Genomic DNA, 109,134 nt, shown 5'->3' with positions numbered 1-109,134 from the left:
TTATAATTATGCAATTCTAATATTTGTGTGAATATTGCTATACATGTGATAAATATCATATATGTATTTATTTAATTGTGTGTTTTCATTTTTGCTTGTTCATTATATTGAAATGTGATGTCTTTAATTTTTATGCAAGTTATCAGGTAAATTTTGTATGGTAAAGATTCCTATAACTTATATTTTTATGGGATTCTTTTGGATGTATCCACCTTATTGTCTTCCTAAAGAGTTTATGATATTTTTAATATAAGGTAATCTAAATATGTACATGATCAATAAACTGAGTTTCTTGAGTTAAGGAACAATTCTTTTAGACAAGATGAGGCAGGGAGCACCCTTGCAAAGTACAAAGCTCTTATGAATAGAAAATTTCATACTTATAAAAATGTTTTGGCATATATATATATATATATATATATATATATATATATATATATATATATATATATATCAATAAACTGAGTTTCTTGAGTCAAGGAACAATTCTTTTAGACAGGATGAGGCAGGGAGCACCCTTGCAAAGTACAAAGCTCTTATGAATAGAAAATTTCATACATATAAAAACGTCTTGGCAGAGATATATATATATATATAGGCATTAATGCTTCTCATGTCATTGCAAAAAGGATTTTTGTGCAGTAGACACATCTTTTCCAGGATACGTTGACGGTTCCTAGTATTTTTATTTTATTTTTTAAAGCGAGTGGATCCCATTTTTTTGTGTCTGCTGCTAGATTTTGCTTTTTGCAGAGACAACAAAAAAAGTGAAACCATATATATATATTATGAAAAAAAAAATTGTCATTTTAAATAACACTTTGTGTTGTTTTAGATAAAACAACGTTGTTTTGTTGCATAATTGATAATTTTTTACATTTTCTCTCTCTTCCTAGTTTTACGGGGAAGAGAGAATGTAAAAAATTACCAAATATACACCAAAATGATATCATTTTATCAAAATTGTGTACTTTAAAATAACAAACATTTTAAGACGAGGTAGGAAGACGCCATTACAAAGTACAGGCTCTAATGTATAAAAAAATTCCATACTTATAAAAATATCTTGGCGATAATGATATATAAAAATATCTTTGAAAAAAATATTTGTTATTTTAAAAGACACAACTTTGTGTTATTTTAGATAAAACGTTGTCGTTGTGATGTATAATTGGTGATTTTTTACATGGAAAAAATATTTGTCATTTAAAAGGATGGTCATTTTAATTAAAACTAATATTTTTATTTAAAATTCAAATTACAAAAATCTCACTTTCTCCCTCCATGATTCTTTTTATCATTTAAAATAACACAATTTCATGTCCTTTAAAATGAAAAACATTAATCCTTTTTTACGTTCTCTCTTTTCCTAATTTTACGAAAGAGAGAGGATATAAAAAATACCAAATATACACTAAAATGATATCATTTTATCTAAAAAAAAAAACACTAACTGACAGTTCATACTTTATGTAGTTGTGCGGCTTCGGCTTGACAACGATTGTGCACCGAAATTTAAAAGATGGTTACAAAATGGAACAAACTATTCCTTAACCAAAATATAATTAAACATTCAAAAACAAGAAAATAACTCATTGCCAACTAGAACACTGGAAGCTTGTCATTCTCCTTATCAAAATATATTTGCAAAGAGATTATTTTCACAATTCAAACCAAGACCTTGCAATAAAAATAAAAATAAAAATAAAAAAAACTTTACCATTACTTCAAGTTTGCCCTCTTTAAATAATTAAAAAGGGAAAAAAAGCACGGGCATTCAAGTTAAACTTCGTGCATGTCATGAAATACTAACTGTCATTCCAGGAATCAAATTGATATCTACACCGAGTTCACAAGTTTAGGTGAATTCATTAGAGAGGCGATATGAATAAAAATGAGAGTCTAGCAGAGTTCAGTTTCAAATTTGAGGCTTATGCCCATGCTAAAAAGCTCCTGGCACAATAATTTGGCTCCATATGGGACACTGGCCACCACAATGTCTTCAACAGAAGCACAGGATCGGCAATAGGGACCTCGTATTTTATGGCCACCAGACACCGGTCGTAAGATCACATTTGCAATACTTTTGCATTTACTACAAATGTGTATCTGAGAGGAGTCACTGAGTGTAAAGAGGCGTTCATACAGGTTGGCTGATGCACCATGAGCTATGAGGCAATCACGCTCCATTTCACCAAACTTTATACCTCCAAATCGCTTCCTGTCAGCCACCGGCTGTCGGGTCAGCGGGTGAACTGGACCGGTGTTCCGGTATTTTACTTTATCCTCAGACATGTGGTGTAGTCGTTGGTAGAATGTGGGGCCCATAAATATGAGTGAACGGACCATCTCACCTGTTCTCCCATTGTATACTCTCTCGTTTCCCCATCTTGAAAACCCAGCTCTGCCATATACTCAGAAGGAATGAGTCAGGCTGAATAAAACAACAAAACACAAAATACACGACAAAGTGAAACTAGGAAAAATAATAGACCCCCACACACTTTCATGTGCAATAGGAAATAAAATTATCTCCTACAAAATGAGAAATATTATTTCCAAAAAAAATTCCTAAATCTAAAGTGAGCCCTGAGCAAAGACAAGAAACCATCTACCACTTGGAAGACATTGGCACATAAAAAACATGTCACAACAGTAAGCAAGAGCAGAAGTTGAAATACAAGTTCCTCCTACAGAAAATGGCCCACATAAATAATCCGAACTGCATTTGAAGTACAGTGCGTAACATGATCAAACTGTACCTGTGAAGCTTGTCCGTAATGTCATCAATAGAGGGAGTGGAGAAAGGGGTAGCATGTCTCAATACAGCACCACAAGCAATCCCCTTTCCTAATGCAGCCTCTAGGAGTTGCCCAGGAGTTTGTCGTGAGGGAAATGCATGCGGATTTATGACAATATCGGGAACAATACCTTGTCTTGTGAAAGGAAAATTTTCCTGAGACTCCAAAAATCCTAAAACACCCTTTTGTCCATGCATACTAGAGAACTTGTCTCCGAGAAGGGGACTTCGAACCTGCAATATTTTTAAATAACAGATTTTCCTAGTGATCAAATTCAACTGTCAGAAAAGTTAACTTTCAGTTTTGCAACATAAAACATCCATGTTCAGATGATGTACAAATTTATATATTTGCATGTCCATCTCAACGTGCATGTATGGATGTACTTGTGCATGCAGAAAGTTGTGTTCAGTGCAATTAATTCAAAAAATCCATGCAAAAGGAAACAGGCATCTTCATTAATGTAGTTTTCGGTTTCAGAAGTTACCTGTCTTAACGAAACCACAGCAAAATTCTTCCCCTCATCATTTGAAGACAGCACAACCTTTTGAACATAACCCCTTTCGGTGTGTTTTAACTTTATGCTATGGTCCGTCCCTGATGTAGTACACCGGCCAATAATAATATCACCAGTTTGCAAATTTGCACCGACATATGGAAGCCCATCATCATTAAGGCTATCAACTCGGCCAATTCTACTTTGTACCTTTCCAAAATGTACATTGTCTTCAGGTTTCCTCTTTTTCTCCAAAGATTCCTTATTATCAATTTCGGCTTTGTAACTTCGTATGTGCTCAGATCTGAACATTCCACGCTGCAAAGAAGCACGGTTCATCACAAGGGAATCCTCTTGATTGTATCCCAGATGTACATTGACAGCCACAATTGCATTCTGTCCATTATAGAATTCAGCCTTTGGAAGTACTCTATTTTGACATAATGGATGCCCTGCTTTTCCAAGACAATCAGAAGTCATTGTACGAAAAAGGGGCCTTTGAGGATAATGTAACTGGTGAGACAAAGTATCAACTCTAATGTCTGGGTTCGTTGTAGAAAAGCCAATAGCCTGTGAGGAGTGCTTCTGAGACTGGTAGAGTACCCTCCTTGCATGGTCATGATTGGCAAATGGTACAAGAGAACAGCTTAAACCCAATAAGAATGACATATCAAGTTCACAGTGCGTGTACTTTACAGAAGATTTTCCCTCTTTTGCAAATAAATACTGAACACTCCAAGCAGTACAACAGTCTTCCTCTTCTTCAGGTCCAACCAGCTCAATCACACCATTATCCAAAAGGAACTGGAAAGAGTAATGTTCCGATTTAGATCCTTTAATCTTGTGTAAATTACCAAGTACCAAAAGTGGACGTAGAATCCTTCCTGCATCAGAGTATATGTGCACTTCTTTTTGAAATCGGTCTCTTTTGATTTCCACCTACAATGGAAAATAGTTATCACTAGGTTCAGAAGAAGAAAAAAAAAAAAAAACTAAATCAAACAAATATATTGCAAATACTACAGCTTTTAATATATAAAAAACAGGGAAAAAATTGAGAGACAAAGAAAGGTATATTCCTAAACAAAGTTACTGAAAAAAACCCAGCAGAAGAAAACATTGTCATCTAAATAATAAAGTTACCCAAGCCAGATATGATGGCTAGCTATTGATGCATATATAAAGAGAATGTATATACCAATGTCTACTAGAGGAAAAGGACACATAAATGAGTAAGCGTTTCAGAGGTAGGGCATCTGGAAAGTGGAAGGCATGTACAAACAGTTGATCCCATTGTGTGAAGCAAGTAAAGCATTTACCATATGGTAATGGCAATCATAATCCTCATAAGGACATAAACCAATCTAAATAATTATTCCCTGACATAGACCAAGTTTCCAAGTGCTTAGTCCATTACTATATTATTTGTTAATTAATGTATCATTTGTTTTGCAGGTTGACAGCATGCCTTAAGCTGTTAAACATGTCAAACAGGTTGACTAGCACAGCATATAAAAGCAACGTAAAATAAGAGATTAATAGTGAACCTGATGAGGCAATTCATTTCTACGTCTTTTACTTCTTAGGTCTGCCACAAATGAAATGGGATCTGCACACAGTCCAACCCAATCCCCATTTAGGAATACTTTGTCCTTGTTGCCCAGAAATGTGGAAATATCATCGACCAGTTCTTCCATTCCACAGTCAAACAACTGAGGCAATACAGACTCAGATATGTTTGTGCTTACTAGTCCTGTAACAGCCAAATTCTTTACTAGTCCACAATTTTCACCATCCGGGGTAGACAGGAAACAAACCTTGCCCCAGTGAGAAGGATGCCTGCAGCCACAAACTTCCATTTTAATAAATTAAAGAAATTTTTTGGATAAAACAGAGCACTAGTTTCAAGCATACAAAACACCATATTTGAACTTTCAACTTATGGTACCCAACAAAGATTTTAAGGATTTTAACATAATTTGTAACCCAACCATTTCCATCAGAAGTTACTAAATGTACATATACCTCCTAGTCAATCAAAATACTTCAACCACACCTTGTTTATATACCCACATTAAACCCTCAAAACATCAATTTTCTACTCCTAATCAACCAATAAACCCAAACCTTATCCTATGAAGTCCCAATTCCCCCTGATGTGTTGTGTTCCTTAAACGAACTATTACAGTATTACTTTTACTTCAGCCTTCACCAACATTTTAGACGCCCCTAAAAAAAGGTGACAGGGAGAGGGGAAGAAAAAAAAAAAAAAAACTGCTGATGTAATGCAAATATTACAGCATTACTGCACCTGTTGTTCAGCTCTAGCCTAACCTTTTTGCAAGATTCTTATCAAGCAGGGTCCCCCCCCCCCCCCAATTTTCCATCCTCTATGTCCACTTCTCCTTCCCTGCCCCAATGCCCACACTAGCTCAAATCAATTCAAATTAATGTCCTTTTTTTTCTTTCTAAAATCAGCTTTGAATTTCTAATGGCATCCACAATCTGCCGATACAGAATGTTACGGTGCGCCGCAAATACAACTGAAAGACTTAAATACCAAAAGGCATAGAAGAATGACCATTCAGTTTGCTAGGGTATAAAATTTCTACTAACACACACTTCACCCACAGCACAGCATGACTGAAAAACATAAAATAAAATAAAGAACTAAATAGACAAAGCTTAAAGTAACTTACGGGTATCTAGCATCCCCAACCTTTCCCGTGTACTGAACATGTTGCCTAGTTCTTCTTAGTTCCGCCATGGTCTGTAATGGATTTGTTCGCCCAAGATTTGCAACCACACCAGAAATCCTTTCTAACCTTTTATATGGATGTGACCATGCTCCAGTAGAAAATGCTCTTTGGAGACCATTTGTAATTATGGAAGCATCAAGATAGTGCTCAATTGGGCGTACATCACGATCTCCATAAAGGTCTCTCTGCAAAGCCTTTGCCATTCGCCTCCGAGCATGTGCCATGTGAACTTTTAGCTCGCGATCGAGAAGCTCACTAGCCAATTCAAGCCTCTTATTTCGAAAATCATCCCTGTTATCGCATTTTCTACGGCCAGTATAAGCCAGTAAGAGACCCTTCACCATATATGCAAGGAAGCGTGCCTTTCTATTGAAGCCTTTAATGTTGGGAAAGACATACATGCTAAGGCACTCTTCAATAGACTCTGAAGGTGGAAATTGGACTCCTTTCACATAACCCTCTATGTAACGAAGTGCATTCTTCCCTTTCCGAAAAGCTTCACACTTCTCATCAGCATCATGAATGGACAGAAAGAGAATATTTTGAATTTTGGCATCATCATTGCCACAATCGATGAGATCTATAATCTCTCTGTCTGATGAGACACCAAGACCAAAAAATAGTAGCCACACAGGAATCTCAACCCCCAAAAAATATACAGTAAGGTACTTGTCTCCACTGTTAATCTCTTCAATTTTGGAATTTGCTACCAGTTTTACAAACAACCTATTTCTCTTCACCTGTGACTTGTACATGATTGTCCAACAAGGAGTATTTAAAACCCAGAGCCTCTTTAAATAGATTTGCTCCTGTGCAACAAAAATCTGCAACAATTTTTCACACACAAACACAACAAATTTATAACAGTAACAAAGAAAGACAATGTGAAGATTTAATAAAGACCAACAAAGAATAGAACACGAGAATAGAAACGCAACCTAAATTAAAATTACTGCGTTGCATCAAAAAGTATGAAGAAATTTAATGAAAAATTGAGCTGACCTTTTCAGCACCCTTGATGAGAAAGTAGCCACCATGGTCAAATTCACAATCACCTTTTTCATCCCCTTTCAACCAACAAAGATCAGACTTGACCATAACAGGCAAGCTCCCAATGATTATTTCTCGATCATCTTCCTTGAGAATCTCTCTGTCAAGGTATTCTTCCTTTCCAGTCTTGAACTTGTCACTTAGAACCTTCTTCGGAACATAAACCTATAATTGAAACACACACAACCACAATGATTTCTCTAAACAGAAAAATACGATACTCATTTTTCTATATGTTGAATGAATGGTTAAGCATTTAGTTTTCTTCTAACCTGAACTTGAACATTGACTTTCATTCTGGAAGCATAAGACATCCTCTGGAGTCGAGCATGCTTGGGAAGCATGTTAAACACCGATGCATTCCCTTCGCCACCCCAGAACTTAGGCTTATCAAGGGTTACCTTGCCGAACTTTATGGAAGCATAACGGAAATGTTCAAGGTCTCCTTTCTTGGAGGGATCGAAGCCTGGTGTAACAATGTATTCGCCGAAGGAATCGACGGTGTTTTGAAGGCCGGTGCTGATGAAGTGATTGTATGAGTTGATCTGGTGACTGATGAGACCGTACTCATCGAAGAACAACATCGAAGCCTTCTTGCAGAAATGTTTAACGAAATCTTCTCCCAAATCTTCGAGGATTGAGGCATTGCAGGGAAACTCATCATCGAGGTCGAGGTCGAGGTCCATGTCGTTGACGTCGTCGTTTATATCAAGCTTACTGGAACCAATATGACCCATGATGGTTGATTGGTGATGAACACTCAACAGTGGAAAGCTAGGGTTTTAATTTGGGGTTTTACAATCTAACACTTACACGCAGAACATACTCACTGACACTGTCACTGTGAGTGAGAGTACGCTAAGACCGGAACAGTGATCCATTTACTAATTTTTTTTTTAAAAAAATTGCATAATTGTCCCGCGAGCGAGCGGTGAAATTTCCTAAGTTACCCGCGTACAAATTCGTTATAAGGTATAGCGAATTTGTACAATGATCAAATATCATTTTTTGATATATACTTTTTAATAAACTTGATTCGTTCTCTTTTGTAGTGAATTTAGTGGCCAATAATTTTTTGACACGTAGTCATATTGGATATCAAATTTGTTATTATTAGTAGTGAATTATGACCAGTCAGTTTTTTCTGTAAAAGTGTAACGCATATCATAAAATTATTGGCAAACATAATTTACTATCAATCAAAATGAATTATGTCACGTGACAGTCTGATAAAAAATACTATTCGTGTGACATTTAAATAAAACTTTTAAGATGATAGTACATTTCCTGTAATATAGCTTTGCCCCTCTCTTTTTTTTATTTTTTCATGTCGCAAACCTAAAAAGGAAAAAGTAATTATTATTTTTTTGTTTTGATAAATTTTCTTTTTAAATAGATGAATTGCTTTGGTTCGGTTTTTTACTTTTGCTTATGAGAAAACCAAAGTAAACTGAATTTGTATGACCATGTGATAAGTTATATATTTTTATAATTTATTCACTTTTAAATAATTAAATTTTAACTTGTTGCTGAATTAATAAAAAAAAAACTATTTATTGTTTATATTTTTCCATTACTTTTTATTAATTTTGGAAAAAAAATACTGTTTTCTTTTTAGGTTTGCAAGGTGGTAAAAAAAAGTGGCGGTTATATTGCAGGGAATGGACCATCATCTTAAAAATTCACATGACCTTGGAGAATGGATCATTTCATGTTAAATTTTTATGTCTGTCTTTTTCTTAATTAATGATAATTGGACCATACATATTTAATGCATTTAAAGAAAAAGATAGGCACAAAATTTTAACATGTACAGGTCATGTGAAATTTTAACATCAGAAGATCCACTCAGATGACGTTGTGATGTGAAAGTGGTATTGACTATATCATTTATTACACTTATATTTCTCATTTTTATCAATTTTGAAAATGAAGAAATCATAAAAGCTTTTATTACACCTAGTTCGCTAGCCTACATAACGAATTTGTATATGAATGTCGTGTGTGCTACTTTTGTTCAGAGGAGACTGACATTTTGACCACCTAATTTGCTACTATCAGTAGCGAACTAGGTGGCCACCAGAAATGTGTCACGTCAGCAAACTAAGTTCATTACCTGTTATAGAGAACTTGTACGCGTGGCACTTTGAAAAAATTTACTGTTCGTGTGGCAATTAGGCAAAAATAAATTTAAAAAATTGTCAAATGGATCATGTAACATCCCGTATATATACGGTAATGTTATCATAATATCGTATTAAGTTACGATTAATTAAAATGCTGAATTACTTTTTCTTTTCAATTATGATGCCATTAACATTACCAACTTGCTTAATAATCAATTAATAAAACATCGCCTGTATGTAATTGCAATAAAACAGCTAACTGAAATACCTCATAACATAGATAATATAAGTGTGGCTCTAGTCACGGAACTACAACAATGTAGACCGGACCATCTAACAGTTTATACAACTCCAATCTAAAAAGTACTAACAGAGAGTGTCATGGACAATCCCCATGCTTACTCAAATAAGGCAACATGCCTGACATCAGTCTCAACAACAACATAATGATAAAAGGCATAAAACATAATCAGCATCAATATCCAGTCATGCTAACAAATAAGCAGAAACAACATAATCAGCTAAGCTCCGGCCTCCTGCCGCCTGAGGCATCAGTACCCATACTACCTGATCCTGAAATAAGCATTCCCCAAACGTGTGGTAAGATCTCTAATCTATAAATCTCAGTAAGTCAGTGAGTCCTCAAGGATCTTCCACCCCAAGCTCACTTACATGTGCAATATAAGTTCAAAAGCAGTTTATCATTTATCATTTCTAAAACAATGCAATGCAGCAGATAATCATGTCATGTGTGTCAATACTAATCTACTGGCCAGAGACAGTGCAGGTATACGTCTATCACCTACACACCGTGCAAGTACCACTTGCATTCACCCCGGTACACCGTCTTGTATGGCGCTACATACTCAGGCTTCCCGTCAAGATGAAACAACACATGCATATTAAAAGCCATTACATGTAAAGTTCAATCAACATGTCAAATATCCAAAAGCATGTACACAGCATGCATAAACCATACCCCCATGGGACATGGTGGAACCACAACATGGCTAAACCGAGGACACGAAAGCTTACCTCGCAAGCTAGCTATCCAATAACCAAGAGTCCACAACTCAACGTCCAAACACAGCAGATTCACAATCTGTTATGGACCAACATTATATTAATAAACATGTACCACATGCATATAACTTAAAGACAACGAATTTCCTTACGTTTTACGTCTTAAGGCTCCATACCAAGCAATAAGTCTTTAATCACAACGATTTTGACTTAAATCATTAATTATAGAAGTTCAGCTTCATCAATCTAGGGTCCACAAACCTCCAATAGCCTACTGTACACACAGCACAGCTACTGTTCTGCGAAATCCCAGAATATCCGGATATTCCTCGGGACCATATCCGGATATGCAATATCCGGATATCTCACTGGACATATCCGGATATCCAGAATCCCATATCCGGATATCTATTATCCGGATACTCAAAACCCATATCCGGATATCACATATCCGGATATTCATCGGGCACATATTCGGATATTTCACAACAGAATGCAGAAAATGCATTTCGTGAAGATATCCTTCCAAGGTTGGGTTTTTAACGATTTTAAGCACCTAAACATGCATTTCTAGGTGTGTTCAACATGACCCAACAACAAGTTATCAGCTTTAAGCCTTAACATGCATCAAGTTTTCGTTTTCAAGCATTAAACTCATGATCAAAGGTTGGTACACATACCCCAGCTCAAAACAGAAGAAGAGGTTGCTATTTGGAGCTCACAATCAGCCCCTCAAGACTGACTCAACAAGGTGCACGAAATGGACCAACAAGATGAGTCATTTCCTCACCAAGGAAGCCACTTAGAGCTCTAAACCACCAAGAACAAGATGACTCCCCTCCAAACTCTCCAACTCAGAGCAAGAACCTCACAAACAGCAACTCATAAACTCAAAAATATGACTCTTTTCTGCTCACAAGACTCACACCCTCAAGCCCAAGTGTTTAGGAAGAGGTAACATGGAGGTAGAAGGTCACAAGGCTCACACAAGGGAAGAGAGCACCAACACAGAGTAAAAATGATCAGCCACCACAAGACACTCACGCATAGAGACAGTTTTCTAGGGTTATGTGCCCTTAAAAGGGTATTTATAGCCCAAACGCACTTAAACACACAATATTAACTTTAATTGCTACGCTTAGAATTTTAATCCCAAACTTTGGATTCTGAAACTAGACATTTTTCTAAGAATTATCATATTTTTTTCGTAATTTTATGAGCACCTTTTCGGTACGCGTTTTTCCAAGCCAGTACCGGTTTCTAGCAACAGTTCTCATTATCTGGACTTGAAACTCGTTTTACAAGTCCTACATATCATTCTAGTAATTTTCATACACTTATTATAATTTTCCGGGATACTTTTTCGGTACGCATTTATACCGACTAGCAGAACCGGTATCTGCACTTTTCTTCCGAAAAGCGACTTTCAACATTATTACTCACTTACTATGACTATTAAAGCATCATAATAATTATTAGGGTCAATTATGGAATCATTTCCTATTTTTTCGTAATTTATTAATTAAATCCCTTAATTAACGGTGTGGGTTCTTACAGATCACTATTCTGCTAAGACCTCTTAACTTTTGTCTCCAGACTAGGCTGTAAACAGGACAAGTTAGACCAGACTTTGACTTTGATAACCTAAGCCTATCTAAATATTTAGAGTATATACTGACCTATTAACCTATTAAAGGCTTAATTAATAGGTCTGATTTGACATATTATTAAAAACTAAAAAGCCAAACACGGCCTGAAAGGCCTATTAAGTTGCAAACTAAAGTTTATAGGCACAAATCAAATTGAAATATAAAAGATAAAAAATTTTATTCACAAAGATCACATGAAATAGTATTTTCATTAACACAACATGAAATATTATTCATGAAAATTATATTTATATATATATATATATATATATATATAAGTATATGTACATGTACATGTATATATATGTATATGTACATGTACATATACATATATATACATGTACATATACATATATATAGGAACAGTGACCAAAATGCCACTGTTAACCAAGTTTTTTACTTAAATGTCACGCGAACAGTGTTATTTTCCAATCTGCCACGGGGCAATTTCGCTACTCGGTGTAGCGAACTCGGTTTGCTGACGTGTCACTTTTTTAGTAGACACCAAGTTCGCTACACGGGGTAACCAAGTTCGCTACCCAATGATAATTGTCGAAGATTGCATCCAGTTTGCATGTGAGTTCTTGAAACTTCTTGTTTATATGTTCCTTCAACATCTCGACTTCGGAGTGAGTTTAATCCAGTCGATCATCTATGGAACGTGATCTTGTCTCTGGAGGCATGATTTCAGATGAAAGAACCAATTGATAGGTGATCGTATCACGTGAATGGAGAAACAAGAGAGAAGAAATACAAAGGAGATGAGAAATAAGAATTTTCTTTTTATTTCATATCAAAAGTCCCCTTTCATTACATTCTCCTCACCTTATATATCAATGAGGAAAACTACTCTATTACACAAGCATGTTATTCTTTTCCTAATTAACTAACTGTCTTAGGTGTCTTCCCTTCTTTTGTTACACATCACTACGATCTGAGCGTAGTTTCGTAACTATTTTTCCCTTCCTAACAACAATGATGTCCTCCTGAGCTTCCTTTGATGTTCCTTCGCGTGTCCCTTGTTCCCTTTTTATACCAGGCTCGGCTTAGTTGATCCAAAAATCGATAATGTGGTCATATAATCGATTCAATTTTCATGTTAGATCGGTCAAGTAACAAACCCGGTGCGACTCAGCCAATTTTTGAGAAAATTGGTAACCCGGTCGATTCAATAAGTGACCTACCTGGTTCCAAAAGAAATTATATATCATTTTTATTAAATTCACAAATGGTTTGTTTTCTTTTGAATTATTTGAGTGATTTTTTATTTATTGACTTACATAGGTTAAGTACCTGCAACATTTATATTATTTTGGTTATGCATTATGTAACATAGCTAGAGATATCGTCTACTGAACATGAAGTACAGATATCTCAAGAATTATATGTTTGTTTAAGCCTTCGTTGAATAATAATATATGATTTATTATTTTTCATATTAAAATATTTGAAATTGATATTATTTTTTTACTGGTATTTGAGTATGTTTATATATAAGTTATAGATTTACATATACTTACAGGGTCATACGGTTGAATTAGTGACCCAGTGTCTCGATTGGGTCAATGATCGGGCCGGGTTTGATAACATTGGTTTTAATATATTTATAGTTAATGAAGATAATTTATTTTTAATGAATCCAAAATGACCTAATTTTTTTTAGATTTTGAAAATGTATTTTTGTAATTCTAATTTATTATAGGGTTATATTAGTCTATATCATTATAATTTATTTTTATTTTTTTGGTAAACTATTTTAAATTTTTTAACCTCAAAACGATGCGGTTTTAAGCTCAATGAAAATAACTTTATCTCTAATCACAAGAGAAACATTAAGCCCAAAAACAACACGTGAAATTTTCAACTTCTCTTTTTTTACTTTTTAATTTTAATGGTACATATATTTTTTATAATTTTAATTGTTTATTTTAAAATATATATATATATATATATTTTTGGTAAACTTTAAAATATATTTTTAAATTGTGCTTGAAATACATTTCTTATAATTAAAAATATATATTACTAAACCGAAAATAAAAGGTGGTCTCGGTCTGAAAAAAGCTCAACCTCATGAACGAGGCTTTCTTGGCTAAACTAGCTTGGGATGTCTTTTTTGAGCCTTGGGTCCAAGTGCTCCGGGCAAAGCATGCTCATGGCTGAGATGACACCAATATTTTCAAATAAAAAACAAGGGATTCTAAAACTTGTAAGCAAATTTGCAATGTCTGGAGGAAGCTAAAAGAGCTGTTAGTGTGGGAGATTGGTGATGGTAATTCAACTTTTTTTTGGAAAGACAAATGGGTAAACAATTTAGGGAGACTTCTAGATTAGACTGTGCAACCACTCACGTGGGATAAAGCAAACAAAATAGTGAACTATTATGTGAATGAACAAGGTATTAGGAAGGTGGATGAGCTTAGAAGGTGGTTGCCACATGATGTTATCAACCAAATTAGAAGCTTCCTTCCCCCGAATTGCAATGATGGTGCTGATAGGCTTACTTGGCGCGACTCTGGCTTCCCCAAACTTGAAAAAGGGTTATGAAATATTATTGATTTTTTTATTTGAATCTGTACACATGGGTCTCTATTTATAGAGACTTCTTGACCTAATTTTAACCTAATGGGCTTGGCCCAATATACAAGTAACGGACTAAATAAATACAAATAAATGACTACATAATTACTAATAAATGACTACATAATTACTATTTACAACATTCCCCCTCAAGCCGAGGAATAGATATTTATCATTCTCAGCTTGCTAGCAAGTTCTTGAAATCTATCTGAAGGAAGCCCCTTTGTCAATAGATCAGCTAATTGACGCCCAGTGGGAATGTATGGAGTGGTAATCAACCCGTTATCAAGTTTCTCTTTGATGAAATGACGGTCGACCTTAATATGTTTAGTCCGATCATGTTGAACTGGATTATGAGCTATACAAATAGCGGACTTATTATCACATAGCAGCTTCATAGGTCCCTCACATTTTATTTTTAGATCATCAAGTACAATTTTTAGCCACAGTAACTCACAAATGCCTTGAGCCATAGCTCGAAATTCAGCTTCTGCACTTGATCTGGCGACCACATCTTGCTTCTTACTTCTCCATGTCACCAAGTTACCACAAAGAAACATGCAATAACCAGTGGTAGAACGACGGTTAGTCACGGATCCAGCATAATCAGCATCTGTGTAGACTTCTAAAGATATCTGCCATCACGTCGGAATAACAACCCTTTACCAGGAGTACCTTTCAGATACTGAAGAATTCTCTCTACTGCCTGCATATGTTTCTCCTTTGGATCGTGCATAAACTGACTGACAACACTAACAGCATAAGCTAAGTCTGGTCTAATATAGGCCAAATATATCAATTTCTCAACTAGCCGTTGATATTGTCCTTTATCAACTGGAGGACTCTCCTCTTCATAGCACATCTTGTGATTCTGCTCAATAGGAGTATTAGAGGGTTTAGACCCGAGCTTTCCTGCTTCTTTGAGAAGATCAAGAACATATTTCCTCTGGCTGATAAAGATTCCTTTGCTCGAATGAGCTACTTCTATCCCTAGGAAATATCTCAGTTTCCCAAGGTCTTTGACTTCAAACTCAGAGGCAAGCCGTGTTTGCAGAATCTGTCTCTCCACAAAATCATCACCTGTGATAATAATATCATCAACATATACAAGGAGCACAGTAAGCTTCCCATTTTGGGAGTGCTTGAAAAAAAGAGTGTGATCTCCTTGTCTTTGTTTATATCCTAAGGTTATCATAACCTTAGTAAACTTTCCAAACCAGGCACAAGGTGACTGCTTCAATCCATACAAGGCCTTTTTTAATTTACAAACTTTATTTTCTCCCTTCACAGAATCAAAACCAGGCGGAATTTCCATGTAGACTTCTTCTTCTAACTCACCATTGAGGAAAGCATTCTTCACATCAAATTGGTTTATATCCCAATTGTAATGGGCAGCAAGGGATAACAAAACTCTCACCGTATTCATCTTTGCAACTGGAGCAAATGTTTCTTCATAATCAATGCCATAGGTTTGAGAGTAACCTTTGGCAACTAATCGAGCTTTGTATCTCTCAAGAGTTCCATCAGAATTATATTTCAGGGCATAAACCCATCTGCACCCTACTGCTTTCTTTCCAGTAGGTCTATCAATAACCTCCCATGTTTTATTTTTCTCCAATGCATTCATCTCCTCTTGCATGGCTTGAGCCCAATTCCCATCTTTCAAGGCTTCATGTACTGATTTTGGGATTGCAATAGAGTCTAGTGCTTAAACAAAGCTTTTGTGTTGCACAGACAGATTAGCAGAGGAAACAAAATGGGAGATAGGGTATTGAGTACAAAATGAACAAGATTTCTTGGGACATGATCTTTTTCCTTTTCTAAGAGCAATGGATAAATCATCAGAATCAGTAGTAATGGGTAAGTCATCAGAAGTATCATGATCAGAAATATGACATTCAGGACTTACCAGTGGTTCAGACGATTGAGGTTGCTGCTGAGACAATGTGGGCTGTGTATCAGTCATAGGAGGATCAGTCACAAGAGGATCAGACATAGACATATTGGGAACAGGAACAAGAGGAAGAGACACTGACCCAGGTGAAGGAGTAGACACTGAAGATTCAAATTCAAAGAAGGAAGGTGATGAGTCTTTTACTGAATTATTCTCCCCCTGAAGATGAGAACCTTGGAAAAAGGACTCAGATTCCTGAAATGTAACATCCATAGAAACAAAAAATTTCCGACTACCAGGGTGATAACACTTGTAGCCCTTCTTATCAGGAGCATATCCAAGGAAGACACATTTAAGAGCCCTAGGATCCAACTTACTGCGATGCTGTTTATGAATATGAACAAAGACAACACAGCTAAACACTCGAGGATGAAGACTTTGCAAAGTTGGAACAGAAGGAAAAAAAGAAGTCATGGAGTGAATAGTACTTACATGATCGAGAACCCGAGTGGGTAGACGGTTGATCAAGAACGCTGCAGTAAGAATGGCATCTCCCCAATAGCATTTGGGTACATGTGTTTGAAACAGTAAGGCACGAGCAACTTCAAGAAGGTGACGATTTTTTCTTTCAGCAACCCCATTTTGTTGAGGGGTGTCTACATAAGTAAGTTCATGAATCATACCTTGATTTCGTATAAATTGGGAAAAACTGTGATTAACATATTCAGTACCATGACCTGTTCTTAGTCTCTTGATTTTTCTACCAAATAGGGTCTCAACCATTTTATAAAATTGAAAGAACAGATGTGGTACCTCAAACTTTTCATGCATTAAGTAAACCCAAGTTACATGAGTGCAATCATCAATAAAAGAAACAAACCATCTATTTCCAGAAGCATGAGGGACTTTAGAAGGACCCCAAACATCAGAATGAATAAGATCAAAAGGTTCAACACTCTTAGTACTACTAGAAGGAAAAGACACACGATGATGCTTAGCAAACTCACAAACATCACAATGAAAAGACTCAACAGGCTTAGATAAAAACAATGACGGAAATAAAGACTTGAGTAAACCAAATGGAGGATGTCCCAAGCGCTTATGATGAAGCCAAATCAAAGAATCAGCAGTTGATTGACCATGAGACATCAAGATGTGATCTGTTACTTTATTTGCGGGAGATTGTGACACCAGATAGTATAACCCACCTTGCTCTTTAGCATTACCAATCGTCTTCCCCGTGGCGAGATCCTGAAAAACACAATGGGTAGAGAAGAAGGTTACAGTACAATTCAGATCTTTTGTAATTTTATGAATAGAAAGAAGATTCGTGGAGAGTTTAGGAACATGAAGAGCATCTTTATGATGTAAGGACTGCTGTAAGTTTATGTCACCAGAACCCGCAACTGATGTATGTGAACCATCAGCTATGGCTATAGTATGAGTTCCAATGGTAGGATGATAAGAAGCAAATGAGTCAGCACAACAAGCCATATGATCAGTAGCACCAGAATCAACAACCCAAGAATGTTTCAAATCATTACATGAAGAAAGGAAAGAATGAGTTTTGGGGCTCATACCAGTCAAAGCCAAAGCACTAGTATCAGATGGCTTACTCAGATAATCAAGGATGGTTCGGAGCCGTTCTAACTCATCTAGACGAAATGCAGGTTGGGTCTCATTAGGTGCAGGAGTTATTCCAAAGGAAGTAAAATGCGCTTGACCACGCATCCTTGCCATCTTTTCTAAGACAGTTTGCTTTCCATGGAGGTGAAAGCATAAATCCTTGATATGACCTGTTCTTTTTCAATAAGAACACCATCGATCATCTCTCTTAGGTTTAGAAGATGCACCATCATAAAACTTTGTAAAGGAACTCCTTTGAGAAGAGGCCATACTGCACAAAAAACAGTCAACGAAAAAGGCTCTAAGAAGCCAAAAAATTCGAAAAAAATACCAAACGATGTCCGATCTGAGAAAACAACACAGATCCAGAAAGAGAACAAGGAGACGAGAAGAATGGTGGTGGTCCGGTCCAGAAACAACGCCGGACGCGCTTCCACGCGCCGGAGAAAGCAGCTGCGCGTGGGCTTCACTCTCGGACAAAGAGGCGGCGCGTGAGAACGCGTGGCAAGGCTTTTCCGGCTGAAATTTTTCCGGTGTGGTCGTCCGGTGAGCGCGCACCTGTCTGTGGGTGGTTGCGGTTGAAAAGTCACCGGAAAGGGTTCTAAACGGTGAAGACAGAACTGGTTGAAGGCGGTCGGAGGTGTTTGGGTCGTTTGTGGCGGAGGAACGTTGTGTAGAATGATAGAACGAAAAAAAAAGAAGGTCAACAGTGGTCCCCTTGGTCCAAAAGGTCTCCGGAAAAAAATTTCCGGTGGCGGCTGATGGCGGCAAGAGGCAAAGAAATTAGGGTTTTGTAAAAAAAAAGACAATAGGCGCGGAAGCAGAGCCCTCAGGATCGAGAGCTCTGATACCAACTTGAAAAAGGGTTATGAAATATTATTGATTTTTTTTATTTGAATCTGTACATAGGGGTCTCTATTTATAAAGACTTCTTGACCTAATGGGTTTGGCCCAATATACAAGTAACAGACTAAATAAATACAAATAAATGACTACATAATTACTATTTACAACACCCAAGCTGCCAGTTAAAGGTCTTTACGCTACTTTCTCAGATCCTTGTAGTATGCAGAGTGAGACTCCTGAGCAGTTGAAAGCTATCCGGAAATGGATGGTCCCTCAAAGAATTAGATTATTTCCATAAAAGGTGGGGCATGATAAGCTGCCAACTAATAGTAGATTAAATAAAATCCATTTGGGTGCTTCAACTTGCCCAGTGTGCAATCAAGGGGATAAAAGTACCTTGCATTTATTAAGAGACTGCTCAACAATCCAAAATATTTGGATCATGTTGTCTCCTCATTTGACTGTTTCATCTTTTTTGTATATGAATTTGCAGGATTGGTTAATGGAAAACTTAAAACAATTATCTATATGTTGTTTCGGCATGCCTTGGGCGCTGATATTTGGTGTTACCTGCTGGAAAGCTTAGACTTAGAGAAACGAACTTCTTCACGCTGCTGCAGGAAGAATAGAAAACATGTACAAGCTGAAGGTAATCACATCGTATGCTAAGGAGGTGTTTTCAACTTGTGAAACAGATACCAAGGGAATTTGTGGCAACACCCCACCAGTGAATATGATTAGGTGGGTGCCTCCTGAGTATAGGTGGATCAAAATTAATACTGATAGGACTTTTAGAGGTAACCCTGATAGAGCTGCATGTGGTGGCCTGATTTGAGGTCCGAACGGTAAGTGGCCTTTCTCTTATAGGATGAGATATTGCAATGCTATTACTGTTGAATTGTGGAGAATTCTGAAAGAGCTGGAGAGAGCTTGAGAAGGTGGATGAAAGAAAATTATTTTAGAAAATGATTCAGCTTATGATACCACTCTACTCATCAAGTCAGGTGATGCATCCTGTGAGTCTCACTTAGTGACTTATATACAAAATTGGTCTATTCGACTGTTGCATACATATAAAGAAGGTAATGCTTGCACGAATTGGTTACTTAATCTTCCGCTCGAGAATTTGGATAAAGAAGACTTTATTTTATTTCAATTTCACCCCGTGAGATTATGTGGTTATATTTCTCTGATTTTAACTCTATTTACTTGGTTAGATATTCTCTGATGTAATTTTATGCTTATTTTCTGTCTGGGGAAAATATTTAATATGCTGCTCCAGGTCCATCTATGATTCAGTGGTCCAAGCCAATAAAACTTAAATATTTTCTGACTTACTTGTGTGGAGGAGAAAGAAATTTTATTTTATTTTTACAAGTGACAGCTCCTCAATAGAAGAAATAAATGTGCTAGAACTACTACAAATGTTCTCGTATATGGGGCATAGCCCCCTTCACAAAAACAATATATATTATTTTAAAATGAAGATGCATATATAAAAAATTGCCTCTAAAAAGGTGGGTGCCCTTCTTACCCGTAATGGCTTTATGCCGATTCGCCTATTCTCCTGGCGCTACATTTCGTTTCCCGAAATACGCTTCCAAATACCTTAAATTCTCTTCGTTGCCACGCAGTTCTTCATTCGCAACGATGGAAGCTCCTCCAGAAGGTTACCGCAGAAACGTTGGTATCTGTCTCATCAATAATGAAAAAAAGGCACAACCTCTCTCTCTCTCTCTCACACACACACACTCTTTTTCTCTGTCTCTGTCTTCACTTTTCACCAAAGCTTAATATTAATAATAATGGAACATTTTCCTCTTTTGCAGATTTTCGCGGCTTCAAGGCTAGACAGACCCGATGCTTGGCAAATGCCCCAGGTCATTCATTCTTTTCATACCTTTCTTCTTTTCCTACTATCCCTATCAATTCAGTGTGTTATATATATAACCTATCTTTCTTTTTTTTCAAATTAAAAAAAAAAAAATTTATGTGATGCATGTAGTTATTGAGCATTTAATGAATCAAACCTTAGGCAAGAGTAACTATAGGCTCACTTCTGTTGTAAATAATGCATTAAAGGTAACTAAATAAACAAAGAAAGTAAAAAAGAAATTTAAAGTGCTTATGATTTTATTTTCGTACAATGTATTATTTTTGAGAAGGAATGATATACTATGAGTCTGTAATCATCTTGTTGTGGCATCTTTTAGGGTGGTATTGATGAAGGTGAGGATCCAAGAAATGCAGCTATCAGGGAATTAAGAGAAGAGACAGGAGTTAGTTCAGCAGAAGTGATTGCAGAGGTGCATATTCTAAATTTCTTTACTTGTTATCTCCATACAATTTTTTTTGCACAATTTACATACTCACTCTATACAGGTTGTCGCAATTTATAAGTACCAAATCATATTTCCGTATTCTAATTAATAACTGGTTGATATAATTATAGTTGTTATACTGTTGCATCCCTCCTCCCTTTTAGGATATCCATATCAGCTTATAACACGATTTTAGTGTTTTGTTCGATAACTATATGCATGTATCCTACCTGGTTTATTATTGTTTGTTTAAGAGTCTGTGGAATGAGTGAAGTGGACAAGGCCTTCTGAAGGTGTTATATGTATGGAAACTGTTATAGATTTGATTGGGGTATGATGCTTGAATCATTAAATAGAATTTTTTTAGTTTGTTTTTCCTATCTAATTAAGAGTATACTTTTTCTTGGCTCTCTTTTTTGTTAAGCTTTGATAGTTTCATGAGAGGTTTAATTATTGTGATGAATTGCAGTTTAATTTGAATAATCGATTTGATGTAATGTCACATATTTCTCTGGAGGACCAAAATGGATAATAGACATTTATGCCAAAAACTTTATTGTTCGGTGGAGGTCTATGAATGATTTATTACTCCAATTGAAATCAAAGATCCTTCCCGAGAAAGGAGTCTGCAGCTCTTTTAGTAAAATGTCCTAATAAAACTATGAAATCTCTGTGCATGATCTTTTTCAAAATTAAATTATTACTATAAGGTTTCAAAATTAGAGGGCGAACCGGAGCAGTGGTAAAACTGTTCCTTGTTGTGACTGAAAAGTCACAGGTTCGAATTCGGGAAACAGTTTCTTTGCAATTATTTGCAAGAGTAAGGCTGCGTATAAGGATTGTCCTTACCCCATACTCGCTAGTCGGGTTTAATTGGGGAATTAAGAGACTATAAGGTTTCATAGCCTTTGAAGTGTGTCAAAGAAAATAACCAGCCTCTTTCCCATGCTGCTAGTTGTTCTACAGCTGCATCTAATCATTGTAGTTTGATCTATCAATGTCAATTGATCCATTCACCAATATTTTTAGTTTTTCATTTTGCACAAAATCCAAAATAAAGAAAATTTCCTTTTATTTTCCTATAGTTATAAATGTTCATCTTGGTGGTTTTTTGTTGTTGTAGGTACCTTATTGGTTAACTTATGACTTCCCACCGAAAATCAGGGAGAAATTAAATATTCAGTGGGGATCTGATTGGAAGGGTCAGGCACAGAAATGGTAAACATTTGGATATTGGAAATGCTCAGTCTGGATGGAATAAAACTCATACGAACAGCGCACAACCAAATTATATAATGTTTGACAACCCAAAACTAATCAGATAACAATTTGTAGCCAACGAAGATTTTTTTACCTGAATGCTTTTGTTTTTTTTCCTTTTCAACTATACTTGTGTGTATAAATTTGTGCGTGCAGGGGGAAAGGGTATTGAAATTGGGAAGGCATGGAAGAAGGGATATTTTCTTTGGCTCTGCTAAATAGTGTTTTTGACACTTTGATATACACAGGTTTCTTTTTAAGTTCACTGGGCAAGATCAAGAAATCAATCTTTTGGGTGATGGTACTGAGAAAGCCGAGTTTGGGGAATGGTCATGGATATCACCAGAACAAATAATTGAGCTTGTGAGTATACGTGATTATGATAACATTTTACATACGTGTCCAGAATCAATTCATATGTGGTGTACCATAGACAACATATGACTTGGTTTATCTTCTCCGTGCAGGCAGTGGATTTCAAGAAGCCTGTCTACAAGGAAGCCCTAGCAGTGTTTGGTCCATATCTCCAATAATCTTATTCCTGTTGAAATTGATGTGGCTTCCAAATGACAGTTGCTTTGGATGATTCTGTAGGTGCTTTAAAAATAATGTGTTACAAGACAGATATTCTCTTTTTCTCCTCTTGGCCATAGTTACAAGCGGAGAGTTCAATTTACTGTATTTCTATGCATCTGACCATTCTTTTTCCATGATGAACATGATACATGATTGTTTCGTATCAGAAAGTGTATGGAAATGAATTTTGTGATGACAAACCTGCGAATCCTATGTACCTTTAGGGACACAATAGAAAAAGATTTTGATCAAAAATAAATTTTACAGGAAGTTCTTATTTTCTGTGTACAGGTTGTCTTGGGAGAAACTTATTTAAGTGGTGCCGAACAATTTTGATATGTTTTCAATTGAAGGGAGCCTGAAATCTAGAATGATTGGTTCGAGTTATTAATATCGTGCTCCATTGCATCGATTAAAGCTAGTTCTGAAATTTGTCACTATGTATTGAGATTTCAGCTTCCCATCTGTCAACGAAATTGCTTGTTGGTAAATTAGTATTGAGAAGGGGTTTGAATTCTTTAAGCATTTTGCAAAATACACTTACGATACAATTTCGCAGCTGTGAGGAAGCAGTAGAAAATTAAAGGAGATAGAAGGACTTGTACAGATTATTTTTATACTGGTTCAATATGTTTGTTATAATCACAAAAAACAGACTTTTCAACGAGTGCTTTTTCAACTCTCTCAAAATGGAATCTATTCCTAACATATATACCGTGGTTCCTTACTTCGACAGGGTACAAATATCTAAATTTTATATTTTTAGATACTTTTTCAGACCTATTGCCGATACTAATACTAAGTAGTAGCCAAAAATTTGTATCTATTTTTCATGATATTATGCATGGATCAGATATATCATGGCGAATTCTTCCAATTTCATTGTGGAAGACACAATGGAATCGAATAAGTGAGATTTCGAGTAAGTAAGTGTTTACATAAAAGTTAGAAATCTTGGACTATAACTATATTTAATTTTAAAATAGTGATTTAGCCTACACCCTTCTATTTTGGCTTATGCACGACTTGGACATTAGGGTTTCAAAAGGTGTAAATGACCTATGAAACTTCAAACTTAGACAATTCTGTACTGATTGTGTTTAAATTTGCGTTACAGTTTACCAGTTATTTAATAGTTTACCCAACGAATGGTCCTTCTTTTGTGAAAGTGTGAAGTTCAATTAAATCATTTGCGTATTTTCAAACTAATTTAAATATGGGCAAAAGTTAAAAGGTGTAAACTGAACTTGCTTTTAAGAGAGGACCACCAAGTGAAAAGAGCAATATCTCACACTAACTGCTTATGTCGTACACTATCAAAATTCATTAACCCCCAGACGATAAACGAGGGAGATTTCCTTGTACAATTTGAAACTTTCTTTTAATCAACAAATCAAATATGCTCCATATTACAATGAAGTCAACTAAACATATTAAAAGGTGTTGCATTAGAAAACGAAGCTCAAGCTCAAAATCTTCTGTATGCTTAAACTGCAAAACTAGACACCCCAATATGAATTGCAGAATAAACTTACTTAAGAAGACATCCAAGCTGCTGCAGATGAATTTTCAAATAAGAATTCGGCATCTCAAGGTGAATATGGAACTGCTTTCAGATGCCAGCTAGACTGTAAGCTGAAAGTAGATCTTAAGTAACAGCAAATCACAAGCTCCAGGCAGAGAACACATTTAAGTACTTACCAAGTAAGGATAAATCTTTGAATACATTTAGAACTTATCAAAAAATAAGGTTTGAGCACTTACAACATGGACTCAGTTCAAAAATGAAGTTAATACAAAGGAAATTTCTGCAATTGTGTATTAAGAAAAATGAAATCTCTGTAACAAATCCTGTTACTGTGTATTAAGTTAACAATAAGCAATTCAAAACACTCTGACTCTATCAGAGAAATGAAAAACAGATTAAAATTTGAGAGCCATCAATGGCAGTCTAGTAGCATAGTTAATTGGTTATGTAGCTGTACTTAATGCACTTCAGTATAGATAAGATTCAATGTACATAATCTGTACACACAATTTGAATAAACCTTCACAGTCTCAAAAAAATTAAATGAGCCACCCATAATCAGCTCATGCTCCAATCATGTAGCTGTCTGTCCGGCTTGAGCATCAGATCTCCATTCTTTACATTTTGTTTCAGGTTTGAGCTTAGCTTTTTGACCAGGAAGCACCAGATCCACCATTATGGCGTGTTACATAGGTATAACTAATGAAGCACAGATACTTTCAAATGGCTATCAAACTGGTATTGGACATTTATTTATATCTGAAGCTCCTTGGACACCATGTTACCCCATCTGATTCTATAAATCTGCATCCCACATTTTTTAAAAATGTGTGTCAATACAAGTGCGGTGTCATAAGAATTAAATAAATAAGTCTTTTTTTTGTGTACATAATGACTAGTGCTTAGGATTTGATAGTCCCGCCTATTTAATGTTTATGAGATAGAAACAAAATTTCGCATGACCATAAAAACATCTATTTTTGAACTCTAGATGCTTTGAAACAACCCTACATATCTATGGACACCAAACATATAATTATGGCTCAACCAGAATCTTGCAAGCTCAGCATACAAGATCCTCAAAACTGCGATCTTTTACTGAGACAGAAACAATGGGTCAAGGACACATCTTAATGTCCCCTACCATAATAACCAGTCACAAAATGACAAAATGATCATATTCAACAATGGCAACATGAAACAGACACATTTGAAAAATGTGATCCCAATAACATCTTGGAGGCTACTGTTCCAAGGAGTTTGCAATTTAATCTATATCAACTGTGATATATTCACAATCACTTGATTCAGATCAAATAATTACAGTCCCATATCCAAAAGCTGCAAACTCAGATTAAGTGCCTGTTTGGATTCTCTTTTTTTTAGCTTCTCTTCTCAGGTAGCCCAAACAGGTTTTTACAAAAGCTTTTATAATAAAAAGAGCTTAGAAAAAAGCTGAAAGCCAAAAACTCCTAAGAGGAGCTTTTTTTTAAGCTCTTATCAGCTTTTCTTGAAATGAGGTTTGAGTTTTTAAGTAACTTTTAAGCTAAATTTTTTATGTAATCACCAAACAACCTTTAGCTTTTTTTTTAGCTTTAGCTTAAAATTAGCTTTTAGCTTAAAAAAGAGAGGATCCAAACATTTACAACATTTCTTATCTCAAAGAAATGTTCCAACATTTAGACTGACAAAACAGAAATTGGGTGCATTACCTGAGAGTTTTTAGAGAAGTAGCCAATAGATGGGTCTTTCAAATTTTCAATTAATATCAATCTTTAAGTCAGGATGAAGACTGGTAATGATTTATCTATGGTTGGCCTGAATGGATGATGATGGGTTGCTGGATAATTGTGTCAACTTTACACAAAACTGTCCAGACAATCACTGATTAGGAAGGTCATATCATAGATCAATGATTGTGGGACAGTGTGTGATTTTTTATTTTATTATTATTTCACTAGCATTGCTCTTCAGTAAACCAGATAATTTGCACAATGAAGGGATTATATTTTTCTTTCAAGTTGATCGAAAGAGGAAGCATAAATAAAGTCCCTTATCTGGTCAAACCCCTTCTAAACAGCAAGATTTTGTTCCACAATGATGGATATTTTTAATGAGAGACAGTTTTGTGTTTTTCCATGAATGCATATGCCTTCTAATAAAAATTCTCAGAAAGAAAAAGAATTAACTAATAAAAGAAATTACTTTCCAGTGGTTAAGTTGTTGGGCCTCAATCAATTCTTGAGAAATCTACAATACGTCCACTTACAAATTACAAAACGAGTTTGGTGCATAACAGCTGTGGAGAAACAGAACCAGAAACTTTTCAGTCCTTATCGCCCTAGTATGTTTTGTATGTGGTCGGCAACAATGTCTGCCACAATCTCAGGTGAGAACCGTCTTATCATGTCCTCCCTTGCCTTTCTGCCTTTGGCTGTAGCCTCAGTAAGATTATCCATCACCTGCCTCATGAGAACCTGAAGTTTATACTCAGAAGGTTCAGCCCACAGATGTCCCTTGAATGGACCTTCCATTACTTCACTCATTCTATCCACAGGTAGTGGATAGCTGTTATCCTCAGTCAAATATTCTGTCTGTCCTGACCAATTTGTAGCAATCACTGGCAATGACATTGACATAGCTTCCACCAGAGGTCTTCCCCATCCTTCTCCTCTGGAAGGAAGAACAAAAGCATCAGCTGCCCTGTAAACTCTTGGCAAGTCACTTTGTGCTATGTGTGTATCAATTACATAAACTGGAGCCCAACCACTAACTGGTTCTCTTATATCAGAATTCTCCACAAAATCCAATATTTTGTTCCCAAAATCCCTGTCAGTATGATATGGATTTGTTAATAAGTACAAAGCAACCATATCATCCTTTGAGAATTCCTTCAAGTATGACTTTAACAACACATCCCACCCTTTCCTGTACTCCCACTTGAAGATACTTAAAAACACAAAACTCTTCCTCACACCAGAACCTAAAACCAGCTTTGCTATAGAAGCAAGATCCAATGGCTTGTACTTGTCAGGATCAAAGAACATCACATCAATAGGCTGAACGATCTTCACCACCTTGGAAGGATCAACCCCACTTTCTACAAAGGTAGATTTATGAAACTCTGTAGGAACCCAAACATAATCCATTCGATTACAGCGCTCTACATGTTCCTCATTCACTCTATCAGTCTCGAACATAGTCCTGCCAATCACAGACTTGAAATCATGATAAACAGATGGTGGGCATGGAAAGGTTTCGAACAGTGGAGGGTACCAAGCACCGGGTTCACTATGGCAAACTACAATGGTCTCATTCATTCTACACTGTGTTTGGTACAACTCATAGGCCAGGTCCTTCATATCTTGTGGCAAACCCTCCCAAAAATCCATAGATTCTAGATCACCATGGTGCTCAATTGCCAACCTAAAAGTATGCATTTTCCTGTGTCTATGAAGGGCCAAAATATACGACCAACCTTCTGAGCTATACCCACCACCTGAAAGAAAGGGAGCCATCCATAGCACACAATGGGAGGGCATAGAAACTGGTTTTGGGGATGATAAGAGTGACCCGATTGGATCAAATGGGTTTGGTGATGTGAGTGAGTATTTCAAGTAGTGAACTTTATAGTATTTTGTTCTTGTGACACCCAACGAGATTGCTATAAAGAGAACCAATAAGGACACTGCGTAAAATGTAAACTTTCTGAATTTTGATATGAAGGGGTTGGTTGTTGGATTGGGAAGAACATGTTGCTGGTCTGAATCCGAGGAATTCATGACAACATATATGTCTGTAGGGATCACACTATGGATTCTGGAGGGAGAAGATTATAAATGACACGGTATCTAGAGAGAGAATGAGAATGATAAACCCTAATTACCATTGCACTCTTTGCACCAACCAAAGCCATTTTTGTTTTTGCTGACTCATTGGATCCACACTGAAATTATAAATGAAATAAAAAAAATACCCTAGAAAATGATATTTTTCACCGCCGATCAAATGGATAATTGGGTGAGTTATTCCAGATTAAACAATGGCATTGATTCTCAAAAAAAAAAAAAAATAGAATTTTCCCCTCTCTAACTGGGTGATTGGAACATGGAATGTGGGAATTTGTTTGGCCATTTGTGTGTCCTACTTATATGTTTCAAAAGGTTTTTTCACTTATAATTTTTTATCATTGTAACTCTTATTTAATAATTAATTATTAAATTAATTTTGATTATAAATTATTTAAAAAATTTAATCTTGGTTAAAAACATAACACCTCTGTTTGACCATTGAAGCGGTATCCCTTTTTATTTGGATATTTTTTGTAAATTTTATCGCACCCGAATAATGAAGAGGATACCCTAAAATATTTCAAAAATCTAAGAAAATGATCGAATTATTTACCCGGATAAATAAGGACTACTAGGTCGATTCATATGGGAAAAGTTGTTCAGAATCCACTTTCCTTTTCTTCAGAATCATTTTAATTTCTTTCCTTATTTCATTTGCAGCTTTCATTGCCCTATAAAACGTTGTTCCGGGCAAATTGATGGGGAATCCAATCATCCCTTTCAGAAATTCATCAAATTTTGAGGAAAGCCTTGACACAAGGATAGAGTCTTCAATGCTTAAAAATAACCAACAAGCCAATTCAAACGTGTATAGCTGTACTGTGGGATAGACATGCACCTGCACCTTTCCTTCAAATTTGTAAAGTAACAAAAGAATAAAATTATTGATCATGACATTCTTTTTCTTTTCATTTCTAACTAATAACCCTTCTTATGAATCAAAACGAAATAACTGAGTCAATCAACACTGTTTCATAAGCTTGTAAAACAGGTGTCCCTCTTAAGACTAGTTATAATCTAAAAGATCATTCATATGATAATTTCTTTATTTCATATGACCCACTTGTTTCAATAAAATGAAAAGAAACCCACATTTGAGCATCTTACCTTCCCACTGTGTGCTTATATTAGGGTTGGCAAAAACGAGTCAACCTGACGGGTTGGCTCGCAACCCGTCCTAAATGAGTCGGGTTGGGTTGGCCTAAATGAGCTGTCAACCCGATACAACCCGACCCGATACAACCCTAACCCAGACGAGCCAACCCTCGGGTTAAACGGGCCAGCTCGCGGGCTGGGTATTTTTTTTAAATTAAAAAAAATAAAACGTTTGGTTTGAGCTTTTTAACGCTGAAGACCAGAATCCTTTTCCAGCATCAGGGCGCTAAAACGTTTGAGCTTTAACGTTTTAACGCTGAAGACCTGCATATTTTTGGCTTTGACGTGCAGCAGCGCGCTAAAACGTTCTGGATGGACGTTTTAGCGCTCCAGACCAGCATCTTTTGGCTTCTTTCTGTAGCAGGGCGCTAAAACGTTCTGGATGAACGTTTTAGCGCTCAACACTTAGAATTTTTTTTCTTCTTCAGAATCTTCTTCCTTCTCCTAGAGCCAACCCGCGAGCTTTTTTCCGAGCCAACCCGCGAGCTGATTATCGAGCCAACCCTAACCCGGCTCGGGTTGGGCTGGGTTGAGTTTTCTGGCTCGTTTATTTTTTCGAGCCAACCCTAACCCGACCTGATTTTTACGGGTTGAATGCGGGTTGGGCCGGGTCTAGCCGGGTTGGCCCGTTTTGCCAACCCTATGGCGCTGAACAATGTTTATAGAAAGAAGGAAATAAAGATGAATGTTTACCCGGATATTCTCTCCTTAGCTGGGTAAATAATTCAACCATTTTTTTAGATTTTTTGAAATATATCAGGGTATCCCCTTGACTATTCGGGTAGGATAAAATTTTCAAAAAATACCCGTGTAAGGAGGGGATACCCGGGTAGGCTTTATGGTCAACGGTCAAACAGAGCAGATTAATGTTATGTTTTTAAGCAAGGTTAAATTTTTGAAATAGTTTATAATCAAGGTCAATTTGATAATTAATTATTAAATAAGGGCTACAGTGATCAAAAAGGCCTTCTAATTTAGAATTTTAAATTAGGGGTAATCAATTCTCCTGAGAATTGTCCCGTTTCCCGCGGTAGAGCAATATGTGGAGCCCATCACATCTTTGTTAAAAGAAAAAGAAAAAATAATTAAAATTTTTTATGTATATTGACAGGAAAATACTTTTCTTTCTACAAAAGTAGAAAAGTGTTTCCTTTAGGGGGTGTTTGGTATAAGAGATATTTATTTTTACCGAAAAAAAAGATTGTTAGGAATTTGGTAGGAATTTTTTTATCCTGAGTAAGTTACAAAAAAGTGTTTGGTTGGCCAAAATTTTACATGAAAAGTTGGGTTAATTTTACTGATGCTACGTTTGATTGACGGTAAAATATTGATGGAAATGTGAATGAAATAATCAAAATACCCTTAATTTTTTGAATATGCCAAGTGAGTCATCATCAAATGTTGCTTTTTTTTTTTAGAAAAGTGAATCAAATGTTACTTTTTGAAAATCCAAGATCAAGGGGGAAAAAATGACAAAGGTTAAGTGAGATTTTTTTTTGCCTTTGTGTAGTTCAAAAGGAAAATATAAGGTAAAAAAATTTGCTGGCATTTTGTTCATAATACCCATACCAAACATGGTAAATAAATATTCCTCATTCCACTTTCCCATCATTCCATACCAAATACTCATACCAAACACCCCCTTAAATCAAGGGAGTAAATCTTTTTCTGTTGCTGGAATGGGAAAGATTTTTCCCGCTAAGCCATTGTAGGGTGTGCATGACAACCATTATGTTCCCTGACACTGTTTTTGAAAAGAAACAATTCTTTTATATTTCTGTGCGCTTTGGAACAGTTTCTGAGAAAAAAAAATGTTTGATAACATGTTCTTTTTATTATGAGAATGTGAATTGCGTTTGATAACACAACCAATAATATAATAAAAAATAATTCATATTAAGCATCATTTTTTTTTTGGATTATCACTTTCCTTTCCATATGGTGTGGTGGTGGCGGTGATGGTAATGTTGGCGATGGTGGTGGCGGCGGCAGTGGTGGTAGCGTGAAGGTAGTAGTAGTGACGGCAGCGGCTGTGGTGATTGTGGTAGTAATGGTGACAACATGGTGGTGGAGGTGGTAATGGTGGCAGTAATGGTGGTGATGGCAGTGGCTGCGAAGATGGTGGTGATGGCAGTGGCTGCGAAGATGGTGGTGGTGGTGACGACAGTGGTTGCGTGGTGGCGGTGGTGATGGCAGTGGCTGCGGCAGTGATAGTAATGACAGTGGTTGCGGCGATGGTAATGGTGGTTCGTGACGGTGGTGGCATTATGGTGGTGGCAATGGCGTGGTGATAGCAATGGTGGTGGTGACGATGGCAGCAATGGTAATGGTGGTGATGGGTGGAGGTGGTGGTGGTGGTTGTGATGGTGGCGGTGACGTCGTCGTCGTCGTTGTGGTGGTGGTGACGACGGCGGATAGTGGTGGTGGTCGTGTCGAGATGACGGTGGTGATGATGATGATGATAGTGGTAGAGAGTAATTGAGAGAAATAAGTATTTCTCATTTCGTGCCCGAGAACAAAAAAACAGAATTTTTTTGATTCTCTTTTCAATTTTCCAGCACAAAAATTAAATCGGTTCATTCTGGGAATAAAAAAAATAAATCAGAAACGAGTTTTCTATCCATTTATGCTCCCAAAAATAGAAATTAAAAAAAAATTAATTAGGGGAAAGTTGTCATTTTTTTTGTTTGTTTTTCTTTTTTTATTGTGCGGGTCCCACACAACTATGTCTCACTTTTGCTTCTGTATAAGAAATAATTAATACTTAAATTAATGTACAATACAGTATTCAAATTATGTAAACTCTTTTCCTCTTCTATCTAATGCAGATTATGTAAAATACGTTTGAATGATTTAAAAACTGAACATCAAGAAAGAATCCGTACAAATAAGATTCCATTTGGATGGTTTTTTTTCTTCAAAAATAGTTTTTTTTTTTTTTTAAATACTTCTAAAAAAATGTCTGTTGTCCATATTTTTTTAAAAAAAAGGCAAAAATCTATTTTTTTGAAAGTTAAAAATTTTGGATTTTTAAGAAAAACAGAAATAAAAAATCTAATTTTTTTAAATTTAAATAATTTTAACTTTTATAAAAAATATTTTTAAAATAAATAAGACATAAAATTTTTTTTGGGAAAGGTAATGCAAACGGCTCTATAAATAAGTGTGAATAACTCAAATGCACGAAAATTCAATTCAAACTCAACCAATTTACTTTGCTTGGGAGGTACGCCCCTAGGCCGGCAACACAAGTGTCAAACTTTTTGAATAAAATTATGTGTGAATACTCAGATAAAAAGTTGAATAAAGGACCCATGGCTCTTGGGCAGGTACTGAGTGGTGGGAGAGAATTTCGGTTCGAATTCCATCAATATCATCTAGGAAGGGACATAAGTACCGTAATTCTTGGACTCGTACCCGAATTTTGAATTAGTCTCATAGACAACTCAAAGAGTCAAATCCATAAAAATACTGGAGAATTCTAATTCGCTTCAAAAAAATAATTAGTATCAGTTCTAAAAAAAAAGTTGAATAAAGGGGATGCATGTTGCTGTATGGATTGGCTCTCAAATCTCTCTTTGGTCAATCTAGCTCTCTAGGACTTTTGTTTTTTGGTCCCCTCTCCTCTAGCATTTATTTATTTGTATTTAGTTGATGTAGGTGGTTACAATAAAACTCGATTATTTATTCTTTGTTTGTTTGGGGTCAATCCCCATTTAGGATACAAAAAAAAAAAAATGCATTTTTTGAAACATTACAAATAAATAATATAGTACAAGTAATTGAAGATATTACACTTTTTTTTTTTTAATATTTCTCATGTGATACGGGATAAAATTATTTCTTACATTCATAAAAGTATATGAGACTTATTTTTTTTATCTCTTTTCTCTTCATATGGGCTCTACACATCATGTAGTAGATAATTTTTATCTTCTGCAATATGAAAAATATTATTTTTTTAATGTTTTTAGTTGTTTGATAACTAATATACGGATTAAAATTATGTGAGATTTATGATAGTATAAAACAATTTTTTTTTATCAATTTACGATAATTTTTTGAGTAGGCCAAATTTTATGTATTTTAAAATTTATAATTTAAATAAAAAATATATAATTGAATAAAAATACTCACTATACATACATCACATTATATAAAATACAGTACATTATTTATATAACATAATATAAACAAATATTTGAATCAATTGGACTGACTACAAATAAATATTGATATTTAGATAATATATTTAATATTTACTATAAAATAAAATAAATTTTATCATATTTAAATTTACTTTATATTTAATTTTCAAATCATAATTCTATTCTTCTTGTCTTATTCATTTATTATATATTTGATATTGATCTATTTGAGATTAACTAGAAAATAAAGCTATTTTTTCATGCTTAAATAAATTAAATTAATTATTCATTTTTCAAATCCTAATTCTATTATTCTTACATCACTTACTTAATTATTATATATTAATATTTAGGTAGACACAAAATATATCCCAGATTAACTAGAAAATAAAATCAATTTATTATGTTTGAATCTACTTTTTACAGGTTTACTTCTCCTATATATTTCCAATACATTTCATATTTTTATATCTTTAAAATAATTGAAACAACATTAACTTTTAACAAAGCTAGGAAAAAATATATCAAATAACATGATGAATGTGGTGTCAAGCATCTACTCATGCACTAAATGAAAAATATTAGTAATTTATTTTGAAAAGTGAAAGGAGGCCATGGTCAATTACCCCCTAATCCCACTGTTGCTCCATCGTTGTATTGATGGTTGTTAGTTTTGTACGACAAATTATTTTTTAAAAAGCATCCAATTAAATATTGGAGAAGTTTTATATCTCTTACTACTAAATTAATTATTATTAATTTTCATCAATCTAATAATTATAATTTATTGAAAAATAATAATTAACTAATAAGTGTGACTTAATAAATTATAACTATTAGATTGATGAAAATTAACGGTGATTAGTTTAATAGTAAGAGTTGTAAAATTTTTCAGTAATAAATATAATCGCTCCCATTAAATATATAGAAAGATAAAATTAAATAAAATTCAAAATGTGAAAAATTATAATTTCATAATTTGAAAATTATAATAATTATTAAAAAACAGTAGACATACAATTTATGAAAACTATGCATTGAACTAGTAAAAAAGTTGATTATAAAGTCAAATTAAACCGTTTAAATGAGCTTAACATAATGTTTGCATTTCAATTAACTTATTTTGTATAAAATAATTAATAAAATTTCTATTGAGAGTAAAATATTTATATGACAAAGAAACGATAAAATATGCATAAACTTACCACTTATCATATCATGTTCTCATTAACAAGATATGATAATTTATCCTTTTATATTTTAGCTATCATGTTGATTAGATGGATATTCAAAATTCTTTATGGTCTAAAATAATTTAATTTTAAGAATGCAGATATTCTGACGAGTTTTCAATTTTTTTTTGTTGAGAAATACTGATATTGATTGGTATTATCATGAATACTGTTTCGGTTATATATATATATATATAGATGGGGCATGATCATCTTATATCGGTGTAAGAATAATAAGTCTTACACCAAATCTTAACCGTTGATTTCCGTGCATTTAACACTTGTAATATATATGGTTATGATTTAGATGCACGGAAATCAACAGTTACGATTTGGTGTAAGACTTATTATTCTTACACCGACATAAGATGATCTGTCCTTATACCTATATAGATATATATAAGGCTTATCGTTTCTCAAGCTGCTTGAGATAATCTTATCTCCGGCTATACAAAGATGGATCAATGGTGATAAAGGAAGAGAGAAAAAGGGAATCATAACCATTCAAAGGTGAATAAATTAATATAAAGAAATAAATAAATAAAACGACGTAGTTTTGGGTAGCCGGAGATAAACTTATCTCAAGCTGCTTGAGAAATATTTTTCCCAAATATATATATATATATATATATGAGGTATGATCCTTTGACACCGGTGTCAAATTTGAAGTTTGACACCTCATCTAAGAGCCGTTAGATCAAAAAAGATCAATGGTGTCACATGCTTACAAATCAGAGTCGTTATCTTTTTTGATCTAACGGCTCTTATATGAGGTGTCAAACTTTAAATTTGACACTGGTGTCGAAGGATCTTGCTTATATATATATATATATATATATATATATATATATATATATATAGATTTTTGTATTATATAAAATACAGAATATAATTACATAATTGATCAAAACTAAAATTTATTTCTTTTTACGAGCTTTATATATATATATATATATATATATATATATATATACAGATCAGTTTTATTTATTTATTTCCTTATATTCATTGATTCACCGTTATGATTTCCTTTTTCTTTCTTTTCCTTTATCACCATTGATTCATCTTTGTACTATTATGATTTAGTTGCCGGAGATAAGATTATCTCAAGCAACTTGAGAAATGATAAGCCCATATATGTAGGGATAATCCTTTTGAGATCGATGTCAAATTTTAAAATTTGACACCAAATCCTATCTGTTGATTTCGTCAATCAACGGTTATTATTTATTGAGAATTTTCAATAAATAATAACCGTTGATTGACAGAAATCAACAAATAGGATTTGATATCAAATTTTAAAATTTAATACCGGTGTTAAAGGACCTGCCATATATATATATAGGGAAAAAAGTTTCTGATGTTACTTTAGATAACTTTATTTAATGTTCATCGAAACGACGTCATTTTGAGGTTGAAAAATTAAAAAATTAGAGTGATAAAGACTATTATAACCCTGAAATAAATTAAAATTATAAAAATACCATGATTTCCGTCCCAAAACGACGTCGTTTTGATGAACATTAGATAAAGTTATCTAAAGTAACATCAGAAAAATAAACCCATATATATATATATATATATATATATATATATATATATATATATATATATATATATATATATATATGAGATATCAGCAATTATTAGTTATTAAATTTTAAATCGCTTTTTTTTAATAAAAAAAGTTTAAGTGGGGTTAGACACCGGTATCCCACTAGGGACCCCCAACCTCTTTGAGGATTTCTGAGACGGATTACATATCTTCCACCAACAAAGACCTCACATGGTCAGCGGAATTTGATTCCACGCCCTTGAAAGATATGGACCAAACCCTTAGCCAACTGTACCCACCTTTGCTCGCAATTATAAATCGTTTTTAAAAAGCATCTATTCAAGTCAATAGTAATTATTTAAAAAATGGCAGACATGCTAAAGCTATATAATAAGTAGATAGGAACGTTAGTTTACAAAAAAAATAAAATAAAATAGAGAGGAACGTTCGGTGGAAGATTCTGCACTAGATTTTGCTAAAATCGGTGGTTTATCGTGTTAAGCAAAGTGCAAAACGCCAAAATCAAAGTCTCGTTCTTCTTCTTCTCTTGTGCTCATAACACAAGGTTTAGGTCTCTTCTTCCATTCAATTTCAAACGCTGTGTGGGTTCACGATTCACGAACAAGAAGAAGAACGATGAAGAGGGTCTTCGGTGCCAAGAAGAACAAGGATCCCCCTCCTTCTATTCAGGATGCCTCTGATAGGGTTCATCTCTCTCTCTCTCTAAATTATCAATTTTATTGTTCATATTCTCGCAGATCTGTTCAATTTGGCGTTCAGAATCATGTTTTGAAGCCAAGAAAATAAGTTATGGCCAAAACCCTAAAATCGAAGAAAAATCCTTGGAATGCCATGCTTATTGATCGCATAATTGAGTGGAATGGCATGAGATCAGTGCATGTTTTCAACGAAACACTACCGTATGATAACCTATTGAAGATTTGAACTACTTTTCTACTTCCATTTTTTTTCCTTATTTTTGTTTACCACTTTTCAAGATGTGAATCAACTGGTTTATGATGTATGGTGGTACTTTTCCTGCTCTTACTTTTGTAGTCTTCCTAAAGCTCTACTACCAGAATCCAAGCTGGCTGAAAATTTCCTACCAAATTTTTTTTTTGAAACTTTTAACATATGTGGGGCAAACTCGGGACTCTCTCTCTCATTGTTATTTTTTAAAATAAAAAAATTTAGTTTTGTATTTTTTGTAATATAATAGTTGCCTAGGATTGAATTGCAAAAAGAAACGTAGTTGCCCATTAAATGTTTGAATTTTGGAATTCAGATTTTTTCTTCATAATTTTGTTGGATAAAAACTTATTTTGATTCACTTATGGTGCTTGGATTTTTTAAGATTTTGTTTTTACCGCCTCCCCCCTATATCTTTTTTCCATTTGTACATACTTTTGTGTTACAAGTTTTTACTTTTAGATTTGTTTTTACACAACTGTAATCTTCTTATATTTAGTCAATTTCCTTAATTTCTTGAGTTGTTTAACACATTGGTTTATGGTAATTTCAATTTTCTATATGGTGAAGTATAACTTTGTATTCGTCCAGATTACTAAACGAGGTGATACAGTAGATGATAGGATTAAGAAGCTTGATGCTGAACTTAATAGATATAAAGAACAAATCAAGAAAACAAGACCTGGTCCTGCCCAGGAAGCTATTAAAGCTAGAGCCATGAGAGTTCTTAAGCAAAAGCGAATGTAAGTTCCTCATTCTTTGGTTGCTTAGTTTATTTGTAACAGTTTATTCATCAAATTGATTAAGCATAAGTTATAAATCAATGATGGTAATTTATTGCAAGGTTTTGGTCTGTTGTCATGTGCTCGTATGTAAGAAGTTCAGCAAAGCTTAGCTACTATTCAAACTGAATCTTTACATTGACAGGGTTTTTTTTGACAAAAGATATATGTCATTCATTTTGTGTTGTATCCTTGCTATAAATTTCCAGATCAATGATTTATTATTCTTTGTTCATTTTTCATTTTTAGTCTCTCTGTTTCAGTTCCTTTAACCTTTTTAATTTTTACTTTGTACTTTTAATTGGCTCATATCTAAGGTCTTTATTGCACATAATATGTCTCAAGTTTTTAGCCTGGATTTATTGTCTGTTCTTTAATTGGTTTTATCCGCTTTTTGATGGAATTTCCAGCTCTTTATTTTTTATCTTAGGTATGTTGGGATACTGTTTCTTGGTATCCTGGCGTTTTTTACATTTTTTATATAGCTGTATTCATAGCACTACGCCTTTGGTCAGGTATGAAGGCCAACGTGACATGCTGTATAATCAGACATTCAATCTTGATCAAGTTCAATTTGCTTCTGAGGGCATTAAAGATGCTCAGCAAACTGTATGTATCCAAGAGCTTTTAGAGTTTTCTTTGTGATCCTTGTATGGAACTTTTTTTTTCTGTATCTAAGTGTATAGCACACTTCTTTGAACTGTAAAAGAATATGTGGATGGTTTAATTCATAATAGAAGACATATATCATAAAAAAACTTCTACAGCAACAATTTATAGCATAACTTCATCCCTCCCTCTATGAAAGCAAGTGATAAGATTGTTTGCATTATTTCGGTTGTGCCTATGGTTATTAAGCAGTGAGGCTTATTAGCTTTCTGTTTATTGGAAGGGGAAACTTGTTCAATTCTGTGGTTCTTGTTTTATGATTTAGGAGTAGTACTTGGGGGAAAGGGTAGGAGTAGTACATGTGGCTTAAAAGATAAGAGATCATAGATTGAGATGGTTTAGGCATATTCTTCGAAGACCCCTAGATGCTCCTGTAAGAACAAGAATTTGATACCAAGAGCATGATATAAAGAAAGAAGAGGTTAACCGAAACTTACTTAGGGGATAATAGTAAAATAAGACACAATCGAGTGTGAAATAGATTGCCTTACGATTTGTTTAGGGATGGTGTGGAGGATAGCTATTAGCATTATGGAGGGGTAGACCCATTATTTCCTACCTACATGATCTTTTTTTATTCCCTTTTCCCCTATATTTTTGTATTGCTTCTATCTTGTTTATTTTTCTTTTCCCTCAATCTTTTCTTGCTTTTTATTTGGGTTCATCGGCCGCCGACACCCAACTAGTTTGGGTTCAAGGTGATGCTGATGTTGATGTTTTATGATTTTTCATGAGGGTGAGTCTTGGCGCAAAGTTGCTGCCTTGTGATCTAGTGGTCTCACGTTTTAGTCAGGAAAACATCCTCTCTACTAGCTGTTTAAGGGCTGTGTTCATTTGACCCTCCCTAGACCCCACAATCGTGGGAACCTTGTGCAATACTGCGCTGCTCTTTTGTTTTATGATTTATCCCATGGAGTTTATCTTGATTTTTAAATACAACTTATTTGGATGTCCGGAACTATTTGCAAAATTACTACAAATTTGATGATGGCAATTGTATGCTATATTAAGTGTAGTTGACTGGGGTATCCGTATTCACTGTAAAACATTCGTTTGTCTTGGTAGCGCTTTAAGGTGCATGGTTCGAGGCGGAGCTTTCTCTGTACCCTGTTTGGAACCTGCTGCCTACCTCATGAGAGGTAGGGGATGAATCGTTTGTCATTTGGGAGGGTCTCTTCATAGAGATGTTATTTATTATGCCTTATACTTTTGTTATAACAATTTCTAGTATGCATTTAGGTTTTTTTCAGAAATCAGATGAACTTAAAGAATATTTTGTCAAGCAGATATAATTGCTTAAAACTTTCTCTTTCTTTTTACCTTTCCCTTTTTCAGATGTCAGCTTTGAAGTCTGCCAACAAGGAGTTGAAGGGAATGATGAAAACTGTGAAGATCCAAGACATTGATGTGTGTATTCTCTTTCCTTTTCTCTGATAGCTTTTATCTAGCTAACCTTGAAAATTTAGGTCTTAACTGTTGATCCATATTACATGTAGAACTTGCAAGATGAGATGACGGACATGATGGATGTAAGTAATGAAATCCAAGAGACTTTGGGTAGAAGCTATAGTGTGCCCGATGACATTGACGAGGATGAACTTATGGGCGGTAAGTTAAGAAATTGTTTAGGCTTTTGAGATATATGTTTGAAACCTTTCCGAAAACTCCTAGCTAATGTGGCTACATGATTAGGTAGGGCAGTGGGATGACATAGCTGTTTAATGAAAATGGTTGCCCTTGTACATGTATGGGTTCCTAGTTTAAATGAAAAGATGTGCAATATTCTAAGCAATATTTTTTTAGCTTGTAAAAAGTCTCATCAACTGCATTTTGTGGGTGTGAAGGGAGAACTTTCCTTTTTTTTTTTCATGAAGTGTTAAGTTATCTGTTTTTTTCATTCTTATTTTTGGTAAAACAGAACTTGATGCACTGGAAGCAGACATGGGAAATGAGACTGAAGCTGATGGGGTCCCCTCCTATCTCCAACCTGATAAAGAACCTGATTTGGATGCAGAGCTTAACTTACCTTCAGCTCCATCAGGACAAACGGCAGTGCCACCTGGCAGATCTGGTGCCCATGTATAATTTTTTGCCCTTCTTTACTTTTATCAAAAAAGAAAATTCTTCTGTCTTTTTGTAGTTTAATTATTAGAACTGTACTTAAATGAGGTTTTAATGGGGGAAAAAAAACTTGGTCAAGTTGCATTGCAAAATATTTGGTGTTAAAACAGGTGAGTTGTGTCTTTTGCAACTTGGTCAAGGCATGTACGTTAGTTATGGATGGACAGTTGTACGCGGTTTCTCTTTAGAAGAGATTAACTTGATGGAACTATGAGAGCATGAAATAAATTACAAAATGTTGGAAAAGCTATGGGAAAATTGGTTGTTATTCAATGCAATCTTGGTTGCAGGATGTCTAGACAGCAACGTGTTTTCTTTAGATAAATAATCTAGCTAAGTAGATTGGGGAATAATCTTGCTAATTTGATTGGAAGTCCTTATGAAGGATGGGGTTTTGGGTTCTAAAGCAGGTTAGGAAAAGATCATAGCTAAGGCTGTTTATATGGCTGGCCAATATCGTCCAAGATAATTGAATATAGTTTTTCCATAGATTTGAACGTTGAAAGATAAATGCAAGAATTAGAATTTTGAAAATTAGTATACAGGGGTTACTGGAAATTGAAGCAGGTCTATTTAAGACATGAAACTGGATGATTGAATGGAATCAATAAGTGGAAAGTAGTGGGCTTGTTCAATGCATCATCTATTGTTTTCTTCATTATACAACCATTAACGAGAAGAGGAAGCCTATACTTAGTACCATATTTTGTGACAACTGTACTGCATGGAAAACCTATGGATGTTTGAGGTTGCATTCCTATGTTTGATGATGTAACTTGTAAGGATGTGCCTTATCACTGTTTAGTTTCTTGTTTTAGGCTTATCTTAATCTTTTCTCTGGCAAAGTATGTTCCATACACTTGAATTATGTATATGTGATTATTGAATTGATTTATCATCATTATTAGTGCCAACCTTTATACAGTTTAGGCAGAGCCTATGTTCTCTGGTCAACTGCTTATTAACAAGTGATTCTTGATACTGTTTAATACAAGAATCTGAACTGAAATAAATTTCTCTATCTAGTATTTTCTGCTTTGTTTTTAATTTTATGTAGCTTTCATTCCTGATTGATTACTTTGATACTGACAGACTGAGGATGAACTGGGTTTACCTGCTGTTCCTCGGGCATCCCTACGCGGTTAGTGAATGTTTTTTATGTCATTGGCTTAGCTGGTGCAGGCACGAGCAAGGCCCTGTAAAGATGTGCAGAACTTGAGAAAGTTGATTGTTACAGTCATTTAATTGATCTTGTGTTGGCATTATTTGACTTATTACCTTTTTTTTTCTTGTAATAAACCTTATGGAAGCATATTGGATATTTGTTTGAAAAGACTGACACGAAAAAAAAAAGAAGGAAAAATGTTACCGGAGTTTGGCAAAAGCTTGGAACTTGTTAGTCATGTTCAGAGGAAATCACTTATACACTTGCGTTAGCCCAATTTCTTCTCTCCGTTAAAATAATTTTAACAGATTTCTTAATGTAAGTGCAAGTGAAAGGAGATTAGTCTCTCTCGCATGCCTAACGGAGAATATTCTTGAAACCCAAAAAACTGAATAAAAAAATAATAATCATGAAATTGTAGCGAAAACGTGGGTAACTTTATTTTGCATGACAGTTTGGGTCAATTTTTTAACGAATTTTTCTGATCCTGAAATTATCAAATATGATCTTAAGGTTTATTTCCATTTAAAAGAACAAATAGAGGACAATTTAGTAATTCAAGTGGTGTTTGAGCGATGTTCCTTTCCTTTTCTTTTTTCTTTTGGTTATGATTATGATTTGGATGTTATCAGTTGAAACTCGAAAATGTGATTATATTGCCATGGAGCAAAAGAAATACGTTACTCCTTGAGCAGTAGCAGTTCAAGAAAATATTTGATTGGAGCAGGAATTTTGACCTTGAAATCAGACTCTCATCTTAAGGCTAGAAACAGCCATGCCAGAAAAATCATCAAACTGAATGCAGCTCCATCTGGGGTAAACTTTTATGGGTTGACCAATTTTCTTATTCTCAGCTCTAGTGGTGGAGCCGGCTCAAAAATTTAGATGATGTCAAAAAATTTGATATATCAAATTACTAAAATATTTATCATAATTACACAAATTTATGAAGAAAAAAATTTACTATGAATTCTAACATAGTTATCTAAATTATGTACTAAATAATGTCACATAATATTGAAAATTCAAACAAACAATTGTCGTTGATTATATATCAAAGCAAACATATAAAAATGTACTAATCTTTTTGGTAAACATTTCAAACATAAGAATTTCACTTTCCTCCCACAATATAATAAGTAATGAACTAAATATTATCTTAAGGATATGAAAACACACAAATATAATAATTATATGTATAATAAGCATTGTCCTTCATCTCCTCTTTCATTATCTCTATTCCTTAAATTTTCAATATCTCACGTCAGAGAACATCGCACTTGTTTGTAACAACCATGCATAAGCACGATGGAAAGTTCTCACATTTGGAAATTAGGTTATTGACTATTCTTTGTGTGTGCAATAATTCAAAACACAATAGTTCAATGGACCTTCATATTCTATAATTATAGTCCTGTTATTCATTTGGTTTCATGATTGTTACTTTCAAGTAGTGTTTTAAAACCCGGCTCAGACCGACCGGGTCGACCCGGGACTCGGTGACCAGGTGGGTTCCCCGGTCCGAGTGGGTAGTTAGACCGGTTATGCAGTCAGCCCGAATTGGACCGGTTGACCCGGCCGAAATCCAACGACCCTGTTGACTCGGGTTAAATCGGTTTTTCCTTCTTTTTTTTTGGTAATTTTTTTGTTTTGTTTATAAGAACTCTTGAATGAAATCATATTCATATTTTATGATGAATATGATTTAAAGTAAGGTGAAAATAATAAGGTATTTTTTTATTTTTTATTTTTGTAATAAAGAATAATAAGGTATTTTAGATTAGTGTAGTTCGTTTATGTAATTTAGTTGCATCTTATAATGATCTAATGAAGTTAAGTAGTGATAAACACTGATGATCTCATGATCTCATCTCAACGGTCTAGAGCTAGAAGCTTAAAAATATATAATATTTGCTATCATTGAAAACCAATTTATTTTTTGAAGCTCATAGATAGTTTTCTTATGTGAATTTTTATTAATATAAGTAATATTTTTATATTTTTAATATGTGAACAGTAAAACCGGTTCAACCCGGTTGAACCAGTGACCCAGTACCTCGACCGGTTCGATGACCGGTCTGAGTTTTAAAACACTGCCTTCAAGGGTTAAGTGTTTGTCTTTTTAAAGGATACAAATTGTGTCCTTTTAATTTTTAACATTATGTCTTATCGGTAAGACATAGTTATAACATGAAAAGTTTTTTTTTTCTCTCCACGTCAGCTGAAGTGACTGAAGAAATAGAAAAAAAAATCAATTTTTCATATTATAACTATGTTTTAGCGGTAAGATATAGTCTCAGAAACTAAAAAGATACAACCTTGTGTCTTTTAAGAGGACAAACCTTTTTTCCTACTTTTAAATGGGTTTATTTGGTTTAGTTAGGCCTAAATTTTGAAATAGGTCAGCTAATCATTTTTGTGATAAGTTTAAAAGTCTTTCTTTTTTAAAATAATAGGAGTAAGAATAAATAACATAACAGATTAGAATAAAGCTGGAAAAAAAAACAAATATACAGGGTAAAAAATAATAAAAGGTAAAATACAAAAATAACCAGACTATACATGTTCCTTATTATTTGTTTGCATTTAGGTGATTTGTCGTTACTTTATATTGAGTATTTAATTTTCTATTTAGGTGATGCTAAATTATAATTTTTACTTTAATTAATTATAATTAATTATATAATATGTAAAAAAAAAAAAAAAAAACAAGAAGGTGCCAAAGCACTTGCTGGCTTGCATGGTTACGCCACTGCTCAGCTCCTTGGTCTAAGTCAAAATTTGCGCATATCCACAAATCAGTGAAGCACGGAAACGGATAGTAACTAATTCATTAAACTTCTAAAATCTTAGCAGCCGCCGAAGAAGTTAAAAATTCTTAATATGGGTGGTGAGTGAGATTATTGATAAATGTCAAATTTAATGATATAAATAAGAAGTGTTATTATGACGAACGAAAGAGTTAGCCTTATCCACAAGAGATTTTAAAAGTATCAACAGAATTAAAACACCTAGCATTTCACTTTCTTTTCCCCCCGTTCTTTTCAAACATGACTCAATCTCTTCCTATATATACGTAAATAACAAATCGATTTGAGTCCGATCCACTTGAACTTTGTGTAGATAAATTGATAGAATAGAACAGATGCTTTAGCCGACACCAGCTAGTAACTCCAAGAGCATCAGGTAGGTATATATGAACTAGTACCACCACCACATAGCAACTCCCTACGAGTAAACATTGTATTCTTTTTTTGTCTGTATTAGCACTCCTCAAATTTTAATCAATTGACTTACGCAAATAACTACTCTCTTTCTCTAACCAAAATGAAAATAAACAAAACAAAAAAAGCAAACTCTGCCTTCTTTACCCATCATTTCAGGCTTTCCTTATCCTCTTTTGGTAATGCCTTCTTCTTCAGTTTTAGCTTCCTTCACAAAAACAACACTTCAAATTAACTTTTCCTTGCTATCTCATGAACAGCACTTCCAATTCTGATAACCCTTCTGAGGACTCAAACACATATGCATATTACTCTGTTGGAATATCCCTTGCCTTTCTCCTTCTGATGATGTTCATAGCTCTCACTGCATATTACTGTAGCCATAGAAATTTGCAAAACATGCAATCTAGACCCATTGGCAGCAGCAGAAGCAGTTCTAATAGGACAGTGATCATGGATAGAGATTCTGCTATAACAATCCAAGTTGGTGAGGAAGAACAAGAAGCAATCCTGAACAGTTACCCCATGTTGTTGTACTCTCAAGCAAAGCTTCATAAGCCTGATTCAACATCACTCAGCTGCTCAATATGCTTAGCAGATTACAAGGATTCAGAGGGGTTGCGTCTCTTACCTGAATGTGGTCACTTTTTTCATAAGGAGTGCATTGACATGTGGTTGAGGCTAACACTCTCATGTCCCGTGTGTCGAAACTCGCCATTACCAACTCCTCTTCCAACTCCACTTGCTGAAGTTGCTCCCTTGTCAACAAGACGTGATTGAGAAGTAGCAGAAGAATGTGGAATTATCTCAAAAGTGTTAAAAAGGGTATTAATATAGTCGAATAAAATGGAATGTGATTCTTGTATTCTTAGATGGTACACACAGGACATGAAACTGTCGAATGTAATTCCGAATCTTCTTGTATGCTTAGAACATGAACAGAACACTGTCCTTTTAACTTGTTATTTGTCCCCATTTGTTGTAAAAGGAATATTGCACACATACTATACTATGGTCACCCAAGCTCTCATACTATATAAAACAATCATCTCAACCTAATAACTTAAACTATTAGGTGGGTGTGCATGTCACTAAGGGGGTGTTTGGTAGGGGTTTTCCTCTTATATAGCTGGGCAACTTTTATCCGTATTCTTATTTGACCATGTTTGGTACATGGTTTCAACAAATTTTACTAGCAAATTGGTTTCCCCAGCCATTATGATTCTTTTGTAAAAATTGATCAAAAACACTGTTTTAAAAACCCACATGGAGGGTAGTATTTGGGATTTAGATGGGGAAGGGGAAAAGGAGCTATACGCCGGAGACAATAATGACCCTTGTATATATTGTTGAAAGTGGAGTCTCTGTTTTATTTTCTTCTTCGTCATTTTGATTGATTTTGTTCTTCTATTTAAATACCCAATTACTCTTTAACATTGAAAAACAAAAAACAAAAACTGATTTTGTTTTACCTTGTCGTTTTCAATTCTGTTGAAGAATGATAAATGAATTGGGTTGCTTTTGGTGATTAAAATTAAAATTTAAATATTATATATATAAGATTCAAGAGTTGTTTTGGTAATTTAACTCTATTTTTCCATCTATATTTTATCTCACACCAAACATAAATTTTATAAATCTTACCTAATTTGCCCATTAAATTTTTTTCCAACCAAACAACTTTTTTTACATTTTCCTATCAAACTCACTTTCCAACCATTTCCTTATCAATTACATCTCCCTAGTATTCAAATTTTTTTTCCTCAACCAAACACCTGTTAAAGAAAGCATTCCAGGATTATTGTACTTGCATAAGCGCACACATTCAAATAATAATTGGGAATATAATGACCCAAGATATCGTCCCACGGCGAACATATACTTAATGTGAATTACAAATTGTGTAAAGAATGAAAATGAATGCCAAAGACAATTAAAAACATAATCTTGGTTCATATTGCTTTAAACAGCGCGTCGTTATTTATTTTTCAATCTTTCTTCCAAAGGAGGAACAACAGATCATAGGAACAATTAATCGTGAGAATGCAACAGCAAGGAGAAATGTAGTAATTAAATTGAGCAAATTTTAGAACAATACAATGAAATGAAACGTGTAACGTAAGATAACAAAGAAGGAATGGATGTACTAGGCTCAGGACCTCATCTAATAAATTTGTTTAGGTTATTTTTCTTTGTCAATGCTGATTCCTTAAGCTCTTGGGCTATTTGGTATATGAAACCCCGTGTTCTCTTGCGGTTTCGTTCTCAACAATTACACTGTACCATATCTTAATAAATTTGGTAGTCTTTTATTCTTAAGACAACCAGTGAGAGTGTTTCCACACTTTCACCTTCCAACTAATATTCTGAAGTTCAAGATCCCTTCATGATGGAAGTTCCTCTCTCATATTTGTTCAATTTCTATTGATACAAGATATTAAAACACGAAATATCAGAAATTTATTGGATTAAGTAAGTGAAATTCGATTACAGAGATTAATAGCTTTACAGATTATCCATTCCAAATGACAATTAGCTTATGCTTAAAGGTATGATTGAAAATACAATAGAAACATCAACCCCTTGAAATCCCATTAACAGATTCGAGATTCAAGTTGGAGATAAAAGGTAAGAACAGAAAACAAAATATTACATACTTAAAACATAGAAATCAGGGGACAAGTAGGAAAAAGAGAAAACAAAGATGAAAATGAAGAACACTGGTGGTTGTCCGTGAGGGGACTTGTGGGGATGAGAGAAAGGTTCTAGAAAAAAAACTCTATTTTGCCTTCATTTGATCTTCTATTTATAATGATGAATTACTAGCAATTTGGTGAATATTGCAGCTTGTTCCTTCCACTGTTAGATGGGACGTTTCTTCTTCTTGCATCGGATGCATGTAAAATGCTGAGTTGTCCTTGCTTTTCTCTTTCTTGTAACAATCTCTGAGCATGTCAGAATTATTCCCCTCTATTACAATATATCACAAGAAAGAATGAAAAGCAAATAAAAAATACCAAATGTGATATTATCGACAGGTCAAGAACCGCGGTTCAACCGGTGACCTGGTGGACCGGTTTTATAGTTCAACCCTGTTTTAGGAAAAATATTTTCAATGTTGCAGCATGAGAATGCCTAACAACAACTTACCACTCGGCTGAGTTTGCTTGTTAGTTAATATGCACCATTTAATATATATATATATATATATATATATTATCATTTAATAGAATTATTTCAAAATAGCATTTAGTGAGAATTGAACCCTTGTTATGAAGATATAAATTATAGTCTTTATTACTAAAATACATTGGTTCTTACTTCACTTGCACCATTTAAAATATTTATTATATAATTGAGTATAAAATATAAATTTATATATATATATATATCCGATTCATGCGGTTGAACCAGTGATCCACTGGTTGAACTAGTGACCCACTGACCCGGTACTCCAACAGAGTCAATCACCGATCCGGATTTAATAATATTGTGTGATATATTGTAATACCCTCATCCTTTGTGTCTTGGTGCCATGATTGCAATGTTAGTGGGTGCCATTTTGTAGTACCTTGCAAAAAGCAAAATATAAGAATGAGTGAATTAAAAAGTAACCAACAATATAGCTCATTTTTTCCTTTTCTTTTTCCCTCACTTTTTCACATTCACGCCTCGTTTATTTACTGAGATCAAAATTTACTGTATTTTCACCATTATTTACTAAATTATTTAATGCTGGAACGTAAAATAGCAGTATTCCATCAACCGGAACGCTTTAAATGGGGCTGGAACGCAGTCTCATCAATAATTTTTATATTATATTTATATAACATGTGCCATGGGATTTAACTATATAGCTAACATTTTCTACATGTATGCCTCTCCTTAAGAACTTTTCTGTTTATAGAACCGCCTTCTAACTTCTATAGCCAGGATAGTATCTTCTTCACTGACATTTTTAATCTAGAATTTTGAAGTGAGATATTTCTAAGTTTCTTGTTGGGTAATATATTTTCTTAATAAATTTCTTTGCCATTACATGACAGCACTCTCTTAAGGGAGCTTGACAAATTCTATTTCTGTTAGATTGCTACAGCCACAACTAACTACTTTTCTATTAAGCATTTTCGTCCAACACTAATGAATTCATTTTTATCACTAATAAGTAGAGTGAGAAGTGACTTGAAGTTGGCCAAGTCGTACTAACTTAATTAGATTAGTTCCATGACTATAAACTTAACTTGTTAATAAAATAAATTTAATTTCTTGATTTAAGCTAGCTCGATGAGTTAGAGTCAAGTTTTATATTTATTTTTTTAAATGCCTATATATTTTAATCTAATTTTTTTAATAACATAAAAATTTATATCAAATGCATATATATATATATTAAATTTTAAAAAAAAAATATATAATTCAATGCGTGTAGCGCACTTAACAACGTAAGGTAAACAGGTTGAAAGAAAATCTAAATTTGATTCACGTAAGGTATCCGGGAATACTTTAGAGGCTGACTCGACTCAAAGATATAATTAGGGTTGGTAATATATATATATATATATATATATATATATATATATATAATATAATTAAATTAAAAATATCACACATATATATATATATATGGGTTTTATAAGAGTTATGTTGTAGGAAAAGTGATTGTGTTATGTTATAGAGATTCGTTTTGCGTGCCGAAGTTTTTTTTTTTTTTTGCTGCGGGCCCCACAAAATGTTGTGAGTGTAGGAAAATTTTTGTGGTCATGTTAAATGATAGATGATAAACCCTATATATATATATATATATATATTATGAGTTAATAAATTAAATATAAAAAGTCAGGCTCAGTTCATTAGTTAACTTGTTAATCTGATCAATTAAATTATGCATAACCTCGAGAAGCGATGTCATGTCTCATGCCCCCTAAATTTTCTTGTCTTTACACGTGATTTTTAAAAATAAATAAAACTTCGTTTAGCTTGGCCTCTTTTAAATAAAGTGATTTTTTCTTTCTTTCTTTTCCCTCTCTCTGCATGTCTTTCTCAAGAAAATTCTGTAGTTCCTGCGATAAATTGTTTGCACACTCGTAGCTGCCTTAAACCTTTTTGAAAGAGGATATGAAGGATATATGGAGATTTTCGCTACAAATTCACGCTAAATATAATTTGCATAATTATTAACATTTGTATTGTGGTCCACTTGAAAAGACACTGAAAATAATAAGTCAAGGTGAGCCTCCCCCTTTCGAGGCAGAAAAAATATTTGTGTAAATTTTTTTTTGGTAAATATGTGTCAATTTTCTTTGTACAAGATTGATAAATTCAATTAATAATAATAAATGTAAATAAATAATTACATAATTTTATGCCATGTAATAATTTATTAATTATCGATTATTTTAATTTATTCAATTTTGTCTTGACAAAACCTATATAATTTTTTTCCCCCAAATAAGTTATTCTACTTTTGTTATAACCAATGACAATGTTATTAAATTCGGATCAGTTATCGACTTGATTAGTGTATCCAATCAATTAATCATTGGTTGAACCATTTAAATTAAATTTATGTACTTTTGCAAAAAAAATAAATTAAATTTATGTAAATATATATAAAAATGGGAAAAAAAGAGTGCAAGCTTATGTCATTTTAGCAATTTTTAACTATGCATTCACAGAAATACATAATTGTAATATTAAAGTTGTATTTTTTTCTCTATCAACAGACAACTTATGAAAGAAAGAAAAAAAATATAACTTTAATATTATAACGATACATTTTTGAAAATGCATAATTAAAATCAATATAATTAAACTTGAAAAGACCTTACCAGGTCGACTCGAATTCCGATGACCCAGGGGAGTGACCGGTTCGAGTCACCATTCGGTTAAGGTATGTGGCCTCTAAAGACTTGTCCGACTCACCCGATTTTTTCGGGGGTCTGATGAACCGATGCATTTTCATTGCATGGTTACCACGAGCGTCGAAGCCAATGCAAAAACAGAAGCAGAAGCGGATGTGGCACTCGCTAATGCACAAAACAACAAAGAGAGGTTGAAGCTCAAAGAACTCTTCGAACAAGCCTACGAGAGATGTCGCACTGCTCCCATGGAAGGTGTTTCCTTCACCCTTGACCAATTCACTAACGCTCTCGAGAAGTATGATTTCGATTCTGAAATTGGGACCAAGGCAAATTCCTTTCTTTCCCTCTATTTTATCACAAAGTTACCAACTTTATCACTGTATGATATAGTTTTTGATGAATTAATCGCTGTTGGGTTTTTGTTTAATTTTCTATTTACTTAGAATTTCAGAATTTCAGACATGTTTTGATTGAAGATGAAAAAGGGTGCTGTTGAATTAAATTTGTTGCTTTGTGTATGGATGTGAATGTTTACCTGATTTGTCCGTGTCAATTGTTAATTGGTTGTGTATATGAAGAAGACAAACAAGGTGATTGTAGTTTAAGGGAATCTATTGGATTGAGATTTCAAAGGATTTTAATGAATTATTTTTGGACAAAAAAATTCATTGGTATTTAATAAGGATTTTAAAAGATTGAAAAAGCCACGTGGTATTCGATTAAGATTTTAAAAGATTATTTCAGAGTTCGTCCAAATTTGTTGGTGTTCAATCAGGATTTTAAACAAAGGAAAAACAATCTCGTGATATTCAAAAATCTGACGATTTTAATGAATTTTCTATTGGTGTGGATTTCGTGAGACTTTTTAGTGAGAAATATAAATAAGATGTCTCTCTCACAATCTTACTATAACCCTGAGATTTCTCTATTGTAGTGTCTCACAATATACTATATATAGCCTTTTCTCAAAGTCAATGTATGTTCTTTTTTGACTTTCATATATTTTCTTAGGTTTTGGTATTCCTTCTTCATGATTAATAATGCGATTCATTTTTATTTTTTACCAGAGTTGTATAGAGTTGACGATAAACAGGTATGTGCTCATATCTTCAATTTGAAATTGAACTAATAAGCTTACCATATACTAGAACGGGCCAACTCGGCTTGACCCGGCCTAACCCGTTTCCAACCAAAAAAAAAAGAGTTGGGTTAGGGTTGTCTCAAAAAAAGAATGAGCCAGAAAATCCAACCCAACCTGACCCGAGCCGAGTGAGGGTTGACTCACAGGTTGGCTCAAAAAAATGGAAAAAAAAATAGCCTTTGTCACACTCACACAGTACATGTGGTGGGAAAGCTAAGGAAATGTTTTTCATTTGATATAAGATATTTACTGCAAAGGAAAACATTTAATATAAGATATTTAGTTGTTGAGTATAATTAATTTAATAAGTTACAAGACCAACCAGCAACCACAGTGTATGCATTTAGAATTTAGCCTTTAGGTTTCAACTTTTTTTGAACAGATCTGACCCCCTTATTATTCTTTTGTATTTTTTAATAAAAAAAAGATAACCCGCGAGTTGACCCTTTTGACCCGCGGGTTAGCTCGATTTTTTTTTTTGAGCTGGCTCAGGTTGTCAGCTCATTTTTGCCAATCCAACCCGACTCATTTTATGCAGGTTATGAGCCAACCCGACGGGTTGGCTCATTTTTTCCATCCCTACCACGTACATTCTTTGTAACCTTATTCTTTTCTATATTGTTTGGATTATAATGAGCATAAAATCCTAATATTCTTCGTGTTTGGCAATGATACATATTAAAATCATAATAATCCAGTGGCAAGCTCTATCAAATATATATATATATATATATGTATGCATGTATATATATATTTGTGTGTGTGTATATATATATATATATATATATATATATATATATATAGGTTTTTAAAGTTTGACACCTTATCTAAGAGTCATTAAGTCAAAAAAGATCGACGATTCTAATTTATAAGCATATGACACCATTAATCTTTTTTAATCTAACAGCTCTCAGATGAGATGTCAAACTTTAAATTTAACACCGGAATCAAAAGATCCTCTCCCATATATATATATATGTGTGTGTGTGTGTGAGTGTATGTATGTTGTCTAGACACACACACAGACACACAAGAGCACATACATATTTAATGAGCATCGTCTGCAATTTGTATATGTATCTAATCTCAATTAGAGACAAAAATATATGTGCTCTATTTTTTTAAGCATGTGTTCTATTTTTTTCCCTACATAATCATTAGCTTGTTTAATCCTTTTTTTATTGTTTGTTGATTGAACTATTTAACGTTGGTTTGCTTTACTCATTTGAATAAACTTTTTTTAAATTGTGATGATATTAATCTCATTTAAAATTGTTTTAATTATTGTCTAGTTTTTATTTTATTACAGTAAATGGGGGATTTACAATAAGAAAATAAGGAAGGAAAGGGAAAAGAGAAAGAGAACTATAAATCTTGGACCATGCATGATACTAATAAGTTGTTGCACCTCTTGGTGGATGCTATCAACAATGCATTGCGAGCAAAATGTAGAAAGAGCAATACTTCATCATCTTAATGCAAAGACTAGGTTTCCTAAAACTTATACTCATTACTTGAGTCAGCTAAAGTGGTTGAAGAACCAATATAACAAAATGTCGACGATTATGCGTAACAACTCTGGCTTTGGGTGGGATACAATTACAAAGACGTTCACGACTAGTGATGAAGTTTAGGAAGATTACTTGAAGGTGAGCTTGTTAGTTCATTATTTTTTAATATATTAATATCTTACTAGATTAGTACATTACATTATTTGTAATATATTAACAATGACAAATTTGTTATTTGCCAGTCTCATCTAATTCACAGTAAGCTTCGTGAAAAAAGTGCAATTGATTATGAAGAATTGAAGATTGTCTTTAGTGGTGCAACTGCTACTGGGAATGGTTCCATTGCATTAGGCACTAATGATACCGATGCTACAACTTTTGGAGAAAAAAAATAGGGATTCCTGGATGGAAGACTAGGTGTATGATCCTATCAATGATGCCTTCATAGCACCAAATCACTATGAACCACTTGACCATTCTCCATCACCCCATCAATGTAGTCCACCATCTCATTCCCCTTTAGATTCGGAGGTTCTCTTTAGATATGTGGACGATGTTGCTTAGTAATTTTGAATGTTTGTTTAAAATTATATTAGATTTTACTAAATAAGAAAATTATATTAGGTTTTACTTTTTTTTTATTAATTCATTGCATTTCTTTGTTATTTTTTATTGACTCTTGTAATTTTGAATGTTTGTTAAAATTCATATGATTTTTTAAAATCTTATAAATCAATATTGTTCTTTCAAATATTATAAATTCTATTAAAATTCTTTAAAATCAAATCTTATGAAATCTTGATTGTAATTTTTTTTTTTTAAAAAGTCTTTAAAGTTCATCCAATTCTAATAGTCTTTTAAAATCTATATGATTTTTTATTTTAAAAAAGTATTTTAAAATCATAATCCAATACACTCCTCTAAAGCTTGCACATTTTACTCTTTTGTTTTTTTTTCTTGGAAAAGTTCCTAGAGGTAATCTAAATAGATCGGTGATGTTTGCTAGTTATGTTTTAGGTTAAGGGCACTGTATTTGGTACAAATGCAGGTCGAGCTTATGTTGAGACAACTTTGGTACCATGGGCATAATGACCGAGTGCATTTTTTTTTTTTATCTATTTTTTCTTATTTTGTGTAATTTATTGATTAATTATAAACTTGTAAAAATGTGATTGAGTAATTTTTGAGCTTAATTAGTGAATTTTATTTAACTCATTTTAGATATGGAGAGTATATTTAAATTTATATGTTTATATATATATATATATATATGGGTCAACTGGTCCAACCAGTAACCCAATGACTCAGTACCTCGACCAGGTCGACGGCCAGGTCAGGTTTAATAACACTTGTTAAAACTACTAAAATGACATAATTGATGTTCCTTAAAAAGACACTCACTAAACTCATAATAAATATATATAAAGAGGTAATATGTTCTTGACTGGATTACATGCATGGCCAGTTAATTAACTGAACTGGATCGATTAATGATCTAATTCGCAGTTCAATCGGACCAACTGGCCAGGTCGAGTCGATTTCATTAATAACACTTATTATAAATATTATAATAGATAAAAATGAATTTACGTGGCTATAAAAAAAGTCAAATTAAGTTAATGCACTTCTTATGAGAATTAATGCAGAATCAAAATATTGCCTAAGTAGTAGCATCAAAAGCTGATTTTAAATGTTTCAACTTGTAAGACGCAGTCCCGTACACGCAATGTTGGTATTTTAAAATGTAAAAGTATTGTTGAACTTAGTTTAAATTATATGATTTTGGCTTCAAATATTGGCTGCTCTAATGTATTATTCTTCTAATTTGTTCAATATATAATAATTCAGAAACAATTGGATCGATATACAGTTGTCATATACTTAAACATCTATAGAATTTAGGTTTGCATAAAGTCGTTGTCATGTCCCTTTATCCTACACCACATTGAAATTTCTCGTAGAAAGAAAAGCCAACCAAAAAATAACATTAAAATAAAAGACCAAGGTTAATGTATTGAATGCGAAAAGGACATAAACGTTGACCACCAAAGTTATATTGCCTAGTCAGATTCTTAATTAAATCTGGTGACTTCGTTAGTTAATAAGGTTCCATATTCCTCCAAATCGATCCCACTCTAAAATTTCATTGAAGATGAACAAGAACCTTGGGAACCAACAACAACAACAACAACAACAACAACAACGGGGATATTGATGCAATGGTGTTCACATATGCCATAGCATTTGTAGTTGGGTTAATGTTCGCAATTCTCACAATAGCTTTTGCGTGTGTGAGGCTTCGAATGACTCGCACCCCCAACATACTAAGTATTTTGGCTGGTATTCCACCATCTCATCATCAAGCAGGAGAATTAGGCATAGTTGAAGATATGGAACAAGGTCTTCATCTTAATCATAATCATAATCATGATATTGACACAAGTTTTGATAGCTACCCCAAGTTGTTATACTCAGAAGTAGAGAAGAATAAAGATGGTTATTCGAGCTGCTCCATCTGCTTAGGCGATTACAAAGAAACTGACATGTTGAGGTTACTTCCTGATTGTGGCCATCTCTACCATCTTGATTGTGTTGATCCATGGCTCAGGTTACATTCCACATGTCCCATTTGTCGAAAATCTTCGGTTCAAACTCCTCGCTCTAGTGCCTCCATTGTTGGGGAATCCGCTACTATCCCTGTTGTGTAGATGTTCACAAAGAAAAGAGGTTCAATCCAATCACTTCTTTCTCTCTCTCTATATATATATATATGCATGTTTAGCTAGATTTATTTATTTATTTTTAATAGAAATATATAGAATCATTTTAAAGTTATAATTTTAATCTGATAGAAGAATCCTTAATATAATCAAGAGATCCTTGATTATGAATTCAATATCTTTAAAAAAAAGTCATAATTTTTGATGAGGGTGAAGAGATTCAAACTTAGACTTAGGATATCAAACATCAGTTGAAATAAATAAATAAATAAATAAATCCTTTAATATAGGACGACTTGGTTTAAGAGTCCTTCGTTAAAAGTAGAAGATCAAATCATGTTCGAAAATATATAATCTTCCTTGATTATTTTTCAGATGGTAAAAATGCAAATTGCTCTCTCACCTTTTTCTTGTGCGACCAATCCCAAAACTGGTGGCGGTGTATTCAACGAACTTGCCTAGTTAATGATTATTTTCTCTCTTTCTAGTTTATAAGCATTCAGGGGCCATTTTCTTTTGCGTGCTCTGTATGGTGGGGCAACAGCGATGGTTACTATATAATATATTGATGACTTCGACGACATTAGTTAGATATATCTGTGAATTGAAGTGTGAGGTAAATAAGCCATAGTGAGCAAGTGGGAATGTGGGACCCAAGTTAGAGCCATGCCACGTATTCTTAGGCCAAAATGGTTTCACACCTAACTATTCGTTAATGGGCTGGAATTCTAGTATATTGTATATAGATCCCCTCTGATTGGCCTTTTAAAAAAAAACTATCTTTCCTGTCTTCTTTATTTTAGAAGTAATTTTTATAAAAGTTAAAGTTATTTATATTTTTAAAAAAAATATTTGACTTTTAATTTCTAATTTTTTATAAGCTAAAATTTTTAGCTTTAAAAAAAGAGAGTAAATTTTTGATTTTTTTGTGACTTCTACTTTTTTTAAAACAGACATCAAAACGAACTAATAATAAAAAGTGTTTTTTTAAAAAGAGAGAGAGAGAGAGAGAGAGAGAGAGAGAGATAGAGAGCAGTTTTTAGAGAAAAAAGTTAGGTTGGAACTTAGTATGGTTAAGCACTATGTAGCACCGATACTGACACGGGAAACGTGACACGATACGACACGACACTCCGACACGTTAATTTTAAAAAATGTTAGATTTCGACACGTTAGGACACGTTTTGATATTAAATAATATTTTTAATTTATGTAGTGTATATTATATTTAATATTCAATAATTTAACAAAAAAATGAAACTAAACTTATAATATTCATCAATTTTGCAAAGAAACATAAGATATCACAAATATTTATATTAAACTCAATAAAATGGTAATCGAAATTTAACGAATCTAATAGTTGAAACTAAAAACTCAACGCAACGCAACCTTTCAACCTTTTTTTTAAATTTCTATAACACGTGTTAGAGTGTCGGGGAGTGTCGGAGTGTCGGACACGACACGTCAGAATTTTTGAAGTGTCGGTGCTTCAAATAAGCATATCAGTATTGTTGCCTATTCTGAATATATATATATATATATATATATATATATATATATATATATATATATAAAAGGATAGATTATTATTATTTTTTCTGTCTACCTTTGCTATTACTCTTCAACATCGTTAGATCATAATCTCAACTACCTTTATCATTTCTCTTTTCTATTGAGATTTTGATCTAATGGTGTTAGAGGGTGGTAGGCAAAGATAAGCAAAATAAAAGGTAGGTAGAATAACCTATATATATATATAGGGATTTGCATCTATCATGTCACATGACACAAAAAAGTTTTCTACACACACAACATTTTGTGGGGCCTGCACTTTTGAAGCAAAATAAAATAAAATTAAGGCACGCAAAACGAATCTCTATAACATTACACAATCACTTTTCCTACAACATAACTCTTATGAAACCCATATATATATATATATGGGGATGGTTCTTTTGACTCCAGAGTAAGACTTATAAGTTGGAGTTGGAGTTAGATTATTACTCAGTGATTGTGAAACTTCTGGGGAAGAAAGTTGGAGTTAGATTCTTACTCAATCGTTTACTGAGAATGTGGAATATCTCAGGCACATATGAGTTCATTGATCTGGAGAATGACTACTTTTTGTTCCGATTTTCAAATAAGAATGATTACTCTCATGTTTTGGAGGATGGTCCTTGGATCATAGCTGATCATTATGTGGTAGTTCAACGGTGGCGTCCATTTTTTAATCCTTATGATGATGAGATCATAAAGCTGGCAGTTTGGATTCGTATTCCAGGACTTCCTATTGAATTCTATACCTCTCATCATTTGTGGAATATAGGTAGTTTTTTTTTTTTTTGTAAATATAGGTAGTATTTTTGGTCGCACATTGAAGATTGATAGGAACTCTATCAGGAAACGTGATTCTGGTGAAGGTGATATTACAGAGAGAGCAAAGTTTGCTAGAATTTGTGTCGAAGTTGATCTTAGGAAAAGCTTTTTGTCCAAATTCCGGATTGCTGATCGTATCTTCCATGTTGGATATGAGGGTCTCCACTTAGTTTGTTTTGCTTGTGGAAAGTATGGGCATAGAAGGGATCAGTGTTCCCATAGTAATCTTCAACAAGATACTACGGTTTATTCTCCTGAAGTTTCTGACTCGGTGGTGCGTAAGCAGCCGGAAAAAGATTTTGTTCCGGCGAAGGAGGAACCGTTTGGGAATTGGATGCTAGTGCAGCGTAACCGTCGATCAAGGAGCATAACACAATCAAAGGAGGAATCAAGGAGCATAGCACAATCAAAGGAGGAATCAAGGAGCATAGCACAATCAAAGGAGGAATCATTACCATCGGGTAGGAGACAAGTTGGCGTTGTTAATAATGCAGCGTTACGTAATAAGGCAGTTTCCAATTCTCATCCTAATCACAGACAGGTCATTCAATCAGGTTCAAGATTTCAAGCTATTGCTGAGTTGGCTCAAAAGGATAATAATATCTTAATTATTTCTGATTCTCCAGTAATTGATTCAATCAGCATTGAATCTGGCCTGACACAAATTAATCATGGGGAATTAATTGCTCATAATGAAGAACCGTTGGTGAAAAAGGATATTCAAATGGAAACAGTTTCTCCATCTGCTAACCTATCCGCGGGCAAGTCGAGAAAAGAGGTCCAAAGTCAAGGAGTAAAATTCAAAGAGAACCAAAAGAAGAAAGCAACTGCATCATCTGCTAAAGTTCATCAGCTGGTCCAGAATGCTAATATTAGCAAAGACAGATTAAATGCTTCAAAAGGTTCAGAATCTCAAAAGAATAATTTTAAACTTGATTCTCAGAAGAATATGTCGGAGGATTTCCAAGATAGACAAATTGTCTTGCACCCTTCTTTATCTAAATTCCAGAGGAAGACGTCTCATGTGGTTAATGATCAGCAAGAGACTCTTCCTTCTTCTAGTGGCTTGGATAATGGAGGTAAACATGGAAGACCACCAGATGCTCTTACGTTAATGAGGAATTTTTATCAAACTCACAAGGATTCTATCCCTTTGGATAATTTGGACGTTTTGGGTGCGACTTCGGTCTATACCAATGCTCTTTCTTAGGGCCAGTTTCTGTTCGGATAAATTTAAGATTGTTTTTATGAATATTTTGACCTGGAATTGTAGAGGGGCTGGGAAAAGGAGTTTTCCGCCTCTAATTCGGGATCTTTCTCATAGATACATTATTAAAGTTATGGCTTTGTTAGAAACCAGATTGAGTGGTGTTATGGCGGATAGAGCTATTCGGCGTCTTGGTTTTTCTGGTCACTTTCATCGTGATGCTGTTGGTTTTTCTGGCGGTATTTGGGTGCTTTGGAACACTGATGAAGTTTCAATGGATGTTCTTTTTTCTCATCACCAACTTGTCCATACTAAAATTTGTTGGGTAAAAGAAAATAGAGAGGAGTTCATGACTTTTATTTATGCAAGTCCGCGAAGACAGGAACGTATTCAGCTGTGGGAAATTCTGTCTTCACTGTTTGATCAGTCCATGAGGAATGCAGCTTGGGGGATAACAGGTGATTTTAACACTTATTTGTATGAGTATGAGAAGCTAGGTGGTAATGGGCATAACTGGAATAGCATGAGGGAATTTCGTGATTGTTTAGATGAATGTAGTTTGTCTGACATTGGCAATCAAGGTCCTATTTTCACTTGGCAAAGAAGAAATCTTCAGGAACGTCTTGATAGGGTTTGCGCTAATGATAATTGGAACTTGTTTTCCCTAATCGTGTGGCTTTCAACTTGCCTTTCTTTGGCTCAGATCATCGACCAATGTTATTATGGGAAGGTCAACCTGCTATTTATCCGAGAGGGGAGCGTCCTTTCCGTTTTCTAGCGTCCTGGTTAACAGAGAGCACTTTTCATGAGGTGGTTAATGGATGTTGGTCAAACAATGTAAACTGGATGCATGCTATGGAGACATTTCAGATTAATGCTTCGGAATGGCATATAAATGTTTATAGGATTGCTCTGAAAAGAAAGAATGATTTGCATGCAAGGATTAGAGGTATTGATAGATGTCTTAGTTATCAGTACAGTCATAACCTTGAGATGTTGCAAAAGGATCTATGGAGGGAACTAGACAAGATTTATCTTCAAGAGGAAATTACTTGGTTTCAAAGATCGAAATTGAATTGGTTTGCTATTGGAGATAGGAACTCACGTTTCTTTCATTTTGTGACGGTTGCCAGACGTAGGAGGAATCGCATAGATACGTTGAAAAACTAGGAGGGAGTTTGAATTGGTGATCAACAGGTTTTAATGGAAATGGTTGTTTCTTTCTTTGAAAATCTATACACAAAAGATCCATTACCTAAACTGGCTTTTCCAGTTCGTGGCTTTTTTCCAGTTATTGAAGTGCATGCTTTAGACACGATGAGTATTATGCCAAACAGTAAGAAGATCAGAGATGTAGTCTTCTCTTTTGGTCCATACAAGTCGCCTGGGAAGGATGGGCTTAATGCTCTTTTCTTTCAATCTCAGTGGGATAAGGTGGGTGAGTCAGTTATCTCTTTTGTGAAAGGTGTGTTCCTTCATCCGGATAATATCAAAGAGGTTAACCAAACTTTGATTTGTCTGATTCCTAAGATTGATGTGCCTGAATTACTTAAAGATTTCAGACCTATTAGCCTTTGTAATGTTATTTACAAGACTGTAACTAAGATTGTGGCTAATAGGCTGAAATTTCATATGGCTCACTTTGTTATGCCTAATCAATGTGGTTTTATTAAGGGTAGACAAGGAGCGGATAATCTCATTGTGGCTCAGGAAATCATTCATTCCATGAATAAAAAGAGAGGAGGTAAGAGTTGGATGACTGTCAAAGTTGATTTAGAAAAGGCTTATGACAAGATTTCTTGGGAGTTTTTGAAAGACACGCTTGTGGATGTTGGTTTGCCTGAGAATATTATTTCTCTGTTCATGTGTTGTGTCTCGTCATGTACAATGAATTTGTTATGGAATGGATCAACTACGACAAAATTTTCTCCTAATCAAGGTCTTCGTCAGGGAGATCCTTTGTCTCCTTATCTTTTCATCCTTTGCATGGAAAGACTTGCTCATTTGATTAATGTAGCAGTTCAAGAGGACGTTTGGAAGCCTATCAGATTGAATAGAAGGGGACCACTGCTTTCCCATATATTTTTTGCAGATGATCTTCTGCTCTTTACAAAAGCCACAGAAGGGCAAGCTGTTATTATTAATAAGATTCTTGATTGTTTTTGCAGGTGCTCTGGTGAGAAGGTTAGCAAGGAAAAAACAAAAGTCTTCTTCTCCAGAAACGTTAATCATACCCGAGTGCAGAATCTAAGCCAGTTGATGGGCTACTCTCCTACAAATGACTTGGGTAAATACTTGGGTATTCCTCTTCGTCATAGCCGTGTTACAAAGAGTACGTTTGGCTATATCTTAAATCGGATGCAAGCTCATTTAAATGCCTGGAATCAACGTACTCTTTCATTGGCAGGAAGATCAACTTTGGCTAGGTCAGTTCTTACTGCAATTCCTCAATATCCTATGCAAACTTGTATTATTCCTAGTGGTACGTGTGATCGTATTGAGAGTGTAACTAGGAATTCCATTTGGGGATCAACTTCTGAACGAAGGAAAGCTCACCTGGTTTCTTGGGAGACGGTCTGTTTGTCGAAGAATGTAGGGGGGCTTGGTTTTCGTAAAATTAAAGAGAATAATATGGCTTTTATCATGAAGCTAGGTCACCGAATCATGACTGATCGTAATTCGTTATGGGTTCAGGTCCTTCGTAGCAAGTATAAGGTGGAGGAAAGGCTCATTCCAAGTATCTCGGCTTCCGCAAATGATTCTGGTTTATGGAAGGCTATTGTTAAGTATTGGCCTCAAACTCTAGAGAATTCTCGTATCATTTTAGGGGATGGGGTTCATACGTCTTTTTGGATGGATTCGTGGGTGCCAGGATGTCCTCAACTTGTTTCTCTGGCCGTTCAACCTATTCCTCCTATTATGACTCATTGGTCTACGTCTCAATTTGTAACTTGTTATGGTAATTGGGACTGGCCTTTATTTCAGCACCTTCTTCCTACTTCAGTATTGGACAAGATTCGTAGTGTGCTCCCTCCTACAGTGGATCCTTCTCCGGACCGTGTTATTTGGGCAGGTAGCCAAGATGGGGTTTTTTTCAGTGAAATCAGCTTATAACTATCTCATGGGTACCTCGCATTATCATCAGGATAGGATTTGGAAGGTAATTTGGGCTTGGCCTGGTCCTGAACGTATTAGACAATTCTTATGGCTTCTCTACAGAGGTTCTCTTTTAACTAATGTTCATAGAGTGCATCGTCACATGGCTACAGATGCAGGGTGTCTGAGATGTCATTATAATCTTGAGGATAGTTTACATGCCATTAGAGATTGTCCTGGTGCCAGGGAATTATGGGAGCATTGGGTTCCTTCTGATAACCGTAGTGACTTTTTCTCCATGGATCTTCACCTATGGATTCAGACAAATCTAGGATTAAAAGGTCCGTTTCAAACTGATCGAACTTGGCCTTTGTATTTTGGGGTGATAGCTTGGTGTTTGTGGGGGGAAAGAAATAAGGCGATCTTTGATCAAACTATCACCTCGAAGTATGGTCTCATTAGGCGCATTACCTATACTTGTGGTAATATTCAATTGGCTAATGAAACCCTTATTAAGATTGGTCATCAGGAGCTTAGGAGAGAGGAACGTCTTATTCACTGGAATTTTCCCTCTGAGGGTTATGTTAAACTTAATGTGGATGGTTCCAGTATAGACAGTGGGCAAAGGACTGCATGTGGTGGAGTCATAAGGGATGCTGCTGGGAACTGGTTAACTGGTTTTACAAAATTCCTTGGGAGTGGTACTTCTACTTCAGCGGAAATTTGGAGGTTCTTGACAGGTATGGATCTGGCTTGGCATAATGGATTTAGGAGAGTCTTTGTGGAGGGTGACTCCAAGGTGGCTTTGGAATTTTAAGAAAAGGGTGTGACGTAAGTCATCCTCTTTCTGCTTTAATCATCCGAGCTCGTAGCATGCTTCAAAGAGACTGGATTATTCAGCTTAGTCATACTTATAGAGAAGGCAATTTTGTTGCTGATTGGCTTGCTACTCATGCACCTCATCAGGATGGACAGCTGATTGTGCTGGATGTCCCTCCAACGACTTGTTTGGAATTGCTTCGTAATGACTTGAGGGGAGTTAGTCTCCCAAGATTGTGCCCAGTATATGGCTTTTTTTGATGTTGCTTTAGTTTTCATTGTATTTCCAAAAAAAGAGAGTAAGACTTACAATTTCCGCTGTTGATGGACGGAAATCAACGGTTGTCATTAATAGTGTAATTAATAATTAATTAAATAATATAACTTCCTAAATTATAACCGTTGGATGGACTGAAATCAACAGTTAGGATGGAGAGTAAGACTTAAAAGTCTTACTCTAGGGTATATATCTCCCCTATATATATATATATATATATATATATATATATATATATATATATATATATATATGAGGTAGAATCCTTTGACACCTCATCTAATAACTGTTAGATCAAAAAAGATCAACGACTCTGATTTGTAAGCATGTGACACCATTGATCTTTTTTGATCTAATGACTATCAGATGAGATGTCAAATTTTAAATTTGACACTGGTGTCAAAGGATCCTACCCCTCTCTCTATATATATAGGGTAAATATTTCTACAGCCACTTTAGATAACATTATCTACAGCTACCCAAAAATTACGTCGTTTTGATTAACGAAGGGTGTTTCTGTAATTTTAGGTGAATTAATGGAGGGTGTTTTCGTAATTTTGTTTATTTTTTTATCAAATACATTTTATTGAAACACTCTTTAGTAATTCACCTAAAATTACAGAAACACCATTCGTTAATCAAAACGACATAATTTTTGGGATAGCTGTAGATAACCTTATCTCAAGTGGCTGTAGAAATGTTTTTTTCATATATATATATATATATATATATATATATATATAGGGGACAATAATTTGACATCAAATTCTAACCGTTGATTTTCGTCAATCAACAATTATCATTTATTGGGAATCAAATCTATTAATTAATTATTAATTTCAAATAAATGATAATCGTTGATTGATGAAAATCAACGGTTAGAATTTGATGTCCAATTTCAAAGTTTGACTTCGGTATCAAAAGATCATATGTGTGTGTGTGTAGGGGGGCAAGATCATTTGACATTGGTATCAAATTAAAAGTTTGACACCTAATATGAGAGTCATTAGATCAAGATAGATCAACGGTGTCATATACTTACAAATAAGAGTCATTAGATAAAACAAGATCAACAACTCTCATATATAAGGTGTCAAACTTTTTATTTGATACAAACATCAACAACTTTCAAATCAAATAAAGTATAAATGCAAATTCTTATATCTCCTAATGTCCTCGAAGTCTATATATATATATATATATATATATATATATATATATATATATATATATATATATATATATATATATATATATATATATATATATATATATATATATATATATATATATATATATATATATATATATATATATATATATATATATATATATATATATATATATATATATATATATATATATATATATATATATATATATATATATATATATATATATATATATATATATATATATATATATATATATATATATATATATATATATATATATATATATATATATATATATATATATATATATTATATATATATATATATATATATATATATATATATATATATATATATATATATATATATATATATATATATATATATATATATATATATATATATATATATATATTAGGATCCTTTGACACCGGTGGTCAAAGGATCAACGACTCTGATTTGCAAGCATGTGACACCATTGATATTTTTTGATCTAACGGCTCTCAGATGAGGTATCAAACTTTAAATTGACACCGGTGTCAAAGGATCCTACCTCTATACAGTGGCGGAGCCAGGATTGGAGGAGAGGGGGGGCAAAAATTAATTTTTTATCTTAACATTTAACAACATTTGAAACACTAAAAAAATGTACTATTGGTCGGGTCCAACAGATATAAAAAGTAGTTTAAAAAGAAATAATTAAAAAAAAAGAGTGTCTTAACTAAAACAATGCTTTTAACTATATTTTTTTAAAAAATAAAATAAAAGACGGCAATCAAGTTGTCCCAAAAAATGAATCTTTTAAGTTAGAGCAAACTCATTTACTTTATATTGAAACCACTACATAAAGAAAAACACAACCATGCAAAGAAAAAGAGAGCAAAGGGTGGCAAAAAGGTCAAAGCTTTTATTAACCAAAATATAGCATATGAAAATAAAAAAGAAAATGCAAAAAATGTTACACATAACACATACACATTAGGTGAACTAGAGGTAAATTTCAACTTAAATCTCAAATAAGAACTTTTAAAAGAAGCACATTTAACTGTAACAACAATACTATGTTTGGTCTTCAACTGCATTAATTTTTTTTTTCAATTTTTTTGGGGTGGGGGGAGGGGGGCTGCCGCCCACCCTAGCCTCCCCCTGTCTCCGCCCCTGCCTCTATATATATATATGATGCCAGCGTCAAACAAAAAATTTGTCACTTCCTCTAAGAGTCATTGATTTTACCTTAATCTAACGACTCTAATTTGGAAGCATGTGACATCGTTGATCTGCATTGACCTAACGGCTCTCAGATAATGTGTCAACCCACATATGTGGCAGGGGGCAAGATCCTTTGACACCAAATGTTAACTGTTGATTTTTGTCAATCTAATGGTTATAATTTACTGAAAATTAGTAATTAATTAATGGGTATGACCGAATAAATTATAACTTTTACATTCACTAAATCAACAGTTAAGATTTGATGGAAATTTTTTTAATTTGACTCCAATGTCAAAAGATCATGTCCCTATATATAAGAAGGACCCGTTTATAAATTACATTATGTACTCTCAGAAGCTCACACAATAACCAATTCGGTTGTCAGCTTTAGTTCTGGTTCCCAGCTGTCATCTTGTTCCAGCTTTCTCTCTCTAAACCAATTCGGTTGGTTATTTCCATAAGGCTATTTCCACAAAAGCTTTAGTTCTGGGTTCCAGTTGTCATCCCGTTCCCATGTTGAAATGAATCCTCTGTTTTTTTTTAACCTTTGTCCTCAAATTTTCTTCGATGAGTCTTTTGTTTCGTGTATGAATTTGATTTGGTTTTTGAAGAATTTTCATGTCGGAGACTACGAGATTCTGTTCAATTGAAGCTGAGTTGACTTTCATGACTACCGCCACAGTAAGGGAAGAAAAAGGAAAACAAAATATCAACGCTTAGAGCTTTTGAGCAAGTGTTTCATTGATGCAGGTTGTGAAATAAATAAAAAAATCCCAATAAAAAGGTATAGCCGTATAGGCATTAGGTTACGCCCATTTTGGGCTTGAGTAGAGAAAAAATACGTCTAATTTAAGCATGATCGACATGGCACTCACGTTTGACTGGGACGTGAGTGGTTACGCCCAATCCAGAAATGAAATCTTACATGTATATTTGTAAATAGTACGAAAACGGAAATATATTTATAATTATTTATTTAAATTGCAATATTTTAATTTTTTTTGCCAACAATTTCCACAAATTCATGTGTCTGGTGGGGCCTGCAAATAAAAAAAATGGGCTCAAAAATTGAAGTGGCACTAAAAAAATAATTTTCCTTTCCTGCAATATAACATATACATTTTCCATATTTTAATCTAAAAAAGTTTTAATAGTATGAAAATCTAAATCAAACGCATATGTATATTTACACATATATTAAATTGAAAGTATATATTAATTAAGTAAAAAATATCAAACATATATAAATTAGGAACTGATAAATTAAATATAAAAAGTCAAGCTCAGTTCATTAGTTAACTTGTTAATCAGATCAATTAAATGATTAACGAAATGAGTCTTGAGTCTTGACAAAATTGCAAGTTAACTTGACTATAATTCAATACCAAAAGCAGAAATAATAAACCGTTAAAATATTATTAAAAAATTTGTTGATAAGATATAAAAGACTCTTAAATCAATCCTATAGATGTATTTTCGACTAATTTAAAGGGGTTAGCTTATTAGTTAAGGTGGTGTGCTTCCTTTAATTTCTTGATTACTCAAGTTTAAATGTTGAACTAGCAATTAAAGGGATGAATTATTTTTCGTAAATGTACATCAAAGAGTTAAAATGAATACTTAATAATTTATAATTACAAATATATGCATGATAAAAAAAAAAGACAAGAGAGACCTCAAGATACATTCATTGACAATTTAATTTATTGAGTATTGATTTTATCAATTTAGATCTCATAGTTCAAATTCTTAATACTTCAATCATTTTATTCATTTTATCCAACACGGTTAATGAGAAGAAGAAAAAAAGATAACGTGGCATCATATTTAAATAGAAAAGGATGATATTCAACTATTTTAAACATTAAACATTTGAATACTACATGCTTATACTTCAATTAATATTAATTTGTGTTTTGCCAGAATCACCCGCAAGTCAATACCAAAAACCTCATCAATCCTTCTTCTTCTTCTTTTAATTTCTTCCTCGTTTTATCAGTTAATTGACAAATGTGATAAAGCTATCCTTATCAAATTTTTAACACTACATACCAAAATTCAAACTCAAAATCATTGGTAAAGCTAAAACAACCTTTTATCAGTTAAGAACTCGTTGAAAACTCCAAAAATCTATCACAGTCATCACCAGTGGCGTAGCCACATCCAAGCCAGCAAGTGCCAAGGTGCCTTGGCACCTGATTTTTGTTGTTGTTGCTTATTATATAATTAATTATAATTAACTAAGGTAAAAATTATAATTTGGCACCACCTAAATAGAAAATCAAATACTCAATACAAAGTAACAACAAACCATCTAAATGCAAATAAATAATAAGGAACATGTATAATATGGTTATTTTTGTGTTTTACTTTTTATTTTATTTTTACCCTGTATATTTTTTTCTGCTTTATTCTAATCAGTTATGTTATTTATTCTTACTCCTATTATTTTAAAAAAGAAAGACTTATAAACTTAATCACAAAAATGATTAGTTGACCTATTTCAAAATATAGGCCCAATTAAACCAAATAAACACATTTAAAAGTAGGAAAAAGAGTTTGTCCTTTTAAAGGACACAAGGTTGTATCCTTTTAAAAGACACAAGGTTGTATCCTTTTAGTTTTTGACAGTATATCTTACCTGTAAATCATAGTTATAATATGAAAAATTGTTTTTTTTTTCTATTTCTTCAGTCACTTCAGCTGACGTGGAGAGAGAAAAAACTATTTTTCATGTTATAACTATGTCTTACCGGTAAGACATAGTGTTAAAAACTAAAAGGACACAATTTGTATCCTTTAAAAGAACAAACACTTAACCTTTGAAAGTAACAATCATGAAATCAAATGAATAACAGGACTGTAAGTATGGAATATGAAGGTCCATTGAACTATTGTGTTTTGGGTTATTGCACACAAAGAATAGTCAAAAACCTAATTCCCAAATGTGAGAACTTTCCTTCGTGTATATAATTATATAAGTAATTATAATTGGGCCCTAGCTAAAATTGTAAGTTGACCTAGCTAAAATTGTAACAGTGGTAACAGATGAAGATATGGAGCTGCTTTCCGTGTATGACTAGATAACATATTTCTTTCTTCTTAATTTCTTCTTCTTCTTCTTCTTCTTTCATCTTTTTCCAATTGAGGTTTTCTTCTAACCTTTTTTTCTTATTCGCACTCACCACCCGAAACCCAGCCATTCTGCGACAAGACACGATGTTTCGTTCCTTTCTTTAAGATTCTACGGATACCTGTTCTTGGAATATGCATTGGTAATTATATTTGGTGAAAAAAATTGATTTATATTTTTGAACCTTATAAAATTAAAAATCTTTGTCTTTGCTGACCATAATATTTTATTGGGTGTTTCTAACATGAGTGAAATTCACGCCCCCTTTATTTTATTAACAACTTTTTTTTTGTGGTTGTAGTTATTGATTTTATTTCTTTTGAAAAATGGAGTGTTGTTTTACGTTTACCTTTAAAAAAAAAATTATTTTAATGTATAGCTACAATTGCTATTGGTAATGGAATTGAATTGTTTATTGGTGTTATTTGTATTTTATTTCACAACAAGAATTTGAATTTTGGTTATTAATTAGTTGGAACTGTTAAAGAGAAAAATCAATGAAGATATATGTATATATATTGAGTATGAAAATTTCTTATACATATCCATTAACAACTTCTTCTTTTATTGTATTCTTAAAAATTTTAAAATATCTAAACACTAATTAAATGATTTATGTGGATCCAATGTCATTTAAATGATTTTAGACATTTGTCGCTGATTATTCCATGTTTCTTTTTAATTGTGAAGTTTGTTGTCCCTCTATGTTAATGTTCTTCACAGGTCACAGTTAAGGATATAAATGGGCCAAGTTAAACCAAACTTTGGCTTTGATAGCCTAAGCCTACGTAAAATATTTGGAACCTGTACTGACTTATTAGCCTATTAAATACTTGATTTATGGCCTACCATATTATAAAAAACTAAAAAAATCGAATACGACTTGTAAGGCCTACCAAGTTACAAACTAAAGTTTGTAGGCCCAAATCAAATTAAAAAAAAAAAAAAAAATTATTCACAAAGATCACATGAAATCAATTTTCATTAACATCACATGAAATAAGCTTTCATTAACATCACATGAAATAATGTTATCAAAGATCACATGAAAATGTGCATAAAAATCACATGAAAATTTCATATGTGTATATATAATTTGCACTTTCCTTACTAATTTTATTTTATTTTATATTCTAAATTTTAAATAAATAACTATTATTTGTTAAAATAACATCAATCCTATTACTTTGAAAATTTTAACTAATTTTTTTTTCTAATGGTTGCAAAATCAGAATTCAAATCAAAGTTGTTCAAATTTTAACTAAATTTTTTTCCTAATGGCTGCTCTATTAATAAGCAATCAAAGTTGCAAAATCAGTTGTTCAAATCACCTAAAATTTTGAAGTTTTTGGCAGTTGCAATTACAGTATACTTAATGAAGCACACTTACAATTCACACAAAATCAATTAATCCTTGCAACATTTAGAAGACAAATGGGATGATAGCCTTAACATCGTTAGGAAAATCATCAAACTTGTAAAGATACCATCTCCTAGTTGCATAGCTCCTACCTAGCAAGTAGAAAGTAGTGCCTACGGTGAAAGAGAAGGCATAAAAGGTCTGAGAAATGAAGGAAATTCCATAAAACCCAATAATCTCAAAGAGATAATGGGGACATATCACAGGGTCAAACATGCCACCTTTAGGAATCTTGTATTCTTTTTCACCCTTTCCTCTCAGTTTGGATAGAAGGTAATGGTGGTAAAAATTGCCACATATGCCCACAACAAACAGCACAATCCCTGGATACAATAGATCAATTGGTGATTCTAGAAGCCCCTCTATTAAGTGTTGAGCATATGTCATAGTTGCAGTTGACAGGAAATAGCTAAGACTGATTAAAATTAGGGTTTAATATTTTTGCTTTTATTGTAAAAAAAAAGTCTGCTACACTCGTATAAAAATAAATATATTTACGATTTGCGTTAATTTTTACGAAATAGACAAACTAATTTCTTTTTCTCCCGTACATCGCACGGATAATACACTAATATATATATATATATATATATATATATATATATATATATAGGAAATTCTTTCTTTTAGAAATTAATCAACGACGATCGCCGATAAAATTTTTGATCTTTTTTCTCTATGCATCGCACGGGATGCACGGCTAATGCACTAGTATTAAAGAAAAATAAAACTTAAATATTTAAGATTTCTACTGAAATACATTTGATTATAAACCAAGCAATGAATTAATTCCAAAACAGGCCTATTGGGAATGTAATTATGTGTGTGTGAGTGGCAGAGAGTGTTACCTCAAAGATTCTCTTGTAAAAATAGAGGGTGACAACAGATTGAAGGATAATGGATCCGAGAGCTTCGTGCGGAAAGATAAAAAAAGAATCAGTTCCAGCAAGAAAAGCTGTAGCATACATATTGAGACATATAGTCCCACATTGATTGGATGTGCAACTAATATGGCCTTTATAAAGCCTTGGACACTCTCACTTCTTGAGCTAGCTTTTGGATGGTGTATCTCAAGGTTCTTAACATAGTATCAGAGCCTCACCGTCTCCCGCTTTAAAGTGGAATTAAAAAAAAAAACAAAACAAAAGGTAAACCAAAAATGGACTTGTGCAATTTACACGCTTCTAGCCTAAAGGGCTCTTGCGTGAGGGAGCGTGTTGAGATATATAGTCCCACATTGATTGGATGGACAACTAATATGACCTTTATAAGACCTTGAGCACTCCCACTTCTTAAACTAACTTTTGAAATGGTGTATCTTACGGTTCTTCACAATACACAAGAAGCTTACCAGCTTCGCTTGACACCTTCACCTGCCTTTTTACATTGCTATTATTATTGACATTGACATTCAGAACTTTGAAAAATTCAAATGCTTCCTTTTATCTCGGACAAGTCAGCGTTTCCTAGTGACGCCAAGCTTATCACTGACATGGCGGAAACAAATAAATTCCTTGGTTTTGTTCCTCACCACTTAGTTTAGTTTCTTCTTTACACACATTTATTTTTGGGTTTATTTTTCCGATATTACTTTAGATAACTTTATTTAATGTTCATCAAAATGATGTCGTTTTGAGACGGAAATCATGGTATTTTTATAATTTTAATTTATTTCAGGGTTATAATAATCTTTATCACTCTAATTTTTTAATTTTTCAACTCCAAAACGACGTCGTTTCGATGAACATTAGATAAAGTTATTTAAAGTAACATCGGAAACTTTTTTTCCTTTATTTTTTATTGGAAATTAATTTGTTAAATAATATGATATAAATCAAGTATCATATCCGCTTACACATAAATACCTATAAATTTTTAAAAAACCGTATTTAAAGTTGATAATATGTGATAATTTCTTTCACGAAAAATATATGTGACATTTTTTTAATATTTTCTTTATTATTAAATAAAATTATACATTAATCTCATGAAATAATTTAAATTTAGTACTTATTAATAAAATTAATACAAATTAAAGAATACATAGAAAAAATATAGTATTAACATTTCTCTTTCTTTGATTAGCACGAGATTAAAGCAAAATTAAAAAATATCACATGATAGGCTCGCACCCAATAATTAACCTTATCTCATTTGACAGATTCCTATACAATTTTAACAATTTGAAGCTATGTTTTTTTTTTCTGGTTGTTGAAGCATTTCACCACTAGAATCTTTTTTAGGATGTTTTTATTTGCACAATATATTTATCATATTATATAAGATAATTTTATCTTATATAATATACAAGTTTAAAAAAAATACGAAAAAGTGAGTGAAACCATATAATTATAACATGAAAGACATATATATATTTTTTATTTACACACAATAATAATAGAATTACAAAAATAAGTGAAAAAAAAGGGTAATATATTCCGCCTCTAATTAGTCTCAAAATGAATATACTTGTCCAAACTCATTTTTTTAACTCATCTTACTCCATCCCATCAACTCGTCTATATATTAAAAAGGAAAAATATTTCTGTTTTGCTGTAAATTTTTTTTTTATTACACTTAAATTTGTCAAGTTAGAGGGACCACAAAAGTATTGTATAACAGATTAACAGTTTTGATGGGGGAGCATTATCTCCAATATTTATCAAGTTATCCCAAATTCTTTTATAAATTATATTCAATAATACATGCTATGTATGATTTAAATTGGTGTTATATTATGTGAATCATTTAAGTAAATACCTTATTTTGATAGGATACGTTCTTATGTTACTTAATTTTTTATTGAAAAACAAATGATACATAAGGAAAGGATATTGTACTGCTCCCAACTTTAGGGAACTTCAAAGAAAAAGTGATGGAAAGTTAGGCGAATAATATCATATTAGAAATTCTATAGAATCCATATTAATTTTATTATTAGAGAGGTGTTTATATATAAATTCATAAAAATATTTAATTTGACGACTTTTAGACTCTCATGTTGCTGGAAGAATTTTTCTTCTCCCGCACAACCTTAAATGTGTCATTTTTTTTAAATGGTGGGTCTCACAAAATCTGTCTCTATAATATAAAATAAAACATCTCATGTGACATAAAATTAAGAAGACCCTTAATTTAAATAACTTAAAGAAATTTTTTTCTCCTACGTAGCTTTTGACAAATGTGCCATCTTTTTTTTTTTTTTTTTTAATAATGGATCCCACAAAATTTGTCTCTATAACATAAGATAAAATACTTCAAGTGACATAAGATTAATACGACCCTTAATTTAAACAAATATAATAAAGAAGCAAGTGTACATGATTTAAATATTTTTGTTTTGACTGTAAACAATATTTTTTTCTTTTATATATATATATATATATATATATATATATATATATATATATATAAGTGAGTGGATCCTATTACTTTTTTTCTCTCTATTTTTTCTTCACAATAAGACCCATTTACTTTTACATGAACAGGTGAATATCTTCGTTTAACTTGGCCTCCTCTAAATCCCCCCCCCCCCCCTGTTGTCTTATTGTGTAGATTTTGCACGAAATTGTTTGCACACTCGTAGCTAGGGGTGTTCGCGGTCTGGATTGGATCGATTTTGGAAGCAAAAATTATCCGATTCAATTCTTTCGGTTTGATCATATAATCATCCATTCGGTTTTGATTTTTTTTCAAATCCAATCCGATCAAATCCAATTTTTTTTGGTTTGGATTGGATCAGTTTTCGGTTTTTTGAGAAAATCCTAAAATTTATTTCATGATTATTGTGCAAATAACATCTTTTGTATATATTGGCTTTGTAATTTTTTTTTTGAAATACAAAAGCATTAGTAAACTATAATATAATTTTTTTAATTTTGACAATGAGATATGAAGCTCTACAAAGATAAAATTTTGTTGATGAGATATGACTAGATTTTTTCTTGGGTTTAGTTGATGGGTTAATGGGTCTTGGGTTTAGAAATTTTTAAACTATGATTAGGGAAATATTCAAGTAGGTAGAGAGAAATTAATATATTGGATCGGTTTGGATTGGATCGGTTTGGATTGGATCGGTTTTAACCCATCCGAAAACCGATCCAATCCAATTAAAATTTGCGGTGTTTAATCGGTTTTCGGTTTTTCGATTTTCGGTTATCGATTTTTTGGTTCGGTCACCGTGGTTTGAATCAGTTGATGAACACCCCTACTCGTAGCTACCTTAAACCTTTTAAAAGAGGATATGAAGGATATAAGGAGATTTTTAATGGGTTGATGCTCTTTCACCAAAAGTTCAATTTGAAATCTCAAGAAATCTAAGGTTAGGGTTTCTTAAATTATATTAATCGCCAGACTTTAGTCATCAGTTACTAGGGTAGTTGCTGTGAGATTTGAGATAAAAAATCCTTTGATGGAAATATTTCATTCGAAACTTTCTACGAAATTTAGATTTTGAACAGAATTTTGACAGAATATTTTTTCCGTCAAAACTTTTTACGAAAATATTTTTTGTCAAATTTTTTTGACATAAATGTGTTTTGTTGAAAAATTTGATGGAAATGTTTTTTATCAAAAAAATTGACGAAAATATTTTTCAACAGAAATTTTCGATGAAAATGTGTTTTGTTAAAAATTTCGATCGAAATTTGTTTTGCAAAAAAGTTTAACGAAAATGTTTCTATCGAAAAATTTCGACTGAAATTGAATTCTATACAGAATTTTGATGAAATTTTTTTCAGTCAAAAATTTTCGATAGAAATGTGTTACGTTGAAAATTTTGATGGAAATATTTTTCGTCAAAATTTTTGATGAATATGTTTTTTTGTAAAACATTTTGAGGGAAATGTTTTGACAAAATTTAGATTCCGTAAAAAAAAATTCCCGTCGATTTTTTTTACAGAAACATTTTTAGTCACAAATTTTGATGGAAATATTTTTCGTCAAAAATTTTTGTAGAAAATTTTGATGTAAACGTTTTCTGTAAAAAATTTGACGTAATTGTTTTACGTCGAAAATTTACGACGAAAATGTGTTTGGTCAAAATTTTGGACGAAAATATTTTCATTGAAAGTTTCGACAGAATTTAGATTCTATCAATAATTTTGACTGAATTTTTTTTCGTAAATTTTTTTTGTCAGTGATTATGGCAAAATCTGGTTTTGTCTCTAATTTCATCTTTAGTTTTGACGGAAATATTTTGACGTATATGATTTTCATCAAAAAATTTATCACTATTTTTTACGAAATATTTTTCGCCGATAAATTTTGTTGGTATTTGTGACTGTTTTAATAATGTCACATTTAAAAATGATTCATATTTATGTAATTTTCACATTTTAATGCTAAGGGTAGATAAGTAATTTCTAATATTTTTCTCCTTAAACCCTCCAAATTGGGGAAACTTTAATTTTAAGAAGAGAAAGAGTTTTGGAGGGTTTAGTAAAAATCTCCCATTCTTTCTTCTCCTTTTTTCAAACTCACAAACAAGGAAAAAACTTATTAAAATTCTCCTTTTTTTTTCCCTCCTAAAACTAATTCCCAGACAAAGCCTTAGAATAGTATGGAAGGTTTGTGTGCTGTGACGCGGGATAGGCTTGTTCGTGAAGGAGAAATTTCATTGCAGTAGATACTAGAGGGATCATCACACCTACACAAAAAGGTTTTCTTATGGGTCTGCCGACCAATTTGTCTTAACAAAATATATGCCATATTTTTGTGAAGGAGACCCATTAATTTTTTATGTAATATGTAATAATATATTGATTATTGATTATTTTAATCTATTCAATTTGTCTTGACAAAATATATACACTTTTAGTTAAACAAAAAGCTCTTTCTATAACAAGTGCATTTGTAAAATTATATTTAGCTAAGTTTCTCTTTATGAAAAAGAAAAGAAATAGTTAAAAATAAGACATCCCAATCATAGACTATGTTGTAGCATCAAAAGCTGATTTTAAATGTTTGGTTTCAGCCTGTAACACGCAGTCCCGTACACGCAACTGTGGTATTTTTAATTATAAGTATGGTCCAACATCTACTATCAGTAGTTTGAATTATGTTTTTGGCTTCTAATCTTGGCTGCTTTAATGTATTATTCTTCTAATTTTTAAAATATATAATAATTCAGAAACAATTGTATCGATATACAGTTGTCATATAATTAAACATCTATAGAATTTAGGTTTGCATAAAGTCGTTGTCATCTCATGTCCCTTTACCCTACCCCACATTGAAACTTCTCGTAGAAAGAAAAGCCAACCAACAAATAACATTAAAATAAAAGAACAAGGTTAATGTATGGAATGCGAAAAGGACAGAAACGTTGACCACCAAAATATAATGCCTAGCTAGCCAGATTCTTAATTAAATCTGGTGACTTCGTTAATTACTATGGTTCTATATACATCCTCCAAATCGATACCACTCTAAAATTTCATTGAAGATGATCAATGGAACCTTGGGAACCAACAACAACAACGGGGATATTGATGCAAGTGGGATAACATATGGCATAGCATTTGTAGTTGGGATAATGTTCACAATTTTCACAATAGCTTTTGCGTGTGTGAGGCTTCGAATTCGAATGACTCGCACCACCAACATACTAAGTGTTTTGGCTGGTATTTCACCATCTCATCATCAAGCAGGAGAATTAGGCTTAGTTGAAGATATGCAACAAGGTCATAATCATAATCATGATATTGACACAAGTTTTGATAGCTACCCCAAGTTGTTATACTCAGAAGTAGAGAAGAATAAAGATGGTTATTCAAGCTGCTCCATCTGCTTAGGGGATTACAAAGAAACTGACATGTTGAGGTTACTTCCTGATTGTGGCCATCTCTACCATCATGATTGTGTTGATCCATGGCTCAGGTTACATTCCACATGTCCCATATGTCGAAAATCTTTGGTTCAAACTCCTCGCTCTAGTGCCTCCAATGTTGGGGAATCCACTACTATCCCTGTTGTGTAGATGTTCACAAAGAAAAGAGGTTCAATCCAATCACTCTTTCTGCATATGCATGTTTAGCTAGATTTATTTATTTATAGAAATAGAATCATTTTAAAGTTATAATTTTAAGGATAATTCGATTGTCATATCACACTAAAATAAAACTAATTTCCTGCATAAACATCCCATAAATGGAGCCCATGAAAAAGTTTTCTCTCACCTCCATTTTTTTCTTTCTCCTAAACTTTTGTTTTTACAGGAAAGTGTTTGAGTTTCCTATATCAGCACAATCATATTACTCTAATTTTAATCTTTTAAAAGAGTCCTCAATATAACCAAGCATAGTGGATCCTCTTATGCTGAGTTCATGTGAAATTTTTGTATTTATCTCTTTTTTCATATGCATTAAATAAGTGAAGTCTAATTATCATTAATAAAAAAAAAAATAGATATAAAAATTTCGCATGACTAGATTATATAAAATTTTAACTTGAGAGAATTTACTCTAACCCAAGAGATGTTGATAGTAATAACCCAGCTGAACCCCACAATTTGATCTGCTCAAATGATGATGAGTTCAATTCCTATAGTCATAACTCTTGAGAAGCAGCTCAAATTCAAAATTAAATTAGTCGGATGTGTTAGAAATTTTGACATGTAAAAAAAAAAAATCCTTACTATAATACTACTTAAGATTAAATCATGTTCGAATATATATAATCTTCCTTGATTATTTTCAGATGGTAAAAATGCTAACTGCTCTCTTACCTTTTTCTCGGGTGACTAATCCCAAAACTGGTGGCGGCGTATTCAACGAACTTACCTTGTTACTTGGTTAAAAAAAAAAAAAAAAAAAAAAAAAAAACTTACCTAGTTAATGATTATTTTCTCTCTTTATAGTTTATAAGCATTCAGGGGCCATTTTCTTTTGCGTGCGTTGGACGGCAACAGCGATGGTTACTGTATAAGATATGGATGACTTCGAGGACATTAGGAGATATAGGCCAAAATGGTTTCACACCTATTTATGTGTTATTGGGAAATTTCTTTAATATTAAAAAAGGAAATTTCTTTCCATTTTAGCTCATGATTTTCATTATATTTTTTTTAAGTTTTAATATGGATGTACCTATAAGGGGAGTACTGAAAGATTTTTCGTGTTATTGAGCTGGAAGACTAGTATTTTGTATATATACGAGGTGGGAACTTAGGATGATTAACCATATCAGTATGTTACCTATTGTGAATTATATATATATATAGTTTGATGTTTGTCATTTTAAATGACAGAAATTATGTCATTTTAGGAGAGAGATATAAGAAAAATGGAAATCATGGGAGAGAAAAAGTGAGTGATTTATTTTAATTTTAACTTTAAATAAAAAATTATTTTGTGTCTATCTCTCTCTTAAAATGACATAACTTTATGTCATTTAAAATGACAAACACTTTTCCCACACACATATATATATGAATTTGTTTTTCTACAACCACGGTAGATAATGTTATCTACAGTTACCTCAAAAACAACGTCGTTTTGAATAATGAAGGGTGTTTCTGTAATTTTAGGTGAATTAATGAAGGGTGTTTCAGTAAAATGTACATGATAAAAAATTAACAAAATTATGAAAACACCCTTCATTAATTCACCTAAAATTACATAAACACCATTCATTAATCAAAACGACGTAGTTTTTGGGATAACTGTAGATAATCTTATCTAAAGTGGCACACACACACACATATATATATATATAGGGCTTATCATTTCTCAAGCTGCCGGAGATAACTTTATCTCCGGCTACTAAATCATAATCGTACAAAGATAGATCAATGGTGATAAATGAAGAAAGAGAAAAAAGGAATCATAACCATTCAAAGGTGAATCAATAAATATAAGGAAATAAATAATCAAAACGACGTAGTTTTAGGGTGGCCGGAGATAAACTTATCTCAAACAGCTTGAGAAATGTTTTTTCCATATATATATATATATATATATATATATATATATATATATATATATATGGGTTTACATTTCTGCAGTTGCTGTACGTGCAACAAACAAATACTTGCCATATATATACTTGAAAGCATTAAATGCAGGGAATCATAACCATACAAAGGATGAAAGCATTAAATGTGGAGAATCATAACCATACACCTGTCGTTGCTGTACGTAAAGCGGCTGCAGAAATGATTTTACCATATATATAATATATATGGGCTTATCATTTCTCAAGCTGCCGGAGATAACTTTATCTCCGGTTACTAAATCATAACAGTACAAAGATAGATCAATGGTGATAAATGGAGAGAGAGAAAAAAAGAATCATAAACATTCAAAGGTGAATCAATAAATATAAGGAAATAAATAATCAAAACGACGTAGTTTTTGGGTGGCCGGAGATAAACTTATCTCAAGCAGCTTGAGAAATATTTTTTCCATATATATATATATATATATATATATATATATATATATATATATATATAGGGGTTTACATTTCTGCAGTTGCTGTACGTGCAACAAACAAATACTTGCCATATATATACTTGAAAGCATTAAATGCAGAGAATCATAACCATACAAAGGATGAAAGCATTAAATGTGGAGAATCATAACCATACACCTGTCGTTGCTGTACGTAAAGCGGCTGCAGAAATGATTTTACGATATATATAATATATATGGGCTTATCGTTTCTCAAGCTGCCGGAGATAATTTTATCTCCGGCTAATAAGTCATAACCGTATAAAGATGGATCAATGGTAATGAATGAAGAGAGAGAAAAAAAATAAAACGACGTAGTTTTAAGGTGACCGGAGATAAACTTATCTCAAGTTGTTGGAGAAATTTTTTTTCTCTCTCTGTATATACATATAGAGGTAGGATCATTTGACAACAGTGTCAAATTTGAAATTTGATACCTTATCTGAGAGTCATTAGATCAAAAAAGATCTATCGACTCTGATTTGTAAATATGTGATATCATTGATTTTTTTTATCTAACGGCTATCAGATGAGGTGTCAAACTTCAAATTTGACACTGGTATCAAATGATCCTATCTCATATATATTTATATATATATTAAAAATGAGTTCATTTTTTATACAGTAAATGCAGATAAGTTATCTCCATTGAGCCCAAAACAACATTGTTTTGGGACAAAAATCAAGGTATTTTTGTAATTATAATATATTTCAAGTTTATAATAATCTTTATCATTATAATTTTTTAATCTTTCAATCCACAACAACGTCATTTCTACAATAAATACAGATAATTTATCTGCATTCACTGTAGAAATATTAAAGCCACTAAAATATCAAAATCTAATATTTTTTAAATTAACGTGTCGCATTTTGTATCGTGTCTCGTGTTGCGTTTCGTATCGTGTCTCGATTCTACATTGAATACAGACTCTTTTTTCTTCTTCACATAAGCCCCATATATTTTTATTTAGGTGTAAAAAGTAATTTTATCTCTTATAATATAAGAAATATCAAGCCCATAATTAAAATACGGGAGACAGAAAAAGGGGGTGAACGATCCTTCCGTCATTTCTTTTCTCACAACAACTATAGGAAATTCCATTCAACTTTTCATATAAGGTAGATTGAGAATATTTGTAAATTATACAAAAGAAATTTATGTTATTTTACAAACTAAATAAATAGTTATTATATAGAATATACGGAACCGTATTTCGCAAAAATGTTGAATCTCAATTCCATCTTCTTCTTCTTTTTCATTTCTTTTTAGAAATGTTATATATAGATTTGTGAAAATGGAAAACTATCTACTTCCATGAAGATTGTTATTAATATTGTAAATCATATTTGCAAAATATGAAACAAAATTATGCATAAATAAATAAAAACTTAGAAAAATAATTTTTTAAATACATCTCGTGATTGCCTTGCACAAATTTTTCAAATAACATCATATTTGAACTTGAATCCGATTTGAATAATGGAGAGAAATTTTAATATATTTATATATATATATATAGTATTCTTTGACATCGATATCAAACTAAAAGGCTTGACATCAAATTTTAACCATTGATTTCGTAAATTTAATTTATAATTTATTGTGTTACATTTAATAATTTTTAATAAATTATAGCCGTTAGATTAACGGAAATCAACGATCAAAATTTGATATTAAATTTTTTAATTTGACATTAGTGTCAAATAATTCTCTGTCATATATATATGGGCTTTACTTCTCTTATATAATATGAGAGAAGTTATCTTATGTTGTAAGATAAATAAAGTGAGACCCACCAATTTTAAAAAAAAAGAAAAAAAAGCACATCTTTCTATGCGAGTGTAACATAAGAGATGAATCTCATGTGACATAAGAGTATAATTTTTCTATATATATATATATATATATAGTAAGGAAAATATATTTCCATATAATAATTAGATGCGTTGAAGATCAGCTAGACTGTTGAACTTTGGAACTTATGATATTGGTACATACAACCGTACGGATCATCCGCATAGAAATTTGTTTTAAGAGGACAAAACTCAAACATATAAAATAACGTTCAACACTTAACGAAATAGATTTCCCATTACGGAAAGCGTCAGAAAAATGTAACCATCAAGGTAACTTCACAATCGATTTTCTAATACCAAAAAAGCATAAACTAATTAAATAATACATAATTATAGTTATTAACGCACATATATAGATGCAAATCTAAACCGTTTTCTTGTATATATAATATACGCTATATATCTAGCAAGTGCCTCGGGAGACATGCACAGTCATGATGATGAAGAGCTTAAAAGAGTAGGTTATTCCCTCTTATTCTTCTTCTCCCTAATTATTCTAACCCTTCTTTTTTCAGTTGCCTCTTATCTTTGTTCTATTAAGCCCGTTGTTTCTTCCACTCCATCTGGGGCTGTTGGTGACAATGTTATTACAATCACTGTGGAGGAACCTCATCAGCCATGCATAGATGATCAGACTCCAAATCCAAATCCAAGTCTCTTATTATTCTCCAAAGGGAATAAATTGTGTGATATCAATTCTGGTTGTAGTTGTTGCTCCATATGCTTGATGGATTACAAAGATTCTGATTTGTTGAGAGTGCTACCTGGCTGTGATCATTTCTTTCATGTCAAGTGTGTTGATCCTTGGTTGAGAATCAATTCCTCATGCCCCGTTTGTAGGAACACACCTGTAGTAGCAACCCACAAAGATGTGTGTTAATTTGATGAATTAGGATGTGAAGAATTTTGTAATAAAATTGTTGTTTATATTTTTATTTCTCACTGCAAGAATATGATGGGACTCTTGAATGTTGAGTGCAATTTATTATTCATACTCAAATAACAAATTTTAGTCACCCTTAATTACATGATAGAAATTAATTAAAAATAAATTTTTTACAATATATGTTCTCAATTATACCAATATAAATATATTATTTATTGTTTTTTGCAAATAAATTATCCAAGTCTCTGTTAATTATAAAAAAGAATTATTTAAAATAACCTAAGGTATTAGATTGGATTAAATTAATTCGAAATAATATGAATCCGATATAATTAAGAATATTTATTTATATTGAGTCTAATTTTTAAAATTCAAACTCTTCTTTGTAAAATCCGACAAAAATCGTTTTGTGCAAAGTGCAAATTACTTTTTCATGTGTTTTACTGGAGGTTTCTGCAAAATAATTTTTTATAATCATCACGTGACAATAATAATGTGAAACGTAGATTACTCAAAAGTACTATTTATCACAATTGCCCCTTTTGGATTAGCACATTTATTCGGCCATTAGATAGTACATGTTACACGCAACGCATATACTTCCTATTGTTATTCGTACAATGCTTTACATATGCTCACTCGCCTATATATGGATGAAGTGAAACTTAAATATTATTAAACATATGTTTTATTACTGAAACTTCTCATTAACGTATTTCAGTTGGGCTTTGTGTTAATGCTGAAAAGAAAGACATAATAACAGGAAACCGAAGCCTGAAAGAGTAAAAATGGCAGCTAATTAATTACATCTTTGATAGCTATGAAGTTTTTCTTTTTTTGAAACATGATAGCTATAAAGCTTTATGGCCGTTGCAGCCATAATGCTTTCTTCTTCTTTTTCACTTCTTTTTATCATTTTTATTATTTCAACTTTATAAAAATACTCTACCAATAGTGCTTTTGTTTTGTTTAAATTTTCTTTTTAAGATTGGACATAGATAAAAGTCAGTTCTAACTCAATCTTTGGTCTTCTAATTTTTTTTTCTTTTTTCTTTTTCCCTTTGAACTTTTCTAATTTTTTATATAATAATCATCGTCTGTAACAAAATTCATATCATTATCCAAAGAACAATAAAATTTTAACAAAATTCATGTCATTATCCTAAAGAACAATAAAATTTTAGGGAATTATTTCCCTCATGTTATAAGAACCAAATTTTTTGTGCATGTTAAAAAAAGTGAGAGGGCACTTTATTCAATAAATTAGCCTTATCTTTTTTTTAAGATCACAAAAATTTGATTCCTACAATATGAGGGATATAATTCCCAAAATTTTATATGTTATGAATTGAAATGAAATCTGACTTATAACAATAAAATTCTAGATTCACCACATGACATATTAAAATTAGGCTTCATTTCCAGAAAAAATTAAAGAAAAGCATTAAAACCTTTATATTCAGGTACATTGAAGGACTTAAAACACAAGATCGTACCAAGTCTTCAAATATTGTAAAGCAAGAAAGAAAATCCAAATATTCCATTACAAAACTACTAAATGAGATTCGAAATTCAAAAACCAAAACCCAACCAAATCACTAGAAATCAAATCTAACTTAAAATGCACCCTGCATATATATATCATGCCCCCTTATATCACCCAAAATCCCAAGAAGAAAGTACCAAGCACAAATAAGAGTGCACCAAGAGACACAATGAAACTTGTCTCACATACCAAAGGCACAGCACTAGACTTCTCCTCTTGAGTGGAAGATGGCACTGGAGAAGGGGACACATTACTTATTGTAGGTGTAGCTGGAGGGTTACTTATGCCATGAGCTTGAGGAGCACTTCCATTTGGTGATAAATGTGGAGAGATTGGTGGTTGAGAAGGTGATGGTGGTGGTGATGGAGGATTTTGTTCATGGACAAAAATGGCAATCTTCTGACCTAGACAACAATAGTTTGAGATGGTGCATGTGAAGAATAACATACCTTTCTCCTTCAATGGAAGAATTGCTGGGCTATTGTTGAATACCTTTAGAGGTTCAAATGCTGTGCAATGCTCGTACTCATACTGTGATACCTGAATTAGATTGTAGAATTTGGGGTCGAACTCGAATTCTGTGTTAACATTTCTAAATTCTTTAGAACAATCATTGTAAATTTAGCAATAATAAAAGCAGTGTGCATACATGTTTTGTAAATACAAGCAATTACCATATAGTGTTTCGTGCATTTTTAAAAGATCAAGATTCATGTGTTCAATAGCCCAAATTAACTTGTTAATTATAATCAAATTCACCTTTACTCTTTGAAAGATAATTTCGAAAACACTGTTGCAATTTATCAAATATAAAATACAAATTTTTAGAAGCATGTCAAATATATCATATATGAAATGCATGTTAATAAATAAATAATTACCTTCACATTTCCAGCAGTCTAATGACTAACAGAAAACTAGAAATAATATACTTTTGAATAACTTAAAAAAATTACTTACTGCTTGATATTTTCTTGATGAAGCTAATATATACATAAAGATTCAAAAGATATAAGAAGCTAGTGATCTCTTATAGCCATGAGAAATTGGAGAACTACTAATCTAGAAGCCTACGTGAAATTAGCTAAACAAAATGAATAAAGATTCAAAGTAACCGAGTTTTCAAAAAAAGAAGAAGAAGAAGATTCAAAGTAACATCATAATTCTATAATATTCTTATTCAATAAAAAACTACTTAATAAACTAAGTTCCCATTGCCCTTAAATAGACAAGGAAAATAAAAATAACAGAAATTATGAAACGGTTGTTGAAGAAAAAATAAAATAAAAATTTACTAAAACTGATCTCGAAAGCCGATTCCAAAAACCCGATTAAATTTAAGCCCATTCTAAGATAACCACGGGTTGCATCAACCACCAAAGAGTTTATATCTCCTATTATGTTCATAGCTAATATAAATATATCAAAGCAAAAGTAAAAGTTAAAATCCTTCAAATTTAAGAATATTGCTAAGGCTTTTTACCTAGAGAATCGCCTGCTCTTATGAACTGGGAGTGTGACCAATTACTGTAGTATGTAGGATATGGTGGAATAACCCAGCCTGCTGAATCCCCCACTATGAATTGCGTAGCATAACAGTGACAAATGAATGTGAAAAACAATGCTGAAAATGAGAGAACAAAAGGGTTTTGATGTTTCAACATGTTGAGCTTTTGAGCGAAAAGAGAGATGGTACCAAGGTAAAATTGAGAAGCAGTCCAAAGAGATAGTTTTAAAATGTAGGCAGGCAAATTAAACTATTCTTAGATGTAACCGTATATTAAAGATGAGAGATTATTAACATTTATTTGTGATTCTGACGTTATACAGAGAAGATCCATACCTTCTTTTTTTATAGTATTTGATTAAAAGATTTTTGGTATAGATTAATTAATTTTGAATATGGTGCATGTGCTAATTAAGTTTTAGGATCTCATGTTCATATTAGAGTTTAATTTTTATATCAGCGAATTCAATTAATTTCTTTTTCAATATTATAAACTAAGACAGGACAGATTATCGCATTCTAAGGTCTTAAAAAAAAGATGAACCAACTTAATTAAAATGATAGCATACCATCATTGAGTTAAAATCTGATATTTTTCATTATTATTTTTTAAGTCAATCCAAATTGTTATAGCTCTAAACAATTTTAGGAGATCGGTTGAGCCTAAAAATCCAATTTATCATTTTCTTTACACAAAATCTTAAACTATACTTGACACTAGTTCCTTTTTTCTCATATTTTCATGTCTTTATTTTTCCCTTTTTTTAAATTTTTTATTTAAATATGATTTTATAAAATTGAACATGGTAAATTTGTAACCGCGAAAACATCCTTAGGCATAAAAGTGGTACTAAATTAAATTCACATAAAATTAGCTTTCTTACTTCTTCTTTTTTTTGAAAAAAGAACATAATTTTTATGTAGAGTTGTAGACAACTTGAGCCAAATTCACCTCATAATTTTTTTAATGTGAATATAATTTTTAAAATAAATTGAATAAAAACTATCTATATAATTGTTGACTTGAAAGAATGAATAATAATTTTTTTTTTAATAAACCACATGTATCTTTCTCGGGAGGCAATACTATTCGGAACGGTCCAGAATGAAGCCTTTAAACCTCTATCAAAGATGATAATGAGAGGATTAAACACACACTCTCACCCCTACATGTATCTTAGTTACCATCATTTGCTATAATAAGAATTCTAGAGCAATGTTTTTTTTGGGGTACAATTAGCACAATCTTTAATGCAGAGGTTTCATGTGCAATCGTTGTTGTGTTTCATGAATTAATGTCTTTACATAGTAACAGATAGTTCAAACGGTTGCAAAATCAAATGAGAGACCGGTAACTAAGTAATTATAAAAGGTTATATAAGAGAAAAAAAATTATAAATATAATCTACCTCTCAAAATAAAATATTGATGGAGAGTTTAAATTTTGTGTTACAACTTTGATGTGATAACTGGTATTAACATGCAACTGTTTCCAATGACTAGTTGATAAGGAGTAAAGATTATCAAGATTCTCATTCTCTTAAAATCTCTTAAAGAATGCAATACTCTTATATTTCAAGGATCTAAGCTTGTTGGTGATTATGTTATTGTAATTTTCTTTTTTTCTCATATATTGGTTACGCATATCCATACACCTTAAAGATATCCTATGAGACTTAAGTTTAACCCACACAGCAAAGGAAAAGAACATTTCATTGGTTTATGTGTGAAGCAGTTGCTCTAGTATATTCCTACCTTTCAACTGGTAGAATCATTTTATTAAAGTATAAAGATAGATACATTGAAAAAGCACACTGAATCTGAAATTTGAATAATAATTTTAGATTTGGTCCTAGAACCAGTACAAAGAATGATCAATAATACCTTAAGAAAAAAGTTCCCACAAATTCAGTTACTTACAAACTCCTATAGATAGATCTTATAGAAAAACAAGTATGAATTGATAAACTTGAGCTAGCAGCAATAGGGACATACAATCAAGCCATTCTCATTACACTGTGGGCACTGATTGGTCTCTTTATTTTCTGCAATGACCTTGTGGCTGCCATTACATTTGAAGCACAGCACAAACCTTATACCACCACATGCATCACATGGACCATTGAACCAATCCATTGGAACCCCATCAAAGAGTTTTCTCAGCTTTCCCTGCTCATGCAAACTCAGAACTTCTTCAGCTCCACCTATGTATCTTCCCTTAACAAAAAGCCTTGGTGGCAATGTTTTCCCATCCATAGTGCTCCACAACTCATCCCTGTACTCTTTGTGCATTGATATGTCCCTCTCTAAATAAAGAACCCTAAAACTCTGAAGGAGGAAACGAATTTTGTTGCAGTCTTCAAATGTCTTCCTGATTCCGGTAAGAGTTGTTGTGTAGAAAATCACAGTTCCATCACCCCCTGGTGGACACTTCTCTTCAAAGAACACCAAAGGGTCACCACCACTATCATCATCATCATTGTCATCATCATTATTATCTTTTTCTTTCTGTGAGGGCTCTTCTTCAACCCTGGCTCTTCTCTGTTCGTCTGTGATTCTTGCATGTTCCTTCACAGCTTCCTCGAATGCAGCCAGCAGATTTGGATCGAATAGGCTGCCGGAATTTAAATCCGGCCGCCGGAAAGACAAGATGTCAGTTTCCGACGTGTTGCTGTCACTATCAGCTCTTGGTGTCGGTGATGATATTTTTTCCTTCAAAATTCCACTCTGTTTTGACTCTGTTTCTTCTCTGAGTCTGACCCGGTTTTCTGATATACCTTTGTGGCCAAGTTGGTGTTTTGATTTCAGTGAACATGGCCCAATGTTCTCTTTGTTGTCATTGTAATCATCCAAATCCATGTCTTCTTCTTCTTCTTCTTCTTCTTGATCTTGCTCTAGGTCTCTCATGAGCTCTGACACCTCAATTACCTCAGGTTCCTCCTGGACAATTTTCTTGGGCTCATTTTCTCGGGAAACAAAGGGGGACTGTAGATTGAAAGTTGAAATCTTTGGGAAAAAATCAATATACCCATCTGAGGCCATCACCTGAAGAACTCGATCTTTCTTCAGAGATACGATTGGTTTGATTGATTTGAGCTTCTTCAGCAATTTTCCTTTCATCCCCTTCATTTTTTTTTTCTGTGTGAGCTTTTTCAATAAAATTATCTGCCAAACAAAAAGAATTTGAAATGTTTTTGGATTTTCTGAAATGGGTTGAAGAGAGTGAAAACAAAGAGTATGATCTTCTTCTTCTTGGATTCCTTGGACACACAGAGAGAGAGAGAGAGAGTTCCAACGGCTAGAAAAATTGCTTAGTGCATTTTAAAATTGTAAGTGCTGAGAGTGGGGTAAGCAACTCTGATTCAAGTCAACGACAAAATGTATGATCGGTAAAAGTCTAACCAATGATTGCGTGCCACGTGTTCACGTCACTCCATGCTTTCCTTGTGAATTAGAATAAATCTGAAGTAGTAGTTACTGCTTATTTACATCACTTACACAGGGTAATCGAATCTAGTGTCACTGAAGATAAATTTTGTTTTCTACAAACACAATTAAGGAGTGGAGCCCACTGAAAATATGTGGGCCACTTTTTAATTGTGTTGAAACAAATCTTATGTAAATTCAATTATCTCTACTTATATGTAAAAAAATAAAGGTAAGATATTTTTATTATCAATTTTTTTTAATACTATTTTAATTATCATTGGATCCGAATTTTTTTTTTCTTTTTTTATTCAATTTTTTCTATAATTTAATGGTGATTCAAGTGAGAGTAGAGTGGATAAAAAAAATTGATAATTAGAATATCCTATTTCATATAAAAATTAGAAATAAATATGATTCGCATTATTGACATTAACTATAAATAAATGAAAATTAGTGAGTTACGTTTTTCTCTTAGATCCACCGAGTTACTATAACTGAAAAAAATTTCATAGTTACACATCCTTTTCTATTTGGTTAAATAAATCAATATTGACCGTGTTTTGGCTTCCTTGAATGTGATGAACGACTATTTTCTGAATAATTTTTTTTCGCTATGCGATTCTTTTCTTTATTAACGGCTAGTTTTAAATTTTATTATAAATTTTGAGATTTTAAAATATTAAACGAAATTTTATTAAAATAATCTTTTTATTTTTAGGATAATAGAGAGTATTTCTTTAAAAAAAAATGTGTAATTTAAATATTTCTAAACAAAACATATAATTTAAAAATATTATAAATTTAAGGATAGTGAAGAGTTGTAAATTTTTGTATTTTTCTTTTCTTTTCTTTTGTTTTGGTAAGATGAAATTTGGGAACAACGTTCCTGGTTATTGAGGGCCCTACTGTTTCTGGAGTATATGCATTATTCCCTTTATTGCTTTCAAATCTTTTTCGGTTCTTTTTCTTGTTTTGTTCAATTTTATTTTCGAAAATTTATGTGTGATATACATTCATTTTCGCAAAATTATATTCATATCGTTATTCTTAAGAAACTCTAGATATTAGCTACACTATCTTTTTGAAGAATAATATGTCTCGGGCTCAAAAATTAATATGCTCTGTATTTTTTTTAGTAGATAATGAGCTCAATATTTCCAATTTTTAAGAAGCACAAAAATTAAATTTGTCAAGAATTAATAATACCTTTGATATGTGAATTTTAAGAAGAAAATTAAATTGAATAAAACTAAAAAAAATTACAAAAATTAAATTTTAAGTTTTTCATAAAAAATAAAAAAAATAATTTACAATGAAAAATAATTTGTTAACATTAATTTTTTTCTCAAAATAAAATAAAAACGAAAATTAAATATAACGATGATGACTTACAATAAAAAACAAATCGCGGCAACTAATCTTCTAAATTTTTTAAAATAAAAATAATTTACAGTAAAAAATAATTGCAACGATTAAATCTTTAGTTTTTTTTTAAAAAAAAGATAACAAATTAAATAGAGATCTTACTTATATATTATTTTATATTTATATTTTGATATAAAATATGAGTAAAAATATCTTAAGTAATATATTAGGGCTTATAGCCTGATTCACATTAGGCTTGATCTAACATATTCATAAAATAACTTAGGCCACGATTATTTTAAATATCCATTTAACAAAAAAAGAAGTGAAGTTCTATGTCATTCAAGATACTTTTGCTATCAAAAAGAAAGAAAGATACTTTTGCTATAAAAAAAAAGATACTTTTAAACCTGTGTAATCAATAGCTTTAAGTCTCATAACTTACAAAAAAAAAAAAAAAAAAAAAAGCTTTAAGTCTCATTACTATTATTAGAACATTAATTTTTTATTATAATAATTTAAAATTATACATTTATTAGTTTTCTCAAAAGTGTAAGTACAAAATATCATTGTTTTAAAACTAGGTTACTGGATCTTTAGTCCAATAAGTAGGTCACTAATTCAACTGATTTAATATAATTTAATTTAATTATATAATAAATATATTATAAGATATATTTTGACCAACAATTAAAAACATCCTAATGATGAGGGATAATATTATTCACTCTCTTGAGTTGGATTCGAAACCTGATCGACTTAGTCAGTCGGGTTTAAAACATCGTAAAATATATCTATAAATAGATTTTTAAAAACCCAAATGAGTGAGTTGAAATGATAAATATTGAGTGGATGAGAAGGAAACTTAGAAGATCGAGACAGTAACTATTGTAGAAAGGGTTTTCAAATGAGACTCAGTCTTGTTCTTGTAGACAGTTGAAATAGACCAAACTTCATAAATATGCCTCATGATTAAAAACGAAAAAGAAAAAAATTGCAGGCCACACCACCACCTTTTTTTTTTTGGGAAACAGAAACACCACCACGTTTTTAAAAAGGCCCAATCAAATCTTAAAAAGAAAACAAAAAAACATGTCCCACTTTAGCATAAATAACATCCACAGTATCCAGTTGTTAAGTTGCAATTCATGCAAGGAACATTAAATAATATAGTTCAGGGAAAGTTATACTTACAAATTTTTTTTACAATATCTTACAATTATATTTTAATATCATTGATTTTCGACAATCAACGATTATTATTTATTGTGAATTAATAATTAATTAATAAATTTAATTTGCGAAAATCATAACCATTGATTAACAGTATTAAAATATGATTGTAAAAGATTATAAAAAAAAAATTTATAAATATATCCTGTACCTCGTATTGTTTCTCCCATTATTTTGGTGACAGGTGACACTGTAACAGCACTCAGAAATCTGAGTTACAGATCCATTAAATTGAATTATGTGGCGTTAAGGCCGTTAATTTAGTATATGTTATTGAACTTCTCTCTCTCTCTCACACACACACACACACACACTCAAATGAGTTATCGCTTCCAAATCCAAGCCATCATAGTTAGCACCTTTCACCCACGTCACTTACCCTTTACCTGCTTTTCTCATAACACCTCCACAAGGTTCATTTTCTTCACTTCCTCTTTTGTTATTTTATTTTATTTCCCCCCCTTGTAATATTGGACTATTGGTATTGCATATCTGTGTGTTAAAGTTTGTATTTTTGTTTTTCTTTATTAGTTTATGAATTATTCTTATTTATTCTTCTTTTTTTTTTTTAAAAAAAAGGGTATCATTTTCTAGTTTTAGTTGTGGGAAAAATTTGGAAATGGAGGATGTGAAGGTAGCTTCAGGATTGGTGGTGGGTGATCCTGTTTTGCTGGAGAACAAAATTGCTGCAATTCGTTTGGCTGGTCCCCAGAAGCTTCAGGTTTCTGCATGCATTTGGTTGATTAATAAGTTTCAGTACACCAACGAGTATCATATTGTATTGGGTATTCCTTAATTTTTTATTTTTTTTTATTTTTGATGTGCTCATTATAGTGGCATAAACCCTTAAAAAAAAACGGTTTTTAGGTTTTCAGATTTTCCCAGCACAATATGTTTCTACTTTTATGATTGCATTTTCACAGATTCCTGGTGGCAGGTGATTGCTGATTTTGATGCCACTTTAACAAAGTTTTGGGTTAATGGAACTCGTGGCCAAAGTATGTTGCCTGAACATTTTATTTCTCCCCTTTAGTTCCCTTTGATGAAAAATAATAAAAATATCATAACTGTCATAAGGTGTTTTGTTATGTGTTTTATCTAATAGAATCATTTATAGGCAGTCATGGCCTTTTGCAGCAGGGTAATTCAGAATATGATGCCAAAAGACAGCAGTTATATGATTATTACCATCCATTAGAATTTTCGCCAACTATTGGACTTGAGGAGAAAACAAAGCTCATGGAAGAGTGGTATGTGACTCAGCTTCTCAACGGTGGAGATTTAGTCACTAAGTTGAACAGTGACATTCAGTATTGACATTAATGCTGGCTGCTGAAACTCTAAATCTGCTGCATCAGGTGGGGAAAAACACATGCTCTTCTCATTGAGGGAGGACTTACATATGAATCAATAAGACAATCAGTTGCTAACGCCAACATAGCTTTCAGGGAAGGTGTTGTGGAACTTTTTGAGTTTTTGGAGGTATATTTCCCATCCTTCTTTGGCAAATATAAGTTCTTACATCTTTATATGTTCATTCTATATCAAGTGAATTTATGACATGTGATATATGTATGTGAAGATTCAATTTCTGACACCGGTTCCTTTTATTCATTTTGTAATTTTCAGGAAAGAGACATTCCTGTGTTAATATTCTCTGCAGGGCTTGCTGATATCATTGAAGAGGTCTGAAAAGTCATTTTTTGTTTTATGATGACAAGGTTGCTAAACATATGCTCTTCACTTTCTTCTCTATTATTGTTTGTGCCTCTCAATTGCACGTATCCCTTGTTCTGATAATAACAGGTTCTGAGGCAGAAACTTCATAGATCCTTCAAAAATGTGAAGATTGTATCCAACAGGATGGCATTCGATGATGATGGCCGCCTTGTATCTTTTAAAGGTGATTCTATGTTGCCTGCATTAATTAGCTACTTATTTATTGGCTTTTCAACTCAATTTTTATATCCAAATACATCTTTGAGGCAGAGGCATTATACAAGTGCTTTTAGGTTTCACTGGCAATAGAGAAAAGCAAATAGATATATATTATACAGTATTTATTTATTTCTGTTTACACCATGGTGAGTGAGTTAGGTAAAAATATGTGGCAAGATCTACAATGTCTTTCACTGTGACTGCCTAACAAATAAGGAGCTCAATGGATTATATGTCACTTAGGTTTGGGTGGAAAGAATTTGCAACATGCAAGGTTTATGTCATACTTTGATAAAAGGTTACTTCACTTCCTTGCCTGGGCTGGGACAACAGACAGCTAAAGAAATTTGTCTTATCTCTGTACCTTAGTAGTATGTGCAATAACGTTTGCAGGGTCTAACATTGTGGAGTGACAGAAAACCTGGGTGAGTTTATGCATTGTTGTATGGCATCTTACTCAAATAATGTGACCACTATCTTGAAAGTGCCCCAGATACAATCCTTTCCAATACCAATCTCAACTAAAGATTTTGAAAGCACACTTGAACCTAATTGAAATAGCAAATTACATTATGGAATCTCTAACTCTAGCTCTTTTCGTTGTAACACACCAATGATACCCCTCATTACTAACAATCTCCAAGAAATGTATGAAAGTTGACTCAAAATTTAATTAACACTTACCATTAGTAAGTTCTATGTTTATTTCCTGAAATTGGTTAACATATTGCTCTTGCAAGTTGCAACAAACAGATGAATTTCTTTTCAGTATAAATAAATCTATCTTATTCAAATTCAATCCTCATTCAAAGCAGTGTACAAGTAATTCAACTATTGTAATCTGAAAAAAAGTTGCAGAAGTATAGATGTTTGTCTTTACTCCCGGAGTCTTGGAACATTTTTCAATGCTTTGCCATACAGGACATAAAAACTAAAACAAATATTTAATGGTAACTCTGTAAATTGATATCGACCTTGATGTATAGCTATGTTTTCTTATATACTTGTGTTCTGAGTTGGAACTTTGCAGCTTATGGCTGAGTTGGAAAGCAACATTTCATATACCTGTGCTTGTTGGTCATTGGAATTGGAGTATTTTGGATAAAATGCAATTTTTTGGGCTTTTAAACATCTTTACTCAATAAAATTAGTTCTTTTTACTTTTTCAATTACAGGAAAATTGATTCATAGCTTAAATAAAAATGAGCATGCTCTTGATATGGCTGCGCCTGTTCATGAGCAATTGGGTGATATGGATGGTCCAACTGATGAGAATGCCTTATTCAAGAAGAGAACCAATGTTCTCCTTCTCGGTGATCACATTGGAGACTTGGGAATGTCTGATGGTTTGAATTATGAGACTCGAATATCTGTGGGATTCTTGTAAGTTGAAAATTTGCTTTGCCAAATTTCATATATTTTAATGGCTGGGGTAAAATGTAAATTTATGCTCAATTAATGTCTACAAGGTCCTTACTCCTTATGAATGTGACTTGATCTCTGCTAGATTTATAATGACATTTTGTAAAGCCAGTTAGCCAGGCAACCATGGTAGATTGACAATTTTGTCAAAATTCATGAACATATATATATATATATATATATATATATATATCAAAATATGACATAATTTCATGAACATGTATGTCAAAAAAATTATTTAAACAGTTATGGTTTTTTTGTTTTTGGCATGCTAAACTTCTAGACTTGTGCCTGTAGTATATTAATTCTTCATTTTTTGTTTTAGTGTCCTTTCCCATAAACTGTCGCACAATCAGGAAAAGAGGGTTAGTTGACTAGGGTATGCTATTGTTTGCTAGCTCATCTGTGTGTGCATCTGTTTTTATTTTGGAAAAAAAAAACTTTTTCTTTAATAAAGACTTTTTATCCAGGAAACAGCCTCTTTGCAATTATGCAAGGGTAAGGCTGCGTACAAGGATTTCCTCCACCCCTCACTCGCTAGTCGGGTTTAACGGGGAGTGGTTTTTTTTTTTTTTTTTTTTTAATAAAGAAGAGCTCAGAAAGTAGAAGGGAAATGGAAATTTGCAATTATAAATCATGTTGCCTATTGTAATAGCCAGATTCCAGCTATGGTATTTGTATTTTATGACCCTCTCCTCTTCTCCTATAGTTACATAGATTATCTAATATGATCTTTAGTTCTTTTACTTTTACATGCATTATCTGAAAAGATGCATATTTGTTCCTAGTGGTAGGGAATGGTATCTAAAACTAATAATCAATGCAGCTGATCAACCATATAAAACTATTGTTGCAGGAACCACAACATTGAGAACTCACTTAGCTGCTATAAAGAATCTTTTGATGTTGTTTTTGTGGTAAGTGGATTGGATGGATGGTAAATATCTTTAGGTTCCTGGTTTCTTCCAATTTGTATGAGAACATTCCCTTTTATTGTTGACTTCTGGAACAATCATAATATTAAACTAAATGCATAAATACTATTTATACAAGCTCATATGTCATTCAACTGACATTATATTTATTAATGTTCAATTGAAGTGAACATATCAGGAGAAGGGATGACTAAGAGAATAATATAAACCGTTAACAAGTCCCTCACCCAACACCTTAAGGTTGTGGGTTGAAATGGTTTATTACATGGTATCAGAGCTTAAGTGACCACAAGGTCACGAGTTCGATCCTCACCGTCCCCCACTTTCTGGTGGAATTAAAATAAAAGCACAAAAGGTAAACCAAAAATTGGGTCTGTGCAATATCCACGCTTCAAGTCCAAAGGGCTCTTGCGTGAGGGAGTGTGTTAGAGAATAATATAAACCATTAAAAAGGCCCTCACCCAACACCTTAAGGTTTTGGGTTGAAATACTTCTTTACAGTAAGAAATATTAATATAAAACTACTAATGTAGTTTTACTTACCGGTTTAAGATTTTGGATTGAAATAGTTGTTTTATATTAATTGTAACTTGCAAATTATTTCCTGCAGGACGACGCACCCATGTGGGGAATTATCAAACTGGTCTCTCAGATATGTTCAAGTGGGAGGTGATTATTTCCAGTAATCATATATTTTTGGCAGTCTAATTCCTTTTTGTCTTACACATCTCAGCTCAGGGCTCCTCATTTGTATATTACTATTGATCAAAGTATCCTCTTTGTTAAACTATGGTAATAGGTGTCAGTTTTCCCCTCTTAGATATGGTTGGCAATTAGTTATGCTAGGCCATAGTTAATTTACTAAATATGTTACAGTGATTTTGCTATTTTAATTTACTAATTGACATGAGAGACATCAATTTAGCACCACAAGCAAGACCAAACCATGGCAATCTCCTTCACACCACCCCAAATATGATGGTCAAGATTCTCAAATATGTGCTTATTTGACTATTTAATTTACGGAAAAAAGTTAAATTATATGAATAGGTTTTTTTTTTTTTTTTAAATGACTTATTAAGGGAGAAAATTTAAACAGTTTTTGTACAATTTTTTTTTTGGATCAAATAACATTGCTGTAAATATAAATAGTGGCTATGAAATAAATTTCTTGCATAGGATCATAACCCAGATTATTTTTTAACATAAAATCTTCATACATTTTATTCAAATTCAAATGTAATTAAATTTAATTTACTCATTGATGCATAAGGAGCTCCAAAATTTTGGTTGGGATTTTTGCTAGAGCATACTAAATTTATTTATTTATTTTTTAACATGATACGTCAAGCTAAAATTATATCATTAAGTGTCAAAAAAAATTTGGAAAAAAAATGACTGACGAAAAACAAATAAAATTTAAAAGAAATAAAAAAACAAAAAATCCCGTCAAATTGACAAGAAGATGAACTAGTTACTTTCGAAATCAAAATCAAGTCTTCGAGGTAAGAATATCCAAAATTAAAGGACTGAAATCAAATTTTAATAAATAAAAATAAAATAGGAAACTAAATCTTGCGTTAAATAATTAATCAAAACTTACCTCTCTTCATAAATTTTCTGATTATTAAAAATCAGATATTATATCTTCATTATGGAAAAAATTTATAGAGGTCTCTAAAGGATTTCTCATTCTTTGTTTTATTTTATTTTTTTGAAAACTCTCATTCTTTGTTTTGTTCCTACTATACTCCAACCTTAATCCCGCACGGGCCTTAGTATTGACAAATGGAACCAATCATGTTAATCTTCTAGGCTTTGCTTGCCTTAGCATACGCTCATGTTAATCATCGTGATTATTGTTGTTGGATTTCTTATTCCAAAGAAATAATGAATATATGTATGATAAATACATACACACGTTTAATTTTATTTTTAGCCAGTGCAAGGACTTCACTAGTGATGTAATTTATAATCTTTTCCGAAAATCCTTAAAGAGACGGAGAGGTCTGTCATAATTCTGATAAAATATCGGCATTTTATTTCACCTAAATTATTTTATACTAAAAAAAAAATTAAGACAACTGAGTTCGTACACACTTGTGAGTTACATAGTGGTGTAAGAAAATAGCAATTTTCTTTTAAACTTCCATTTATCTGCCTTGAAACAAATAAAAATAAAGATGGAAAGGAATGACAAGTTACATAAACATGAAATGGGATGTGATGTATCTTTGGTACACGGATTTTTTTTGGATTTCTGAAAAACTGAAATTTTTAAAATTTTAAATTCTCAGATATTATCGTAAACTGAATGTAAAAATCATATTTTTGAAAATCGAGATTTTCAGACAAATAAAAATTTCTCCTACATCAAACGTCATGTACAAGTGTTAAGATCCAAAAGTCCTGACCATAATCAAGACCATTATTAATAAGAAGACCAGGCCTTGAAAATTCCAAAAACTGAATCTTCAGCTCAGCTTGAGCAACTCAAATGGGTTTCTAATACTAATTTGTGTTTAAAAAAAAAAAAAAAACTCAGAAGGGGAAAACATTAGTTACTAATTACAGAAACTCTCAAAGAGTTTCACTAAGCAACTGCCACCACCAATGCCATTGTTGAGGAATTAACTGTTGTTGCTTCTTGTATCATGGGTTACTTGATGTGGGTGTAGTGGAATTCAATTTGTAATCGATGATGAAGTGGCATGGATGCATTCAAGCCTTTCTTGACATCATCTTGCAACTCTCTTATAGGGATTGAAGCCAAGAAGCTCTTGATGTACTCTTTACATAACTCCTTGCCTCTATATACAATCTCCTCCCTTGTATCATTGCCCTCATTTGGAATGACTAAGAAATCTCCATCAACTACATCTTCTTCTGAACTATTTATCTGCATTGCACCACTGAGAGGTTTCTGCTCCAATGCATCATTTTCATTAAGCAGTTTCTCAATTTTTGTGCTTGTATCAAACTTCAAGATGTAGGCTTGGTTGCATCCTTCATATAGTCTCTCCCCCAAAGTGTCAATAATGTAGTAAGCACCTTGCTCAACCTTTAGGACAAAAAAATGGTCATTCCAACTTACTATGTACACTAGAGGCTCACTACCCATGTGCAATTCTGATGCAGCATGGCTTATTTCTTCCCATATGCTATCAAAAGACATTGCACCATGAAGCAAGTCAAAACCTTCACCTTCAAGTTCCTCTGGAATAAAAAATCCAACAAAGGACTTTTCTGGGACTATAGACACTGGACGGATTTTGGCTTGCAGAACAGTATCAAGATCAAAGTGTTTATCTGGAAACCTCTTTATATAGTCCTCATTCTCACAAAGAATTCTCCATTCTGATGATCCATCTCTAATCAGGCTATCAAATTCACACTTGATGGGCATCATAGCTTGGTTCACTTTCAACCAATCAGCAATCACAGCAACCAGGACTCCACATGCACTCTCCCCTGCAGCACATTCACTTCTTTGATCAATTGAAGCAAAAAAGATTGGTGTATGGAGCTTCATTTGTCCATCACGGCTAGTGACTTCATTGTACTCCCAACTTCCTACAGTAAAACTGTTCTCCCCAAATTCAGAGACAAATGTTTGACTAGTTGTGATGTTTTCTTGTATTTTATACCACTGCAGGAAACATGAACATTTATTAAAAATGATCTTCAAAGGGTGTTCTAAAATAGAAGATAAAAAGTAATGCCGGAAAAACCATGCATATCATACATACCTTTCCACAAGTGTATTCATCAGAAGAGATCAGCAGCCTACGATCATAATCAATATCATCTCCACCCTCTTCCCCATAATGTTTTTTCAGAAGTAGCTCCCCTTTCACCTTGGGATATCTAAAGGGCAGTTTCCGCTTCCTCCAAGGAAGGATTCGGTGTTTTGAAATGTGATATTCATTCTGATCCCATGTATTATAATTCTCAACATGTGCATCCCCAAAATCAGATTTTTGATTGCTATAGTGGACCCAACACTCATCTTTACCTGTAAAAGTTGAACTTGTATAAAGTGATCCTCCTACATAGTTTCCAGAGGCCAGTGTCTCATAACTCAACGAATGTCTCACACAAGAACCCTCCTTATTCTCCTCTTGTTTGATTGCAGCATCATTATCTAGTGAATCTTTGTCAGATGTATACCTGTATTCAGAATCTTCACTTCTGTTGGAGCTCCTACCATCACTTCCTTCATCTTTGCAGCCTATCTTCTTTGCTCTTCCAGTTGATACATAATCAGTAAAGATTTTAACTTTTCTCAGACCTGCTTTAAGTGTAGAAAATTCATCTTTATTCATTGAGACAGCTTCTGCAGAAGAAGGTGATGACTGAAAACACATGGTCGATCTTTGCACTGAATCCAAATATTCTTGAACCGGCTCCAGCTTCAGTAAACTAAGAGATAACTGAAACACAAATGAAAGATTGATATAGAGTGAAACTCCAAAAGGCAAAATGAAAAATTTTCCCACACATAATTTTTCTTTTTGGATGAGGGAAGTGGGTTGTGTATCAAATCCAGGTAGGCAAAAAAAACCATTAGAAAATATTAAATGACATAAAAAGAAAAGGAAGAAAAAAAGAAACTTACAAAAAATGAGAGACTAGTATCATTGGTACCAGGGAAATTCAAAGGAATTACAATCTTGGTCTCTTTATCCACAGCTTCAGGCACGTATTCAGCTAAGTTTATTGATGAAACTCCAGCTACAGAGGACCTGGTTTTGGACCCTAGGTTAGATACCTAATTCAGTACAAAAGAAAGTAAAGAAAATGTCAAACTATTATACAACCAAGAAGATAAATTTAACCTCAGTGATTCACTGCGAAAATTGAATTCCAGCATGAACAAAAATCCTAGTCAAACATACAAGTGCATGCACTCACACAGGAAATAACACTTGTTCTCTTTTGCAAAAGAATTTAAAACTGAATGAGATTTACAGAGCTCTGAATATGCCATAAAAATTTACATTAAAGATTGCTAAAGAACAAAGTATCTTTCGTTTCAAAATCTTGAAAAAAGTCCAAAATCAAAACAGGGAATTCCAAAGAAACGATGATAAACAGATCATTGAAAATACCAAACACAGAAATCTCTATCTCCATGATACTTTTTTTAAGAAAATGATTCACATAAAATGAGATGAATATTATTTGACAAGAAAAGGTAACCACTAATCAGGAAACTTTATTGCCAAGAAACTAACCATCTGATTTTCTTGAAAACTTTTACTTTTTGGTCCTCTTAAAAGGTTTTCTCGTGACAGCTTTTGAATCAAACTAAATCTCTCTGCCAGCAATGTTGTTAAGGTCATATTCTCATATTGGCCTCGTGCATTTAAGGGAATTGATTCAATTCCCTTAAATGGTGCTGGTTTAAGCTTCAAACCCAAGAAATCAAATGAGATAGCACACAAAAGCACAAATAGAAAACACGGATACGATATAACACAGACATAAAAATACGGTAAAATTTTAAGAATTATAATACACGATGTAATTATGGTATATAACGTATAAAAATATAAAGGGAAAAATTCACCAATAGTGATTTGATTCATAATCACCTATGTTCCTGTAACTTTTTTTATCACATATGCCCCTGTGCTTTGTAAAAAATAAAAAACTACGGGGACATATGTGATAAAAAACATACCCTTTTATAAACCACAAGGGCATATATGATAAAAAAAAAAACCACAGGAGCATAAGTGATTCTGAAGCAAACTATTGGTGAACTTTTCCCAAATATAAAATTGACATAAAAAGTATAAACTTTTTATTAAAATAAAAAATTAATATCTTAAAAGTTAATATTAGTTAATAATATATTATTAAGGAGATTCGATCGGTCATGTTGCAGGAAGACAGGTGGGGTTCCCACAGACACAAAATCTTGTGGGACCCACTACTTTAATGAAAAAAGAAAAAAACTTGCACGTTTTCTATGGGTAAGTGGCAGGATGACTTTTGTTTCCTGCAACATTCTATAATGTTGAATTAAAGAAATTATTATAGTATTTTTATTTGTATTTGACTATTTGTATAAAAATTAAAGAAATTATTAAAAACTATGCAAAAGAAATTGAAGTCTTAGTAAAGTGTCTAATATTAATCCATGATTAAGCGACTATTTTAAAAAGGGTTCGCTTTTTCTACTGTCAATGTAGATAACTTATTTATAGTGAGCCCAAAACGACGTCGTTTTGAGGCAGAAATCAAAGTATTTTTGTAATTATAATTTATTTCAGAGTTATAATAGTATTTTTCATTATAATTTTTCAATCCAAAACGACGTCGTTTTGAGAGTGAATGTAGATAACTTATCTACGTTCATTTTAGAAACATTAAAGCCTTTTAAAAAAGGGATAAAATATTATAACAATCAATTAGTGTTACTACCAATCAATTTCACCGTTAGATCGATTATATTGATCCAACGGTTATATTTTTTTCATTTTTGTATGGTTGATTCCCCATATTTAATGTTTTCACATTAAATATGGGAAATCATAATCATATAAAGGTGAAAATAAATATAAAGTATTAAATATAGAAAATCATAACCATACAAAGATGGAAATAAATATAACCGTTGAATTAACATAATCAATCTAACGATGAAATTAATTAGTAGTAACATTGGTAATAACCTTAATTGATTGATACAATATCCTTTCCGTTTAAAAAATTTGTGAAGTCATAAAAGCTGATTGACAAATTGTTCTTGATAAAATGTTTTGATTTGACTAATTTTTCGGTGATGATGTTACCACAAGGAATGATTTGACACAAAATAACTAAAAACCCTCCAATCATGCTTGATAAATGGGAAGCAAGGAAGATCTGAAAAAGGGCATGTCATCACCCAGGTTCCTTCAAAGAACCTTCAATGCTGAAACATCTCAATGTACTAGGAAAGGCACAGTAACACATCAAACAACAACACATAGTGTTGTTACTGATAATAAAAATACCAAAGATACACCTTAATGCCTAAAGAAAACCAAATAAGAGCAAGAAATTTCAAGATGCATGGCAAGTTTAAACACCAATGTGTAACAACAAAAAAGTGTACTACTATAGAAGATAAAAAAAACAGTGTGGATATTTTGAATTTAATAAGAGACTCACTCACATTGGAGACTGTGAACATAACTTCCCATGGATAAAACACGTTCTCCTTATACCCAGTAAAGGTGCACACATTTCTAAACTCCTGGTTCCATTCAACTACTCCTGCATCACTAGCATCCACTTCTCTGGTGACATTTCTCTTCATAGAGCGCCTTAATGAACTCAAGGCCACACCTTTTTGTCCTTTCCACTTGATTTCAACCACCAAGGACTTCACTTCCTCAGGTTTCACCAAACTTGAGCCTTCAAGCCTGTTAACAAGGATAACTGCTTCATATTTCTTGGAAGTGAGAGGTGGCCATGGAGGCCATTTCATCAACTTAACCACCATTGGTTGAAAATTGGAACCTTCAAACCAAGACCACAACAAAAATACTGTGGAGACCAATGACAATGTTACTATGTATGGGGCGGAAAGGAAAAGATTGATTTTTGGGACTACAAGGAACAAAAAGTTTGTAACTTTTTAGCAAATGGGTGTGAGTGATTGAGTAAAGTTGACAGGGTTCTCACTTCTCACACAGAATGAGAGAGAGAAACTTGGGGGAGTTTTGAAAGACAGTTGAAAACTTTTTGAGGGTGAGAATTTGAAGGTACAAACAATTATGGGTATTTGGAATATGATATTGGAGATTTTTGGTGGACAGTTGCAGTGACAACAAGATAGTGAAAATCCAAAGGTAGAAACATTGTTCACTCATAGTTGGAAATTGTAGTGAAGTGCCGGCCCAACCTTAAGATTCATTTGACCTATGTTCCAAGGAAGTATTAGCTGCATTTTCTCAATTTATAATGTGTAACACCCCAAAAGCAAAATGACACTTAACTTTTGATGTATTATCATTGCAATATGTATTTCTATGCTGAACCTCATTTTTTGGTATTTCTAATTATCTTTTTCTTAACAAACCAAAGTTAAACAGGCTGGTTCCAATTGGATTTTATTATTTTAAGATAAGGTAATCACCACCAAGGCACCAGCTCTTCCTAGCACGTGTGTGATGCACTTGGGTGACTGATTTAGATTGAGCTTTTCTATAATTTATTTCATAGCTTATGATTTTTAATAATTGTTAATTATTTTCTTTTTTGTTATTTTTAGATTATGTTTGAGTGTGCGTTGATTGTGCATTATCTTCTTTGATTGCGCATGATTATATTTATTTACTTTTTTGTTATTTTATTTTGTCTATTTAAGGCTTCGAGAATCCTATTGTTATCATGTTATTTTTTGGTTAAATAAAATTAAGAAAAGAGAATAGTATTTTTTTCGTAATCCTTGTGTTCATTCTTCTTTCTGTTTAGCCAATAGATTACTGCTTCGGCCTTAAAGTGTCTCAACCCTAAAATTCGAATTAAGATTTTTTATTGTTGAAAAATCAACCCTAAAATTCGGATTAAGGTGTGAGATGTTGGATACAAAACTGGAGGATGTCGTTTCGTTATCAGACATAACTTGCTCGTAGTCATATATGTTCAAGTGTGATAAGATATTAAAAATTTGATCCTCCACCCATGGGTAAAAAAATTAGAAAACTATTTACAAAAAAAAAAAAAAAAAAATTAGAAAACCTAACCATTAAGATTAATTATTATTAAACAATTGTACACAGAGAATATTAACTCATTGTTATATACACAGCATGGAGCTACAAATTAGGAAAGGAAATAACAAGCAATCAGAAAATTAAAAACGCTTCAAATCAAGAAATTAAAACTCTGCAATCTCTTCGCATGACAGAATCCCTATAATTGCTACAACAAATTGGTTAACCTTATCAAAAATTAAATCTTTCTAAATATATAAATACAATTCAAAATTTTCCTCGATTTGGAGCATAAATGTCAATTAATTGTACCTTGAAAAATTCTTCCAAAAATAACTTTAATAAGTATATCATGTAATTGATCTTAACACTTGTCAAATGGGAATTGTATAATTTTTTGATGGAGAAAATGTTTCTGCAGTTACTGCAGACAAGTTATCTGCATTTTTTTTCAAAACGACGTCGTTTTGGTATTGAAATCTTAAAAAATTATAAATATAACGACTATTATAACCCTGAAATAAATTAAAATTACAAAAACACCATGATTTTCACCCTAAAACGACGTCGTATTGAGCTTACTGCAAATAACTTATCTGCAGTAACTGCAGAAAAAGCGAACCCTTTTTTGATCTACCTTCTCCTCGATAAAGTGCGGGTCAATCTCTATATGTTTGGTTTAGTCATATTTCACAAGTTTTTTGCTATTTTAATGGTAGCCTTGTTATTGCAACGGAGATTCAATAGTTTGTCCTGACAAATTCTCAAGTCATTTAATACACTTTTGACCCACAATAGCTCGCAAACTCTTTCAGTCATACCCATAATTTACCTTTTGCCCTTAATCTTGCTACTACTTGTTATTTTTTGCTTTTGCTAGAAATTAAATCACCTTAAATGCGAAATAGCCTAGCAAGGACTGCCATGTAGTTTGGTCTCCAACCTAATTAGAGCCAATATAGCCTTTAACACCGATGACATTAATTTTTTGAGTACAACAGTCCTCAACCAAAGGCAACCTTTAACTATATCAGAATTTGATACACATAATTCATATAACTTATGTTTAGTTTGTGCATAAAATGACTTACAACACTTACGAAAGAGAAAATATCTAGCCTTGCATGTGATAAGTATACCAGTCTTCCCCTATGATATTGACCCATGTCTTTGATTTTTTATCCAAAAATATTTCAAACATAATTCATCTTGATTGGTGTTTCCACTTGCTTACATGCAAGCACTCTAGTCTCAATATATTTCCTCTCCGAGAGATAAATACAATAATTTGATCTTGCTACCTCAATTTTCAAGAAGTATCAAGTTTTTTATTTCAAAATCACTTGCTAGTTGCTTTTATAGAAGTTTAATCTCATATATGTCATTCCTGTCAGGACCATGTTATCTACATAGACAATTAGTATAATTATTCTTCCTTCCTTGTATTTAATGAGCAAGGTGTGGTCAACATTGCTTTATTTGTATCTAAATTTCCTCATTGTAGAATAAAATATCTCAAACCGTGTTGTAGGGGATTGCTTAAGCCCATATAAATCTTTTTTAGTTCGCAGACTTTATTTTCACTTAAGGAACTTTTTTTGACACTTGGTGGTAACTACATGTACGCCTCCTCTTTCAGATTTACAAATTGAATGCATTCTTCACATCAAATTGTGATAGTTGTTAGTCTTTATTCACGGTTATGGACATAATTATCCAAATTGTATTGAGTTTTGCTATTAGGGCAAACGTTTTCTGATAGTCTATTCCATACTTTTGTGTGTATCAAAAGAAGGTGTTAAAACTAGATAGTCTACTCCATACTTTAGCGTGTATCAAATGAAAGTGTTCAAACTAGATAAGAGATCATTCACTAGTGATGGCAGATGTACTCCCATTTACAATAAAAATAACTGATTAGGAAGAAGGGGAAAACAATATTACTTACTAGAATCCCTTATCATATGATTAGAAGCTCCAAAGTTAATTATCAAGATATTATCTCTTGAATATGTAGAGAAACGAAAGTTTTACCAACAGTACCTAGGTAAGTAGCATTGACAGTGAGTTGTTAGGAGCTTTCATTAAAGGTAATGGTCATTGCCTTACTCGGGAGTTTATTCTTGGGACATTTGTTAATGTTCTACCATTCAGGATAGCCAATAATTTAAGAACATTGCTACTTGGTATGTCATGTTTCACCACGATGGGAGCAAACAATATTATTTGGCATACTAGTATTGCTATCTTTCAGGGGTCTGCCAATGCTAGACAAGGAACCCTATCGAGATTGACCAGCTAACATCATTGAGCTTTCTAGAATAAATCAAAGGCCACCCATGGTTTACCTTTGTTGTTGCTACGTCCGAACATATGCATACGTGCTTTTTAGATTGAGCTTCATCTCTTTGCGCAAGATTTCACAATGAACTGATCAAATTCATAGTCCAATCCTATGAAGCACCAACACTTCAAAAATCCTGACGTGTCGTGTCCGACACTTCTCGATACTCACCGACACTCCGACACTTCCCAACACTCCAATACTCGTTGCAAAGACTCAAAAATGATTCAAAAGTTACGTTGCATTGCATTTTGAGTTCTAACTATTAGATTCGTTAGATTATGATTACTATTTTATTGAGTTTAATATAAATATTTGAGATATATTATGTTTCTTTGCAAACTTGATGGGTATTATAAGTTTAGCTTTATTTTTTTGTTAAATTATTAAATACTAAATAAAATATACACTACATAAATTAAAAATATTATATAATATCAAAATGTGTCCTAACGTGTCGAAATTTAATTTTTTTTAAAATTAATGTGTCGGAGTGTCGTATCTCGTGTCCCATGTCGATGTCGGTGCAACACAGGTCCAATCCACTGAAGAAGATATGAGCCCTCAGTCAAGTCATAGCAGAGTGTAACTAAACCACACCTTCAATAGAGTTAGCCTATGAATCTGAGTGATGATTAATCTCTTGAAAGTTTTCTACAAGTTCAGAATAATAAGTAGAAATGGGTTGACCATATTGAGTGGTGGTAAATGATTTTTTTGTTCAACTCAAATAGACATGTTTCATTGAGCCATCACAGAATGTTTTCGAAATACTTTCATGATTCAATAACCATTGGCAATCGAATGAATCATTCAATGAATAAAGTGAATGTTTCACCTGTTGACCTTACATCTTTTTTTATTTTCTCCATTAATGATAAAATATCTTTATTTAAATAACCTTTTATTTTTCTTCAAAGATGCAAAATATAGATTACTGTGAACTTGTAAAGTGACATGAGATTTACATAAAGTTTAACATTCTCTCATTTCTATATTCTCATTTCTTTTTGCACTTTCATTTCATTTTATATTATTGAATCAAATTTACATCAAATAGAAAATGATTTATTAACATGAGATAAAGAAGATGTCATCTCTTGTATACTAATATTTCTTTTCTTCATTTATTTCATCATAAAGAGG

The 109,134-nt window shown here is 32.8% G+C and overlaps 13 protein-coding genes and 1 pseudogene across 17 annotated transcripts; 8 read left to right on the top strand and 6 right to left on the bottom strand.

Annotated features, from left to right (window-relative positions):
• Positions 1–1,777: 1,777 nt before the first annotated feature.
• On the bottom strand, positions 1,778–7,916 carry LOC133306032 (DNA-directed RNA polymerases IV and V subunit 2-like). 3 transcript variants are annotated; one of them, XM_061506301.1, is made up of 8 exons: positions 7,361–7,916; positions 7,059–7,253; positions 5,997–6,880; positions 4,845–5,136; positions 3,754–4,236; positions 3,289–3,714; positions 2,763–3,034; positions 1,778–2,404 (listed from the first exon to the last, which is right to left on the bottom strand). In XM_061506301.1, the coding sequence occupies exons 1-8, from the start codon at positions 7,841–7,843 to the stop codon at positions 1,903–1,905; spliced, it is 3,537 nt and encodes a 1,178-aa protein (XP_061362285.1). In that variant the 5' UTR covers positions 7,844–7,916; the 3' UTR covers positions 1,778–1,902. The 3 variants fall into 3 exon arrangements, with proteins under 3 accessions (XP_061362285.1, XP_061362284.1, XP_061362283.1); XM_061506300.1 differs by having other exon boundaries at positions 7,059–7,271; positions 7,379–7,916; XM_061506299.1 differs by having other exon boundaries at positions 3,289–4,236; positions 7,059–7,271; positions 7,379–7,916.
• Positions 7,917–20,365: 12,449 nt separating this feature from the next.
• Positions 20,366–23,289, top strand: LOC133306036 (nudix hydrolase 26, chloroplastic). Its single transcript, XM_061506308.1, has 6 exons — positions 20,366–20,566; positions 20,680–20,730; positions 21,064–21,156; positions 22,295–22,389; positions 22,680–22,794; positions 22,899–23,289. Exons 1-6 carry the CDS (start codon positions 20,390–20,392, stop codon positions 22,962–22,964), a joined length of 597 nt encoding a protein of 198 aa, XP_061362292.1. The 5' UTR covers positions 20,366–20,389; the 3' UTR covers positions 22,965–23,289.
• Positions 23,290–24,970: 1,681 nt separating this feature from the next.
• Positions 24,971–28,401, bottom strand: LOC133306039 (uncharacterized). Of its 2 annotated transcripts, none has more exons than XM_061506313.1 (2): positions 26,741–28,401; positions 24,971–25,339 (listed from the first exon to the last, which is right to left on the bottom strand). In XM_061506313.1, exon 1 carries the CDS (start codon positions 28,315–28,317, stop codon positions 26,869–26,871), a length of 1,449 nt encoding a protein of 482 aa, XP_061362297.1. In that variant the 5' UTR covers positions 28,318–28,401; the 3' UTR covers positions 24,971–25,339; positions 26,741–26,868. The 2 variants fall into 2 exon arrangements, with proteins under 2 accessions (XP_061362297.1, XP_061362296.1); XM_061506312.1 differs by having other exon boundaries at positions 26,805–28,401.
• An 8,519-nt stretch (positions 28,402–36,920) lies between these two features.
• LOC133306027 (vacuolar protein sorting-associated protein 60.2) lies at positions 36,921–42,426 on the top strand. Of its 2 annotated transcripts, none has more exons than XM_061506291.1 (7): positions 36,921–37,181; positions 38,037–38,188; positions 38,743–38,836; positions 40,232–40,303; positions 40,393–40,504; positions 40,815–40,975; positions 42,116–42,426. In XM_061506291.1, the coding sequence occupies exons 1-7, from the start codon at positions 37,113–37,115 to the stop codon at positions 42,161–42,163; spliced, it is 708 nt and encodes a 235-aa protein (XP_061362275.1). In that variant the 5' UTR covers positions 36,921–37,112; the 3' UTR covers positions 42,164–42,426. The 2 variants fall into 2 exon arrangements, with proteins under 2 accessions (XP_061362275.1, XP_061362274.1); XM_061506290.1 differs by having other exon boundaries at positions 42,110–42,425.
• Positions 42,427–45,658: 3,232 nt separating this feature from the next.
• On the top strand, positions 45,659–46,186 carry LOC133306011 (RING-H2 finger protein ATL70-like). Its single transcript, XM_061506275.1, has one exon. The coding sequence runs from the start codon at positions 45,659–45,661 to the stop codon at positions 46,184–46,186; it is 528 nt and encodes a 175-aa protein (XP_061362259.1).
• Positions 46,187–51,218: 5,032 nt separating this feature from the next.
• Positions 51,219–54,314, top strand: LOC133306018 (uncharacterized). Its single transcript, XM_061506282.1, has 4 exons — positions 51,219–51,519; positions 52,335–52,360; positions 53,701–54,036; positions 54,162–54,314. The coding sequence occupies exons 1-4, from the start codon at positions 51,357–51,359 to the stop codon at positions 54,312–54,314; spliced, it is 678 nt and encodes a 225-aa protein (XP_061362266.1). The 5' UTR covers positions 51,219–51,356.
• A 1,824-nt stretch (positions 54,315–56,138) lies between these two features.
• LOC133306017 (RING-H2 finger protein ATL70-like) lies at positions 56,139–56,627 on the top strand. Its single transcript, XM_061506281.1, has one exon. It carries the CDS (start codon positions 56,139–56,141, stop codon positions 56,625–56,627), a length of 489 nt encoding a protein of 162 aa, XP_061362265.1.
• A 2,085-nt stretch (positions 56,628–58,712) lies between these two features.
• On the top strand, positions 58,713–61,395 carry LOC133306016 (uncharacterized). Its single transcript, XM_061506280.1, has 5 exons — positions 58,713–58,914; positions 58,997–59,365; positions 59,513–60,128; positions 60,292–60,806; positions 60,929–61,395. The coding sequence occupies exons 1-5, from the start codon at positions 58,713–58,715 to the stop codon at positions 61,393–61,395; spliced, it is 2,169 nt and encodes a 722-aa protein (XP_061362264.1).
• Positions 61,396–71,360: 9,965 nt separating this feature from the next.
• Positions 71,361–73,863, bottom strand: LOC133306015 (uncharacterized; annotated as a pseudogene).
• Positions 73,864–77,750: 3,887 nt separating this feature from the next.
• On the top strand, positions 77,751–78,637 carry LOC133306044 (RING-H2 finger protein ATL70-like). Its single transcript, XM_061506318.1, has one exon. It carries the CDS (start codon positions 77,803–77,805, stop codon positions 78,334–78,336), a length of 534 nt encoding a protein of 177 aa, XP_061362302.1. The 5' UTR covers positions 77,751–77,802; the 3' UTR covers positions 78,337–78,637.
• Positions 78,638–85,206: 6,569 nt separating this feature from the next.
• Positions 85,207–86,765, bottom strand: LOC133306014 (cucumber peeling cupredoxin-like). Its single transcript, XM_061506279.1, has 2 exons — positions 86,585–86,765; positions 85,207–85,679 (listed from the first exon to the last, which is right to left on the bottom strand). The coding sequence occupies exons 1-2, from the start codon at positions 86,763–86,765 to the stop codon at positions 85,207–85,209; spliced, it is 654 nt and encodes a 217-aa protein (XP_061362263.1).
• A 1,817-nt stretch (positions 86,766–88,582) lies between these two features.
• LOC133306013 (uncharacterized) lies at positions 88,583–89,737 on the bottom strand. The gene has a single exon (XM_061506278.1). The coding sequence runs from the start codon at positions 89,735–89,737 to the stop codon at positions 88,583–88,585; it is 1,155 nt and encodes a 384-aa protein (XP_061362262.1).
• A 3,109-nt stretch (positions 89,738–92,846) lies between these two features.
• Positions 92,847–97,877, top strand: LOC133306038 (uncharacterized). The gene is made up of 10 exons (XM_061506311.1): positions 92,847–93,048; positions 93,215–93,356; positions 93,573–93,633; positions 93,753–93,885; positions 93,994–94,117; positions 94,265–94,321; positions 94,442–94,538; positions 95,749–95,956; positions 96,852–96,912; positions 97,541–97,877. The coding sequence occupies exons 1-10, from the start codon at positions 92,903–92,905 to the stop codon at positions 97,601–97,603; spliced, it is 1,092 nt and encodes a 363-aa protein (XP_061362295.1). The 5' UTR covers positions 92,847–92,902; the 3' UTR covers positions 97,604–97,877.
• A 1,558-nt stretch (positions 97,878–99,435) lies between these two features.
• Positions 99,436–104,428, bottom strand: LOC133306012 (uncharacterized). Its single transcript, XM_061506277.1, has 5 exons — positions 104,099–104,428; positions 101,549–101,701; positions 100,680–101,363; positions 99,839–100,579; positions 99,436–99,754 (listed from the first exon to the last, which is right to left on the bottom strand). The coding sequence occupies exons 1-5, from the start codon at positions 104,426–104,428 to the stop codon at positions 99,590–99,592; spliced, it is 2,073 nt and encodes a 690-aa protein (XP_061362261.1). The 3' UTR covers positions 99,436–99,589.
• Between the last annotated feature and the right edge of the window lie 4,706 nt (positions 104,429–109,134).

The sequence above is a fragment of the Gastrolobium bilobum genome, unplaced genomic scaffold (genome assembly GCF_033153095.1).
Source record: "Gastrolobium bilobum isolate Gb01-03AN ecotype WA unplaced genomic scaffold, APGP_CSIRO_Gbil_v1 utg34599, whole genome shotgun sequence".
NCBI lineage: Eukaryota > Viridiplantae > Streptophyta > Magnoliopsida > Fabales > Fabaceae > Gastrolobium > Gastrolobium bilobum.
The sequence above is the reverse complement of the archived record's forward strand: the minus strand, read 5'-3'. Positions and strand labels throughout refer to the sequence as shown.

Coding starts and splice junctions, on each gene's coding strand:
- LOC133306032 (XM_061506299.1), bottom strand. CDS start 7,843: ATGGGTCATATTGGTTCCAGTAAGCTTGATATAAACGACGACGTCAAC. Junction 7,272..7,378: donor AAGTCAATGTTCAAGTTCAG/GTTAGAAGAAAA, acceptor TTTCAATTATAG/GTTTATGTTCCGAAGAAGGT. Junction 2,405..2,762: donor ATTACGGACAAGCTTCACAG/GTACAGTTTGAT, acceptor AGTATATGGCAG/AGCTGGGTTTTCAAGATGGG.
- LOC133306036 (XM_061506308.1), top strand. CDS start 20,390: ATGGCTTTATGCCGATTCGCCTATTCTCCTGGCGCTACATTTCGTTTC. Junction 20,567..20,679: donor TCATCAATAATGAAAAAAAG/GCACAACCTCTC, acceptor CCTCTTTTGCAG/ATTTTCGCGGCTTCAAGGCT. Junction 22,390..22,679: donor AAGGGTCAGGCACAGAAATG/GTAAACATTTGG, acceptor TGATATACACAG/GTTTCTTTTTAAGTTCACTG.
- LOC133306039 (XM_061506313.1), bottom strand. CDS start 28,317: ATGAATTCCTCGGATTCAGACCAGCAACATGTTCTTCCCAATCCAACA.
- LOC133306027 (XM_061506290.1), top strand. CDS start 37,113: ATGAAGAGGGTCTTCGGTGCCAAGAAGAACAAGGATCCCCCTCCTTCT. Junction 38,837..40,231: donor TTAAAGATGCTCAGCAAACT/GTATGTATCCAA, acceptor TCCCTTTTTCAG/ATGTCAGCTTTGAAGTCTGC. Junction 40,976..42,109: donor CTGGCAGATCTGGTGCCCAT/GTATAATTTTTT, acceptor TGATACTGACAG/ACTGAGGATGAACTGGGTTT.
- LOC133306011 (XM_061506275.1), top strand. CDS start 45,659: ATGAACAGCACTTCCAATTCTGATAACCCTTCTGAGGACTCAAACACA.
- LOC133306018 (XM_061506282.1), top strand. CDS start 51,357: ATGCATTTTCATTGCATGGTTACCACGAGCGTCGAAGCCAATGCAAAA. Junction 51,520..52,334: donor TCGCACTGCTCCCATGGAAG/GTGTTTCCTTCA, acceptor ATTTTTTACCAG/AGTTGTATAGAGTTGACGAT. Junction 54,037..54,161: donor CGTTCACGACTAGTGATGAA/GTTTAGGAAGAT, acceptor GTTATTTGCCAG/TCTCATCTAATTCACAGTAA.
- LOC133306017 (XM_061506281.1), top strand. CDS start 56,139: ATGGTGTTCACATATGCCATAGCATTTGTAGTTGGGTTAATGTTCGCA.
- LOC133306016 (XM_061506280.1), top strand. CDS start 58,713: ATGTGGAATATCTCAGGCACATATGAGTTCATTGATCTGGAGAATGAC. Junction 59,366..59,512: donor GAATTGGATGCTAGTGCAGC/GTAACCGTCGAT, acceptor TTAATAATGCAG/CGTTACGTAATAAGGCAGTT. Junction 60,807..60,928: donor GTCTGACATTGGCAATCAAG/GTCCTATTTTCA, acceptor TCTTTGGCTCAG/ATCATCGACCAATGTTATTA.
- LOC133306044 (XM_061506318.1), top strand. CDS start 77,803: ATGATCAATGGAACCTTGGGAACCAACAACAACAACGGGGATATTGAT.
- LOC133306014 (XM_061506279.1), bottom strand. CDS start 86,765: ATGTTGAAACATCAAAACCCTTTTGTTCTCTCATTTTCAGCATTGTTT. Junction 85,680..86,584: donor AAGAGCAGGCGATTCTCTAG/GTAAAAAGCCTT, acceptor ATGTTAACACAG/AATTCGAGTTCGACCCCAAA.
- LOC133306013 (XM_061506278.1), bottom strand. CDS start 89,737: ATGAAGGGGATGAAAGGAAAATTGCTGAAGAAGCTCAAATCAATCAAA.
- LOC133306038 (XM_061506311.1), top strand. CDS start 92,903: ATGTTATTGAACTTCTCTCTCTCTCTCACACACACACACACACACACT. Junction 93,357..93,572: donor CTGGTCCCCAGAAGCTTCAG/GTTTCTGCATGC, acceptor TCCTGGTGGCAG/GTGATTGCTGATTTTGATGC. Junction 94,118..94,264: donor AACTTTTTGAGTTTTTGGAG/GTATATTTCCCA, acceptor TGTAATTTTCAG/GAAAGAGACATTCCTGTGTT.
- LOC133306012 (XM_061506277.1), bottom strand. CDS start 104,428: ATGGTGGTTAAGTTGATGAAATGGCCTCCATGGCCACCTCTCACTTCC. Junction 100,580..100,679: donor ATGAATACACTTGTGGAAAG/GTATGTATGATA, acceptor TGTTTCCTGCAG/TGGTATAAAATACAAGAAAA. Junction 99,755..99,838: donor AGCAGAAACCTCTCAGTGGT/GCAATGCAGATA, acceptor GATACAAGGGAG/GAGATTGTATATAGAGGCAA.